At 38.0% G+C, this 144,179-nt stretch overlaps 3 protein-coding genes across 3 annotated transcripts; 1 reads left to right on the top strand and 2 right to left on the bottom strand.

Annotated features, from left to right (window-relative positions):
- Positions 1-1,274: 1,274 nt before the first annotated feature.
- On the top strand, positions 1,275-96,200 carry HIBCH (3-hydroxyisobutyryl-CoA hydrolase). The gene is made up of 14 exons (XM_044669698.1): positions 1,275-1,454; positions 13,392-13,434; positions 19,424-19,564; positions 23,651-23,735; positions 30,391-30,471; positions 31,218-31,270; positions 62,012-62,090; positions 66,706-66,851; positions 69,934-70,020; positions 71,400-71,458; positions 73,257-73,338; positions 86,476-86,595; positions 87,742-87,775; positions 95,871-96,200. The coding sequence occupies exons 1-14, from the start codon at positions 1,420-1,422 to the stop codon at positions 95,984-95,986; spliced, it is 1,161 nt and encodes a 386-aa protein (XP_044525633.1). The 5' UTR covers positions 1,275-1,419; the 3' UTR covers positions 95,987-96,200.
- Positions 38,630-39,934, bottom strand: LOC123242157 (platelet-activating factor acetylhydrolase-like). Its single transcript, XM_044669697.1, is given in 3 exon segments — positions 38,630-39,323; positions 39,325-39,460; positions 39,463-39,934. Coding segments are annotated over 3 exon segments (1,272 nt in total). The 3' UTR covers positions 38,630-38,659.
- A 12,430-nt stretch (positions 96,201-108,630) lies between the features above and the next one.
- Positions 108,631-111,574, bottom strand: C3H2orf88 (chromosome 3 C2orf88 homolog). The gene is made up of 2 exons (XM_044666448.1): positions 110,535-111,574; positions 108,631-109,055 (listed from the first exon to the last, which is right to left on the bottom strand). Exons 1-2 carry the CDS (start codon positions 110,783-110,785, stop codon positions 109,037-109,039), a joined length of 270 nt encoding a protein of 89 aa, XP_044522383.1. The 5' UTR covers positions 110,786-111,574; the 3' UTR covers positions 108,631-109,036.
- Between the last annotated feature and the right edge of the window lie 32,605 nt (positions 111,575-144,179).

Consider the following 144,179-nt stretch of genomic DNA (forward strand, 5'->3'; position numbering starts at 1 on the left):
AGTTACTAGGATAGTGATATATATACACTCAACCAAAACAGTGAATGAAACAGTCCAAACAAAATAGTTTTTGGTAAAGCTACTTTATCATTATTACTGTTATTACCCACTTTCCATATATATATATTCTCACATGAATTTACTTAATATTTTCATGTCAAATAAGCTAGCTCAGCTCAAGTGCCACCTTCCTAAAAGCTATCCTTTCTTGAGCCCCACTTGCTACCACCCTGCCCTCTCTCAGACTGCTTTGCATGTTTTTTGAATTTCATTTCACTAATATATATTATTTCCCCTCAAATTGAATGCAAGCTCCTAGAAGCCAGTAACTGTTACATTTGTTATTGTATTCCCCAAGATTAACATACTGCTTGCTACAAGAAGTTGGGATTTATCACTTGTTTAATGAATATCATCATAATTTTTGGTATTGATATAATAGGCAAAGAGTTACAAAAAAAGCAACAATAAAACCACTCTGATATTTTGAAAAAAGAGAGAGGATAATTATCTGGTGATGTGGGACTACTGCAAGAAACTTAAATATGGAGGCGGTGTCTATGCCACATTGGGGGAAGAGAGGGAGTCTACCTCTGATGCAAACTCTGTAGCAAACCACATAGAAAAGATTGACTTTTATTTCTCTATTTTTTTTTTTAGACCCTTAACTTTGGTGTATTGTCTCATAGGTGGAAGAATGGTAAGGGTGGGCAATGGGGGTCAAGTGACTTGCCCAGGGTCACACAGCTGGGAAGTGGCTGAGGCCGGCTTTGAACCCAGGACCTCCTGTCTCTAGGCCTGACTCTCACTCCACTGAGCTACCCAGCTGCTCCTATTTCTCTATTTTTTGAAATTAAATAATTTTATTTTCCCCCAATTGTATGTAAAACCAATATTAACATTCGTTCTAAAAATTTTAAATTCCAAATTCTCTCCTTCCCTTCCTCCCTTCCCCCTTTCCTGAGATAGGAAGCAATTTGATATAGATTCTACAACACAATAAGATTTGCAAAGCGCTTTCAGGGTACTCCGGGCCCAACCCCCCCAAAAAACGTAGACAGACCTCACCCAAACAAGCTAAATCCCGCCCTGCTCCTCCGCGTGTAACGTGTAACGTCACTAGTCAATTTCCTTGCCCCGTCCCCTTCCTTCATCCGCCGCCGCCGCCACCCACCCCGCCTCCTTTACAAGATTCCTGCTCCGCCCTCTCCCGCATGCATTTCCTCTGACTTAGGATCCTCTTCCTACTTCACTTCGAGTATTCGTTAGAAAAGTTCGACAAACGTCCGCTCTAGGCTTCTCGGAGGACAGAACTTCTCTAATGCCCCAGTGACAGCCCTTCGCTTCTCTGGTCTCTAGAGGTGACGTGATCATTTAGCGCTTTCCGGGCTCTGAGTGTTGCTGATAGGTGTCCTCAGCATGGGGTTTTCCGAGGTTCTCAGGCCGGTGTCCAGGTGAGTGGCCGAGGCACGTTCCCCGATAGCTCAAAGGTACCTGGGGAAGGGCGGGCTGACGCCGGCCTGGACACTTGACTGCCTCGGGCCTACCTCGTTTTAGGGCCCAGCACCGCTTCATTCTCCAGACCCCAGCCCTCTACTCCTTCCTTCGCTTCCCTCTTGCCCTGTTTATTCCCTTCGTCTTCTCCTTGCCGCCTCCTCCTCCCGCCCACCTCATTCTCCTTCACCTCCTTTTCCCTTCTTCTCCTTTCTTCCCCCCTCCTTTTCTCCCTCACTCCTCTTCCTCCCTCTTCTTGTCTTCATCCCCTTTTCTCTTCCTCCTCCACTGCATCCCCTCCCCCTTCTCCCTCTCTCCTTCCCTTTCTCCTCTTCCTTCCCCCTTGCTACCCCTCCTCCTCATATTTTTTCTCTCTTTCCCCTCTCCACCTGCTCTCTCTCTTCTTTTTCAGTCTCTCCATCCCCAGCCCTCTCCAAGCTCCTTAAATTTCTGCCTTTTAATCTCTCTTCTGTCTAGGTACCCAAATCTTCTCTCCACCCACTTCCTGCCAGAGAGTTACACATAATTTCAGAGTCAAGTGAAGACACAAAGTAGAGGATAAATCAAGGAAAAACCAAAATGAACACATGTAAATTATTGAATTCAACAAACATAAAATACCTATTGTGTAATACCTATTGTGTATTGTGTCAGGTATTGTGTAATACCTGACAGGTAGGGGGTGGAATACAGTTTAGATTAGACATTATCCCTGCAGTTCTTAAATTCTTGCCCTTCAGAAGGAACTTTAGTAGTTAGCTCCAGTTATATGTGTTTCATCTGTTATTGGAGACCCACTTATATTTATAGCTATTCACCAGACATTCATTAACTACTTGTTAAATGTTCATCCCTGGGGATGCAAAAATGAATCTAGTTGGGGGGTTGTGGGGGTAGAGGAGATAAGATGTTTATACAAATAAGCATACTATTTGGTAGGATGTGACGAAGGGGTCAGAGTGTAGGGGTCTAGACAAAATGGAATACCTGGATAAGGAGTTTTATCTTGTATACAGTGGGGAAACTACAGAAGGTCTTTGGGTTGAGAGGTGACCTTGTTAGACTTTTTTATTAGGAAAATTGGAAGCCATGTGAAGGAAGCCATTAAAAGGAGAGTGGAAGTCAGGAGACCAATTAAGAATCTTTTATAGTATTCCAAAGAATGAGAAGTAGTAAGATTTTTCACTACAGTGGTAGCAGTAGGAACGGAGAGGAAAGAGACATGAAAGATATGTGCAAGACTGGAGAAGTAATTCGAGTGTTGGGAATTTAGGTCAAGGTTACCCATGCAGTTACAGGCTAATCTTTAGAAAAAGAAATTGGGTAAACAGGGTTTTGTAAAAAAAAATGTGCTCAAATATATTTTTCATCATGGTTATTCAAATGAACAGCTTATTGGAAATATTGCTAGTAATTTTTTTAAGGCAATGAACTAAATCAGGTCTTAAGAAAAAGTTTCTTCCCTGAGGACAGGACAGGGCAATTTTATTTCCCCAACTGTAACTTTGAGGGCAGGAACCATATTTTATATTTTATTATCTCTAGAGTGTTGAACACATAGTTAGCTCTGTGTGTGTATGTGTTTTGGAAAAAAAAAAGTGTGGTGACATTTGTAACTTACAAGGGCTTTCAGGACTAGTACTAGTATGACTTAAACGCTGCCTAAATAGTTTGCCATCACCTATAATGGCTGTTTCCAGGTGAGCAACTCTCACTTGATCCACTTCCAGCAGCTCCACTTCCTAGATGCCCCATATCTCTTTTCCCTTTTGTTATTAAACTCCTTTACAAGGCCCTTTACTGGTTCCGACACTTCCTTTTTTCTCACTTTTTTTCTTAACTTGCTACAGTTTGGCTTTTGACCTCATGATTGTGTGAAGTGAAATACCTCCATTCCACAGCAAGCCAGTGTGGGACATAGGAGTCACAGAGTCATATGTAGTGTCTGAGGATCAGATGTTTTGGCGTCACCACAGGAGGCCAGGGCAGACAAGCATGCTGTTTGAAAGCCATTGGCTAAGGAGAGGGAGGGGGCACATAGATTTGAAAAGCCAGCTCGAAGGGAATGACTCTCTTGGCTTTAGTACCTGTCTCTGGGCTGGTATTTTTCTCTGGGCTCATACCTTATCTCTTGATCTCTGGCAAGGGGCTTAGCTGGTTGTAATTGGGGATTGGATCTTTACCTAAAGTTAGAAAGACCATAAATCCCTTTTATCTATCTTTTTTCTCTTTTCAAATAAATGTTTATAAATCTAGCTATAAGCCTCTAGATTAATTTTTATTTATAGCATTCAACTGAAACCTCTTCAAAGTTACCAGTCATCTCTTAATTGCCATATCTAATAGCTTTTACCCAGTCCTCAACTTTCTTGACCTCTTTGCCTTCTTTGATGCTGTCAGTTATATCTTTTCAATACTCTCTTCTCTCTGGGTTTCTGTGACACTCTTTTATCTTTGTTTTCCTACCTGACTGACTACTCAGCCTCCTTTTCATCCTGATCACTTCTGTTCATGGTGGTGTCTCCCAAGGCTCAGTCATGGATCTCTTTTCCATCTTATACTATTTTGCCTGTAATTATCTCCCACAGATTCAATTATGATCTCTAGGCTGATGATTCTCAGATCTACTTATCCAGCCCTAATCTTTTTCCTGATCTCTAGACTCACATCTCTAGCTGCATATTGGATATATGGAACTGGATGTAGACATTTAAACTCAACATGGCCAAAACTGAACTCATCATTTCCTCCAAACTGTCTCCTTTTTCTGCCTACCCTCTCCTCTTAACCAGGCTCAAGACCCAGCTGTCATCCTTAACTCTTCATTCTTTCTCACTTCCCATATCCAATCAGTGGCCAAGGCCTGTTTATAATTTTGTAACATCTCATATATATCTTTCTTTTGGCATCCTGGTGTAGGCCTTCATGTCCACACATGCCTTGACTATTGCAGTCGCCTTTGGTTAAGTTACCCTTCCTCAAGTCTCTACCCACTCCAGCTCACTCTCTACTTAAGTCAGATTGAGCTTCTTAAAGCACAGGTTTGAACATGTTACCCTTCTATTTCCTAAATTCTAATGGCTCTGTGTCACATCTAGGATTAGATATGAAATACTTTCTTTGGCCCTCAGAGCCTTCATAAGCTCTTTTACCTTTCCAGTCTTGTTAAACATTTACCCCTTCCCCACCCCCCACCCCCACTACTGCAATTCAGTGACACTAGCTTTTGCTGTTCCTCACACAAGATACTCCAATTCCTCACTCAGTACATTTTTTCCTTGGTTGTTTTTAATGTCTGAAATTTTCTCTTTATTCATCCTTATAGAATTCTCACACTTATTCTCTTTGCCTCCTGACTACTTTCATATCTTAGCTAAAATCTATCTTCTACACGAAGAATTATTACATATGATAATATATATTATATAATAACTACTTCAGGAGACAATATATAAACAAGTGAGGAACTACTTTTATTTCACTTATAGTAATTTGTCTTTTTACTAAAATCAAAACATAATTGTTGAACAATAAAATTTAGGGCAGTTCAATTAATTTCCTATTTTTTACCAATAAATATAAACATAATAAACAAGCATTAGGAAACAACTTCCAAGTTCAAATGTTACTTATTACTTATAAACATGAGAAGTAGAGGAAGAAGGGATTTATTTCATCTTAAGAGAGATTCAAGAAGGGTTTTGGCACATTTCTGTGATTTCAAGACTAGTTATTGTCTTTTACTTAAATGGGTCTAAACCCTCTTATTTATTGATATAAATTCTTCCACATTTTCCTTTTTTCAAATCTTTTTGTCCTACATACACTGTTGCTCTTAAGCTCTAAGATTGAGGATACTTTTAGCTCTCTGCTGCCATCTGGCATCCAGCCGTGGTAGGTTCTGTAGAGGCTCTAAAGTTCCTGAACTGCTCTTTAAATAGGAGTTACATATTTTCTGAAAATTTTAGAATTTCAGTTTCATTTTCTAGACTATTGGCCTCATAAACCATCAAAATGCCCCAAATTTTATTTTAACAAATAATAGTGCAATAAATTATGAAGAAATGAAGTAATGATATACATGATAAAATATTTAGGGATGATAGAATGGTGAAGTGGTTGAAGAAACATGAAGATTATTCTCACAAACTCTTGCAAGTATGCTTGGAATATGTGGGTTTTGCAGTATTTACCTACAAATACTGTTGTATATGCAGTGATATAAAGGACTGGACAATTGTGGCAGTGGGCTCAAATAATAAAATTCTTTGTCAAAGCATTGTGTCTTGATATTTGTTTTTGGAAAATAGAGTCACCATTTTCCATAGCATTGTCTAGTATTCCTACTTACCTTACTTAGATCTATTTTCTCCCTAGATGATGATAGAAACCAAATTTTTAAAGGGATCAGACCCTTATTTCCATTTAGTTTGAAACAAAATGTGGGTTTACGTAGTTAAAGTTGTTTTTTTTTTTAAAGTCTTATATTGGGGGCAGCTGGGTAGCTCAGTGGATTGAGAGCCAGGCCTAGAGATGGGAGTTCCTGGGTTCAAATCTGGCCTCAGACACTTCCCAGCTGTGTGACCCTGGGCAAGTCACTTGACCCCCATTACCTACCCTTATCACTCTTCTGCCTTGGAACCAATACACAGTATTGACTCCAAGAGGGAAGGTAAGGGTTTAAAAAAAAAAAAAAGGTCTTATATCATGTTTTGGGGCAGCAAGGTGGCATAGTGGAGTGTGCCTGGCCTGGAGTTAGGAAGACTCATTATTTTGAGTTTGAATCTGGCCTCAGACTCTTACTAGCTGTGTGACCCTAAAGTGAGCTGGAGAAGGAAATCACAAACTGGAAAACCCAAGATGGGATCACGAAGAGTCAGACATGAACAAAGTGACTGAACAACAATATACAGGCATCTCATTGTAATAACAATATGTCATATGGGATATGATGTAGCTCAGAATTCAGTATTATTAGGATCTTGCTTGACCCTTATTCAATAAGACTTAGTTACTAGAACTACCATATTTGGGAGCCATTTACTTAGTTAATAATTAGTCTTGAGGATGAACCAGGTTAGCAAAGAAGAGTGAATAGATGGGCAAATCACTCAGTCTCTTGGAACTTCAGTTTCATCATCTGTAAAATGGAGTTAATAATTTTTCTGCTTCCTACCCCACAGTATTGTGGGCAGCATACTTTGCAGTCCTTAAAGGGATATACAAATGTGGGCTGAAGTAATTGAAACATGTGACCCAAAGAGCTTAAGACTCACAAAGAAAAGAGGGAGCAAGCATTGATTTAGTACCTATGCTGTGCCAAGCACTGTGCTAAGTGCTTTACAAATATCTCATTTTATCATCACAACAATTATAGGTGCTATAGTTGCCTCCGTTTTATACTTAGGGAAACTGAGGTAGACAGGTTATGTGGCTTGCTCAGGGTTACCTGCCTAGTAAGTATCCGAGACCACATTTGAACTCAGATCATCCTAACTCCAAGTTTACCACTTGATCCACAGCACCACCTAGCTGCCTCAGTTCCTGTCATGGGACTTTTCAATATACATACTCTTCCGGGTTTCCCCTAGAAACATCTAAATTTAACTTATTTTAATCTTGTTTTTGAGGGATGGGGTGTTTCCTTTTCTTCTGCAAGACATTTATTCTTCTGCAAGTCTGTTAAGGCATTGGACTTGAAGCAATTTTTTTTTTTTTTTTTAACAAGAAAAGGTTTATAGGCAGCATTCTTCCCATGATGAACTTACAAGTCCATTCCTTGTATCTCTTGGTCCTTGAAAAAGGCTTACAACACCAATAGGTGGTATCCTAGTAGCTTCAGTTTTGGATTTGACCTTTGCTGCTGTCACTGCTTCTGGTACTTCTTGATGCCAGTTTTTAAGTTGTTTCTTTCGGGCTGGCCTGTGCCTTTGCTTATGTCTGCCATTTTTCAGAACTGACTTCCTTCTTCTTCTCATTCTTTCAGCAATTTCTGCTGGTTCACTTGACCTGAATCTATAGAATCATTGAAAGAACATTTGTTCTTCCTCCTTTCTCTGCTCTTTTGGGATGGGGGGTTGGTAGGGGGAGAAGAAAAAGAAGAAAAGGCTCAGCTTCTTGTTATGTGATTGTAATGGGGTAGCAGCATGGCTTGATAGATAGCCGACCTTGGAGTCAGGAAGATCCAGGTCTATATCTCACCTCTGACATTTCTAGTTACATAGCCCTGGACAAGCCACTTACTGTCGCTGAAACTTAGTTGATTGTCAGTAAAATGGAGATAATAATACTGGCCTTATTGTGTTGCATTGTATATAAATATATAAGTATATATGTATACATAAATATATAAAATATAGCTTACAAACTTATACCTTTTATAAATGTTGACTATTTTATCATTTTAGGATGGATTTTTACTTAAAATTTTGGGACTTCAAAAATAACATAGAAATATAGTTTATAAGATTTCCTAGTCAAGTATTGGCCTCTTTGAACTCAGTGAGTCTGTCCTTTAGGTCATGTTGAAAAAACTCAATGTCTTTCTGGGAGACAGAGATGAGGATAGGGTTTAGGCTTGTGATTTCATTGGTTTAAGGAACTCCCAAGTGAAGAAACTCCCTCTACTAATGAAGGTCACTAATCTCTCTGCAACTTAGTCTTAGCCACCTAAAGCACTGAAATGTTAAATGACTTGCACAGGGGCATACAACCAATATGTGTGTGAGAAGCAAACCTTAGACCCTGGTCCTCCTGGAAGCTAGGATTACTTTCTATTCACAATGCATAAACATAATCAATAAGAAGAAATTCTGAAGTTTAGGTTTTGCATTTTCCTTTTAAAATCCTTTTTAAGGATTTAAAGAATATTTAAAAAAAAACTTAATTATAAAGTTCTGGTATATTTGTGTAGCACTTAACATTTTCCAAAGTACTTTAACTTGCATGTCAGGTTAATTTTTGTATCCTGTGATAAAAGGCAGGTGCTATCATTTTACAGCTAAAGAAACAGACTTGCAAGTTAAATGAACCAAAATTATACAACTAGAAGACATAAAATTTAGTTTTGTTCTCTCCCTTGAACAAAAATATAAACAAACCCTGTAAATGGTGTAAAATTAGATTATAAAAGTTCCTATAAATTTAGTCACTTAAAGTAGTTTGAAGTGGCAACGTCAATAGAAATACACAACTTTTAGAATATACAGCATCTGTGCCTCAAATAGCAAATTAAAATTTTGAAATCATTAGTACATAATGAGCAACTTTGAAACTTCAGCTAATTGAGTCTCTGATTTTAGAGCCTTTTCTTTACCTGCCCCTTCTGGCAAAATGTGCAGTATAACTTTCCTTATCAAAAAACAAAGAGGAGAGACAATTTCCCAGGTAAATTGGACATTTCTCCTCTCATTCTTGTTACTGTCCTCTACTGACCACTCTTACAACATTGTTAATGAGTCTGGGTCCTGGACTCATGGTCTTCCTCTTCTTCCCTATCTCTTACTATTGTTCTTAGGATTTTAGAATACATATTGATTTCTCTGGATGAAATAATTTCACCCATGTGTTAGAGATCTTTCTACATCTTTCTTCTCCCTCATTCAGTGCACTGCTTCACCCTTACACTGTGGCAAATGACCTAACATCATATTTCACTGAGAAGATTAATACTAGCCTACATGACATTGATCAACTCTCCTTGAATTCTTCAAAACTTATAAACGTTGTCACCTGCTGTCATACTGGTCACAGGAACATGATGGTCCTTCAGGTGTGTTATAGGTTAAATAGGCTTTGGAAAGGTATCTGTGTTTCTCAGATGTGCCTTTGACCCAATTTCCCTTCTCTCTCCACCACAACTTTGCTCCAGTTCTTTCTTTCTTTCCTGGAGATTTATTTAGGCCTTCTCAATTCTGATAAATGTTCCTTTGACTCCCTTAATCTCCTTGGGCATCTGTTTCTTCACCCATAAAATAAGGAATTTGGATTAAATGACTTTTGAAGCTCCATCCAACTCTAGATCTATGATCTTATGTCCTATTTTCTTTAGTTATCAGCCTATCTCTCTTTGTCACTTCTAAATTTGGACAATGCCTTTGTTCAACCTAGGCAGCTAGATGGGACAGTGGATAGAGTGCCAGGCATGGAGTCAGGAAGATTTCTCTTCTTGAAATCAAATTTGGACTCAGAAAGTAGCTGTGCGACCCTGGGCAAGTTACTTAACCCTGTTTGCTTCAGTTTCCTCATCTGTACAATGAGCTAGGGAAGGAAATGCAAACCACTCTAGTATCTTTGCCAAGAAGACCCCAAATGTGGTCACGAAGAGTTGGACTTGGCTAAAAATGACAGAATGATAGAAACAACCCTATGCAGTTTGATTTCTGCCTTTCCTATTGCCTTTAGTGAATCCTAGTCCTTCTGGAAAATACTATGTGTTTTTAGTGACCCATCAACTATGTTCAGTCATATTTTCAGTTCTCTTTAGTCTCCTGGTAGTATTTCAACTTCTACCTTCCTTTAAGGATGATCTCAGGAGTCATTTCCCCTCAAGATTTTCCCTTTTGTGAGTGCCTGCCCCCTCCCGAAATTATATTTACTTCTCTTTGTGTGTGACATCCATTTCAGAAGAAGGTAATAGCTCCTTGAGCTACTTTTGTATCGCTAGTGCCCACCTAACACATAATAAAAGTTTGTTTGAATTTGATTGTAATGGCTGCTCTGTTATTCTAGAGCAGTGATTCCTAAAGTGGGTGCCACCGCCCCCTGGTGGGTGCTGCAGTGATCCAGGGAGGCGGTGATGGCCACAGGTGCATTATCTTTCCTATTAATTAATTGCTATTAAATTTTAAAAAAATTAATTTCCACGGGGCTAAGTAATATTTTTTCTGGAAAGGGGGCGGTTGGCCAAAAAAGTTTGGGAACCACTGTTCTAGAGACTGGATTGTTGTGGCAGTGACACAAAAAATTTTTATAGAATCAGTTTTAGAGCTGGAAGGGGCCTACGAGGTCATCTAATGCAGTACTCTAATTTTGTACATAAGAAAGCTGAGGCCCAGAGAGGTTAAGTGGTTTGTCAGTAAATTAATATTTATTTAATTCTTATTATGTTTCAGTCAAGTGCTTAGTACTGGGGATCCTAAGAAAGACAGAAACAGCTCTTGTTAAGGACTAAGTTATTAAAAAGAATGTCAAGAAGCTGACATTCTAATGGGGATGGACAACACAACATAGAAACAACTATTAACATCCAATTTATAGATGGTGTAAATGGAAAGTAATCTCAGAGAGAAGTTACTAGTGGTGTGGGAGAGAGGAGGACAGACTGGACAAAGCCATTTGTGCAAGTTGTGATTTGAGCTGAGTTTTGAAGGAAGCTCACAAGAGGGGGTGAGGAGGGAGTGAATTTCAAGGCATGAGGGAAATCCAGTAAAAGGCAGGGAGTTGGGATACAAAGAGCCTGGTGGCCAGTTTACATAGGGCCCTTTTCACATATATTAATGATGAAATTTTGTAGCTTACAAGCTACTGTAATTTATGAAAATAACACTAGTTTAATGAGTTCTAGAAATATTTAATGATATACAAATATTTAAGGATATGAATTTCTACATGTAAAGGATTCTTCTAAGCCAACATTTTGTCTGCTGTTTTTCAAAACAAAAAGTTTTTTCCTTTTTCAAAATGAGGCCAAAAAAATATCTCCATAACTTATTTTTTTATTTTTTTTATTTTATACCCTTAACTTCTGTGTATTAGCTCATAGGTGGAAGAGTGGTAAGGGTGGGCAATGGGGGTCAAGTGACTTGCCCAGGGTCACACAGCTGGGAAGTGTCTGAGGCCATATTTGAACCTAGGACCTCCCGACTCTAGGCCTGGCTCTCAATCCACTGAGCTACCCAGCTGCCCCTCTCCATAACTTTTTAACAACTGTATTCTGGGGCAGGTAGGTACACAGTGCAGTAGGGATGTCCTTGTTCCAAATCTGACCTCAGATATATTTCTTAGCTGTGTGGCTCTGGGCTAGTAATTTAACACTCTTTGCTTAGCCCTTGCTCCCCTTCCCTCCCCCCCCCCCCCCCAATTTTTAGTAAGACAAAGTAAGAGTTTAAAAAAAACTCTTATGGCAAAATTCTTTTCAATGCAGTAAACATCATCCAATCAGAGAGAAAAGTGAAAAGCAATTGCTGCCCTCAAGGAACTTGTATTTTATATTTACCCATCCATGTGTATAATCTAGAATATGCTAACTTTAACCAAATTACACTTTTGTTTTTGTCTTTTTTAAATCCTTATCTTCTTTTTTGGAATTAATACTGTATATTGGTTCCCAGGTAGAAGAGCAGTTAGGGCTAAGCAGTAGGGGTTAAGTGACAGGGTCACACAGATAGGAAGTGTCTGAGGGCAGATTTGAACCCAAGACTTCCTGTCTTTAAGTCTGGCTTCCAATCCACTGAGCCACCCATCTGCGCCCTTATGTGTTTAAAGAATAAAATGGTATTAATTTGTTAGTTTTTTGTCTCTCAAAGTTTTGGCAAACAAGAAATACTACAATTTCAAAATTTTTCTAAGTTCAAACTCTAAGCCTGATTAATGGCTTAGTTTAACAGAAATAAATTATATAATTTTTGGGAAAATAGTTGTATTATTAAAAAATTCACATGGTAGGTTCTTAGATACTGTGAACCAAATTTCTTGAGATCCTGAAAGGGTAGGCCTTTTTTTTTTTCTTTTAACCTTCAAGTTTGTCCCAATCTGATTTCAGACTTTTTTTTTTCAAGGCAGCATTGGAAATACCTTATTATCAATGCAAGAATTGAAAAGGTACGAACTTCAAGCTGATAGATAATATTTTTATAGTTGACATTTATTTGGCATTCATGTTAATAAAGCTTATATATATGTATATGCATATATACATATATATTTATATATATCTTTGATTTTTCATGGCAGCTCAGAAGGTCAGGTACCATAACTATCACTCTCCCCATTTTTCAGCTGCAGAAATTGAAGCTCAGCAAAGTTGAGGGATACTTCTGATCTCTGTGCTAGAAAGTGGCAGAGGCAGGATTCAGAGCAGGGCTCTACCAACCACAAACTCTGCTCTTTCCAGCTTGTGTACCATATATATTGTGTAGCCTCAGAGCTGCAATGGATCGCAAAAGACATCAGAGAATCTGGAGAGGGAATTGATTTTCTCCTCTTCCAAATCTGGAAATTATTTGCTGAGTTAAAGGTAGAAATAAAAATCATAAATTTATATGATATTTTATATCTTTAACTTTAAAAATATTTTTTATGGGTGATAAATACATTTTCTAGCCAATAAGATACACAGGAATCAGTAGCCCTTGAAATGAATTACTCATATCTACTCATACTACTCATACTCTGTTCATACTACTGTTGTAATAATTCTTCATGCACTTGCATATTAGGCATGTAGTTTTGTTGTCTTAGCATTATATATCTAGGGCTTTAAATGACCTTCAAGACCATCTATTCCAGTCCCCTCATTTTATATATGAGGAAACTGAGCCTCTGGGAGGTTTCAATTTTCCCAAGGTCACAATGATAGTAAGCATCAGAGGTGATATTTGAACCCAGGTCTTCTGACTTCAGAGCCAGTATTCTTTCTGCTATTCTACACTGGTACAAATAGTAAAACTGTTAATGGTCTAGGATTGTCTTATGAACATAAATAATTTTTCAACAAATATTTCCATAAGGAGAATTTTTATCATGAGGTTTTGTTTGAAAGCTGGATATGTTTTTAGAACACAAAAGTTTTTTTCTGTGCTGGAGACAAGAGAAAAGGATTTATAGGATAAAGTAAGTATCAAGTAAATGAAACTATAATGAACAATGTTTATTATTAATAATATTTTGTGTTTCAGGTTCAATTCATTCAAAAGGACACAAATTATACTGCAGCATTTAGTGAGTATTTACTTTAAAACCCTAATTATAAAATGTATGCATATTGTTGTCAGGAGTGGGCTGTCTTAGAGAAAGAAGAATGGTGACTGGATAGACCTACCTGTTAAAGTTTGTGATCTCAATTTTTTCTTTATTTTCTGTTATGTGGGTTTTGTTTTGTTTTAGCTCCTAAATAGCATTTAACTATTTAATGTGCAAAAGGTAATTTTGTCCTGTCATAGACAAAATTTTCAAGCCCAATACTATTTTTTTTTTTTTTTAAACCCTTACCTTCTGTCTTGGAGCCAATACTGTGTATTGGCTCCAAGGCAGAAGAGTGGTAAGGGTAGGCAATGGGGGTCAAGTGACTTGCCCAGGGTCACACAGCTGGGAAGTGTCTGAGACCAGATTTGAACCTAGGACCTCCCGTCTCTAGGTCTGGCTCTCAATCCACTGAGCTACCCAGCTGCCCCCCCCAATACTATTTTTAGGAAGAGGATACCAGTAGGACTTGTATGATTAAATCTATCTTGCATGAAGCATTCCTGATAAAGTACTCTAGAAGCAAAACTGTCCAATTTGTAGGCAGTTCTATATAGTAACAAGTATCTTGATTGGTGGTTTTTGGCTGCTTATATTTGATAGTTAATTCACAGTAATATTTATTGAGTGTCTTTTGGTTGCTGAATGCTATAGTCATGCTGTCAGAATTTCTGGCTAAGAGTTCACCTTTGGTGCCATTTATACTTTATAAAAAAATTTAATTTGGTGTCAAATTCAATCTCAAACCCTAAAGGTGTGAAATAAGGTATCTGACGCATCTTGCATACCTTATTGTATTAAAGATAACTTGTTTTGATTATTATTTAGAATTATATACTATATCTCATATACTACTTTAAAATCTAAAATTGGTTAATATATCTGCATTTACCTCATTCTCTTTAGATAGCTCCTTACTTCTTTCTTATAAAAAATGTGTTCATGTTATCTAACATATTGTTCTTGGAAGCATGTTTATTCTATCTGCCCTTTCTCCGAACTCTTTGAAATCTGGTATTCTGCCTATTGTATCTACTTTGGTGAGCATTTCTCCTTATTAGAATAAATCCAGAAAAGAAGTTCCCTTCATTCTTCTCATATTTTGGAAAATAAAATTATCATTGAGGCAAATAAGGAATTTATCAGTTGAACAGTTTTTTAATAGGAGAACTCAAACAGATATTCAAATAGTTTAATCCCAATCACTGCTATATCATATGGTTTATGATGTGTTTCTTGAAATCATCATTCTTTCTGCTTGATTGTCTTTAGTATTCTCTTACCAATGTATCATTTTTTCCCTTTGATTAATCTCTTATTCAGGTACTCTGATTAGTGGATTTCCTAAAAAGAGTATATCTTACCCATATAAAATTTTCTTTCACTATTACTTTTTGTTTAATCTATTTCATATGAATAAATATATACATTTCTATCACCATATTCTAGTTATGAATCAAATCCCACCAAGTTTTGCTGCTTACAAGATTCATTTGTGGAAAACAGAACCTTCTTCTTGAATGAATCATTCCACTGAAACTGCTGCCTCCAAAGTGACTAATAAACCTAAGATTCAAATGGTTCTTGACAGGTTAATGATAGAATAAAATAAAACTTAATAGGCCAGCCACGATGTCAGAGTAGAAGGAAATAGTATAGTCTAGCTTTCCTTGACAACTATACAATGATTTAGAAAATACACTATAGTAAATCCTCATTGGGAAACCCAAGAAAAAAGTCATAGAGTTATTTTTTCCTATCCAGGTTGGCTTTAGGGAAGAGAATGTCTGTAGACACTAGGGATGGGGTTTAGCCAGGAATTGCCACATTGAACATTCTAGTTGAGAGACTGAATGAGGACCTGCCTGATGTTAGGCACCAGAAGAAGAAGAGATCCCAGATCCAGCACAGAGAGACCTGAGACTACAGGGAGATGGAACAAATGTCAGTTTATACTCTGTGACCTACTGTTCAATGCTGTGTTACAGATCTAATATGAATTAAGGAAAGGACTTGTATCTAGGAGTGGTAGTCCACGGTGAGGAGTATTCAGGCACCAGGCTGTGCACCTAGCAAGGAGCAAGTATGGAAAGAAACAGCAGTTGTGTGTCTTTAATCCTAGGAGGGCAGCTGGGTCTCAGGTCCAACCCAGTCTAACACCTGCAGCAGAATGGCCAGGGCAGGAAGCCCAGACAACAGAGGAATCTGCAGTTCTGTCACTTTACTTTGAATCTGTAGAATTTTCTATCTAGCTAATGGTGGCTGAGTCTGGCAGTTGTCTACTGGAGTTCAGACAGGGACAAGCCCACAGTTGTTTTGCTTAGACCCACCTAAATCCACTTCAAAAGCTTACATAATTCATATCAGAAAGGGAATACTCAGATTTCACCATGTGTCAGACTATTTTGTGTACACTGAAAGCTTTCAGGTATCCAACCTGAGCTATCTCTGAGATTCTGGAATAACAGTACTCAAAAACCCCAAGAAGACAGTAGAAAGATACAGGATGCCACAAGATAGGACCAAATATGGCCTAATCATGCTTTCCAGAAATGTGCATTGGACCCTAATACAAAATCCAAAATCAGGAAGTAAAACTGAAAGAATGAGGTGGAAAAAAAGAATCCCATCATAAAAAGTTATGGTTATAGGGACATACAAAATCTATCTTAATTTTCTATATCTCCTTGATCTATAAAAGAAATAAATCACTCATCTTGTTCTTGTTTCAATATTACTAGTTGTACTTCCCTGAGTTTTTTTGAGGAGAGAGTGGGTTGTGTTGAGGTTTTTTTGGACCTTATAATTTCATCATTGTAGGGAAATACTAGTGTGAAAACTCTATACTTATATAGTTGGATAACTCCTCTGTAACTAATAGACTGAGAATTGTTTAGGATAGTGATAGAAACAGGACCACTAAACTGTTCATAAGGTTCCCTTCAAGTCATATATTGTCTTAGAAAACTATATATTAACATTATCTGTGTTCTTTTATATTTTCATTCATTTTCTTAAATATTTCCCAATTACATTTTAATCTAGTTACAGCTATTCTTTTTTTTTTTTTTTTTTGACCCTTCTGTCTTAGACTCAATATTGTGTATTGGTTCCAAGGCAGAAAAGTGGTAAGAGCTAAGCAATGGAGATTAAGTGACTTGCTCAAGGTCACACAGCTAGTTAGTATCTGAGGCGAGAGTTGAACTCAGGATCTCTAGGCCTGGCTCTCAATCCACTGAGCCATTTAGCTGCCCCCTGTTAAACCCATTCTTGACAGTGTTGCTAGAATGTGAGCCAGTCATATACTTGTCACTTCATTAGTATAGAGAGCCAGCTCTATATATTTTGGGGGGTCCTGAGTGGCGTTTAGTGGCGTTGGATTGAAAAGACCAGAAATAGAAAACTGAGAACAGCCAGACTAGTGGTTAGCCCATAGCTGCTCCAACTGCTATGGAGTTTAGAGTTTATTATATACTGGTTTCAAACAAAGAACACAGAGAAAGAATCACAGCTGTGAAGGGGTTACAAATCATACAAAACCCATTAAAGTCTAAAAGTAGAGAGATAGGTACAGGGTCAAGGGCCAAATTCCAACCACCAATTAGTAGCAGGTTAATTCTGGGAGCAGAAATATATTTCATAGAGATTTTTACTAATTGCCTTCTGTCGTCTTCTTGAATTATAGGACTGCACCTGGTCAGATAAAGTCTTGTCTGGCCTTGTCTGTGTCCGGCCTTGACTATCTAAGTAATATATTTTTTAGAGTTCAGGCTTTTTAATTATCAAGGAGAAAAATGGTTAACTCAGTAGCTGCTGGTCTGCTAAGGACTCAAAGCTTCCCAATAAGAATATTGAGAAAAGGTGGGGATCTGAAAAGGAATCAACCAGAGCAGTCTCAGATTTTTACCTTAGATGGCCCATTCTGTCTGCTACCTGACATGCAGTGCAGAAAAAATCATACACACAGTTTTACTTGCCAATGATTTTGTAACGGGATCCAGATAAAATATCTATTACAGACTCTATTTCTCTAAATGACTCCCAATAGCCTCCTGGAGGCTATTGGGAGTCCAAGTTGTTTTTGGATTAACCAACCTGCTGGTACTAGAGCTTTTCAGGGCTCAGGTGACCAGGACCAAACACAAAGACTGCCTCAGCCTGGATTGGTCATGTAGGGAATCCAGATAACAGGCCCTATCCTGACCCTATTTCTCCAATCGGCCTTCTACACATTAGGCCCTGAAATTTACCCCTGGTCAAACAGCTAGTATTTATCATAGATAGGACTTGATTCTAGATCTTCATTCTAAGACTGGCCCTTTATCCAGTATGCCATGTTAACTTTCTTCTAGGTTTCCCACATTAAAAAAAAAAACAACCCTTTCCTTCTGTATATACACTTTAGTGACCTCAGTTTCTTTTTTGAATTTAATATCACTGGTGTAAGTAACTCCTTCTGAGGAAGTTCCCTCTACCAATAGGCATCTACAGTTTATAGTCATAGAGAATTCAGTAGCCAGGAGAGGTACAAAGTTAAGCAAAATGATCAGGATGTGTAATAGGTGGGATTTGACTCCTGCTTTTTCTGAAACCAAGTTTGGCTCTCTATTCACTGTGAGAATACCATCCTTCTTAATACATTCCTGTAATACATCATTCAAGTTAGCTTTTCCTTTGGTACTTTCTATCTTGGCTTTTGATGCTTCAACTTGAACTTTTGGAGGTTTTTAGCCCATAGTCCTTTATGTTATAAAAATTCTGTGGATTGCCTTTAACAATAGTAATAACTTTACTGCTAATTTTTCTTTTCAGAGAAGGGACTTATAGACAGGGTGGTTTTGGCAGCTGTGGCCAGGGTGTGAGTTTTGCACAAGTTAGTGTGGGATGCTTTGGCTAGATTCCATTATTTTTCAAGGCCGCTTATCAATACTGTCCAATTAAGCATAGTCTATTACTCTTTTATTGACTTTTAGAATATATGACAACAATTTAAATTAGCTAGGGCCTGGTTTTGGTTTTTTAATATATGAAATCATGAATCTATGTTATGTGCAGCATATCCTTTTTAAAGTACATATTGAATTTAATATGGTAGTACCATGCCTGCCCTGCTTATCTCTAGCCCTTTGGGAATATCCTTCTGCATTCTTTTGTGCATTTTAAAATGTTTCATTGATACTCTTTTCTTTTTTGTTTAATCACTATGACTGTTCTATTGCCCCTTATAATACTTACCTCAGAATGGATTTAAAACTCCTGATTCTTTCATATTTAAAGTATCCAACAACGTATTAAAGAAATCATTAGTCATGTCTTAAGTTTATATAAAATTTGACTTTTTGTCCACGTTTCTTAGTGTGTGGTTTTACTGTTCTCTCTTTAGTTTTCATTAGCATTCCAGTATTGAATTTTAAAGAGCCTATTTGAATCACATGTGGTAATTTATTTCCATGCAATTTTACTAACCCCTGCAGTTAGAAAAAGGAATGTGTTGAGTATGTTAAAATGTGCCTGCCTTGAGTCCTGCAGTTGAGCTAGCAAAGTTTGGGATTTGTAGTTCACACTACAACCCTAACAGGTGCTAGTATATTTAGTGTCATACTCTTGCTGAGTAGTGAAAAATGACAATAAAATTGTAAGACTTTAAGGCAGTAGGCAGTTGCACAAATACTTAAGTGTTTATCTGAACCCAGGGAGCAAAAACTATCTTAATTGCATACAATACCATATGTATCAATAGGCTCATTCTAATGAAATTTTACAGACATTTTACATATAACATGCTTTAGAAAAATAATTTTAAGATGTAAGTATTTGAAAGATATTAGGAAAAGTTTGTGAAATTTAGTGTACTTAATTCATTTTATTTATAACAACTACCAAAGTTGTAGGAAAGAAAATAATTATGTTGCAATATGTACACAAACTAAAAAAAACTAACATTATTTTTTGTCTTTTGCCCACATAGAGAATGTCTAGTCACACAGACTCAGAACCAGAAGTGTTGTTGGAAAAAAAAGGCTGTGCAGGAGTGATAACATTAAATAGACCAAAGGCTCTGAATTCATTGACTATTTCCATGATTCGACAGATTTATCCACAGTTAAAGGTTTGTAGCTCTTTTATTTTTTTAAAATTTTACTGATTTTTTAAAAAAGTGTAAATTACTTTTCAATATATCCCTCTTTTCCTAATATCTTTTCTTATAACAAAGAAAATCAATCAACCAATCTATGTAGCTGGCTTTCAGTAATTATAAGGATTCTTTTGTTTCTTACAGATTTATAAATAAATAGAAAATTGTTTATTTTATTCTTTACTTTCTTCCTGGTTGTTAGAGCTTTTTTTTTTTTATCCAACTGACAACGAGTTTAGCAGATTTGACTTTTCTGATGACTTTTTTCCTTATAAGTTTATTTCCTGAATGCCCAGTATATGCATATAGGAGAATAAGTGGCAAATTCTTGAAACTTAGTTTTGACTTTGAACTCACTTGTGTGATCATTTGTATAAGCCTATGCACAAATGTTGAGGTAATGGACTCAACTCCATCAATCTGGACATATGCTAAGAATATGGACTTGATTGGTCAGGTACTGCAAGGTAGCTATGGATATTAAGAGAAGAGGACCATATAGGTACCTTAGAGGTCATTGAATCCAACCCTTTATTTCAAGAATTCTAGGAAATACAATTTCAGATAACATGGGATGCTTGGAGACTGCTGGGAAATGTTATTATTAAAATGGATATAGATGGATATTAAAAGAAGTATTAATATTTTAATTAAGGCCATACTGGTAAAATATAAGATGACCATGAGCCTACTAAGATCTAATTCAAATTCCCCACCATACCTTCTCCCTCCTGGCTCCCTCTTACCAAAGAGGCTGCCCCCAATCAAGTCCTCTCATTTAAGCTACACTTTATGTTGGCTCACATCATCATGTAAGACAGGAAACTTGTTGAATCATGGCATATGTAGTTTCCAAGTCCCCTAAATGTCCACAGGAAGTTTCTCATATATCTAAATATTTTAAGGCTCAAATGAACCCCAAATTTCCATTAACAAAGAAACAACAGGAGCAGATAGGCCAAAGTGCTATTTAGTAGTTATGGCAGAGGCAGCTTTTTGAGTAAGCTTTGGGCAAATCATTACTATTATATACAGCAGAGTTGTAAACAGTGATTCTGTGAATCTTTATGCAGAGATCTAAACCAATTTTCATGTGAATGTAATATGAAAAGAATTCACTGGTTTTTTCTTTTTTTATGCTTCTTTTATTTTTTTTAAAATTAATTAATTTAGAATATTTTTCCATGTTTACATGATTCATGTTCTTTCCCTTCCCTTCTCCCACCCCCTCCCATAGCCAATAAGTGGTTTCACTGGGTTTTACATGTATCATTTATCAAGACATTTCCATATTACTAATATTTGCAATAGAGTGATCGATTAGAGTCTATATCCCCAATCATGTCCCCATCGAACCATGTGATCAATCATATGTTTTTCTTCTGTGTTTCTACTCCCACAGTTCTTTCTCTGGATGTGGATAGCATTCTTTCTCCTAAGTTCCTCTGGATTGTCCTGGGTCATTGCATTGCTACTAGTAGAGAAGGCGATTATTTTTGATTGTGGCACAATGTTTCAATCTCTGTACAATGTTCTCCTGGTTCTGCTCCTTTCACTCTGCATCAGTTCATGGAGGTTTTTCCAGTTCACATGGAATCCCTCCAGTTCATTATTCCTTTGAGCACAATAGTATTCCATCACCAACAGATACCACAATTTGTTTAGCCATTCCCCAGTTGAGGGACACCCCATAATTTTCCAGTTTTTTGCCACCACAGAGTGCTTACTTGTATTTTCAACCATGATAATGTATAGATTTCTCTACCACTGATATCTTTGAAATGGAACAGCTGAAGTTGTAGTAGTTGTAGCATAAGTAATTGTTGTAGTAGTAGTTGTAATAGTTGTAATAGTAGTAGTAGTAGTAGTAGTAGTAGTAGTAGTAGTAGTAGTAGTAGTAGTAGTAGTAGTAGTAGTAGTAGTAGTAGTAGTAGTAGTAGTAGTAGTAGTAGTAGTAGTAGTAGTAGTAGTAGTAGTAATAAACAATGCCTGACTGGTAACTTCTGCTGGATCTAAGGAACAAGTATGAAGTTTTTCCCATAAAGCATAGACGTATGGGATGATTAGGAAGTTCTACTGGCAGCAGCAGGTATAAGGAAATATATTGATTTTAACAATTGAATGTAAATTTGTGATTAACAAAAGTACAAATGATGTGCAGTGAGTACATTCTAACTGATTATCAGAAAAAAAAATGAGAAGGCATTCAAAATGGACCATGGGCAGGAGAGGCAGAGATGAGTGTAAGAGAAAGGACATTTTCAGTGATTGGAAAGGAATAGGAAAACTGATGGGAAAATACTGTACAAGTTTGAGTAACAATGAATAAATAGCCCCATGTGACTGAAATGTAAAGATCCTGAATGGGAGGATTTTAAGATAAGACTGGAAAGACAGGATAATGGGATTGAGATTTTAGAGTTAGAAGGAACTTGGAGGTGATCTGATCCAACTAGAGGTGGCTAGGTGACTTAGTGGATACTTAGAGTCTGGACTTTTAGAAGATGGAGTTGATAGCACAAATTGATTTTGTGACCTTGGGTAAATCACTTAACCTCAGTTTTTTCAACTGTTAATGGAGATAATATGGTAACTGGACAGTTAGGTGGCACAGTGGACCTGAAGATTCATCTTTGTGAATTCAAATCTGGCCTCAGTAACTTACTGTGTGATCCTGGGCAAGTCATTTAACTCTGCCTCAGTTTCCTCATCTGTAAAATGAGGTGGAGAAGGAAATGGCAAACCACTCCAGTATCTTTGCCAAGAAAGCCTCAAAGGGGGTCATCCAGAATCAGATATGATTGAAATGACTGAACAATATCCAAACAAAAATATAGTAGCACTTCTTAGGTTTGTTCTGAGGATCAAATGAAATAATATTTGTTAAATACTTAGCACAGTTCCTGGCATACAGGCAGTACTTAATAATTGCTTTATCAACACCCTCTTTGCCCCTTATTCTCCTTCCCTTAACATTTTACATATGATGAAATTGAGGCCCAGGGAGGTTTTGATTTACTTGAAGTCACATGGATAGTGAGGAGCAGAGCTTGTCTCCGCCTCTAACTCCAACATTCTTTCTTACTTCAGCACACCTGGTTTGAGTGAAATTTGGAGGACCAATACTCAGGAGTTTATATCTAATTTGGAAATCAGAAGAGCACTATTGAAGATTTTGGGGCAGCAGATTATGTGAAGGAATTGTAGGCATTAGCTTGAAGAAAATATTTAGGGGGACAGGACAGTGATCTTCAGGTATTTGAGTATTTGCCCTTTGGAAAAGGGAACAGAACTCTACACTGATAAACCAATGGGCAGAAATTATAGGGAGTCAGATTTTGGCTCAACATTGGTTAAACTGAGGAAGAGTTTTCCTTTGACACTGAAGATTTTCCATGAGATCCTTTTTAAGTGAACATTTTTTAGTTCAGTCCTGATTGGCTACTTGTTAGGGTTACTGTTGAGGTGCATCATGCCTTAGATATGGGAATTAAGAGAGTTTCTCAAGTCATTCCCAGTTCTGGAATTCTGTGCTTCTATATTTCATAGACGTTTATATTTTTCCTATTCAGATGTCTCTTAAATTCAATCAGCGTGCTAGATTTGTCTTCAACTCCTACATATGAAGTTAACTGTGTTTCAGTGGTCAAGTCACTCAGCCTTTCTAAACTATGAGCTATTTCTCTAAAATATAAGAAATAATATATAGTACCTACCTAACAGGGTTGTTTTGAAAATAAAATGAGATAATACATATAAAGTGCTTTGAAACTTTAAAGCATTACTTTAATTTAGTAAGACCTTGGGCAAATGGTTTAATATTTATGTTTCAGTTTCTTCAGTTGTAATATGATCTCTGAGTTCCAAGTCCGTGAACCTGTGTGCAAAGCACTGTGCTAGGTACTAGGGATGAACAGATTAAAAATCAAGTTGTCTTTGCCAACAAAGAGTTTACAGTTTGCTGGGAAAATAAAAAAAAAAAGAAACTTTAAAGCAGCAGATGAATGTTAATTGTTATTCACACTTCTTCTTCTTTTTTTTTTTTTTGTATTTGAATAGAAATGGGAACAAGAACCAGAAATTTCTTTGATAATTATAAAGGGCGCTGGAGGAAAGGCTTTTTGTGCTGGAGGTGATGTCAAAGGTAAAACATTTGTTATTCACTTCAAAACCATTTTTGATATAATTGACATGAGTCATTGGCAGATTTTAAAATAGTAATGGATCTAATTGTGCAATAATAAATTTTAATCTCGTGACTAATTTCTAAGTTGAAACATTTTTTAAAATGTACCTTTTTGATGTAAAATCTCAATTGTTCACATTAATGTCTGCACTTGGCTGTATGTGGAGATAGGGAAGAGAACTGTAGAAGAAATAGCCATCAGAGAAGAGATTTTAGCTATTTATTAACTTTGTAGACTGACATGCAGGTGGTGGTGTTAATATGTTTGTTGTCTTGTCATTTTTTTCAGATAATGGGAAATAACTTCTATTCTGATTGAGCTGCTTTTTCTTAATAAACTAGGGAGATATGAGTTTTTACTTGAAAACCTCTTTGTTTCTTGTCTTCATTTATAGAAAGTTTGAGAATACCGAAGTAGGTCACCTACATGAGTCCAAACACACAGAAGTTCACTTTTTATTTTGAATATTTTCTCCTAGTTACATATTTCATGTTTACCCAGAAGTTCAGATTAGTGGAACCAATATTTATTTATTGATCTTTTGATTAATAAATGTACCTACTGGCCAAGACAACTTTCCTAGTGAAAAGCTGCCCTGAACTGAAATTAAAATGTAGTTTTTATAGGGTTCAAGATACAAAGAAAATGTTCATAAATGATACATAACCTTGGGGAAGCAGTAGCAACCCTTATTGTCTGTCTGGAAGCTATTTTGGGTCAGTAGCGTGGGCTTTGGGACTTTACACCATATATCTTATCCTGGACGTGAGGCAGCTATAGTGAGTTTCTCATGAATCTTGAGCTGAGTGACCTTCATAGAAAGCTCATTTCTGATTTTTACTTTTCCCCAGGGAAAAACAGATTTTGTGGACAATGACTTAGTTTACCTCACTTCAATACATGTCCCAGCCCCATTAGCTCAAAACCATGATACCATGCATCTGTTTTTTTTTCCTTTTCCTTTTTCTTTTTTTTGTAAGAATTAAGCATAAAATGATTTGGAAGCCCATTCAGAGTTATATTGGTTATAACTCTGAAAATATTATATATTTGTATACTTCTGTATATTGAATATATAAATTCCTCTTATTAAGGCTACAAAATTAGGCTAATAACCCACTAAAATTTTATTAAAATGAAAATAGTTGGTCATTTAAAAGTATTTGAGATATAGTACTCTGTAACTATAAATATGATTTTAGGGTTTGAAAATTTTATAATGGGATCAGTCAGAAATTCTTAAATTTTCATGGTGCATCACAGTAATTTTTTGACAGTGACCCTCAGACAAAAGAAATATCTAACAATTCTGTTTATTAACTAGTTATGTCCTAACAACTTAACAAGTACATCCTAATAGCTTAGTAGCCATTAAAAAATAGGCACAAATAGCCACATATTGAAAGTAAAAATATTTTTGTTTCATTCTTTTTTTTTTTTACACCCTTAACTTCTTTGTATTGGCTCCTAGGTGGAAGAGTGGTAAGGGTGGGCAATGGGGGTCAAGTGACTTGCCCAGAGTCACACAGCTGGGAAGTGTCTGAAGCCAGATTTGAACCTAGGACCTCCCATCTCTAGGCCTGGCTCTCAATCCACTGAGCTACCCAGCTGCCCCTGTTTCATTCTTGAATAACCACAAATATACAACTGGGTGTATTTGCCTTCTCTGTTTTTCAAACCTTGGAATCAGATGTGACATACAACCCTAAACTCCTGTTCTATGGTGATTTCCAGGAGGTACTTTTTTTTTTATAACAACTGATGAAGACCCAGCTTTCTAGGGCTTAAGAAGCTACTGGCATAGCTGAAATTCCAAGTAAACCACAACATATTGAGAATGTCACTGAGAACATTTAGCTGGATCTAATGTTGTATCTGCGAACTACCACAAGGTAGTTTTTAAGGTGTCTGACAGATATTGAGTATCACTGTGTTTCCCTTGAAAATTTAAAATACTCTACGCCATCCTTGTGAACACAGTTTGGGAACCATGGTGGTAAGGATTTAATATTTGCTAATTAACATTCAGTTATGGTGTCTTTTTTTTTTGTTTAAATAAGATCATATTTGGTATGGATAGATGTAGTTAAACCTAAAATTAATCATATAAAACAGAATCATATCTGAAATCTTAACTCATACTGAAAAATGAGATCAGCCATACATTTTTGATTCAACAAAATACTTATATAATACCATAAATTATTTTGAACTTATATATGTAATGAATTTCTTTATTTATACTTCTCCACTTTCATGAAGTTCAGATTTGGCTTAGAATTGATTACTTTTAAGCAATATTACAAAAATATTTAAAAAATTCTCTGTGATAATTATTCTGTGGTCTTCATAAAGACCCACCTTACCAAACTTCCCCAATGTGTTAACTAAAGTTTTTTCCTGAGATCAGAGAAGCTGATATAATGCAATATTGCCAACTAGTGGCGATAGATACTGACAGATGTGGCAAGCAAGCTCTCAGATTTGGATGTTGTAGAGTACTGCAGTAGGAAAAAAATAGTTGATTATAATTTATATGTTGAAATATTCCATATATATTTCTTTGTTACTCTATTAAATCTATTTTTACTAAACTGGAGCATCCATATTCAGTCACTACCCCTCTTTCCTGAGAGTAGTCTGCTCCTTTATAGACCTAGTGCTTGCCCTAATCAGTGAGGCTATGAGACTGATTTCTTTTCTAGGATCCTTCAAATCTGATATCCAGTTCAAATAGGATAAAATACCAAATTTCAGAATAGGGTTCCATACAGACATTTTTATTATCATATGTAGATGTCAACAAGCATTTATTAAGCATCTGTTATATTTCTGGTTCTTTGCTAAACCTTAGGGATACAAAGAGTGGCAAAAACAAAACAAAACAAAACAAAAAAACCAGTCCTTGATTTCAAGGAGCTTACAGACTAATAGAGGAGACAACATGAAAACATCTAGGTACAAATTTTACACACACACACACACACACACACAAATGTGTGTATATATAATATTAATAGCAAATTGGAAATATTATTCGACCTAAGGAAGGCAATACCATTTAGGAGAATCAGGAAAGGCTTCCAATAGAAGGTGGGATTTTTAGCTAGGACTTGGAGGAAGCCAAGGAAGCAAGGAGATAAAAATGAAGGGGAGAGAATTCCAGGTATGGGGGACAACAATTGAAAATGCAAGTTGAGAGGTGGAGTATCTTGTAAGAAGAACATCAAGGAGGGCATTGTTAACAGATCATATGGGAGTAAGGTATAAGAAGACAGGAGAGGGGCAGATTATAAACACTAAACAGAAGATTTTATATTTTAATCACCTGGAGGTGATAGGAAATCCTTGGGGTTTACTGAATAGGGGAGTGACATGTTTTAGCAAGATTAATTTGATAAGTGAATGGAGGATGAACTGGAGTAGGAACAGATTTGTGGCAGGGACCAACCAGCAAACTATTATAATTGTCCAGGTATGAGGTGATGAGAACCTGTGCCATGGTGATGGCAATGTCAGAAGACACTTCTCTTTTGAGAAGTAGGTATGTTTCAACAATCTTTTGAAGTCACAATTGGTCACTACATTTATAGACTCTGATATTTTTCAGGGTTCTTTTCTTTGACAGAATTGTACTTATCATATAAATAGTTCTGTTTATTTTGTTCTGTATTTGTCTTACCAAATTTCTCTGAATTCTTATTAATTGTTTCTTATGGCATAACTATATTTTTAAATTCACACAGAGCAATTTTTTCAGCCATTCCCTAGTCGACGGGAGCTTGTTTTGCTTCCAGTTATTTGCTACTACAAAATGTAAAAATATAAGTAAATTTGTTTATTTTGGACTTTCCCTATGTCTTTGACCTCCTTGGATTATATGCCTCCTAGTGGTATATTGACATATTTTGAGCACTTCTCCAGAGGAGAACAGACATTTTTCTTAAAAGTTCTAAAAGTTTCTTATAGATTCTGAATATCAACTTCTTATTACATATGTGTACCTTAAATATATTTACTCTTTCCTTTCATTTTTATTCTGGGTCCATTGTTGTTTTCTTGTACTATTAAAAAATAGAACTATATTTTGTTTCTAGTGATATCTTATTTGCTTGATAAAAAATTATTATTTTCCTCATTTGGCATAAAGAAGGAATAATAGAGCCTATGTCAGATTTTGAATGTTCAAAAATTATTGGATCATTGATCAGTTAGGTTTTTTTTTTTTTTTTTTTAAACCCTTACCTTCCGTCTTGGAGTCAATACTGTGTATTGGCTCCAAGGCAGAAGAGTGGTAAGGGTAGGCAATGGGGGTCAAGTGACTTGCCCAGGGTCACACAGCTGGGAAGTGTCTGAGGCCAGATTTGAACCTAGGACCTCCCGTCTCTAGGCCTGGCTCTCAATCCACTGAGCTACCCAGCTGCCCCCGATCAGTTAGGTTTTTAAAAAATAATATGTGGTTAGAGGAAAGGGCTTAAACTCATCTTTTGTCATGCTGCTATCAAGTTTTCCTTAAAATTTTTATTAAAACATAATGTGAAACATAAAGGTGAGCCATTTAACTTCCCTCAGGTACAAAGTGGGAATGGGAATTTTTTGTAAGTCCTTTTTTATAGGATTGTTATGGAGAAAGACCTTTGTAAACTTGAAATAGTCTATAAATATGAGGCATCATCATAATCTTGGGTTTTCAAGCACAAACTACAGATTTTTGGGTTCTATTTCTGAATTTTTATATTTAAAATCTGGCAAGTTGCCTTTTATTTTTCCCCTTAAAATTCTCTTTGATATTTTGACCACTTATTTTTTTCTTGTACATTGAAAAAGAAATCCCTATATTTAAGAAGTATGCCATTTGTGTTTTGATGTCACATTGTATCTATATACTAATTTGGGAATTACTATAATAAAGACAAACCTTTAGAGGACACAAATTGCTTGTTTCAACAGGACTTTTATTCAGAATCAGAACCATTTTTTTAATAGAAAGGAAGCAGTAACAGGGATTGACTCAAAAGGGAACTGATGGATAAAATGTTTGCAGATTGATCACAAAGAGGTGAGATGAAAGAAGCAGATATCAAATTTAATTTTAAATCAAGAATTGGAATATTTGAAACAAGACAGAAATAAATTCTAGAGGATTAACTAGAAACATATGAACAACCAATAATTTTACTTTTCCAAGTGATGAATTTTATCTTAACAAAACAAATATAATAAAAGAAGTAAGACAACACATAAAACTGATTGCAAATTGTGTTTGTGATGATTCATTTTTGTTTTTGGTTGATAGAAGAATAAAACCTGTATACTAATCTTAATAAGGAAGCACCATTTGTGTCCATTGTAATCAACAAGTCTTATTGTTGTTTTAACACTTTTACCTTTGTAGCAAGTATGTAATTCTTTTAGCTTTGCTTTCTTCATTTTGATTATTTTGCATTTCTTCCCATAATTCTTTGAATTTTTCATTCCTTACATGTAAAAATACTCTTTATTTTTTAATTATTTTAACAATTATGTTAATTATTTTAACAATTGCTTCCTACAATTTAATTAGATATTCTCCAGTAGTTGTTTCTGTCTTTTTGCTATCACAAATAATGTTACTATCTGAATATTTTTATACAGACCAGTCCTTATTTCCTACCTATAACCTCCTTAGGTTATAAACATAATACCAACTATTTCCTAGATAATTTTTTCCTCATAGTCAGAATTTTAAAATATATTGAATTTCAGGTGTCATACCTCAGTATAATATTGTTATAGGATTTAGAGAGAGGGGTGGGATAGTTGAAAACGTAGGTGTCTTTGATTTCAGCACTAAAGGTTGCATGGAGATGAGACCCTATAGGAAACAAAAGATTCCTAGTGGGAGAAGTTACAGAATTTGAAAAAAAAATGAATACAGTTTAAAAAAGAAAATAGATTCAGAGATGAGAGCTGCAAGATGTAGTGGAAAGATCACTGGACTGGAAGTTCACAGACCTAATTCTAGTCCTGTCTCTGCTACTGATTATCTGTGTAATTTTGGGCAAATGATTTATCCTAACTAGCACTATTTATTTGGAAGTGATATGGCATAGTGATTAAAAGTAGTGGATTTGGATTCAGAGGACCTGGATTTGAAATAGACCTTTGTAACTTACTGTCCATGGGCGGTTCAGTTACTTTCTTGGCTCCTCATTTTCCTTACCTCTGAAATGATAAATGATTAAGGATCATTTCATCTCCAAATCCTGTGATCCTTTACAGTTTCTTTATAAAGTGATGAGGTACAGATAGATATTTTAAGACATCTTCTAGTTTTTAAAAGTGTATTGATGGGGGCAGCTGGGTAGCTCAGTGGAGTGAGAGTCAGGCCTAGAGACAGGAGGTCCTAGGTTCAAACCCGGCCTCAGCCACTTCCAGCTGTGTGACCCTGGGCAAGTCACTTGACCCCCATTGCCCACGCTTACCACTCTTCCACCTATGAGAAAATACACCGAAGAACAAGGGTTTAAAAAAAAAAGTGTATTGATGGTCCTTTTAGAGTTTTTTTTTCACCTTATTCTATTTGAGATTTTCTTTTTCTTTTTCTTTTTCTTTTTCTTTTTCTTTTTCCAGCCATAGCAGAGGCAGGTAAGGCAAAAGAGAAATGGACTCAGGACTTCTTCAAAGAAGAGTATGCTCTGAACCGTGCTATTGGTATGTGTGCTATGTATTGTCATAAAGCAGAATTGATAAATAAGGTGCATGTCTAATTTTAAAAATTAAGTCATTATATAATATTGAATAAATCCTTATTGTGCATTGGCTAGTATTTTATTAAAAGATTAATTTGTTCTCTTGGAAGTATCTGTCTTACTATACTGCATTGAGAATTGTTAATAACTGTATATTTAGCTGGATTGTGCAAACAGCCTGTAAAAACTGAGGACTATTCATGAGAAATAGGAATAATTTATATTTCTATAGTTCTTGGAGCTTTACTAAGTATAAGATCATTATTCCTATTTTGACATATGAAGAAGCTGCATACATGTACACATCTTGATCTGATGAAACATACATATGCAGGTAAAATGTTTTATAGAATTCAATTCAATAAGCATAGATAGAAAAAGAATACCGTTCACCTATAGAGAAAGTAAATAGTAGTCATAGTTCTTCAATCCATCACAAAAAAGTTTCCATTGTATGTTGACCTTTCAGAAACTAAGTAGATATTTAGCAGAAAGAACAGTGAATTATGTACTAATTATTTTTTTCATGAAGTAATATGGATTAACTGATTTCCATATTTTTCAAACCACTCTTGTTGATTGCTATTCTAATTTTCTTCATTTATATTACTATTGAAAATATTTGTGCTTTAAGTATGTTAATATACATTTTTGCAAAAAACTGAAGCTTTTAAATATTAAAATTAATTATAGTCATATTTGTTGTAGGTACTTATCAGAAGCCTTATGTTGCATTTATTCATGGAATTACAATGGGTGGAGTAAGTAAAATTACTTTTTACAGTTATTGAGGCATGGATTTTTATTACGCATGAAAGCCAATGCAAAAGCTCTTTTAAAAGGAAAATGTGATGATAATTCAAATGTGATAGAATATTAGATATCTGTACAGCATGAAGCCAGCCCAGAAAAAAAAGGAGAGGGAAAGATTTTGAATTTTTATAGAATTTAGATGTAGTGAATGGATCTTACCTTAGTAGATTGTTTTGTATACTAAAAGTAGGCTCCTAGTTTCATTTGCCTTCTATTCTCTAAACTAGTGATGGAGAATCTGTGGCATGAGTGTTAAAGATGGCATGCAGAGTGCTCTCTGTGAGCACTTGGCTGTCATCCCCTATTCCCCCCCAGAACTCCCCCCCCAGCCAAGATCATTATTAGAAAGGCAGAAAGACTGTCAGAGTGGCTCCCCTCCCCCTCTCCACTGTGCCTGAGGACATTTTTTCACACACCCCTGCCCCTCTGCCCAGCAGTCATTGGGAGCACATGGGGGAAGGTGGGCAGCCCACAGGCGGCAGAGCTGGAGGGGAGCAGAGTGCTTGGACCACTCCCCTCCTTCTCTCTACACTCAAAGAGGACATTCTTTACTTGATCTACCCCACCATCCAGCATCCCAGTAGGAGCGCTTCCTCCCTCCTCTGTGTGGGGTAAAGGGGGCACAGGGCATGTCTGGCACTCAGTGGTGGGGAGAGACACAGCATGTGGACTCTGGGTGGGAGGGTGGGCACGGCACTTGGTCTGGGAGGTGGTATGGGGGTAGGGATGGCACTCCATTTCTAAAAGGTTCACCATTACTGCTTTAAACCCTAGTGGTGTTCTTATTATTCAGAAGTAATCATTGAGTATTATATGCAGAACACTTTTCTTATTTTCTTAACCATGACTTCTCTTCCTCTATTTCCAGTTCATGATTGATGCTTTTACTTACTTTTTTGCCTTTGTATTATTGGTCCTTTGGTTGATCACTTTATCTATACACTATTTTCCCCTATTGTATCCCTTGCTGTTTTATTTTGTTGCTAATCATGTCTTGGCAAACTCCAAACCTGGGTTGTCTTCACAACATACTCCTATTCCCAGTATGCCAGAGGAAACCACAACTATTTATGCGATCTACTACGACATTATTTTTTTAAAATCTCAACCACACTATTGTATAGTTGGAAAATCTTGAATCCCTAAAACTACATTACCCATACTTCCTTTCTGTATTACCCAAAATTCCTCTTCCTTTCTGTTTACTTGCATCTTTTTCATGATTGTATATAAATTTTGGGTAACACCCCTCTAGCTTTCTCTTCCACGTGAATTGAGTGCTGACTGGTCTTTGTTGCCCTAGCTCTCTCTTCCATGTGAAGTGAGTGGGGAGCATTCCCTGTGTTCTCTAGCTCTCTAGTTAAATATTAATTAATCTCTATAAATATTATACTTTGGAGATATTGAATATTAATTTTAAAATCCACACTATTGCACAACAATTCTTTTAATGTTCTGTGATTGGCTATCTCAGGTGCCACAATGATTATTTTAAACCTTTTTCTCTTTTCCCCAAATTTCTACATCTTTATTTCCCCCCATACTCTTAGTAGAGAAATTCTCCTATTTATTGATAACATTGAGGCTATCTGTTCTCCCATTGCTGAGTCTTCTTTGCACACTATTGTTAAATAACATAACATTTAACAAAAGAAAAGAAGTTTGCTTAATAATGGCATGGAAAGGATATTCCTTTTTGTAAAGGTTATAATTCCTCCATGACTTCTTATCCTAGGAAGTTCTTGTCCATCTCTTTCCATAAATTTCCTATAGAAGATGAACCAAACAAATAGGAGCCCCTCTTTTTGGTCTTACTATTTAATGTATGTGACTGCCTACAGCCACAAATTAATATATTTGTGGGTGGACACCTGAGAAGGAGAGTTAGAAACAGAGGAAAAATGGGTTAAGGGGATAGAGAGAGAGAGAGGTAACACAACAAAGGAAGAAAGACTCAAGAGACAAAGGCTTTAAGAACATGGGATCCAGCATGCCACCTCCTCTGATGGTGGAAGAGAGAGAGAGAGTTACACGTGTCCCCAATCTTTTATTGGAGAATCAAGGAATGGGGAATGGGATGTAGCTAATGAACATATGACATGGCATATTATTTAACATTGGCTCAATTACAACCATAAGATCAAAGACAGGGGTTGGCAACCTTTTTGGCCATGAGAGCCATAAACGCCACATTTTTAAAAATGTAATTTCGTGAGAGCCATACAGTGCTCACAGTGTGAGCTCCTGTAACAATGCCTGAAAAAAAATTGACTTTATGGCTCCTGTAGAAAGAGCCATACGTTGCTGACCCCTGATCAAAGAGGAGGAGGTTAATCAAACATGAGACCTGGAAGGGAATCTGGTTGTCAAGGTAGCAGCTAGGACCCTGTGGCAACTACCGTCCTGCCCAGGAATTCTCCTGACCTTTGGACTGTAGGTTTGGAGAGTGGTGTTATAAAGAAGTGGGTAATTTTGGTTAAAGGAGGGATAAAGGTGATGAGGTGATTTGGAAGGGGAATGAAGGAGATAGCTGAGTGTAGGGAAGGATGAGGTGGTATATAGGAAGGCAGGGGAATGACAGGGAGTATACAGGAGGGAAGCTTAAACAGGCTTATTCACTGAGGCTAGAGACAGAGGATACTGGGGGAGATAGGCTTGATCCTTCAGGCAGGGAAGGTACCTCTTAGATACAAGAGGAATTTGAGCCAGACAGAAATGTTTAGATCAAGGCTGGGGTTTCTCGTTAGTGTCTAAAGTCCCTTGAGGGAGGAGACAAAAGGGCTCCTCCCTGCCAGTGAAACTGATGGCTGCAGGAATTCTCTGGTAGATACTTCCTGCCAAGATGGATGCCTTTGGTTCCCTCAAGAAATAAAAAGAAAATAATTCCTTCCCTCTTCAGCCCTTGCCTTAATCTTTGATACAATGATTCACCAGAGACTTGTATAGGTAACAAAGGGGATTTATTTAAGTCAGAGGGAAAAAAGTTTAGGTTTTCTAACTGCTGCTAGGGAGAAGGCTGGTGTTGGGGGATGGGTCGCAGGAGAGGGTTAGACTGAGAGAGTCCGGCTCTCCCAGTCAGGAAGGTTTGACTGCCTTTGAAGTAAAGTATTTATCAAATCACTAAATTAGGGGTAACTTGTTTTAGGATGCCCTACTTGCCTACAGAAACTAAACCCACAATGTTCAATCATCAAGCCCACCCTTCCTCCCAGAGCCCAAAGGGAAATTCAGGGGAAATAGCAGGGATGTAATGGAGAGATCAGGGAGAGGTCCAGAGAAATCAGATAGGTCCAAATTTCCCCAAGACAAAATAAGCACAGGCCAATGCCGAAGTTTGACAGTTTGAAATTGCAGAAGCAAAAGGCTTCTGTTAGCAACCTTGCATTACAATCATCAGAATTAATAAGAGTATCATCAATTAAATACAATGATCAAGAACTACTATAACGATGAATCTGGTAAAAGAGCACATAGGTTACAATATTAATACATCAATAATACTTTCAAGATTAGAATATACCTTGGGTGCCACAATCTATGATAGTGTATTCCTGAAGAATTACTTTATTATCCTTGATGTCTTTTATGCCATTTCTTGAAAGCAGATCTTTTTTTGTAATAAGTTACAGACTACCTCTCATTTTCCATCATACATTTCTGTCCTTTGGGTCACCTACATTTTAAATTCTTCTGAGTTTGGGGTAATAATGCTTTAATTCTTCAAGGATCTGTGGTTTAGCCAATGTAAGTATTTCCTTCATTGCTATAAATTGCAATCTCTATAACTTAGCAGTCACTGTTTGATACCATTTACTCATTGTATAAATAATAATAGTAGTAAATAACTTGAATAAATGAAAAAGGGGAAGACATTTATTAAGTACTTAATATGTTCAAAGCACTGTGTTAAACTTGGAGGATTCAGATAATAATGTAAGATAGTCAGGGCAAAGAGGATTTTGCTGCAAATTTGATGGTAGGGTCTCATGGTTCTTAGGGTACAATAGCAAAGCAGATGGTATAGCAGCTTCTTTAATGTCATTTCTGCTGTTAAAAACATATTATTTAGGGGCAGCTGGGTAGCTCAGTGAATTGAGAGCCAGGCCTAGAGGCAGGAGGTCCTAGGTTCAAATCTGGCCTCAGACACTTCCCAGCTGTATAATTCTGGGCAAGTCACTTGACTGACCCCCATTGCCTACCCTTACCACTCTTCTGCCTTGGAGCCTTTGTATTGGCTCCAAGACAGAAGGTAAGGGTTTAAAAAAACCTATTAATTTCTGAATAGTGAGTCATTTGACTGCCAAAAACTCTGGAGGTAAGAACTTTATTTTCTTGGTCTTCAGAAGCTGTGGTTGCAGTTACCGGGCTGCATCTACATGAAGATTGCTTCCTGGAATGATTCTGTTGAGGCAATACTGGTTGTCTAGGGGTGGTACCACTATGAAGGCTCAAGGAAGCAGTTAGCTGTTGGTGGCAGTGGCAGTGGTGGTGACGAAGGTTTTAGACTCTATCTCCAAAGTCATTGCATCCTTCCGTGATGGCCCTGAGGCCTAGGCTGGAAGCTAGGTCAGTGGTCAAGGAGGTATTGTTATTCCTGAGCTGAGAGGAGAATGGTAGATAAGGTGGAAGTGGTGGTTCAGCTTGACTGATACATGCTGCTTCTTGACTCTTCCTTTGGTTGCCTTTCTGCTTATAATATATTTAAGAGTTGGTGACCTCATTCAAAAATTGGGAATTAACTCTTTTTTTTTACATGTTATATATATATATATACATATACATATATATATATATATATACACACCTTTATATGGGAGACTTTATCATATTTTATATGAAAATCAAATTCAAGACATTTTAATGCTTTTAATTAATCAACAGGCATTTCTTAAACACTTATTATTAGCTAGACTTTGCATAAGACATTAGAGCTACAAAAAAAAAAAAAAAAGTAAGCAGCCTTTGCTCTTGAAGAGCTAACAGTTGAGCTTAATAGCCAATGGAGCTAGATTGTAAAAATGGAACTTGGGGTTACGTGCTAGCTTTATGTTGTTCAAAATGTCTGTTGTTATTGGTTTTTTTTAAGCAGGATTTTTGAAGTATAATCATTTATTTATTTAATAGAAATCTCTTATTAATTCCCTCTGAGGAAGGAAGATTGATGATATGAGGCAGGATTAATCTTTCCAAAGAAAATGAATATTGAACCCATTTCAGAATTTATTGTAGATATAGTTCTGTTTTATTTTAACCTGGATTTGAATCAATAAGATAAATCAAAATCCCTTTAAAGCCTAATGAAGATTGGGAAAAGGTCTAATAAGAAAATGTGAGTGATCCAGTAGATGGGGCCCTAGAGTATAATTTTGACCACGCATAATTTTATTTTTTCTTCCAGAATTAAGATTGACTTAGAAAATTGATTTTGGTGTGTAGTGTCTCTCAGTCTGTTACCCTTTAAGTAAAAATTTGGAGGCTTTTATAGAAGGAATGACTAAATTTAATTACAATCTGGATTTTGGTGGCTGAAGCTATTGCTAATTTTGGGGGAAGGGGTATAGAATAAGATCTGAATATTTTACTGAATCATTTTCCCACTTCAGTACATCAGAAATTTTTAATTTCAGCACCAAGGCTGTTTCTTCCACCAGTGCAAATTGTAATTCCTCTTTAAGATAGTAAATGGTCTTTGAAAATTTCTATAGTTAAAATAGCCAACTCAATGATACGCTTCTCCACACTTAGCTAGTGTGATTCTTAGTCATCAGAATTAAAGTCTGTTGTGAAGCCTATATGCAAAGCATTTTTTCAGTTTGGTAGGACCTGCTGGAGTTTGTATTTTACTAGGATAATCTTTGAGAACCTATGGACTCTGTTGTATCACCACAAGGCATTGGAAGATTTTAGTGGAAGTATTCCCCATGTATTTTTCCAAAACTAAATCAGATTTTTTTTCATTTTGAAAAAATGGATTTTTATTGATATTTTTTGTTTTTACATCACCTACATTTCTCCATGTATCCCCCCTTTAAAAAAAAAAGAAAGTAAAGAAAGTTGAGCAATACACTGCAAGTTGGCTTCTTCTATGTGCCAAACCTGTACTCTCCAAGGTGTCAGAGGGGAAGGTGGCTTCTCATATTATTGTAGGGGGCCAATCTTTGAGATTTAAATTTCATATCACTTTTGCTGTTGTTTTTTTCATTTTTATAGTTGTCATATGTGTTTTTCTGATTCCTCATGTTTGCATCAGTTCATTTATGTCTTTTCTCATGCTTCTCTGTAGTCACCATTCATTCTTTCATAATTCATATTCCAATTCATTCCTGTTTAAGCCATTCCCAACCAATGGCTATCTTTATTTCCTGGACCTTTTAAAGGTTGGATTACCTTTTAAAAAGAGCAGGTTGGACTATAAGATGTCCAAGATTCCTTCTGTTTTGATGATCCTATGTATTTATTTTTCTTTTCCTACATTCCTCATCTCCTTCAGTCTTATTAGGTTTTTTCTATCTAATTGGGATGAGAATATCCTTAAGAAATACTGGTGTGAAAGTGAAGCTATTTGGTTAATATCCCAAAAGAGCAATCTTCTGGTAAGGATCTGGTATCTAGTGTAATTTTTAGTTTGAAAAGAAAACTAGGAAAACTTTATTTTCTTAGAATTCTTGAATATATACAATCATCCTGAAAGACATTTCCTTGTTAAGTCTTTTTCCATTATGGAACCCTTTGCTCAGAAAATGGAATGTGCTTTATTTATTTTATTTTTTTTGGCTGCATACTCTATCTAGCTGCCTTTCTCCCTATTTTTTCATATTCCTCCTCTGGGCTGTTAAGTGTCAGATGGTCATTAGTTTGGCGGTAATGATAGTACTACCTGGGGTACCCACGATAGCACTTTTTCCGTGATCCTTGGATCAAAAGTATTTAGTGCTCATAATTGAAATGTAAAAGGAAGTGTGAATACCACCCTCCATTCCCATCCCTCCCCCTCTTTTTTCTTCATAAACAAGAATGGTATATACTCATTATTTTTGTAGAGGGGCTCCCCCCCCCAAGCCCTTCATCAGAAAAAAATGCTGATGTAGAAACCTTTGTTTTGTAAACATTAATATTTCTAAAAGGTGAGAATAATAAAAATACAGGCTACTATGATTTTATACATTTAAATCCTTTGAATTTAAGCATAATAAACCTCAGCCACTTTAACCGATGATATATAGCATAGTCTATATTTTCAAAAGTACATGGGCAATAGTTAAAAATAAACAACTATGGTCTCAATGAAACATAATTTAGTTTTTTAAAAAATGGGTTGGTCGACACTGCACATTTCTTTATTCCAGGTACTCAGAAAGATATGTAATTGAGGCAGCATTGCTATCTCGAATGAGGTTTATATCTTCACCTTCAGTTAAAGGGTCCCATTGATTAAAATTTCTCTGAAGACCTAAATGCTTTTGCAAGAAAGCCAATGAAGCTTTGTTGCTCAGATCAATGACTAAATTCGAATCAATATGTCCTCTTAAAGAGAACATGTACGCAAGTATCCTACCAGTCACAAAAGTAAAATCAGGAAAGTTCTGATGGACTGATCCCTTGATTGTGATCATTTTCCTTTCTTTATCAGGTAAGTAGAATTTTTTCATTCTCAGGATATTTTCAGAGTTGATAAAGAAGAGAGGCTGGGGAACTCTACAGTACAACTCTTCACTTAAGGGAATCATCCATGCATCCAGGGCAATGCCACATTGGAATCTGTCGTCTTCACTAAGAGACTGAATAACTGTGGCTCCACCAAAGGAATGTCCCATTACTGCTATTTTATTTTTATCAATTGTATCCTTTAGTTGGTTCAAGTCAAATGTGGAATCCAAGACATTCTCCACTGTTTTTCCACCATTAATATCAAGAATCAAATTAAGAGCTTTAGAGCATTCTTCTGCTCTTTGAAGTACCTGTTCATTGGGTAGAAGGTATTCCACATTCTGTGAACCAAGGAAGCCAGGACTTATTATCTGCTTTGACAGCAAATTCATCTTTAAAGTAAAAAGTTGCTGATGCCGATTGATCTCTGTGTTCAACAGCAGCAACTATAAACCCATGAGATGCCAGTTCAACCGCAATAGCAGAGAAATTGTCCTGAATGCTCCAAGTCCATGAGAAAAAATAACCAATGGGTATTTTTCACCAATCTTCAAAGGGGCATTCCAACTTGCAGGAGTTGTCACCGAACCATAGTATAAGGCGAGGAATTTGCCCATGATCCTGTGCATTCCAAGAAAATTAGTAAGACCCATAAAATATTCTTTATCGGGGATCCATAGAGTGCTTTCAGGTTCATCATCTTTGGAAGGATAATAGAGACGCAGTAAGCTGCCCTTAACAGTGAAATCAAACATCAAGTCTGTGCATCCCACGGAGTAAGACCCTTTTCCTTTAGGGATCTGATATTTGTTGCCGAACACAGCACTCATTAGGTTTTGTATTTTATGATACCACCCTGTTGACTCTATATGCTTCATTGGATCTAGGTCTTGCCATTCAAAGGGATGAATCTGTACCAAACAACCGTAGAGGCAGAAAATGATAGGCAGTTTGTAGGGCATCATCTTTGGGCTTCAGCAGCTATTTTCAGCTTAACCCCCTTTGCTGTGCTGCGAGGTTCCCTGGGTCCCCTTGCCAGCGAGGGCACCTCCGGGGACTCAGTACACAGATGGGCAATTGGATCCGCTTTCTCCGCTGCCTCCACTTCGGGATGCTATCAAGCTCCCTTTTGGCTGGGGCCCACTGTGTTGCAACTGTCAGTTCTCTAACTCCTTGGTCTTGCTGAGATAGAAGGGCTTCTCTCTTTCCCTTTGCCTCACTAAATCAGATTTTGAGAAAACAGTAAATTCAGTGTTTTTTAAGTGGTTGCCCAGAGATATAACTGATTTTTTAAGTCATCAAAAATTGTTTTAAAATTGATTGAGATCTTGAAAAAATCAAGAAATTTTAATGCTTTTAATTAATCAATAGGCATTTCTTAAACACTTATTATTAGCTAGACTGTGTATAAGACATTAGAGCTACAAAAAAAAAAGTAAGCAGCCTATGCTCTTAAGAGCTAACAGTTGAGCTTAATAGCCAATGGAGCTAGATTGTAAAAATGGAACTTTGGCTTACATGCTAGCATTATGTTGTTCAAAATGTCTGTTGTTATTGGGGTTTTTTAAACAGGACTACATCAAAAATCACCCCTATACTCTGGTACCTCCTCCCTAATTCCAGTGCTATGAACACTGTAGATCCAGGCTGAGGAAGTTTGCTCAGGCCTCCAGAGCCAGTTTAGCCAAATCCTTCAGGAACAAAACCCTGTTAGGGGCTGCAGCCTAGAAGCACAGTGCTGTAAAACTCGGAAATGCCAGTGCTAGGCTAGATAACTGAGGAACAAAGGGAATGGGGCAAGTCATCAGGACAGGTTAACGTGCCCATGGAGGACTGTGTAGAACTTCACCAGTCCTGGGGGAAAAAGAACCATATCCAACTAAGGCCAGTTTTGACCACCCAAAAGTTAGTTGCCTAGAATCCTAGACTGATTAACTATGAATTGCCTAGTGTGGGAAGAGGCTGAGATGCTCTGTGATCCATCCCCAAGGAAACAACACTTATAAGGGAAGGAGTCAGGAAATGAATGATAAGGAAAATAAGGGATGTAGGGGAAATGTTTGAAAATACCAGAGACTTCAGGAAGAAGAAAACTTAAAGACCTTGAAAAAAACCAGATAAATCAGTATGAAAAATAATAACAACAAAAGGAAATAAGGCCTGCAGATCTAGTAATAAGTTCAGGCATCTATGAATAAGTACTGCACTGTAATGGAAAGTGGTCTTCTACTTGATGAGACAGGAGCTTATGGAATTTGAGGAGAACATGGAACCACAATCTGCTATACTTGAATAGTTTAAAAGCAAAATGAAAACTATGAGAGCAAAATCTATGTCCTGCAGAGCAAAAAATGAGCAGAATAGAAAAACTTGAATCTGCAAAGGCAAGCCCCACCAAAGAAACAAAAGAGAGAACCGTAAACCAGGAATGTAAAGAGGCAAAACTGAAGGGCATCCTAGAAGAAGAAAGAAAAAATAACATTAGAGATGGGAGGTCCTAGGTTCAAATCTGGCCTTAGACACTTCTTAGCTGTGTGACCTTGGGCAAGTCACTTAACCCCCATTGCCTAGTTCTTACCACTCTTCTGCCTTGGAACCAATACACGGTATTGATTCTAAAATGGAAGGTAAAGGCTTTTTAAAAAAATGTTTATTTATGAAAGCAAAACATACTTATCTCAAAAGCAGGATGCATAGAGACATCTTAAGCATCATAGATATCCCAGAAGAGCTTGACAAGACAAGGTTTAATACCATAAAAAGGAAATAATAAAAGAGAATTTCCCAGAACTTCAGAAGGTAGAAAATGAGATTCTAGTTGAAAAAAAAATAACAGATTGCAAAAACAAAACAAATGCAAAGGCTGCAAATCCCCAAAAAAGCAAAACAAAAACAAGGCTGCAAATTCCAAGATTTATGGGAGCTAAAGTGAATAGTTTGGAACAAGAAGTTCTACAAGCTATCTGGAGAAAAAAAGCCCTAAACTATAAAGGCAAGGACATTCAAATAACACAAGACTATTCTGAACTCACTAGAAAAAGGAGGAGAGAATGAAAAATTATTTCCCAGGGTGACATATCCTGCAAATTTGAGCTTAACCAATACAGGACAAAAGAAGAATGTTCAATAATAAAAAAGAATTTGAAATATTTTTAGAAAACTGAAACCGAAGAGATTATCTGCTTCTTGAACATTCTAAACAACTGAAATGTAGGACAATTGAATAATAATGTAGCAGGCTGGGACAACAAAAGCAACAGAGAGACTAGTAAGAGAATTCTTTCTAAATGTACACAAGGAGGCAGAGGTTAAGGTAGAAATCTGATAGTAATGATAGTAAAGAAGGAGATGGGGGTATTATGGACAGAACCTGGTGATACCCTCCCTATAGGCATAACAGTGCTTTTTTTTTTTTTGTGAGATTGCACTACAGACATGGGTGGGTACATAAAAGAGGGAGAAGGGACCAGGGGACAGAGAGAAATCTGTGATGCACTGGGGTCAAATCAAGGACTAGCAATAAAGGGAGGGTGACTTCTGTAGTCTCAGAAAAAGAAGAACCTACAAAAGAGTAGGTTAAAGAGGAGAAGGGGGAAGATTGGAAAAGGGTGGGGGAAGAAGGAGGCCTTACTTTGAAGGTGGGAGGGGGTTCCACTGATGAATACTCTTATGAGGGAAGAGTTGGTCAGTGAAGGACCTCATTCTGAATGAGACCTAAGTGATTTCGTGTTTGAAAAATCTACCTGTCCTAGGAGAGGCAGAGTAAGAATGCCTGGAGGTGTGAAGAGAATGGACATAGGAAAGAGATTTCAAAGCAAACTTAGAAAAAAAGGCCAACAAGATAGGGTGTAGCTCAGAAATGGGTTGCATAACCAGGGATGTGATGGAGAGGGATCCTTCCATGGAACTGTATCTTCTCTTCACTTGCAGTAATCAGCATTATTCTGGGAGTGAGGCACAGTGGAAAAGGGGAATCCATGAAGTAAGCCCTACATGGCAATGGCAGTGAATGCCTAAAAGGGAGAGCCTACAACTATGATGCCTCCAACATTGACTTGCTCCCTTTGGTCATTTCTGCCAATTTTCATGATATGAGGTGAAATGGATGTCTTAGAAGCTTTGATTCTATGAAGACTACAGAGAAAAGAAAGAGACCAGATAATTATAGGGGTCATTAATCAGAGAATGAGGGCATAGAATAAATAGAAAGAGAAGGCAAATAATAGAAAATCAGAGAAATCTGGTAGTAAAGCATAAGAAAACTGGAAAAAAGAGGAGAGGGGCTAGGTTGTGAAGAGCTTTGAATGCCAAACAGAGCATTTGTATTTACTCTGAGGAGCAATAGGAAGCCACTAAGTTTATTGAATAGACACGTGTGTGTGTGTGTGTGTGACATGATGAGACCTATACTTTAGGAACTATTTCACTGTCTCAATGGAGAATGAATTGGAGTGTGGAAAGACTTGAGACAGGCAGACCTATCTTTTTGAGATTTTGAGAGACGTTACAAAGGTGAAAGTGGTAGGCCTTGGCAAAAACTTGGATATGGGAGGTGAGAGATGAGAGTTGAAGATGACACCTTGGTTGTAAGCCTGAGGGAGTAGGAGGATAGAAATAAGGAAGAAAGGAGCAGGGAGGATTTAGGAAGAAAGATAATTATATTTTGAACATATATGAGTTTAAGATGTTTACTGGACAACCAGAAGAATATTGTATACGGTAACAGAAAAATTGTACAATGATCACCTGTGAAGAACTAAATTATTATCAGCAATGCAAGGATCCAAAACTACCCTGAAGGACTCATGATGAAAAGTGCTATCCACTGCCATAGAAGAAACTGCCAGAGGCTGAATGCAGATCAAAGCATACTATATTTCATTTTATTTCCTTCATGAGTTTTTTCTGTGTGATATGTCTTCTTTTGCAACATGGGAAACATGGAAATATATATATTGCTTGGCAGCATGGCTATAACCTATATGAGATTATATACTGTGTCACGGATTGAGAGAAGGAAGGAAGGGAGAGAATTTGAATCACAAAATATCAGAAAACAATTGCTGAAAATTGTTTCTATATGTAATTGAAAATAAAAAGGAATAGCCCTATTTTTAAAAAAAAGATGTCTATTGGACAGTTTGTTTAAAATGTTTGAAAGGCATTTGAGGATGTAAGATTGGAGGTCAGCAGAGAGGTTGGGGCAAGATAGAATCAACATAATGATGGTAATGAGGTCCATGGGAGGTGATGAGATTATCAAATGAAATGAAAGAGAGGAAGAGAAGAGGGCCTGGGGCAGAACTTTAAGTGATCCCCATAGTTAGACACTGCGTGCCATTTAGCTGCCTCTGATAACATGCAATAATAAGTAACAGTGCTTATCACTAATGTAAATAGTTTTTGCAGGAAGCCATCTTTGACTGCAACTCTCTTCTGGGAGATTCTTCTTGTACCCTTTTCTAAGATGAACCCGAGGTATGACCCATTGTAGTTTAGATCTGGAAACTTTATGACCCCTCTTGCATAGCTCTTTTAGCAAGTAGGCACTATCCCTCTGGCAGATACGAGCAGTTGGTGACATAAGCAGAAGATTGTCCACGCATTGACTGTTGCTACCTTTTGTCATTTTTGCCAGTTTGCAGGATGTGAAGTGAAACCTTAGTATTGTTTTCATTTATATTTCTCTTATTAGTGATCTGGAGCATTTTTTCATGTGATTGTTAACAGTTTGCAATTATTCTTATAAGAACTGTTTTCTCATATCTTTTAACCACTTGGTTATTGGTCACACACACATAAATGTGTGTACATACAGATACTTATCTGTCTCTCCATCTATCTTTGTAGTTTCTGTATCTTGGATAACAAATCCTTATTTAAGAAATTTGAAACATTTTTTCCCCATTGACTATTTGCCTTCCTATCCCAGATGCATTAATTTTATCTTTTCAGTTTCATGTAATCATAGGTATCAATTTTATCTTGTAATTGTCTCTGTCCTTTCTATAAGAAGTATGTGACCTGCTTTTCTTCTGATTTTCATATTATTTTAAATTTTATGATCTTTAATATTAAGATCACATACCAATTCGGAATATATTGTGGAATATAGTGTAAGATATTTGTTTTAACCTAATTTCTATTACATCATTTTCTAGCATTCTCAACAATTTAAAAAAATCAGAGTGGAGAGAAAGAAAATGAATCATGTAACCATGGGAAAATATTCTAAATTAATTAATTAATTAAGAAAGGAAAAGAAAATATATCAGAGAGTTCTTTTCTAAGTAATTTGTTTTCTAGTTTGTCAACACTAAGTTACTGAGTTACATTGTTTCTGATTTTTCTTTGTCCAGTCTTTCCATTGTTCTACTTCTCTATTTTTTAAATCAAGACCAGATGGTTTTGGTACTTTTAATATAGTTTGAAGTCTGGTGATGTGCTTTGTATTTCATCCCTCTCTCTCTTTTAATCATTTTCCTTGATATTCTTGCTCTTTTGTTTTTCCAAGTGAATTTTGTTATTATTTTATCAAGTTCTATAAAGTATCCCTTAGATAATTTGATTGGCTGATAGCATTAAAACTAAAATTAGCTGTCATAGAATTGGCATTTTTATTATATTGGTAAGCTCCTAATATTTTAATCAAGGTCAGTTAGAAATGGTCCTTAGACCATTGTTATTGTTTTATATTTAGTTTTCTGCTGCCTATTGTGCCAGGTAGATAAAATAACTGCATTTTGTAGTTGAATTAAAAGTAGACTTGCTGAAAGCATCCTTAATATAAGTCAAGTAACAAGACAGTAGAGGTGATAGGCACCTCATCTTCCTTCTACATGATTTTGATCTCTTCTGTAAGATTTTTGTATCTTGAAAACTTATCATTCTATGTAGCTTGGAAATTATATGAATATTTACTTGGTTTGGTGACATCTATTAAAATGTTGCTCTTAAGTTTTTATGAATCAGTGTTATATTTGGATGGTGATGATGCTGATTTCTTATTATATTATTATTATTATTATATTATTATTTACTTGTCTGAAAAATGGGACTGACCATCTTCTTGGGATAAATGACTTCACTGATTGTAAAGTCTAACATAGATATAATAATAACTAGCATTTAGTTTTAAAAGGTTTTCAAAGTGCTTTACATATGTTACATTATTTAATTCTCACAGCCATGCTATGAGGTGGCTGCTCTTACTATCTCCATTTATAGATGAGGAAATAGAGGTAGAGAGAGGGGGTGATTTGAGAATCACAAAGATAGCAAGTGTCTGAGACAGAACTTGAACTCAGATCTTTCTGACTCCCAATACTTAATGCACTCACTATCACCTGGGGGCTTGTGTATCACCTAGGTAAATTATTATAAAGACTATATACGTGACAGTCTTGGCTAAATTTAATTGGTCCTCTAAAGCTTAGTTCTGATTTAATTAATAGAATTTCTTCTTTCTTTTTTAAATAAGCTGTCAAGTTTCATTATCACCTGAGACAATTAAATAGCAAACTAGTACTTTATTATAGAAGAAAAAGAATTTTTAAGATGCCATCTATTCATTTAACACTAAAAGCATTAAAAGGATACTTTAGAAAACTATGTTTTAAAAAAAGGAGTGTTTCTCAAAAAAAGAAAAAGGTCAAATAATTGTACATAGTGGGTGCACAGCTTGGAGTTAATAATTATCTTGGGAAAATATAATTGTGTCAGTTTGCTATTTTACTTACTCGTTTAAAACAAGTTGGGAGCTTAATCATTACACTGAGAATCTTGAACAGCTTTTATTAGATGTAGCAAGCATTTTAATGTTGTTTCTCAAGGCTATAAGAGTTTAGAGTAAGGGGATGAGGCATGCTATTAACTGTTTCTATGATTTTACAGTTGAAGAAACTGAGGCACATAGCAGTTAAGTGACTTGCTCAGGGTCACACAGCTAGTAAAGTCAAAGGCTGGATTTTGAACTCTAGTGTTCGACTCCAGGCTCTATCTGTAAACCACTTAGCTGCTGGTTCAGTTGGTTTTTTTCCTTTAAGTTTCAGGCAAATAAATGATTGACTCTGGGGACAACTTTAGAAGTGAAGCTTTTCCCACTATGAATCTGTTATACTGTGTCTGCCTTAATTTCAGTCTTTCTCTACTTTAATTTCATTGGTATGGGACACTCTCTTCCACTCATGCAGAGTAGCAACTCCTTCATAACTTTAAAAGCTTTTAGTCTCTCCCAGTTCCATTGACTCTGGGTTTTTCCACTTTACTGCTGGCAGCTTTCTCACTCTTTCCCCTCTTTCCTCCCCGCACAGTGTATTTTTCTCTATTAGACTATAAGCTCCCTGAGCAGGGACTGTCTTTTTTGCTTACACATTATGTGTATTCTCACTGCTCAGCACAGTGCCTGGCACATAGTAAGCACTTAAATGAGTGCATTATCCATCTGGAGAATGGCTGGGTGGCTACTGAGAGGTTAAGTGACTTGTCATAGGGTTAATATGAGTCAGAGGCAGTATTTGAACTAAGGTGCCCCCAATTCCAAGGCAGGCCCTCTACAATGACAAACTACCTTTCTTATCTTCCTTTGTACTCATTCTTTCCACTGAAAATGTGGAGTCTTTCTTGGGCTTTGAGGTGTAAACTGAGGTACCTTGATATACCCTACATATAGCTGTTGGGTAGTATAGTAGTAAAAAAGAACTCACATTTACATAATGATTTCAAAATTAAAGAGTTTTTCCCTTTAAACCTTGTGTTACAGAGAGTGCATTATCTAATGACTTAGGTTGACATAAAAATTTCTGCTCTCTAACCACTTTTTTTTTTAAACCCTTATTTTCTGTCTTAGAATCAATACTGCGTAAAAGACAGAAGAGCAGTAAAGGGTAGGCAATAGGAGTTAAGTGACTTGCCCATAGTCATATAGCTAGGAAATATCCAAGGCCAGATTGGAACCCCAGAACCCCCCATCTCCAGGCCTGTCTCTCTATTCATTGAGCCACCTAGCTGCTCCTAGTTCTGACCACTAACCAATTTTCTGACATTCTAGTCTTAAAAGATATTCATTTCTTCTCTACATTTCACTGGTAAAAAACGGTGATCAGGAGCCCCATTTCTAATGTCCTCAGCCAATCACCTGTGTCAGCTTATAGAAACCTATATATAGAAGTCTGGCCCTTACTGCTAGTTGACTTCTCTCTCTGATTGCCAGCTGAGAGTAAATTGTGAAAATACAAACTTTAAAATATTTTTATAATTCTGTTCATCTTAACTACAGGAGGCAAAGACAACCAACAGACACTTCATTTTATAAAACTTGGCAGAAGTCATGTGAAATTAAGCTTAAGTACTGTATCTGGTTTGTGGGCGAGAAGTTTCCCATGCCTGTTTTAATAGACTGGGAAACCTAAATTATTTTTATTTAGTCATTTGAGTAGCTCATTCTAACACAATGTAGGGAAATATGAACCTTTTTAGAAAATCTAGGAAAATGAATTATGATTTCATAAAAATTTGAGAGAAGCTTGGTATAGACCAGAGTTCTTATCTATCACTAACTAGATGTGTGAACTCAGATAAGTGCTCTCATGAAGTTCAATTTTCTTTTCTCACAAAAAAATGAGTTAACACATGCAAAATAGAGTGCAAATATCAAAGTACTACATACTCACACTTTTTATTATTATTCTCTGTAAAACAAGCAAATAAAATTAGATGGTCTTTGAAGTCCTTTCCAACTCTTTCTGTACTTGTTTTTTCCAAACTGTTTGTTTTCTTAAGCTTTTTTAAAAAAGGAAAGCCTTATCACTTAAAATTTTTCAACCAATGTGACTAACCTCTAGCTGCAGTGGATACCTTGGGTCCTATAATGAAGACAATACAAAACTCTTGTTCTTAGAAAAAGCACAAACCTACAACATTTTGTTGTCCTTTTGCATTCATGACACTATTGTGCAGTTAACTCAAGATCCTGTAAATTGAGTGACAAATAAGTCTTGTAAATGATGAAAATATGTTTTACCTTTGCTGTATTTTATTTCAATTATGTTATAGGACACAGTTATTTGGATTTCTCATGCTTTCAATAACAAGCCTCATAGAAGGAGTTATCCTTGAGCTGAGTTATTCTAAAACAGTGATGGCAAACCTTTTAGAGATGGAGTGCCGAGCCCTATCTCCCCCCTCCCCCAACCAAGTGCCATGCCCACCCCCCTAGAGACTGAGTGCTACACCCTGCCTCCCAAGACTGAGTGCTGACCCCTATCCCCCACCTTACTTTACCCAGTCCCTCCCACCTTACCCCAGACAGGGGAAGGAGGAAGCGCACCCATTGGGCTACTGGGCAGAGGGGCAAGTGATGAGAAGAATGTCCTCAGGTGCATGGGAACAGCTCTACCCTGAGTCTCCCTGGCTTTCTAGGAACAGACTCTAGTGGGCGACTGTAGGCATGCCCATAGAGAGAGCCCTGAGTGCCCTTTGGCACATGTGCCATAGGTTTGCCATCATGGTTCTAAGAGGTTGAGGTCAGAAGGAAGAGACTGGAGATGCAGGGCCCTGTTTAGGGAATAGCAGATAGATTTGCTTCTTTCGTTTTCTGCTTTCTTTTTCTTCTAATCCACTTGGCTGGAATGTTGAAGGAACATGTATCACAAGGTTGGAGAAATAGGAGAGAGCCATACTGTGCAGGGTTTTAAATGCCCAACTGCCCAACAAGTATTTTATCATAGTGGCCACAAATAGGGAGTCCCCAGAGGTTCTTGGAGAGGGGAATGACTTATTCAAACATGCTTTTTCTCTTTATGTGTAGTTACCTAGATAGACATGCTTCCAAACCTTAGGTTTCTGCTCTATTTTTGTAATTAGCCAATTTTTATACTAGCTGATGATGCCTAATTCAAATAGCTATTTATTAATACGGAAGCATTAAGCAGCTAGGTCTTACAGTGGGGTAGAGCTTGGGACTAAAAGATCAGGAAGACAGTTCAAATCTTGTCTTAGCTGTTTATGGGTATGACTCAGGGTAAATCGGTTACCTTGCAGAGTAGTGAGGTTAAAAGGAGATAATATTTTTAAAGGCTTTGTAAACCTTAAGGTATATAAGGTATATATGATCAGTGTTATTATTATCATCATTTAGATTATCCAGCAGAGAAAGTAATGATAAATGGAATCTTTAAATTATTTCAAAACCTCATTTTGTTTCTTTTCTTCAAAACTTTTCCTAATGCTTCTTGAAACAGAAAAAAAATTGGGGGAGATTCTCTCCTCTTTTTCTTTTCTTGTCTTGGTAGAAGTACTTATGAATAGAGAAGACTTGTGGGTGGTTGGGGGTGTGGGAAGGGAAGAAGAGAGAAAGAATGATGACTGTCCTTAAGCATGTGTGGGGCTATAATGACAAAGAGGGATTAGAATTGTTCTGGTTGGCCCCTCAACCCCCTCTCTCTGCTCCTTTAATTATCACAATAGTTCAAACTCTTATCATTTCTCATCTCAGTTATTGTAATGGCTTCCTAATTGGTCTCTCTGTCTCAAGATCTTCCTTTCTTTAGTTTATCCTCTACACTGCTGCAAAAATGATTTTGGTTAAGTGCAAACCTGATCATGTTACTTCCTTACCCAATAAATTCTTATGGCTCCCCAGTGCCTCTAGGATCACATATCATCTCCTCTCTTTAGCTTTTAAAGCCCTTCCCAACTGAGCTCCTGCTTCTCCTCTTCCTGCCAGTGATTCATTGTAATTGATCTTCACTCTGTTCCTCACACAGAGCACTCCATCTCTCTTCTCTGGGTCTTTGTATTAGCTGCTCCTCTATAGAATGAGTGTACTTCCTCCTTGCCCATTATCTCTTAGAATCCCCACCTTCTACAGAAAGCCTTTTCTGATCTTTAGCTGCTAGTGCCCTGCCTCTCGATCTATCTTGCAGTTAACTGGTATTTATTTTCTTTATATTTATTCTGTTTTTACTTATTCAAATACTTGTGAACTTCCCCTTTCCCCTTGTGAGTAGAAATTGTTTCCTTTCCAAAAATAGAGAGGGCTTCAGTTTCCCTTTATTAGAGATTTTCGAGCAAAAACTGGATGACTGTAGGACAAGAATATTACAGAAGGGATTCTTGGTCAGATATAGGTTGAAATCATCGTTGACATCCCATCCAGTTCTGATTCTATAAGGTGAAATGGCCCCAACTGAAATAAGGAGAAGAAAGGAGGAAGATAGGAAACAGACTATAAAATCCATAAATTTTATAAAGGAAATCTTGACTATTCCATACACATTCTCCTGTATGTGTCATGAATAGCAGTATACATAAAGCTTTTATTTATGAACCAAGCAGTTTTATCCCTCCTTGTGAATGGGAATTATTTAATTCTTTGTGTTCATATCCCCAGCACCTAGCACAATACCTGGTACATAATAGGTACTTAATAAATCAACCAACAAGTATTTATTTGCCTTTTGTCATCTCTTCCCAGGTTGCCAGTTGAGAGGAAACTGTATAAATAACATCTTTAAGATATTTTTAGACCCCTATTAATCTTAACTTATTTATATTTTTCCAATCAATTTGCAGATTTTCAGCTTTCAATTATGTGCCACCACAGAAAGAGCTTCTATAAATATTTTTTGTATGTGTAGTTCCTTTTCCTCCTTCTTTGATTTCTCTGGGGGTACAGACCTGGTAGTGGTATCACTGAGTTAAAGGGTATTCACAGTTGAGTCACTTTTGGGGCATAATTCCAAATTGTTTTCCAGAATGGCTGGACCAGCTTAGAGGTTCACTAGTGGAAGCAAGGAATAGTCTGACTCTCTTCATTACCATTATATTTAGAGTTGTGATAGAGAGAAGGACCAGTGATATAGTGTCATTAAAGAGAAGCCAGATTGCATTGAGCGTTAGTAGACGCAAGGAGTGTGAGAGAAAGAGGCCCTGGGAAGTTTGTTTAGTGTTGAAAGAAAATAACAGAGGGCACTGTGGAAAGACTGTGATGTGTGAGAAACACACCCAAACTTGTAGCGGAGTCTCTTCCCAAGAATGGGAGACTCAAATGCTCTTTAGTCCAAAAGTAAGAAAAGAATTTTATTTGGAGAAGTAGTTTATAGTGGTATAATAGCCTAATAGCTGGTGGAATAGTCTGGGGGCTAATCAGGTAGTCTCAGGGCTGATGGACAAGCCCCACGGTCTAGTAGAGTAGCCTCTTCAGGGCTGATAGTATGGAGTAGCAGCTCCTGCTGTAGAGTGGTAGCTTCCACTGAAGATGACAGCTTTCATACCTTGTGGATCAGGATTAGCATTTTATTGGGGTCTGGGAGCTTGTCATCTCCCATTCCAAATTCAGGTGGAGGTATGTTTTGGGGTTTGTTGCCATAGAGAATAAGAGCATGTGCAAGTTTGGGGCATTCTTCTGGAATTTCCAGAGTCTCCAGTGTGCAGGTTCCATGTTTCCCCATTGTCCTTGTCATTATTTGTCAATGTGAAACTCTCACTGCCCTTCTAGAAGAAGAACATGGAAGTGGGGGATGTGGTACATTGGAAGACCACTATAGGTAATTAATTATGTCTTTCAGTTCTGAGAACAATATGAGAAATTAATAAAACAGATTAGGCACAAAACTGATGCCCAGTATAGAATATTACAGATCCAGTACACAAAGTGGGTAATTGATCATTCTGTAATTCATACTTGACTAATGCTTAACTGATTTTGATTTTTAACCAATGCTAACTAGTGAGAAATGTAAGATTTCAGAGTATGAAGATTCCATTCCTATTACTACCCCTCAGTGCCCACTGTCAGCCCACATCAAGTGGACAGGGTTGAAGTGGGATGTGGGTGAAGTAAGCCCAAGAAGGAAAGAGATGAAAGAACAGGAGGTAGGGCATTGGGAATAGTTTATATTATTGGTAACTGATTAGAAATATACAGAGAAGAAGCAGGGAGTGGGAAATTGTTAACTATAGGAGTCGTAGTGGGCGGTAGATGAAAAATAAAGTTCCTGGTCTCTTAATGCCTGGGCTATCGGGCCTTGAGATGCTCCCCTATATCTTCTTTGAAGTTATGTCTGGGTGGGGAAAACGCATGGATCACTGATGTGTTGTAACACATAATATATGCCTGGGAAGTCATATGAAAATAGTCTCATATAATCAGTGACAGCTTCTTCCCTTGACTTTTTCCCAGAGAGAAAAATAGTAGAAGGCATAAGAGTTTTGACAAAATAAGAGAGCAGCTTTTAATAACTTAATTTTTTAATGAGAATATAGTAGAGTTGTAAATTAATATTATCCCTTTAAACCAGAGAAAAGAAAACTTCTAGCAGCTTTTAATAATTAACAATTTTGTTTAATTAAAAGAGATAGTAAAATAATATAGTAAAATGAATATATTAAAGGAGAGAAATATAGGGCATAGGTAGAGAAATTTCCTAATTCCTAATTAGCTATCCTATAACTATCTATAATTGCATATAATTACTATCTAAAACTGCCAATATTTACCTATAACTGTCTATAACTACCATTAATAACAACCACCTCACAAAGTTCTAACCCAATCCATGTTTGATCCAACCCCAATTAGGTATGTCAGCAAAAGACTAGCCACCTTCCAAAAAGTTCAAGGAAGGGGAAAAAACATAACAACGTAAACCTAAAACCCAAAACCCAAAAGGCAAAATGCCCTCTAAAGACTAAAGCTAAAAGCCCTCTCAATAAGCTCAGGTCCACCTTTATATTCCAGCAACTAAACACTAATCACCAACTAATCACCAACCCACACCACCAGTAACTAACCCCCAAGACCAATTCATGCCCAGCAGCCAACTTCCCCTGCAACTGCCAGCCTTAACTGTCAGCAACTGATCCCCCACCCTAACTGTCAGCAACTGATAGCCTGACCAACTGATGGCTCTTTTTTATATCTTCTCTCTACCTCCTTTCCTCTCTCTAAGGCTTCTCCTTCCTGTCTCTATGGTTTCTACTCCTGTCATTGTGGGCTGGTTAATCCCTATATATCTCTATGGTAAGAGGCCCTCCAGATCCCCTGTTAATTTAAAGAAATTAAAGAATTCCTTTTTACAAAGGAAAAACAAAGATCTATTGATTTAATAATCATTATCTACCTTTTTCAAAGATCAGTGAAACTTTGTTGAAGTAGACAACCATTTCATTTATTTTAAGCCCATATTAGAAAATATTTGCTTCTCTTCAATATCTATTAAGAGACAGTTATTTTTGCATTTCTTAAATCCAAGTAAGTTAACATTTGATGTTCTCATTCACCATTATCATTAGTGGCTTTAACATTGAAACATTATGGAAATTGAGAAAAGCATTTTCTTGGCATCAGTGTCCTTCCCCCTCCCCATTTTTTCTGCTTTGAAATAGCAAGTAGTACCATCCTGTGGCTTATCTTTGTTAAAGAATCTACTAGTTCTTACCATGGGGAATGAAGTGTAGGGAATTGTAGAAGAAATTGAGCAACTTAAATTATCTGTTTCAATTAACTTTGCCACAGATTTCTAGTTAACACAATAAATTTCTGTTCTTTAATTAATGACTGAGAGAATCTCAAAGATTAATTATGATGATTTTGGATTGGTACCCAGTGCTTCCACATTCCCTCCCATGATCAATTTTTAGATCAAAGCTGGAAAGAAAGATCAAATGAATTAACTAGTGAACATTAAGTGCCTGCTATGTGCAAGGCACTTTGCTAAGTCCTGGGGATAAAAAAAGGCAAAAAAACAGTTCTTACTCTCAAGGAGCTTACAAACTAATGGGGGGAAAACACACAGAGTAAGTAAGGTAGTAAGGGAGGAGCAGTTTGACCTGAAAATCATAGGGATGGTGAATGGCATCATAAGGGAGTAGATTGACAGACTTTATCCATAGTTGATTTGATCATGGTTCACAGTTCTAAGAACTGTAGAGTAGATGGAGAGGGAAGGGAGATTTTGTCTGGGGAGATAGTTGTTGTGGAGATGGTGGGAATGTGACTCAATAGGGAGAAGGGAAGTGATACATGGCTAGGGTATTCCCTAAAAGAAGTATTCCAAGAGAAGCAGTCACTAGCCAGAAGAGTAGGCCCCAGGGAGAAAGTTCTTTAGTGTTGGCAGTAAGATGTGATGGTTGAAGTACTTCAGTATCCAAAAGATCTGTAATTCCATTATTGTGGATTTTAAACATTGTTACCTCTTAAAACACAGAGAAGCAATGGAAGTTAAAACCAGTTTAAAGAAAGTTTGGCAAGATAACAAATAAAGCAAAGTTATTCTGAGGTCATTTAAGATGGAAATGGGACAACAAGCAGAAGAAAATTGGAAAAGATCCACAAAGTGTTTTTGTTGTTGTTGTTGTTTTGTTTTTTAGAATAACAAGCTGTTTTCATCATCAAGGATGGTGGACCTGCCACACATAAGTCCCAGATATGCTCATAGAGGAGGTAGCAGTGGCAATAAAGAGAGCAAAGAAGGGGAAAGCAGCCATATTAAACCCACCATCTTTGGTCTTAATTGTGTATGTGTAGGGATCAGTTTGCAATATATCTGAAGAAGTTGATACCAAATGGATGAGAAAATATATTTCAAACTAATGCTGAAAAATCACTGAAAATATTTATGTGCTTGCTTCCCCATTTCTATCAATTTTTTTTTACTGAGAATCACCTTCATATGCATCAAGAGTATCTTCCTTGAGTGTATTAGTAGGGAGCAGACAAGGTTCAGAAATGGCACTACACCACTGAGCATAGCTTTACTATCACACAACTGATTTAAAGATGTAGAGGGTACAAGATTGTTTATTATTTAAAAAACAAAACATTCAGGAGAGTATAACTTTGCTATGAAAACTTTCTTCCAATAAAGATGTCTGCCATCCAAATATAAAAATCACTCAAGATTCCTTAAAAGACATAAGAACAAAGAAGAACTTGTTCATTGGCCCTGTGAACCCAAATACGTAAGGAACTGAGGGGATTAGGACACCAAGTGATTAATTGTGAGAATTGAGTGAACCATACTGATTCTATCTTGTGACTCATTTCTGGAGACAGCTTAGTTCCTTTTCTGTTCAGTTATAGACCTAGTCCAAATTCTATCTTGTGAAAATACTTTATTCAATTGTGGGAACTGGGAGAAAACTTTATTGCAATGTTTGAACCTAGGCCTGCATGACTAGGAAATTGGACCACTTGTACCCACTGTTAGAGACCCTTAACTAAGGACATGGGTTATGCTGACCAGAAACACTGATGGAGATTGATACAAGAAGTTTTTCTTGTAATAGCCCATCTCAAGCAGCCCATATGTCTTATATGAAAACTGGCCTCCTACTGATCAATTAGTTATTGTTTCTATGTTCTGTTATTTGAAGAGGAATGGGTGCTTCTTTTCCTTAATTAAGGAAATTGTACCTGTTCACTGTCACCTTCCCAACTTGGAAAAGTCCCTAATCGTTTTTCCAATTAGAAACCAGATCACCTAATGCTGTGTTGTTTAATTTTAATTAGTTGGTCTTATCTGATTAATTAATAAAAGTCTGTTTTGTCTTATATTTGAGGTCCAGCCCTAAGCTGAGGAAGAGTCTTGGTTCTGATTTGTTTGGCACTTTGCTTAATAAATCAAAATGCTCAGAAGATCAAACTTTTGTTTCCTTAGTCATTTCATTTTGCTCTTTACAAGTATCAGATGAACCATATAACAAAGTCTGTACAACTAAATTATCATTGTTGTTATGGGGAAGAGAATTTAAGTGGAAGAACAAGTGAGATCCCCCAGATTTTCTTGATTTGGGATGACATTGTGCTGATTGCATCAAGTACTAGAACTCAGAAATTCTTTTCCAGGAAAAGCCCTATAATCATTCAAAAGAGCTTTTGGCCTGAGCCTCCACTCAGGAAAACCAGTTTGGCAGTATATATCTCATGCAATCAGTAAATATTTATTAAACACCTACTGTGTGCCAGCCACTGTGCTAAGTGCTGGGTATACAAAGAGAGGTTAAAGACAGTCTCTGCTCTCAAGATGCTCACAGTCAAGTGAGGAAGACAGTATGCAAACAACCATGTACAATCGATCTGTATAAATGATGGATGTGAAAAATCAGTGGAGAAGGGAGGACACTAGAATTAAGGAGGATTGGGAAATAGGGAAGAATTAAAGGGGAATTCTTTAGTATGTGGGATTTTAGCTGGGACTTGAAGGAGCCTGGAAAGGTTGAGGGATGGTCAACTTTGAATACTAAACAAAGGATTTTCTATTTGATCTTGGAGAAAATAGGGAGCTAATGGAGTTTATTGAGTAGGGAGGGTAACATGGTCAGACATGTAAATTAAGAAAATCATTTTGGGGGCAGCTGAGTAGCTCAGTGGATTGAGAGCCAGGCCTAGAGACAGGAGGTCCTAGGTTCAAATCTGGCCTCAGACACTTCCCAGCTGTGTGACCCTGGGCAAGTCACTTGACCCCCATTGCCTACCCTTACCAGTCTTCCACCTATAAATCAATACACAGAAGTTAAGGGTTTAAAAATTTAAAAAAAATCATTTTGACAACTGAGGAGAGGAGAAACTAGAGAGGGACTTTGAGCAGAAGTTCACAAAGGAAGAAGGACAAATGTTTATTAAACATTTATTATGTGCAAGATAATGTGCTAAGCACTTAACAAATATTCTCTGAGCTGATTCTCAAAGCAATCTTGGGAAGTAGATGTTAATTATCATCTCTATTTTATAGTTAAAGAAACTGAAGTAGGAAGAGGTTTAGTGACTTTCTCAAGGTCACAAAGCTAGTAGATATATGAGATGCTGAATTTTAACTTGAATCTTTCTGACTGGTGCTCTGAACCACCCATTTAGCAGGGTTGTTTTTGTGTGTGTGTGTGTGTGTTTTAATCTACCACCCACTACTACTATTATAACTAACTACTCTTATAACTAACTCTTTTCCACTCCCAGCAGTCTTCTTCAATAGTCCACATGTAAAGTGATGAAGACTGGCAGCAGGGTGGTGGCAATCAAAGGAGAGATGCTTTGTTCAGCGGTGGATCTGTAGGAGTAAAGGAAGGCAATACAATAGGTGGGACAAGCAGTGATCCCAAAGTTAGGCTTGTTTTTTAGTTGGCCTTAAGTGTCAACACCAAATAATAAATATTGATGCGTTTATTAACATGAAATAATGAATATTTACATTTTTGAATGAACACACAGCTTAATTTATAGTCCCTGTACTCCTAATTGACACTGAGTGATAGATACTATTGAACGCTTTCTGAGTACTGGAATAGAGTTGTATAGGAGCTCAGTCATTGCATGTGATCTTGTTTCCAGTGAACTTACGTTTTAGGCATATGACCTTTGGGAGAGTGAATATTAATTTTGTACAATTCGTACCTGGCTTTTAAATTGACTGCTGTCTTTTCATTTTTTAAAAAAGAATGAACATCTTTTTAAAATTGATGACCAAATCTGTTAGGAGTTAAGTAGCTCTAAAGAGGGGGTGAGGGAGTCATATTTGAGTTTCTGGGTTTAGCTGTGGTATGGAAGTGTATAGCTTGGTAATTATATGCCCAGAAACTGTTACAATAGCTTCTCTTACATTGCTACCCATCCTAATCATATATAGAAAGAAGAAACTTCTGGTTCCACTTAGTAGACATGATTAACAGAATAGCATCTACTATCAGTCCTAGCAGTATTAAGGCCACAGCCCTGATCCCTATGACATCCAGCTGCTGAGTGGGTTACTCACATGTTGTGATTAGTTATTCTCCATGTGGCCTTTAAAGCTCTTCATAACCCGCCCCTTGCTAGCTTTTCAGCCTTCTTACCCAGTCCTCTCCTCTCAGCATTTTGTGTTCTAGGCATATTGACCTTCTTGCTGTCCCTTCCACAAAACACTTGATTTCCCATCTCCCTGCCTTTCCCTGAGAATAGAATGTTCCCTCTTCTCACTTCTAGCTCTTGAAATCCCTAGTTTCATTCAGAGCTCTGCCCATCTTCTACACCAGTGATGGGCAAACTATAGCCTGCAGGCCAGATTCAGTCCCCTGAAATGTTCTGTCCACCTGCACACATTATTCCTAATCTAACGAATACAAGGAGTAGGATACAATACAATGAAACTTCGAAAGAATTGCCTTAGAAACAGACTGACAGATGAGCATTTCCTTTCCTTTGGCCTCTCCTTAAGAAGTTTGCCCATCACTGATCTACATAAAGCCTTTCCTGAGCCACCCCCCCAGCTGCTAGTGCCCTTCCTCAAGCTGCTCTGCATTCATTTTATATATATTCTATATGTACATATATATGCCATGCTGCATCCTCTGTCAGGATATAAACTTGAGAGAAAGAACTATTTATATCCATAAATGCTTAGCACAGTGCCTGGCACAAAGTAGTTGCTTAGTAAATACCTGGCTTGATTAAATCATATGCCAGTCTGTTCCTTGCCATAGCTGATTATTAATACCTTAAGTTGGCAAGGGTTATTAGAGTCTGAACTTTTAAAAAAGATAACTATTGTACTATATCTATCTATCTATCTATCTATCTGTAACAAAACATATCTGAATGCCTTCATCTGTATTCCTTTTTTGTATATTTTATTTTGTGGGTTTAAAAGCATTATTCTTCAGTTGGATACAGAAGTATTAAAAAAGAATTTGTGCCAGAGCTGTGGCCCTCATTTTCTTTGGCTGCATGTTCTTGGTTTGATTCCTTTGCTGATGAATATCTGATGAGAGACTTTTCCCTAATGGGTGAAATCGTGGGCCTTCTCCAAGATGAGGCCACAAGTGCCCCTCTGAAAACAGGCCTTGTTCCTGGTGCTTTGCCATTTGTTCTTTCCCATTTTAGGGAATGGTTAGGAACTCTAACCCTGAGAGTTTCAAAAAGGCAAGAAAATAAGCTTCTATACTTCCTGGCATCCCAGTATTGTGGCTTTGCAACCAATTCAGCATCAGTGCCTTGAGGAGCAAAAAGTAACCTTCAGAAGTGATTTTTGAGATCTATCCCAAGGGTCAATGAGAGAGGACTCATCTAACAGCAATGCCAAATTTGAACTTGAGACAATTGTCATGTAGGAACTGAGCTTTCCTATGTATTCCAGTGAGTCTAAAATCTAAACCTCATTCCCTAACCTCCACTACTCAGTTCCTTGTTTCCATCCACCCAACCTGCTGCTACCCATCACTTCCACCATACCCTTGGAATTCCTGTTCCATAAGCAGCAAACTTTCCTTTATGATAAATCTTTTCCTTTCCCACTCCTCCCTTGCTCTGGTTTTGTTCATGCAAAAGCTTATTCAGGTTCATATAATCAAAACAATTTATTTTATTTTTATGAACTCCTCAATCCATTGTTGGATTAAGAATTTTTCTTAGCTATAGTTTAAAAAAGCACCTCCTTTCATTTTCTTCTCATTCTTTTAATAATATAAACTTTTATTTTTGTAGTGAGTACACATTTGAAATTTAATATGGTGTATCATATAAAATGCTTTTCTAAACCCATTTTTTGGTAAACTTTTCAGTTTTTTCTACTGGTTCTTCTCAAATAGGGAATCCTTCCCTAAGTAGTTCTAAGTTCATTTATTTCTGATAATTGAGTTCCTTTGTTCTGCATATAGACTTTAATGCTATTTAATTTGTGCCAAGTAGTTTTTGTTCTTCAGTTGTATCTGACTCTTCATGACCCTTTTTGAGGTTTTTGTGGCAAAGGTACTGGAGTGGTTTGCTATTATCTTTCTTCAGCTCATTTTACATATGAGGAAACTGAGGCAAACAGAGTTAAGTGACTTGCCCAAAGTTACATAGCTAGAAAGTGTCCGAGGCTGGATTTGAACTCAGGTCTTCTTGATACTGGTTCCAGTGCTCTCTCCACTGCACTACATAGCCACCCAGTTTATATAATTAATATTTTATAGTAGGATATGAAAGCTAGTTCTATTCCCCCTTAATTCTTATTTTTTTTTAAACCCTTGTTCTTTGGTGTATTTTCTCATAGGTGGAAGAGTGGTAAGGGTGGGCAATGGGGGTCAAGTGACTTGCCCAGGGTCACACAGCTGGGAAGTGTCTGAGGCCGGATTTGAACCTAGGACCTCCTGTCTCTAGGCCTGACTCTCAATCCACTGAGTTACCCAGCTGCCCCCAATTCTTATTTTTAAAAACTATTTATCTAGAGGGTCTAAAGATTTTTTTCCTCTAAATGAATTTTATTCCTCTAACTCTAGAAAGTAATCCTTTTGTAGTTTTGATTGCTATTGCACAAAATCTAAAGTTATTTTGGGTTTTTATCATTTTGTATTGGAGTAAGCCTAGCCATTAGCAATGAATATCTCTTCAATTATATGCTTTCCTTTAGCTCCATAAAAGGATTTTTTATAATTTTTGAATGTTATTAGATTGATTTCCTGATATTTTATACCTGTTTTGGATCTGATTTCTCAATATAATTTCCTCCTGGGTTTTATTATTTTTGCTCTCTGGAAACATAGGTGATTTTTATGGATATATTTCATATCTCACTAATTTACTGAAAGTGTTATTTGTCTTAGTTTCCTTGCTGAGTCCCTGGAGTTTTCTAAGTAAACCAGCTTGCCTGCAAATAGCAACGATTTTGTTTCCTTTTTGCCAATATTTACATCTTTAATTTCTCTTCTTTGGCCTATTACTATAACTAACATTTCTAGAAATAAGTCAAATGTTTTATTTTTAAGTAAAGGCATTGTTACTTATTCCTGTATTAATGGGGAAAGTTAAATTTTTTTCCCATTGCAAGTAATGCTAGTGGGACCGTTTAGATAAACATTTTAAAATCATAAGGCCCTTCTATGCTTATGCTTGTGGGGGAGGTTTTAGCATGGTGATGACCATGATAACAGTTTTAGCATATAGTAATACTATATTTTTTCAAAGATTTTCCTGAACCTATTACTATAATCTTATATTATAGAATTATCTTATATTAATATCTGGCTTTGGTTGTTTTTGTTTTCAATACAATTAATTTTAAAGCATAATAACATTACGTTCCTTTTTTCAGGGTGTTGGTGTCTCAGTTCATGGGGATTTCCGAGTGGCTACAGAGAAAACACTTTTTGCTATGCCAGAAACAGCATTAGGTAAAAATTATTCTTAATTTTGACTTCTCGTATTGTCTTCTCATAATGTGTTTCAAATTATATGAAAATTGTTGAAGTAATCAGCAGGAATCTTATGTGAGGTAAAAGAAATGAGAGAATTCCTTCTAAGATTGAAAATGAAACCAAATAGAAACTATTTAAATTATTTTCTATTAATTATAAATACATAATTTCTTCAGACAATAAAGGAAATTTTAACAGTATCTAGGCTCAAATATACTGCTAAAGGTCTAAGATGAAAGATTGTTAGTAGGAAACATTGTTATGAATTAGAAGGAGGAAATCTTTTCATTGTCAGGAATAGAATTCAGAATAGATAGATGGAGTGCTTGGTCCTTGATTATACAGGATATTTGAAGAACTGGGTCTTCTGGTTTTTCAAATGTGCTGGGTAGTAGAGAGTTGCCACATAAACTGATGTAGGTTGTTAGTATTCAGAGACTTAGAACACAATGCAGTTAACATAAAATTAAATTGAAGCTAATTTGTTTTCAGTGTAGATCAGATTTAGTACTCTCTCTGCATAAGGTAGTAAAAAATGGTATAGATTTGAAATTAGGAGATTTGCGTCTCATTCTTATTAACCTCAGTTTCCTAATCTATAAAATAGAATAATAATACTTGTGTTACCTACTTTATGGGAATAAGGATTATAAGGGAAAAACCCTATAAACTTTAAGGCCATGTTAATCTGATAATCATTGTTATTTCAGGGATTCATAGTGTTTGATAGCCATTATTATGAACATATAATCATATTTTAACTATATGGGAGAACTAATTAATAAAAGGATTCTTGTTATTTAAATGTTGCCTAACCTAGGGTTACTATAGTTAGATGTATGATCTTCTAGATGATATAAGAATTATTCATCTAAATTGACTAAAGATTTATAGCTGTTGGTTTAGAATCTGGAACCATCCTAGATTGCCATAAGCCAGCAAGGAGAAGCAGTTACAGGTAGGACTATAAAAAGGAAAAATTTGAACAAGAAACTCTCCCAATCCTGAGAAGGGACTTGGTTGAGGTTGGTTGGGATTTGGGTAGGCCAAACCAAATCAGTTTAGGATACCTTCATCCTGTTCTAATTGCTACCACACCTTCAACTTCTGTGTAAAGCTGTGCTATACATTCAATGAACTGAACATCAAGGCAGAAGTAACATCAATACTCAAAACAATCTGGTTCAGGCCAAGGTGCCTGGCCTAGCCAGGTTGCAATAGAGAGGACAAACCTCTCCAGCTGACGGTATCAAATCTGATTACCTTTAATTGACAACATCTGATCATTGGTAGTTTTAGTCAAGCTTTCCTGACACCTCTTTCCTTCAACTCTGTTCCCTTCCCTAAGTTTGTTATTATTAAATGCTAAATTTACTTAGGTGGATGTCATCATTGCCCAAGGATCACTGATTATATCCTTGGGTATCTGAGGGAAAGGATTGCTCAAATTAAAGTTAAGTTGCAGTCAATAGCATTATCCATCAGCTTTGAATCCAGGATAAGCAATCAAAGAAGCTGTGTGATCTAACCCAGCAGCTTCTTATTTGATCACTTATTCCTGAGACACTGTTGTGTTAGAGCTGGGTGTTTAGTTTGTTTCAAATATTTCTGTGGGGTCTTGGTGTTCACTACCACAATTTGGTATTCACCTAGGTATTCTCACTCTCACTCAGCTCATGTCCTTATACCATCAGAGGACCTTGGGCCATCTCTTTGTCAGCTAACAACACCAACATAACACAGCTCACAGGTGGCAGAGCTGGAGGGGAGCAGAGAACCAAGCCACTCTCCTCCCTTTCTCTACACTCGATGAGGACATTTCTTACTTTACCTACCCGACAGCCCAATGGGAGCATTTCTTCTCCCCCCCAGTATGGGGTAAATGGGGGCCACACCCAGCACTCAGTGGTGGGGAGAGGCATGGCACTCCATCTCTGGTGAGGGCAGGCATGCCACTCAGTTTGGGGAGGTGGGGTGGGTCCGGGGTCCGGTACTCTGTCTCTAAAAGGTTCTCCATCACTGATATAAGGTGCTCATTCACTTTGGTCTAGATGTCCTAACAAACCCTTTTCACCATTTGAGATTCTCAAATTTGACCTCTACTAGCTAACCAATGTAATAATTTCATTTTTAAATAAGTGCTATGTGAAGTAAGATAAAAAAATTATCTTAGTATGCTGTATATAAGAATAAACAGAGCCAGTAATTAAATGTTAGGGATGGAAGGGAGATTGAGAGAGAGTCTATGAAGGGTGAGACTCTCTTCTAGCTCTCCCCTCTGGCCAAATATACACTGCCAAGACTTTGAGGGGGTGTCACCCCGAAATTGGGTGACCTGGATGGTTGTGCCGCCCCACAGGAGTTGGGGACAAGGCTTCTCTATAAGATGAGGTATTGGGTTCCCCAATCCGATTCTGAATGAGGGTGGGGTTCATGCAAGCCTCCCCCGAGGTCAGTCAACTTCACAGCAGGTGGTCTGGCTCTAAGATGGAGGCAGCCAGACCAAGCTGTGATTCCCCTCCCCCTCATTGTCACTTAGGCTCTCTGGAATGCTATCTGACTAATGAATGGCTTTTATTAATCACAATTCAGGGATTGGGGAAAGGGGTGAAGGACAGAGGGATTTGGGGTACCCTCTTCTCTATTTCTATGGGGTCTACCACTTGGGTGGGAACCTTTGGGGTTCCCACTCCTAAGCATCTCCCCCCTTGTCCCTTCTCCTTCTGTTTCTGTTTCTATTGCAAGTCAAACCAGAAAGGGTCTCTCAGCAAGGTTGGGTAATGGGAGAAGGAGAATGAGAGATCGCTCCCAAAATGGAGTCCAGTCATTTATCTGACTCCAGAACTGAAGTCTTGTTGGGTGAGAAGCGATGGGATGCCTTAGACCAGGGAATCAGGGTTTCAACGTCCAAAGAAAGATCCTCAGGAAGCCCTCAGGACTGGATCTGAGCTGAGATGGTCTCCTCCTCCCTTTCTCCAGTCCTCCTCCTTTCCTTCCTCCTCTGGAGAATTACTCAGAATTCTCTCTGGTCCCAACTGTCAGTAACTGTCGCCAATGGCTTCCTTCTGGCTCTTTTTGTCCCATTCCCCAACCTTACATGTATTAAAAAAAAATGCCAGATTTTGTGATGGTTTGGAGCAATTAATATATGACAACCTGACAGACTTTTAGGTCAGTTTATATTTATTCTTATAATTTAAAACTATTATCCAAAAGAAGCTAAAAATTATTTGATTTTTTGGCCGGCAAGCATGCTTATCATGAATCTCCTGAATGAACCCATGGTTATAGGTGATTATTTTATAAAGCTTATGAGTTTTAATTTATTCATTGTATAACTAAGCACCACAAAACAAAGTGTTTACAATGATCACCAGCATAATTTGCAAATTGACTATCTTCATTTATTACCAGGCAATGGCCAGGAGACTATTTTAGATTGGAACTGAGTTTTGGAAAATGTGAAGTATAAATTCTTGGTTAAATGTAAATAAGAAAATGGCAACTAACTATTTTAACACCATTTATAAATAAAAATAAAAATGAATTATGGGATTTTAGAACTAAAAAAATTATATAACAATTTCAAGTTTGCTAAGAGTTTTACATGTATTATCTCATTTGATCCTTGTAACATCTTTTGGGGTTGGGGTAGGTGCTATTATTATTCCCAATTTATACAAGTCAGAGTTAAGTGACTTGTCCAGGCTTTGAAATCGGGTCTTCTTGACTTCCTATACTCCATTCATTTTGATCCACAGATTCAAATTTTGAATTTTCATATTCATTCATTCACTGAACACACATTCATTAAGTACCTTCTGGGTGCCAAGCACTATGCTAGATGCTGGGATACAGATACAAAAGAGGACTCCCTGCCCTCAAAATAATTTATATTGGGAGTAAATAACATTAACATTGGTAAGTCAATACAAAATAGATACTGATATAATATATACAAAGGATATACAAATTCATTTCAGGGGAAGTTCTTAAGAGGTAGAATTGAGAAAGGAACACATTGTGGACAACTTGGGCAAGGGCACAGGAATGGAGAACTGAATGTCTTGAATAGTAAGTGGATTAGTTTGACTAGATGTGAAAGTTTACTTGGATCCAGATTAAGGCCATTAAGTGCTAAACATTTAATTTATTCTAGAGCTGATTGGGAACTACTGAAGTTTCTTGAACAGGATAGTGACATGGTCAGTCAGACCTGTGGTTTGTAAATAGGTCACAGTTAACAAACATGTGCCTTCTTATTTTCCTAATGAAAATCCTGTATATATGTGTGTTTTCATGCATGAACTGGCATTTAAATATAATTCCATATATTGCATTTATTCAATCTAATATGATTTAATTTTATAGCTATCATACATTGATATTTTGATAATTTCCAGTTTAATTCTACTATGATTTATAGTAATGCATCTATAGTACTGATTAAAATATATGATATTTAATCATGTAAATGTATGCTCCAAAGAAAACACCAGTTAAACATAAAGGAAGGAGATTTCCTCTTCATCTGTTTCATTTAAGTCAGACCTTCCTCTTTTCATTTAGAAATTTTTTTCTCAAATTGCAGGTCTTTTCCCTGATGTGGGTGGAGGTTTTTTCCTACCACGGCTTCCAGGAAAACTTGGTTACTTCCTCGGACTCACAGGATTCAGATTGAAAGGCAGAGATGTACAAAAAGGAGGAATTGCTACACACTTTGTAGACTCTGACAAGGTTAGAATTTTGTATGATTCCTTTTTTAAAAAATATTTTATTTTCCCAATTACATGTAACAACAATTTTAACATGTTTGTTGAAATTATAAGGTCCAAATTGTCTCCCTCCCTCTCTCCCCTTCCCTCCCTGAGATGATTAGCAATTTTTTTAAAATCATCTATTAATATTCATTTTTAACATGGTTACATGATTCAAGCTCCTACTTTCCCCTTCACTCCCCGCTATCCCCCCACCCATAGCCGATGCACATTTCCACTGATTTTAACATGTGTCCTTGTTCAAGACCTATTTCCAAATTGTTGATATTTGCATTGGTGTGGTAGTTTCGAGTCCACATCCCCAATCATGTCCTCCTCAGCCCATGTGTTCAAGCATTTGTTTTTCTTATATGTTTCCTCTCCTGTAGTTCTTCCTCTGAATGTGGGTAGCATTCTTTACCATAAATCCCTCAGAGCTGTCCTGTGTCATTGCTTTCTGCTGGTGTAGAAGTCCATTGTATTTGAATTTTACCACAGTATATCAGTCTCTGTGTACAGTGTTTTTCTGGCTCTGCTCCTTTCGCTCTGCATCAGTTCCTGGAGATCTTTCCAGTTCACATGGAACTCCTCCAGTTTATTATTCCTTTGAGCACAATAGTATTCCATCACCAGCATATACCACAGTTTGTTCAGCCATTCCCCAATTGAAGGACATACCCTCCTTTTCCAGTTCTTTGCCACCACAAAAAGCACAGCTATAAATATTTTCATACAAGTCTGTTTTATCTATGATCTCTTTGGGGTACAAACCCAACAATGGTATGGCTGGATCAAAGGGCAGGCATTCTTTTGTAGCCCTTTGAGCATAGTTCCAAATTGCCAGCAAGAATGGTTGTATCATTTCACAACTCCACCAACAATGCATTAATGTCCCAATTTTGCCACATCCCCTCCAGCATTCATTACTCTCCCCTTCTTTCATTTTAGCCGATCTGCTAGGTGTGAGGTGATACCTCAGAGTTGTTTTGATTTGCATTTCTCTAATTATTAGAGATTTAGAACACTTTCTCATGTGCTTATTGGTAGTTTTGAGTTCTTTACCTGAAAATTGCCTATTCATGTCTCTTGCCCATTTATCAATTGGGGATTGGCTTGATTGTTGATGATTAGCAATTTGATCTGGGTTATATATGTATGATGTGATTCTATTTTTCATTCATGAGATAACTTGGTATTACAAGGTGTAGCTAACTTTAAAGAAGTCCAATTTTTAAAATTCTGTCATACAAACTAAAAAAACCAAACCACAAATTGTTTTAACTGTAGGAAAAATTAATACAGGGTTCTTTAAGAGGCAAGTGCTCTTAATGCTTTTAATATTAGTCATTTGGTACATATTTATTAAGCATCTACTATATTCCAGGCACTACTAAGTGCTGAGGATACAAATAAGAAAAAGAAAGTCTTTGCTCTTGAGGAGCTCAAAATCTAATTGGGGAAAGATAGTATATAAAAGGAAGCTGAAAAGTGGGGAAAAGGTGAAGGTACCTAGTAAGAGTGCATGGTAGAGTTCAGTCCAAGGAGTACAACTGGTAGGAAATGAAGAGATGAATGGCTTTTCTGTGCATCTTATTTAAATAGAGGATTTGGGAGGAGTTCTTTTTGTGCCACCCCTCCACTTCTTGAATCAGAGGGGCAGAAGTACTCAGAGTTCTCATGAGGTGTGAGTACCAAAATTGACGCAGTTTCACAGCTTGATAAGTTTCCTGATAACGAGGTTTCCTAGAGGCTTGATCATGATGGGTTTTAGTCCAAGGAGTTCAGCTAGTGGGGTAGGAGGAGTAATTTTTTGAAAGATTTGACTTCTACACAATTTTTCTGGAATATATCTTTTGTATAAATCCTGGTCCATCTATTATGCTCTCACTTTTCTTTAAGTAATCAGAGTATTTTTCTCAAACAGAAGACATTTTCCTGTGACCTCAGCTCTTCTTGTAACATAGCAGATTACATTTATTACTATTGATGGCAATACGTTTTGTTTCCCATTTGAACTAACCCCACATATGCAAGATAGGACAATCCTTTATCCTCGTGTCCTTCTGACAGAATTAATACAGCTTCTGCTTCTGATGCTAGTGTCAGATGTTACAGCACTAGTAGAACTGTTAGTTACAATCAGTGACTTTCAGTGACTCATCCTCATCTCCTTACCTTGTCAGATGAATAACAATAACACTAGCTAGCTTTGATTTCTTCTGAAAACCGCCTGTTCATATCCCTTGACCATTTGTCAATTGGAGAATGGCTATTGCTGTAAAATTTTTTGATATTACTTCATTGTCTCTCATATCTTTTAGCAAAATATGGTTTCTCTGATTATTTCTTTTAATTGGTTTATTTTTGCTTTTGCTTTTGCTTTGGCTAAGATCATGATTGCCACCCCTGCCTTTTTTTTTTCAGTTGAAGCATAATAGATTCTGCTTTATCCCTTTATTTGGACGTGTATGTCTTTCTGTTTCAAATAGTCTTATAAACAATATATGCTGCATATATAGAAATATATAGAAATAAATCTTGTGAATATGTCCTCAAAATAAGGAAAAAAGTTCTCTTTTCAAGTTAGCATCAGTTTTCCCATTTGGTTTATGAACACAGAAGAAATGTTTCCATTACTATATTTGTTTCAATTGCTGAAAAGAAGATCTCTGTAAAGTGCTGCTTAGGAAGCTAGATAGAATTCTGAATAATAGCTATGAAGGCTGATTGCTGCTCTGCTTTTTTATCTTGAGAAAGAATAAAAAGGAAATGGCTTAGTAAGATGGAAGCTAGGGGAGTAAGAGGCTATGAGGAATAGACAAGATAGATGATAACATTTCTTCTTGCTTAGTTTCTCTTTTACCCTCCTGGATTCCCCCCAAGTCATATTTGTTGTATGGGAATGTGCCTTCAGAGGAATAATGAAGTGATTGATTCAGTAAGAGTATAGGAAGAATGATGTCTAACTCATGTTATATTGTTTGTTATTAAATGTTTTGATTTTGTATTTTTTTTTTTCTGTAAGATTTCAATTTTTCTCTAATTTTTAAAAAACTCTTTAGTTAACTATGCTGGAGAAAGATTTGTTGGCCCTGAAATCTCCTTCAAAAGAAAATGTGGCAGAAGTCTTGGATACTTACCACAAAAAGGTATTCCAATTAATAGTTTTAATCTCAAATTTTAATTTAAAAGGACTCTACTAAGATTAACATATACCTATAATAATAGTCATTTTTATATATGAGCTTTAAGCTTTGGGAGAGAGAGACAGAGAGACTGAGACAGAAAGAGAGAAATTACACATTGGAGACCAGCTGTGACTCTTTGCTTGAGAGCTGAGAGTTCTGGATTATTTTAAAGATGAGATTACATCCAATTTCCCCTTCTTAGAGAAGAGTTATCTAGTGTCAGGCCCTGGGAACCTGACAGAATAGTAAGAAGAATTAAATTTGTTCTGCTTGGCTCTACAGGACAGAACTGAGAACCATGGATGGATTCTGTGAGGAAATAGATTTGAGTTTAGGTTCAAAGTAAAGAAGGGCTTAATAAAAGTACAGTCCAAACATGTATGTTCTGCCTGTAGAAGTAGTAAGTTCCTCATCATGGAAGTCTTTACAAGGAGGCTGTGTTGCCACTAGTTGTTGATGTTGCATAAAGAATTCATACTTGGGTATGGGCTGGATTAAATATCCTTGAAGGTCCTTCTACCTTTGATAACCTATGGAATGTAAACATTATTCTAATAAAGTTTATCACAATTTAGCTTCTTCAGCTCTTCTTTTACAAGTAAACAGTTTATAGTGTACAACTCCTGGTATGGTTTGATATGAGTAGTACAGTGTTTTAGAGGCTCCAGTTCAGAAACTTGGATCTCATTTTTTTACATTTTAATGAACAAGATGACATTGTCAAAAGAAAAAACATAGAGCCTAAAATGGATTCATAATATATGAAATGTGGACATTTATCTTATGATAAAGTATATTCCAATATTACAATGCTTTCCTTAGAGATTATTTGAATCTACATTCTTTCATATAAGCCCCAAAGTTAGCACCAAGCATGATACATGAGTTAGTCTTTTGTGAATATTGACAAAAATCTGAAAATGTCTAAAATAATTGAGTCCATAGCAAAGCACATTTGACATTCTGAAATGAGACAATCAGTGTAAAGGGCTTTGTAAACATTAAAGTGCAACATACATTATTTTTTTTTTTTTACCCTTGTACTTCGGTGTATTGTCTCATAGGTGGAAGATTGGTAAGGGTGGGCAATGGGGGTCAAGTGACTTGCCCAGGGTAAATTTTGCATATTTATCTGCCATTGTTGATGTAATTTGACCAAACATTTTAATGTATTATTATCTATTATTAGATGTATATTTCATTATTATATATCATTATTAGAGCTATAATCCACTAATTATTAATATTAAGTTTATCATTGTTATAGAGGTTTTAAAGTTTTTACATTATAAATTCCTTCAATTAGCCAAAATAAAATTTTTGTCATCTTTTTTATTCAGTGTGAAGTTAATCAAGATAAACCTTTTGTACTTGAGGAACACATGAATAATATTAACAGGTATGTTTTTTCAGGTCTTCAATGCTTTTTTTCTTATTTATATGATCATTTATCTATTCATTTTCTCATTTATTTGTTGCATTTGTTTGTTTAGAGCAGAGACTTTTTTAATTTGATTTTTTTTTTGGTTCTAAATTCTCATCCTCCTCATCTCCTATTGAGAAGGCAAGAAAAAAGAACCTATTATGTATACATATGTATACTAATTTATAGATTTGTAGTCACACAAAACAAATTTCCACATTAGACATGGCTCACCCTTCCCCCCTCAAAAAAAGCAAGTAAAAGAAAGAGAAAAAATTGTGCCTCCATCTGTACACTTGAGTTCATCAGTTCTTTTTCTAGAGGTAAATAGCATATTTCATCATTTTGACATTGTAGTAGATCATTGTTTTTGTTTTTTTAAACTCTTACCTTCTGTCTTAGAATCAATACTCTGAATTGGTTCCAAGGCAGAAGAAGAGCTAGGCAGTGGGGATTAAGTGACTTGCCCAGGGTCACACAGCTATAGGTTATTATTTTAATCAGGATATTAAATCTTTTACAACTGATTATCTTTACAATATTGCTGTTACTGTGTAGATTGTCTTCTTGGTTTTGCTATCTTCACTTTGTATCAGTTCATACATGTATTCCCAGGTTTTTCTGAAACCCTTCTCTTCATTAATATATATTTTTTAAACCCTTACCTTCCGTCTTGGAGTCAATACTGTGTATTGGCTCCAACGGAGAAGAGTGGTAAGGGTAGGCAATGGGGGTCAAGTGCCATGCCCAAGGTCACACAGCTGGGAAGTGTCTGAGGCCAGATTTGAACCTAGGACCTTCCGTCTCTAGGCCTGGCTCTCAATCCACTGAGCTACCCAGCTGCCCCCTTCTCTTCATTAATATTAACAGGTATTTGGCAACAATCTCTGGGTATGTTATATTCCTGTGGGAATATCTTGAATTTTTTAACAATGTAGTGATGTAAAGTTTAGAAGCCACACAGTAACTATATAATGCATGTGATTCTAGTTTAAATAACAACTTGTTACAGAGGGATCAAAAAGGAAAATTTCTGTGAACTAATAAATTTTTTAGAGTCATTTGTTCAAGTGTCAAGCAAAATATTTTATGTAGTTAAATGACGAAAAAAAGAATAGGACAGAGAAAAAGCCAAATAATAGCAGAATATGTTAACATCTATAGACTTTTGAAAAGTGTTTATTTTCACATCTAAGAATACTGACACATCTGTTAATTTAGAACAGTGTATTGAGATAGACAATGTGGTTTATTGGACATAGACTTGGTTTTGGAGTCTGGTAGACCGAGTGAGGTTCATGCCCTGCCTCTAAAATAGGCTGGCTTTGTAATTCTGAGCAAGTCATTTAACCACAATGTGACCCAGATAACCCTTTAAGATTATTGTTCTGCTCTGATAGAGGGAATTTCTCAGAAGGTGGGAGGAGAACACCTTTATCAGTAAAATCAGAGTCCAGCCCCCTAGCCCTGAAAAAAAGCAACAAAAAAAAAACCAATTTGGAAATAATCATAGCAAGTAAAATAAGAATAAAATAAAGCAAAGGAAAATTTAGGTTTAATTTCCCATTAGTTAAGTAAGGTTGGTTACATATTGTTTCCCAGAAGATATAGTCTATTTTTTTTATTATCTTAAATGCAGTTGGCAAAATTATATTTTTACTGTAGAGAGAAAAATAAATCATGCTTTTCTCAGCTCCAAATTCAAATTCACTGGTACTTCAGAAATAGAATATTAGTCACTAATTGGTGATATAATAAATTTTCCTCTCTATAGCTGGTTTTCAGCAAGTACTATGGAACAAATCATTCAGCATTTACAAGAAGATGGTTCACCTTTTGCACTTGAGCAATTGAAGGTAATGTGTGCATATCATCAATGAAATGTGGTAAACACTATAGTTATGACATCAAAAAGCCTCTGAATTATATACTCTCTTATCATTTCACTCTCCTTTGTGGAACCTGGGTGAGAGAGCCTCTGACATCATCTCTGGAAAACTCCTGGGAACCCAGGTTCCTCACTTAATTACTGGATGATAAGGACAAATTCATGTAGATGAGAAGAGGTAGAGAGTAGAAGAGGAGGTCTCACCTTTGCTGTTTTCCATGTTCCATACAGACAGATAAGAAATGAGAAAATAATTAGGGAGAAAACAAATAATGTGTAGCAATTGTGGCATTTAACTGGAGAACATGATGGAATGTTGGATTATGGTACATGGAACAGACTAATTGAAACCTTTTACCTGAGGAAGATTTGATAGAGAAGTGTAACTAAAGAAAAATAAGGAAAAGGGACGAAATTTCAATTTGGAAACTGTCATCAACAATTTTGTATCAAATGGTTATTTGGTAAATGACCATAGTACTTGCTTTTAATGACAGTAATGGACTTTGGATATAATCACTTCTTATGAATAATAATGACTTTAAAATGTACTTGTGCTATAGTGAGCTCCAATATATTCAATATCGTGGCATATTTTAGTTTCATGCTTTGAGTTATGTTGACAAATTGTTAATACTAATTTATTTTATGGCTTGCGGAAATCATTCTGATTACTTTGTAGCTCCAATTAGTCCTTCATTTTTCTCTGACTGATTTTAGTATTCCATCTGTAGCCTAGCAATCTTGATTGTACATGTGTTAGTGTTAGATACATTCTTATCCTTTCTTTAGTATGATCCTCAGTTAATAATGGTTTTACAGTCTATTTAAATGGAAGAAAATCTGCTTTTGTATAATTGACCACACACTGTGTATTTATCCTACACAAATCTGCCTAAATTAAGTTGGAATGTCACAATATTTCTGGCATTTCAACAGAAGAGAGTGGGAATATATTTCCTTGTACTATAACAAAAATACTCGGTTTCAAGGTTTTTTTTTTCCATTTTTTTTTTTATAAAAACCCTTATCTCCCATCTTGGAGTCAATACTGTGTATTGGCTCCAAGGCAGAAGAGTGTTAGGGGCTAGGCAATGGGGGTCAAGTGACTTGCCCAGGGTCACATGAGTAGGAAGTGTCTGAAACCAGATTTGAACCTAGGACCTCCTGTCTGTAGGCCTGGCTCTCAATCCACTGAGCCACCCAGATGCCTCCCCACCCCCTTTCTTCCCCATTTTTGAAGTCATTAAATATGCCAATATTTCAGCTGCCCCAGAATTTTGTATACAAGTTCAAAAAACACTTGTGAAAATACAAAAAATGTCATTGTTGCTTCTATGCTTTTGAGTGGGAAGCCTCAAGTTAAAGCTGCTGCTCTAAATGTGGATGCTTATTTTTAGTTAAATCTGTCTCTTAGTCATTGTATCAGACTAAGATTTATTGAGTGCCTCTTCTCTTTCCAGAGTTCTATACTAGCTATTGTAATTATTGCTTATGCAGAAACAGTGAACATGTAAGCAATTCAACTAGCAATTTCATTTAAAAACAGTTAAGCCTGATAGAACATATGATTTCACTTTAAAAAATGGAACAGATGACCTATTTTTTAAAATCGGACTTTCAAGCTTTATAAAGTGCTTTCCTCAAACTAATCACTTCAGAAAAATAGCCCAGATTTATTATCCCCATTTTGAGGCTGAAGACACTAAGGTTTAGAGAAATTAAATTGCTTATTAAAGTTTACTCAGCTGATAAATGGCAGGCCTGAGGCTTGAACCCAAATATTCTATTGCTAATCTTTAAGCCAACTACATTTGATTAAACAGATCAGGTCAGCCTTAAAGTGTGGAGAATGTAGAGTAGCACTTTTTAGTACTTTGGTGTCCATCATTAAGAGAAACAAAGTGGTTAGAAAGCTACCAGATAGTCAAGACAGAAAGAAATGGGGCAGTAGAAAGAATGTTGGATTTGAAGTCAGAGGACTTTGGGTCAATGCCAATTCTGCTTCCTATGTGATCTAGTTCTCATTTTCTTCATCGGTAATATAAGGGGATTGGAGTAGATGAACTGTAAAATCCCTTCCACCTCTGACTCTCTGAACCTATTCCAGATGGGCTTTTATTCACCTATTTTATTTATTTTTTCTTTTTATTTAAATATTTTCCCATGGCCAGGTGATTCATGTTTCTTCCCTCCCCTTTTTCCTCCCCCCTCCCAGAGCCAACAAGTAATTCCACTGGGTTATACATGTATGATATCACTCAATGCCAATTTCCATATTGTTCATTTTTGTAATAATCTTTTAAAAACCTAAATCCCATATCCAAAACCCATGTAAACAAGTGAAAAATTAAATGTTTTTCTTCTGCATTTCTGCTCCCACAGTTCTTTCTCTCAATATGCATAGCTTTCTTTCTCATAAGTCCCTTGGCATTGTCCTGGATCATTGCATCGCTATCAGTAGTAAAGTCAAAGTCATATGATTATCCCATCTCTGTGTGTGCTGTTCTTCTGGTTCTGTTCATTTCACTCTGCATCAGTTCATGGACGTCTTTCCAGCTCATATGGAAATCAAGCAGTTTATCGTTCTTTATAGCACAAAAGTATTCCATCACCATCATATACCACAATTTGTTCAGCTATTCCCCAAACAAAGGACATCCCCTCATTTTCCAATTTTTTTGTTACCACAAAGAGCGCAGCTATGAATATTTTTGTACAAACATTTTTCATTATTATCTCTTTGGGGTACAAGCTTAGTAGGGGCATTACTGGATCAAAGGGTATGCATTCTTTTAAAGACCTTTGGGCATAATTCCAAATTGCCTTCCAGAATTATTTACCTATTTAAAAATATGAGTTAAAGCCAACTCCTGATATAAGAAGGGCGCTAACTATATCATCTACTGCTCTTAAATAATGGTAGGAACTACCTAGTGCCAAGATGAAATAAATTCCCACTAAGCCCTCCTGGCTTGTGCTATACCCAAGCCACATGTTGGCAAAGGCGTGGCACACATGCCCTGGCAGCACAGAGTGGGCTGCTCCCCTCCCCCTCTCCACCACACCTGGGGGCAGTGTTTACATGCCCCTCCCCTCTGTCCAGCAGCCCAATGCAAACATTTCCTCCCTCTGCTGTCTGGGGTAATGTGGGGGACTCACAGGCAGCTTGAAGTTGCAGTTTGGGCACGCGATCTCTAAAAGGTTCACCAATGCCACCCTAGCCTTTAGAGCAGTGATTCCCAAAGTGGGCGCTACCCTCTCCTGGTAGGTGCTGCAGCGATCCAGGGGAGTAGTGATGGCCACAGGTGCATTTATCTTTCCTATTAATTGCTCTTAAAATTAAAAAAAAAATTTCCAGGGGGCTAAGAAATATTTTTTCTGGAAAGGGGGCAGTAGGCCAAAAAAGTTTGGGAACCACTGCTTTAGAGTAAGAGTTCCTTCCTTCATGCAGGCTAAACAGAGGCACAGAAAAACCTCTTTGAAAAAAATAAGCCCTTGAATAAAAAGTTGTCAATTTCTGTCTCTGAAGAAGCATTATACAAAGGTCTAGGAGATTACAATACTTATATATGCAGTATATATTCATATTCCCTCCCCCCAGCAATTGTACAATCTTATTTGACTAATAGAATGGAATTGAACTCACTGAAGGAAAGTAAGTTTAGAGGTGTAACCAGGGCCCACTCAGGGTTTGTGTTAGTGTGCTCACTTCCATGGAGTACATTTACTCCTCAGATTTCTATCTCTGTACTTCACAGCCTTTCACTGGCCTGTACTGAACAGTGTGAGACTGCTCCCATGTTTGGCCTCTCCTTCATGATCTCATCACTGTGATACCCTTCAGCTTCTCCTCCTCAAGCGTTTGAGGTGGTGCAGGTGGGTCTCTCTGGAGGTGGTGGGGCACCTGTTCTTCCAGAGCAAATGTGCCTCTGGTTAGACTGTCATCTGTGCCATTATTGCTTCTCTTTTCCTTCATAGGACTGGGTTCCCTTCCTGCCTTACTTCTTTGTGGTGCTTTTGTGCCCTCCAACTACTTTCTGTATTATTTCTGGTCCTGCCCCAGGTGAAATAAAAAATTTGTTTTTAAACCCTTTTCTAATGTCTTAGCATCAAAACTACAATCAATACTAAGGCAGAAGATAAGTAAGGGCTAGGCAATAAAGGTTAAGCGACTTGCCTCAGGTCATACAACTAGGAAATGTCTGAGGTGTTATAAGTGTGTGCAGAGGATGCAGAGACATGAAGAGGCAAGAAAGGTTCTGGAATTCTATATAAGTGACAGGGCTGTCTTTTCTAACAGACAGTTGAGCTGGAGTTTGAGTCTGATCTAGTCTCCTAGGATGGACCTGGTGAGCTAGCTATTCTCTCTCTTGCAACTGCCCTTCTGCTGTATCATCCCATCCTGCCTGTACCTGGTTATTCTGTTTCCTGCTGGCTGAGAAATACATCTATAGAGCTGCTAAGATATCTGTCCATGAGAAACTCTCCTTAAGCCCCATTTCTGCTTAGCTCCTTACCTTGATATCTCTGACACCATCTAAGGGGAAAATTTAGATTAGAGGAGTTATTTACAGTAGGGACTAGGACTTTAGGTAGAGAGGTAAGGACAGTGTAGCTAAATCTCTCAGAAGGCTTCCTGAGAATTATTAGAGCTGTTGGGAGGGTTAGTTATTGAATAATAATAGATCATCCCAATTCCCTTTCCTTCCTTCCCTTACTTTGAATAAACCCTGTTTGACATCATTTGGTTATCCTGCTAGATTTCTCTTGTTGGCCTTCCTACACCTGTGTTACTTCTGATAACTAGCCCTAACAAACTATCTGAAACCCCTATACCACCAAGTATCTAATTTAGATACTTTATGTCAGAGGTCAGAATCAAACCCAGGTCCTCTTGACTCTAGGCCTGCTCTTTACCCACTGAGTCACCTGGCTGCTTCAAGGTAAAATAATTTCTAGTTATGCTTTTTTGTAAATTATCTATTACTAATTCCTTACTTGTCTTGGATTTTATTTCCTTATTTACTCTTCATGTTCTTTCCTAGACTAAAAGTTCATTATCCTTGGAAAAGAAAATATAAGCAAAATAATTACTGAATAGTCTTGCTTTCTCTCTGTTGTCTATTATCAGTGTTCCATCCATCCCATATAGTGATACCATCCCATTTTTATTCCTCTAACATAACTAAGACTACTTTCATTGTCCCTAGCATTACTATCCTCAGTTCTTCCTTAGCATTAAGGCTCCTGACATCCCTACAAGACTATTACTCTGAGTATCTCTTTTATTAACTGATTCTGCTGCTACCTTCTAAACATGACTTCTAAAAATGAGTTCCTTTTATGTCTGCATTGATATCATTAGACATTTTACCATTTCTTCTTCTTTTTTCAGAATAGTTTATTCTTTTAAGAATTTTAGTCCTGAGAGATTTCTGTCCTTCATTATTTGACTTCTATAGAACATTAGACCTTTGGCTCCTACTTTTTCTGAAGTTTTAAAATCTATTCTCTTAGAATATAGGTTGTCATATTATGTTTTGCTCTCCTCTGTCTCTTTTATGAATTCTAACATGGAAAGGCCATGTGTCCCTCGTCTTCCTGTCATTTATGCTTCAGCAGTCAGTTTCTTCTTATTGGTGAGATTTATGCCCAGAATGGCAGTTGCCTTCTTTGCCCTCTCCATTTCTTTGAAGCATAAATTGCAAATCAGTACAATTTGAAGATGTATCTACTTATTCTGCTTTTGTTAGAAAGCCCCAGCAAGATGTAGTTGAAATCACGCCCATCAATATTATTATATATCATCTTTCTGTTCAAAGTTTCTGAACCATTTCCCAAATTGCTTATCTGTCCAGTTGCCCTGTAATAATTTCCTCCCATTGTATTACTTTTTTTCACCCTCAGCTGATCTGTACTTAAATGATCTCTACTATGTTTCTCCCTGAAGAATCTCTAGCTTTTTTCTTTTTCTAAAAAAAATTGATATATTTTTGTTTTTACATTACCTGCTTTTCCTGAAATCCTGCTTTCCCTCCTCCAGAATCATCTTTTATAACAAATAATTTGAAAAAAAGTTCAGCAAAATTAACCAACATAGGGGGCAGCTGGGTAGCTCAGTGGATTGAGAGCCAGGCCTAGAGACAGGAGGTCCTAGGTTCAAATCTGGCCTCAGACACTTCCCAGCTGTGTGACCCTGGGCAAGTCACTTGACCCCCATTGCCTACCCTTACCAATCTTCCACCTATAAGTCAATACACAGAAGTTAAGGGTTTAAAATTAAAAAAAAAAAAAATTAACCAACATATTGAAAAAGGCTGATATCTTTATGTTCTATACCCATATTCCCCGTTTCTGAAAAGAATCTGACTTTCTTGATATACAATACATCTATATATGAATATACATATATTACATATACATAAATATTACTAATATAATATTGCCACCTTTAGAACTTTTCCTTTGGAATAAGGCATACTTTTTCATAGCCACATTCTATTCAAGCATCCCACCCTACCAAGTCTCAGTGGTCTTACCAAGTCTTCAAGTTAAGAGAGAAAATTTTCGGCATTGAAACTTGGGCTGTAGGAAGGCTGTTACAGGTGAGGACCTATAACAAGAACCTGGATGAATTTTGCAAAGGGCCTACATACACTAATGTCAAGAAAATAGGAGTGCTAAGTATAAGATCATGATGCATGTCTATCAGAGAGAAAATGTACAAGAAAGTGGAAAGAGATCTTAGACTAAATTGAAAGTGGCCTAATGTCATTACAGAATGAGAGTTGCAATAGCTCTACTGCCCGTCTGAGCTGATCAGGGTATATCTGGAATACTGTGTTCAGTTATGGGGGACACGTTTTAGGAAGGCTATTTATTGTTAGTAAATGTTGGCAGAAGATGATAACCAGGATAGCTAGAAAGACTAGAAACCATGAAAGAAACTGGGGATGTTTGGTTTGGAGAACAGAATATCTGTTGAGACACGATAGCTATCTCCAAAGTTTTTAAGGGCTTTCATACAGAATTAAGATTAGTTTTTCTAAAAGTGTCCATTAATCTTTGTTGGTGATTGCTATAAATAAGAATAATTTCATTTAATAGCAATTCCAGAAGAAATAATGAGTCTCTGGGAAAATGGGAGAAAGAATAATAATTGTTTAAATGAAGAGTATTTTTGTCATCTTTAGGGAAAAAATAGCCTTTTTGTATGATCCCTGTAATCTCCTCCAAAAAGGGCAAAAACAAAATTTCATAGTTTCATAAAGTAGTATTTTTAATAGATTGGTTTTTATTTTCTTCTATTAGTCTTTTACTTATATTAGCTACCAGTCTGAATTATGCATTTATGTATTTATATGTGTGTATACATATATAATTATTTTATAGATTTTTATTATATTCATATACAAGTGTATATATGCAGTGTCTGAGAATGATTATTTTATTTGATACTTTGTAACTATTCTGAATTCATATGAAAAATTTATTATAGTTAATTATAGTTTGTTGAATATAATAAAAATTTTCAAAACTTTGGGAACTAATAGGCAATTTACATTGACTTATATTGCCCGGGCTAAATTTAAACCTGCAACTATATGTAGTAACAATCAGAATCCTAAGTTTACAATTTTCCCTGGAGAACCTTTTAGTATCCATCTAAAACTAAACTGCCTATATTTGTTTGCATGTGCAGAGGTATACCACAAACCAGGAAACCACAAGAAGAGTATTCTCAGAGAGCAGATAAGCAGGTTATTACTTCATTAAGCTTTTCTGACTTGGGAAAAGACTCAAGTCATGACTTATTTTAGTTTTTTCAAGTTGGTCTGTGAATTTAAGATTTAATTGTTTTCAAAAGGTTTTCATGAACTGACCAGATCCTTTTCAAGATCTGGTTTGGTAATCTTAACAATCTTCTGTAATAAACTACCTTAAATAGATTCCTCTAAAGCTGTGTTGGTGAGCTTATGGCACACATGCCAGAGTGGGCTGCTCCTGTCCCCCTATCCACTGTGCCTAAGGACATTTCTCACATCACCTGCCCCTCTGCCTAGGATCCCAATGGAAGCACTTCCACCCTCCGCTGTCTGGGGTAAGGGTGTGGCTCACATGCACAATTAGGGTTGTAGTTTGGGCACTTGTTCCCTAAAAGGTTTACCATCACTGCTCTGTTCTAAAGCAAGAATAGTGAGCCTCCAACCTTCTGAATTCAGTTGTAAGTCTCTGGTGAGGATATGCTGGACTTATGGCAATACTGTAGAATGAGAGGTCAGGGAAGAACTCAACCCAATTATGTTTCCTTCTTCATGAATAGATTAAAATGACCTGAAATATAAAGAAAATATAAAAAACCTAGATAACCAGAGAACCATAAAATAATTTTTTCAAAATTAGTCAAGTACCATATTTTTTTAGTTAAATTTCTTTCAATTAATGAAAATATTTCTCTCCAACCTCCCTTCCCTTCCCACATTGAGCAATAAAGACAAAAAAAAATCCTTGTAACAAAAATGTAGTCAAGGAAAATTAATTCTTGATTTTGCCATGTCTAAAATAACTATTTGTCTCAGTACATGCTTGGAGTCTATCACCTCTATGTAGAGGAAATCATATTAGAAATTTCTACTGTAAGAATAATGTATAAAGGCCAAAACCAACCAACCAAACAACCAAACAAAAACAAGCAGAAGGAAAACTCTTAAAATCATAGACAAATGTTATATTATTCAGAGATCACTAATAGAATTTACCTCCAGCAAGGTAATTTTGATCAGCAACTAAAAGTCCACAAATGGACTTTGTGTAGAGAGGAGAAAGAGTTCAATAAATAAACAGTGTTCAATACTTAATAAAATGATGGAAACAAAAGTAAAAGGAGAGAGAATCTGGAGGAATTAATTATGGGAATCACAAATGCTGAACTAATGGTACATAAGGTATTAAAAGTGATACTGTGGTCTAAGTAAGCAAAAAAGGACAAAATATTCAGGAGAACCCAAAGACCCCCAAATATTATTGAACTGGACTGGAAATATAAAAAGATTGTAATTAACTCTAGAAGGTGTTCCTATGTTTCTATTTCTGTCTCTGTATCACTCACTATATATACATCTATATCTATCTCTCTCTATTCATTTCTCTATCCACCATTCATCTGCACATCTATCTGTCCATTTATCTCTCTGTCTGTCTGTCTGTCTGTCTGTCTCTCTCTCCCTCTCCCTCTCTCTCTCTCTCTCTCTCTCTCTCTCTATCTATCTACCTACCTACCTACCTATCTATCTGTCTATGTCTTTATTTCTTCCTAATTTAACCTAAAGGTTTTTTCTTTTTTTTCTAAGCTTTATAGGGGTTAAGACCCTAGTCTACTTCCCACTCATAGTTTTAGTTTCTTCATTCCTCATTATGTTTCAGTATCTCCCCTCTCACTGTCTATAGATTCATCTCTGAGAATTCCATAACAGAACTGTTTAACTCTTGACATTTTAAAATAATAACTGAAAATGCCTGAATTAGGTTCTAAGTTGCCAGAGGACATAGCTTTGGATATTAAATCTAGAATAATACTGTCCATATTTGGATATTTAATAAGTATGATTTGATGGTGAAATCTCATTTTATAGTTGAAAAAGCAAAAATCTTAAGAGAAGTAATTTTCTAAGATCACATTGTAATAGGTAGAGAGAAGACTACATTTTTGTCTCTAGACTTTCAGTGTTCTTTCTATAAAATCACTTAAATTGATTTATAAAATGGTATTTATTATTTGATATCATTATTGAAAGAATCAAATGAAATAATATAGATGAAAACACTGAAAATTATAAAGCATTATACAACTATTGTTAAAAATATTGTTAGAAGTTCTTATGGTTATCTAGTTGAGAGAATTTGATTCAAAGTTTTGTTAAGTCTGCTACCTATCACTATACCCCATTTTCCATTTGAGATAGTTATATGCACTAAACCTATGTATAATATTTAATATTCTTTCATGTTGAGAGGTCTTTCTCAAAGAAAGTATTTTAATTCTTATGATTAAGGTTTTCTTTCTTTTTGTCAGGTTCCATAATATACATTTGAAGTTTCTGATTAGAGGAAGAGGTCTTGGGATTTGGCTATTGCAAAGGATCTTGGCATGGCAGAGCCACATCAGATTAGATCATGAGAACTGACTGGGCTCTTTGGTGTAGGGAGAAAAGAAAGAATTATAAAGTTAGTAAAAATAGTGGAAATCATGGGAAAGAAGAAGTCATTGACTTTGAAGAGTGGGAAGAGTCAGTATTATCCCAGAACAAGAGAGAGCAAGAACAGCCCAAAATGGGGCACATGAGCACAGAATTATTAAGTAAAGACTTGTGGATTGGGAAAAAAAGTTTAAGTCATTACCAGTTCTTAGTTTTTCTAAATCAGTGTAGTTAGCCAAGACATTCAGGTGCTTCTAGAACTTATCAAATATAAAGAACTAAATGTTATTTCAGAATACATTTATGAAAAAAGAGCTGAGCCGAGAGTAGGGTAGTGTCGGGATCACAGCACTTGACAAACTGTTTTATGTAGGTCTGCAGCAATGCTAAGTGATCAGAAGCTGTGTATTGTTGATGATAATGTTTTGTGGCATCTCTGCTTAGCATATAATGCCATCTTTTGAATAAGAATAGATTAAATCTAGCATCTAATTCTTCCAGTTATAATGCCTAAAATTTCCTCCTTTTGATTCAAACTTAGGTTTTCAGAAAATTTTGTTGTAGTTTCTTAGTTTAAAAGAGATTGTTCAAAATTAAAGGATGGGAAGAGGATGCTCTTAACATCATCAGAAACAATAAATTTCCTATAGTGACATTTAGCTAACTTAGTTTAAAAACATTAAAACTATTTCTTTGTTTTTGAGCAGTATGGTATAGTAGAAAGAATGCTGAATCTGGGTTCAAATCCCAACTCACTACCTGTGGAACATTGGACAAAGCATTTACGCTCTCTCATCCATAGTTTTTTTTGCTCTTTGGAGGACTTCAAATTGTATTTCATTTCTAAGCTTGTAATAATGCAGAACCATGAAGTAGACATGAGGATATTAACCAGACGTTTGATACGAAAATACTGAGGAATGTAGGAGGATCATATAAATAAATGTCATATTGTGGCACCACTGAAGGGTGAGCTACTTCACTGGGCTAACTGGTAGAGAAAATCCTGACCAGATGCCAGTGATTGATTTTTACCAAGCCCTTTTGTATAATGAAATTAAAAGTGCTGCCTAGGGATGACAATACATACATTCCTGCAACTTGAAGTCAGGAGTTCATTTATGAAAAATAGTCAGTTGTCATTCTTGCTGAATTCAGTTACTGGAACAAACAAGCCTCAGGACCCGCTGACATATTTGTCAGTGTTTATATGTTGGAGAGAGAGAAGAGTTGGCACTCGTTAAGCTCTTGGATGGCAGAGGTTGTTTCACTTCTGTATTTTATCAACATGCCTAGAACCTACTAAGTGTTTGATACATGCCTATGTATCAATGGCTGGGTTAAGACTTTAATTTTTCTCTGCTTTAGTTTGCTCATTTGTAAAATGGGAGATATTAAGAACATCTACATCGCAGGATTTCTGGGAGAGTCAAATGCATGAGTAAATGCTTTACAAACCTTAAAATACTCTGTTAGTTGCTGTTATTTTATTATCTCTTAGCTAGGACAAGTCACTTAACCTCTCTCAATGGTTCAGTTTTTCTCATCTCTAAAATGAAGAGGTCAGACTAGATATCCTCTTAAGGTCTCTTTCAGTTCTAAATTTCTGAACCTTTGGTCCATAAAGGGTTCTTCTGGACAGTTTCCCTTAACTGATGGTTACGCACTCTTTCCATAATATTCCCTTTTTCTTTAGACTTGTGGTAGCTTTGGGGCCCACAATTGTAATGGACAGTATAGATGCAGGAAAAGTTCAGTAAATGTTATCAAGACTGTTAGAAAAATTGAGACCTGAGCACTGGTGGTTTATAAATAACATCCTGTCCTCCACTCATTTAGGCTTTTTATGGAGTACAGTATATAGTATTTCTTTCTGTAGTTGAACGTGTCAATGCAATAGAGAACCTGCAATCTATAATTAGAATTTTCTTTTTTTCTTCCTTTGATTCATTTTTAATATTTTTTTCCAGATTACATGTTGATATAATTTTCAATTATTGTTTTCTGACCTTTTGCAATCCATGATTTCTCCCTTCTTCCTACCCCTTCCCCATCTTCAAGACAGCAGGTAATACGATATAGGTTATACATATGTTATCTTATAATACATATTTTCATGTTTATCATGTTGTAAAAAAGGACACATATTACTCTAGAAAAATTCATGGAGGAAATAAAGTGAAAAATGGCAGGCTTCAGTCTGCATTCAGGCTCTATCAGTTCTTTCTGTAACGGTAGAGAGCCTTTTTCATCATTTCTGGACTTAGTGACAAATTCCCTCAACTCAATTAGCTAAAAAATCACCCCCTAGAGTTCATATGTTTGTGCATGTATGTGCACACATAATATGCACACTACGGCTACAGATCAAAAGATAATCTACACATATACGAAATTTGTTAGAACTCCAGTTATAGTTTTTTAATAGTAATGATAGTAATACCTGAGCCTCACTTGACCCTATGAAGGGAAATGAGAAAACTGAGGCTATGAGGCATAACTTCACACATGTAAGGAAATGGAAGTATTAGAATTATGTCTTCGTTTATGTAGTTTTCATTGTATTGAATATTTAATGACCTAGTTAGCATTTACATAATGCTTTAAGATTTGTAAAACACTTTTCATATTATTTCAGTTTACTCTCGCAACTGGGTGATAATGGCTGCTATTCTTAACATCTCTATTGTACAGATGAGGAAATTAAAGCCTACAGGAATGGAGCAACTTACCTAGGGTCATGCAAAATAAAAAATCTCTTAGGTAGAATTTGAATTTAGATCTTCCTGATTCCATCCAGTAAGCAATGTTGCTGTAGGTAGAGGCTATGTGCAGATAAAGATTATGTTGGCTTAAATAGGTGGTAAAGAGATGATAAATATGTGAGTAACCCTTTGTCTCAACAGGTAATTAAAAAAATGTCTCCGGCCTCCTTAAAGATCTCATTAAGACAGTTGACAGAGGGGTCTTCAAAGAACTTAACAGAAGTGTTAATTATGGAATATAGGCTGAGTCAAGCATGCTTGGTAAGAATTTTTTTATGCCTGGGAACTTGGAAGCACAACATGGTCAGTAGTCAATAAACATTTATTAAGTGCCTAGTCTGTGCCAGCACATAAACTGGCTGGCTTTGGTTACAAGGGGTGCTGCTCAGAGTTGCCACAATTCATGATTTTATATTAAGTGATTGTGTGCTCATGCCATAGCAAATCTAATATTGGGAACAAAAGGGTTAATAGCATATTTTTTTTTATCATTGAAAAATGCTATTCTGGGAGCAGATAGGTGGCTCATTGAATTGAGAGCCAGGCTTAGAGACAGGAGGTCCTGGGTTCAAATTTGGCCTCAGATACTTCCTAGCTGTGTGACCTTGGGCAAGTCACTTAACTCCCATTGCCTAGCCTTACCACTCTTCTGTCTTAGAACCAATATATAGTAAGACAGAAGGGAAGGGTTTTAAAATGCTATTCTGAGTATATTTTAAAAGTAGATTCCATAATCATACATGCTATGCACTTATTGGTCTCTTTATTTTTTAAAAGAAGACTCACATTTGCATATTTAAGGATCTCGTCACATGCCTTCCCCTAGTGTAAGATCCTGATAGGCAGGATCCTAGCTCTGTGTCTGGATTTTGCCCAGTGCCCGTTAAATGAGCATTTTGCTGTAAGAAGAATGAATTAGTCACTTTTGAAGATCTATGACTATTACCAAAGGACAAATTAAAGTACTGAGCAAAACAACTGGCATAAGAATGCAAATAAGATATGTGGTCTTGGGAAAGGGGAATGGAACAAAGAAAGATATTAGAGGCTCTGGAGCAGGGATAGTATCTGTGCCCAACCTGCAGTCATCTACCGGACTTCGGTTCTCTGCTTAGCAGACAACAGCTAAAGAGTGAAGAAATACCTGCCTGATATATAAAAAAGCCCCCTACCCCGGAAACAAACTAACAATTAGAACTAAAAAAAGGGTCAAGAATTTAAATGACAATAAGAAATAACCAGTATGTTTTCCTCTTCTCTGCTTACAATACAATACAGTTAGTGCTAAAAGAGATACTTTTGTCTCTCATTTAATCAGAAACAAGATTATATGAACTGTCGTGAAAATTTTGTGTTTCAAATGTCCATGATATTACCCAAGTTAATTTCTATTTCCTTAACTTTCAGAGAGGCCATGACTTTTATGAAGGCGTTCGAGCAAGTAAGGAAATGATTCTTTTTCCCTTCTTGGGTGGTTTTATTTGCCCATTAGGGCTAGGCTGGAAATGTGTGCTGTGGTCAGAGATGATAGTTTGTCAGTGATAATTTTTTCTCAGGCTAGCAAAATACTTCATCACTACTAGCCATTTTAGAAAATGGGACATGTAATAATTTCTGTCTTATGAGGTCAATTATTTAATAAACTCATTAATTAATAATTTTTAAATATGTAAGTTGGATAATAGTCCAGGTCTGGAAATACTTGTATTGACCTGAGAGGAATTTAAAGAATCTAAATTCCTAAACACTAGGCTTTGCCATGTAAATGGTAAACAGAGATTCACTACTGTTTTAGTTTTCTCATTTTTCTGACATAGAGCAGGAAGGCAACAGCATTAAGTTAATATGTAGGACTAGATAAACAGATGCACTACATGTGCTGTCCTCAAAAGTTTAGTTCTGTTTATGATTCACTTCAAAGCGTAAGCAAAAATGCTCATTTCTTTTCAAAGAAAAAAGGAGAAAATAAAGCATCTGTTCAAAAAACAAATGGATTGCACAGAAAAGTAGTCTTACAGCTTTTATTATCTCAAACATCTACTCCATACCTTGAAACCAAGTAAAATCATCATTCTTGATGCTTTGAGACTTTGAAAGAGCCATGATTTCACCAGTGTAGACATTGCCTCTATTCCCTCAAACCCCATCCTCTTGATACATTAGTAAAGAGTCTTCATAAATTTCTCTGGCCAAATATTCTGCTAAGTAACGGTCACTATTAGACTCTCTTCAGTAGGCTAGGACAGGTCTCAGGTGACAAGCACACCTTCTTAGTGTGTAAGACCCACCAGCATTCATGCTTCCAGGGCATAATCTTTGAAAACCTAGACTATCTGCAGGCCATGTTTAAGGACTTTAAAGGCAGAGCTGGAACAAGCCCTGGGCTACTGGAGTTTTGTCACAGGGTGGGAAATTTAGAGGGTCCAAAAATTCAGCAGAATAGATTTGAATGAGTGGACCTCTCAAGCTCTGATGCTAATTCAGCAGGAACCATTTTTAGAAAGCATTCCCCCCCCCCCAAACACACACACACACACACACACACACACACACACACACACACACACACTCTTATCCCTCTGCTTCATAAGGAAATCCCCATCCACCATGTCCCTTTGCCAGGGTTTCTCTTTCCCTCTCTCCTGTGTACTGTTCTTTCCCCTCCCATAAGGGAAGAAGCCTTACTGAATCTCTTTCTGCCTCTGTTAGAGTAGAAAGGCCACATGATCCCCCATCTTAGAGATAGAGTACACTTTCCGAGGTCTCTCACAGCTCTGCGATTGTACTCCCTGAGCCACTATAGTAATTACCCTGTCTCAGTCACTTCTGTTGGTAGTGTTTTGTTAGGTAAGTTAGTGATAGATTGTCTCTTTTGTTGCTGTTAAATCATTTGGTAACAGGTTTGGCCTAGTAAAAATGGCCAACAGTAACACACTATGGAGACTGAAGTAAAAACAAAACCTCTATTTAATAAGATTTAAAAGGTTTAAGGACAGGTAATGCTACCAAGTCAGTTTGAGGACACCTATCATTCTGCTGGATCAGTTTGGTGCCGGTTGCTCCAAGTGCTGATGGTGCTGGTTATGGCTGTATTTACTTACTTCTTTAATAGAACTTTGTCATGATTATAAGAGAATCTTCAGCTGTACTAAGTGGAACATTCTGACCCATTTCTATTCCACAGAAGCTCCTTCTTAAATACAACTTCATAAAATAAAGGCACAGTTCTGGCAATGCTGTATAGAGTAGCCCTCCTGTGCCTGGCTGCAGAAGAAAATAAAAGCAGGTGATGTCAGCAGAACTGGTGAGCCAGGACTGCTTTCATAATGGAATCTGAGCTGATAGCCATCTTATAGGATGCGCTCCAAAAGCGAAATTGTCACTAATCTTAATCTTAGGGAATATAGATGCTGCTCTTGAAGCTAAAGAAAGGTGATGGCAAAAATCAGGGGAATTCTGCCCTTGTGCTTTTATGCTTTGGAAAAAAACAAAAATCAATTCATTATGTTACTTATTTTATGAGTTATAATGTTTTAAATTCAGCATTAATTTGGGGAAATAATGGGATTATTCAGCACTCTCACAGGGGAAGACATTTTCAAAAAGAAAAGGGGATATTTCAAGATTGTCCTATTTTACCTTTATTCTTTCTGTCTTATCTACCTTTTATTATAGGTATTATATTTATATTTATATGTATTATAGGTAACTGCCTTTGTGTGCTCACTTAGGGCTAGAGCGGGGAGGTTACATACATATGACATATACATACACATGCATGAATATATGCATAAATACATGTCATATATTTAGTTTTCTCATAAAGAAGAATCTCAAACTATCAGGCTGCAACATGAGACCCATAAGGGAACAGTTTTGAATTGCAACTTAAAAAAAAGAAATTTTTTTTTACCAATTACATGTAATAACAAATTTCCACATAAGTTTTTGGTAGTTATATGATCCAAATTTGTCTCCCTCCCTTCTTCCCTTTCCCCTTCCAGAGCTGGCATGCAATTCAATCTGGGTTATACATATATTATCATACAAAACATGTTTCCATATTCATTTTTGTAATGAATAATCTTATAAAACCCAAACCCCAAAACATAAACCCAGATAAACAAGTGAAAAATCGTATACTTTCATCTGCATTCTGACTCCAACAGTTCTTTCACTGGAGATGGATAGCATTCTTTGTCTTAAGTCCCTCAGAATTGTCCTAGATCATTGTATTGCTGACAGTGGCTAAGTCTTTTGCAGTTAATCATTCCACAATATTACTGTTACTGTGTACAATGTTTTCCTGATTCTGCTTATTTCACTCTGTATCATGAATTGCGACATTTGCCTTTTTCAGTATTGTTAAAATTCCTCACAACATTAACTCCTGCCTCCTTTTCTCCTGCTTCTCCTAGCAGAGATAAATGAGCTGCTTCAATCTTAACAGTCCCTTGAGGGGATATTGTGTAGCTATACTGAGTGGTGACTGCAGTGAAATAGGAGAACTGGTAAAGACACAGACCAGTTGTCAAGAGACACCTAGAAATCAGAGTGAGGTAGAGGGCCCACTTTTTAAGGAGGGAATTCACCCCATTTGATTATGCAAAAGGCAGGCAGGATATAATTTACTAATGACACTTGAGAGTGGCAGTTGCATTTCTGAAAGTACAGAGTACTTTTTTACAATATATTGTACTTTTAACATTCTTCTCCCTGCACATTTTCATGAATTGATGAAAGCTCTGGTTTCAGTTTAGCCCAGTTTTCAAGCTTCTAAAATTTACAGTGAAAAGGTGCTAATCTAAAGGAAGCTTCTCATTCTAAATTCTAAGTGATCTTTTCAAAAGGAAATTATTGCCCTCACTTATTTTAAAGGTAATGAGCACTCACCTGAAACTTGTGCTTATCCTTTTTATTCCACATTTAGAATGGACTTGGGTAACACATTTTACATTTTTTTTTAATAAGGATTCTTTTTAAATTAACATTTTTGCCTTATTTCATTTTTGAGATGTGCCAGATGCTGAGTTACAAAAAAGATCAAAAAACAATTCTTGGGGCAGCTGGGTAGCTCAGTGGATTGAGAGCCAGGCCTAGAGATGGGAGGTCCTAGGTTCAAATCCGGCCTCAGACACTTCCCAGCTGTGTGACCCTGGGCAAGTCTCTTGACCCCCATTGCCCACCCTTACCACTCTTCCACCTAGGAGCCAATGCACAGAAGTTAAGGGTTTAAAAAAAATTAAAAAAAAAAAAGACAATTCCTGCACTCAAAAGAATGCATAGTCTTATGCATTAAAGGTGAGATAACATAAGTTACATGTAGACAAGATACATGTAAGGTAAGTTAAAGAAAATTAGTGAGGAAAGGAAAATCAAGAAAGGCTTCTTTTAAAAGCCCTAATTACTTATGAAATTCATTCTTTCTTCTTCAGGTTCTACCACAATAAATAATTTTTTTAAGGTCCTTTCCTCTAATAGAACCTTACCTTGCAACAAAGAAAAATGATTGAGCAAAACAGATTGTGACAATGATAGCAGAAGCCACAATCTTCTCTGGTAGTAAGGTCTCTGCTACCTAGAGAAAGAAGATACATTTTATCTGTCTTCTGGAATTTTTATTGGTTATTATATTTGACCTGGAGACACCAATCTCTTAGCCTCTCTCAGTATCATTTTAATTTACTTCATTGTCATTATGTACATTATTCTTCTGCTTCTTCTTTTCTTTTTTCTTAATATGCTTCCATTTCCAAATTTCTCTTCTCCCCTGTCCCCAAGAAAGCCAGTTTTTGTAACAGAATATAAAAGGGATGTGGTGGTGGAATTTCAACAAAATTAAGTGAACCTGGGAGATTGAAAGGGATGGTGATGCCTTGGATAGAAATAGGAAATTCTGGAAGAGGAAAAGATTTTGGGAGAAAGAGATTGAAATCGGTTTTGAGATATCTCTAGGATATCCAATTTGAAATGTCCAATAGGCAACTGGTGATGTGGGACTGAAGCTCAGGGGAGAGCCTGAGAGTGGATATAAGGAGAGATATGAGTCATCTGCATAAAGTTGATCATTAAACCCATGGGAACTGACAAGGTGATGTGAGAGAGACAGAGACAGAGAGAGTCTAGGAAAGAGCCTTGGAGAACACTCACAGTTAAAGAGTTTTGTGATAAGAATGATGAGCCAAGAAAGGAGATGGAGTGAATAATTAAATAGGAGATGGGTGTCATGGAAACACAGAGAGAAGAGAATATTCAGAGGAAGAGTTTGGGCAAGTGTCAAATACAGCATATAAATCAAGAGTACTGAGAACTGAGAAAGGACCAGATTGGGCAATTATGATATTACTGGTAACATTGGAGAGAACACATTAAATTGAATTATAAGATTGGAAGCCAGATATAGGAGAGGGTGAAAGGAGAGAAAGTAGAGGCAGGGAGTCTAGAAAGGTTTGGTTTTGTTGTTTGTTTGTTTTTTAAAGGAGTATAACAGAAAAAGGAAGGAAAGAAAAAGCAGCTTGAGAGGATGGTAGGGCCAAGTGAAGTTTTTATAAAGATGGGGGAGACTTGGGCATAGTCGAAGACAGATAGGGAAAGATTGAAAATTGGAGAGAGATGGGATGTTTGAAGATGTAGTTTAAAAAAGAAAGTAGGGGGAGATGAGATCATGGCAACATGAGTTGCCTTGGATGAGTTCATGAGGCAATGGCCTTGGCAACTGAGGGAAAGGCAGAGAGAATAAGGGAATATGTCAAATGTTTTTGAGATGAAGAGAATGGGATAAGAGACCTCAGTTTTCTCAGAGTCAAAATCCTTAGCTGAGAGAAGTATGTATTCACACAATATACACACATATTATACACACACACACACACACACACACACACACACATTCTCTTTTCTTAGGATTGCTCCCCAAGTACCTAGTACTGTAAGCTCTTGCTGTTCTCTAACTTCCCAAAGCTGTCGTATCCACCTGTCAATGTCCCTTGCTCTAAAATTGTTCCTCACTGTTGTAGGGAAAATGTAGGATTTAACTTAATTAGTAAAGAGCAGACTTAGCCAGGCAAAGCTGGAAGGAGCTGAATGTTGGTAGAGGGGACTTTTTCACAGGGACTCTGAGCTGACAGTTTGCTTTTGGGGTGTTGGATTTTAGCAACTGTCTGGAGAGCCTGTGGGTATGGTATCTCTGTGCTTTGAGAGTATCTACAAGATCTTCTAGCAAGTCCAAGAAGTTTCAGGTTGAGATAGGATTTTTATCTGTATTGGTGGACATACAGATACATCCTTCTCCCTGACATCTCCAGTGGATTTGCTGTTTTTACCTGTGTTCCCGAGACAAGCTGATACATCTGGACAAGAGCCAAAGGACAGCTTAGTGAGATAACCTTTATACCCTGACCAGCTAGTCATTGCCCCAGGCTGTCTACTGTAGGTTTAGTGATAGAATTAGCCATCTCCATCTCTTCAGCCCTGAATTGCCAATAGTCTTTAGTGACAGTTATTCCCTCTTACCTCCACTCCCTGTCCCTGTTCAGTCATTAAACTCTCTTTACAAAAGCTTCCTTGGTCTTTCTCCTTTCCCAGATACTTGGTTGATACATTGTACCCACTGTGTTACCTTCCCTGGTTATTATTGGTTTTATTCTGTTATATGTTATTCCCAGCTAAGTAGTTTTACTTGTGGTTATTCTGTTAGTTTCCTATAGTCAGTTGAAACATCTAACTGGCTACCCTCTTTCCTACTGTAGTGAGGAACTCATTTTTAAACCCTTTACCATCCTTGTTTAACCCCCCTTACTTCATCACCCTTTTTCAAAAATCCTATTCCTTTAGTATGAGGGATCTTAGCTAAGCTTTACAAGATGAAACTCCTAGATTCTTAAACTTTAGGGCCCTAGGAACATTTTATAGGTGTGGAAACTGGGAAAAATTATTTACCAAAGGACAGTTATCTTGTGGTAGAGTGATGTTTTCACCTAAAATATTCTCCAAATCTGTAAGTTCTTGGGTCAGAAGAAAAGTCTTCTTGGGTCCAAGAAGAAAACAATTCCAAGGAAGTATAGGAAAATTGAAATAGAGGGCAAGAGGATAGAAAGAATAAACACACGACAGTGCGGAGAGGGACAGAGAAAAGTAGTAGCATAGCCCTGACAATCTATGACAGGAGGATTTTTCACCCAGAGGGTGCATATGGCCCGACTTAGAATGAAACCCCTGCCACATAGAATTAAGAAGGATCTACAAGCATCAGTGGGCATGAGGAAAGCTAATGCTGAACTTGGGAGAAAGATTGGGATGGTGGTTGGTAGTTTCTTGTTACAGAGTCCATAGAACTGCTGTTGTCTCTTACTATCTAGTGATTGTGAAATCCTGGGGAGGAAATGGATCCAATGAAGGGCTCCTGTATTTTTGTCATTTCTTCCAGGTGGAGAACTTTGGAAAGTAGAGGATGTTATAGAAATTATAGCTGATTACAGAGAGGACATAAAAAATTGGGTTTTCTAGAATGTCTTAAGATACTACATTGATGACTTGCTGATATCTTTTAAATTAAAGGAAGTAATGCGCCTAACTGCTGCTATTCTAGACCTAATTCTGCTGTACGAGGAGAGGAACTAGTTGGTAAAGTGAGAGGACTAGAACTTTGGAAACAAGTTCATGCTATCCAAGGAGGGAAATACCAAACATAATCAAGTGTTCACACTAGACTTTAAATGAGCAGATTTCAGAGAGTTAGGAGAAATGAACCCATTGCTTGGGAATTCTGATCCAGACAAGTAAGACAGCTTCTGTCCTCAAGTTTATAATCTAATGGAGAAAGAGATAGCTGGAAATTCAGTTTGAAGAGTGGCCTGGTTTGAAAATGTCGACCAGGCCATGTGTGAAAACCTGCTTCTGAGTGAGACATTCAGGGCCCAGCATCTTGGGGTCACAGAACAAGGTGCTGGTTGAGAGGGATAAAGGAATAATGGCCAAAGTGTAGGCAGCATGGTATGAAGATATCCAACGATGCTTAGAACATATATAAATCTCTACATTTAGTAGATAATAAATTATACTTGTCATACTCAACTAATGTTTCTATCTCTTAAGTGACGCCAATAGTGTTCTGTGTTCTAAACAAATTGTGTTAACTGATTCCCACCTTTTTAAAACTAACGTGTTGTAACTATAAAACAAAATCTTCATTAATCCCAAAGTTCAAAGGGTAATTTTGATATCAGTACAATTGACTTGAGCAGTTATTGGGAGGTGTACAATTTCCATTTTGCTTTAGATGGGTTTAAAACTTTGGCTTAAAAGGATTGAAAACATGCTCCAAATGTCCTGTCACCAGTGCTCAGAAATCTAGAATGACAAGACCTTTCAGAGTTCAAACTAGAAAACAAATTACAAATAAACACAGACAATGTAAACTTTTTAAGAAAAGGGGCACTATTAAAGAAGAAAGAAAGGATAGTGCCTACATCTTTGGTAATTAAAACCTGGCATGGATAGGGCAAGGTTTACTTGTATCTTCCTTTTTTTCTCAACAGTTTTGGTTGACAAGGACCAGAACCCCAAGTGGAAACCTGCTAAATTAGAAGAAGTAACTGATGAATTTGTGAATGATTGCTTTAAGCCATTGGGAAGCAATGATCTCAAATTTTAACTGCAGTGACTGACCTCAGAGCTTCTTATGAACAGACAAGTAAGAAAAATGGAAGGTAGACTCTTTGGGACTAGAAAATCAGCTTAATTTGACATGGCAGTCCTTTTTTCCCCCTCTGATTATATGATAATCTATTCATTTATTATCTTGTATAGCATTATATATAGACCATACTGAATAAAGATTCTTGGAAAAAAATGTGGTGATATTTTAACTGTGGTTTGATGGATTGCTATTTTTGCTTCAAGAAAGGGTAAAATTATTATTCCATGTCATGCTTTCAATTAAAATTATTTAAGGGATAAAACTTTTAACATGATCGTATATATGATACCCTTGGTGATCCCAGGCCTCTCAGCAGCAGTGACACTTTGCAACTTTTTTCCTGAACTCTTTCTCTCCTTTGAGTTCTTGTGACTCATCTCCCTCTTAGTTGTCCTTGTGTTCATCTGTCCAGTCCCGTTTTTCGCTAGATCATCATTAACATCCTCCCTTCTTTGTACAATTCTGCCTCCAATCTCTGGCCTGGGCCTCCTTTTCTTTCCTTCTGTACCTCAGTCAGCTCCCATGGGTCAATAATCATTTCTACAGAGAGTACTTCAAGGTCTCTGTTCACAACCCTTTACTTCTCCTGAGTTCAAGACCCACGTCCCCGACTATCTGTTGGATACTTCTAAAGGTATTGTGTAGGCATTTCAAACCCAGCCGTCTCCCTAATTTATTCTTTTGAGAGTACCATCACCTTTCTCTCAGGGCCTCAACCCCAGCATCATCCTTGATTTTTTTCTGCCCAACACTCATATCTAATCATTTGCCAAGTCTTATGGATCCTACCTCCCCAGCATATCTCTCATTCTTCTTTCCCCACTACTGTCTTTTAGGCCCCCTTTCCCTTTCACTATTAAAGTCACCTCCTAATTGGTCTTTCTCAAGCCTCTTCTCCTTGCTAATCCATCTTCCACAAAGCTGTCAAATGAGCTTCTGAAGTCAAGATTGGACAATGTAGTTTTGTGCTCAGAGACCTCCAGTAGTGACTCCTTGCTGCTCCCTGCGGGAGGAAATGCAAATGTCTGCCATTTAAAGACCATCATACACTGGCTCCAGCTAACTTTCCAGGGTCATTCTACATTACTCCCTTTTCTTGCACTCTGTATTCTAATAAAAATGAATATCCTCTGTACCCACTATTCCATCTCTGGGCCTTGCATTCCTGGAAAGCCCTTCCTTCTTACCCCCACCTCAGAATTCTGATATTCTGTCAAAGCCCAGATTATGTGCTACCTTCTGTGTCAAGGGTTGGCAAATTATTGCCCAGGCACCAAATCTGGGCTGCCACAGTTCTCTGCTGCTTGTCTTACGTGAGGCCTTTCCTTCTCCGTGCTCCAAACTTTTAGTGCCAACCCTAGCCCCAATTACTTTGTGTGCGTTTTGTGTGTGTGTGTGTGTGTGTGTGTGTGTGTGTGTGTCTTAACTTCTACTGGCATTAAAAATCCCCACATTTACATAAAATACTATAGAGAGAGATCCTTAGGAGCAGGGACTATTTCATTTTTATCTACAGAACCTCAATACCTACTATCCTGTTTGGCACAGAATGGCCATTTAATGAATACTTTTCACTTGATCAATAGAAGGATGTTTAGAGTAGCAATTTTTGAAGTAAAAGCTATCTTACAGGAACATTCACATGCTTCTGACAGAAATTAAAATAAAAAAAACAACATAATGTTCTTTGGTCATTTTATTTTATTTTTTTTAAACCCTTAACTTCTGTGCATTGGCTCCTAGGTGGAAGAGTGGTAAGGGTGGGCAATGGAGGTCAAGTGACTTGCCCAGGGTCACACAGCTGGGAAGTGTCTGAGGCCGGATTTGAACTTAAGACCTCCTGTCTCTAGCTCTGACTCTCAATCCACTGTCTTTGGTCATTTTAAATCTTCATAAGTCTTGTTGAACCATACATATTTTAAAGGATCTCTAATGGGATTTTCTTTTCACAGAATCACTAAATTGGAGAAGGGACCTCACAGGCCATCTAGTTAAACTCAGAGAGAGGATTATTATTATTATGTTTAATCCTTACCTTCTGTCTTAGAATCAATATTATGTATTGGCTGCAAGGCAGAAGAGTGGTAAGGGCTATGCAATGGGGGTTAAGTGACTTGCCCAGGGTCACACAGCTAGGAAGTATCTGAGGCCAGATTTGAACCTGAGATCTTTTGTCTCTTGGCCTGGCTTTCAATCCACTGAATCACCCAGCTGCCCCCGAGAAGATTCTTTTTCAGGTGTATCATCATTCACTTGAGAGAAAGAGTGCATATATAGAGATAAAGAACTTGAGTTCAAATTCCAAAGTTTTACTTTTTAGCTATGTGACATTGAGCAAGTGTCCTCATCTCTCTGGATCTCAGATTCTCCTGCAAAATAAAATTGAATTATATGACCTCTAAGGCCCTTCACACCCTAAATCTACAGTTCTAAGATTTCCGAAGGCAATTCATTCTTTTGGATAGCTCTAATGGTGAGGAAGCATTTTCTTGCATCAAGTCTAAATCTCTCTCTGCACCCTCTACCCATCCTATTGCTCTGTGTTCTGCACTTTGATCCATTTTTTACATAATGGCCATTCTCACCTTCACAGAAAATTATATCACATATCATAAAATTATCCAGTAGAAGCAGCTTTCCTAGATTAAAGTTTTCTTTAATCAATTTTCACATGAGATCTCAAGGCCCTTTGCATTCCTCTCCTCTACAATTATCTATCTTATCAAAATGATCCCTAAAATATGGTTTTTCTCCTGATGGAACTGATGTTTCTTTGGGTCTTTTTGCTAAGAATTTTGATCTTGAGAACTTCCCATTTCTCCTCAGTTGATTGTCCTCTTAGGCCATGGGATTCCATCCTTTCTCTTAACTCTATGAAATGTACTTTTGCCCTAAATCTATAATTCATATTGGGCTCTGGTGACTTTCTTCTTTATTGCAAATGCTAAGTGTTGTGAGGAAAATTATTACTTAGTTATTAGCTTAGTATTAGTATTAGACCTAGCAGGAAAGGCTGGAGAATTCCAAGATGGAATGGGGAAGCAGGAAGTGGTTCTTGCTCTCTGAGAGGGACTCCATGGTGGTTGGGACAAGTAGTAACTGATTCCCTGGGAGACCTCAGAGCTAGTGGAGTTGCACCCTGACTCCCTGGGATCCTGGAGTGTGGTGAAGGTTGGAAGCAGAGGACATCTATCCTGCATGACAGCACTGAGTAGGGAGTAATCTGCGATCTGGTGGACAGCTTGCAGACTTCCTCTCCCTACTGGGCTACTTTGGACCATCTATTCTGGAGGAATTGGTTCCTGGCTTCCTGAAAACATCTCTGGACTCTACTGTGAAGATTCCCACTCCAGTCCTGTTATTCTCTGGGCCTTGCCTGGCTTAGGTCTTAGATTAGTGTAGATAAGTCCCTCCCTTGACCCTGTGGTTTGCCCTTAGCTTGTAAGAATAAAATCCCTTATTCCCACCCTTTATTATTGTTTCCCACAATTAAACTGTTATAAACCTTTGCCTTTTACTTGCTGGTTTCCATAGGCCTAGACTAGATATTGCAGGGTGGCAGTTGGGCCCAACTGCCACTTCAGTAGCAGTCACCTCCTTTAGCAGTAAACCCTGGTCTCCCAACCTTGTTTGGTCCTGTCCATCTGTCATTCCTGTCTCCCTCACCCCATTGTGAACCCACAGATAATTTAGTTAACTTCCCTGGTAATCCTCCATTACAGAAGATGGAGGAGCTATTTTTCCCCAAAGTGTCCAGCATTTCCACCCCATCAATCAGTTCCTTGTTGCTGGTGAGAATCAAATTCAGAAAGAATTTCCCTTTGTTACTACCTCTACTTTTTTTTATGTGTGTATGTATGTATAGTATGTATGTATGTATTTATGATGCATTTAGACATCTCTGCAAGTTTCCTGCCTGCTATCCAGTCTCCAATAAGAGCAGGAGGAGGGCTCATTACCATGGTGCCCAGTGCATTTTGTGCCTGACCTACAGTCACTGTAAGGAAGAGAAGAAGGTATATCACCATTGTGCCCCATGCGTCTTCTGCCTGATCTCCAGGAGTCTCCTACCTGATGGAGGGCAAATTGCCATCTTGCCACTCAAAACTCCTATCTGATCTCCAGCCTCTGGAGGGAAGAAAGTGCTCTTCCATCATACTGGTTTCTCATCACTAAGATGAAGGGAGACGGTACCATTCCATCAAGTATCCAACTTGATCTCTTGCCTTGGGGGAAAGAGTATTAATTACCATCCTTTCTGCTTCAAGTTCTCACCCTTTACTTGAACTGTTCAGGACTCTGAAGGACCCCTCCTGGAGAACATTATACTGTTGACTTTAAACATTTCTATAAAATATTCACTTAATGACTAACTAATTTCTCCCCCTAGTCATACTCTCCCCATCTTGGCCTCAGTTTCTTTAAGTCCCAGGATTGGGTGGGATAAGATGTTCTGGTCATTTATATTATATTAGCTCGTCCTACCCATGAACAATTAATGCTTTTCCATACTCTTCCTCATCTCAGTGACTCTAAAACCCCATAGGTCATCATTGCTGAAACCACATTCTTCATCCTTCACTAACCAACTTTTCCCCATTCCCCTCAACCTCCCACCGCTTCTCCCAAAGTCCCAACCAAAAGCTACCCTGATGATTTTGCCTCCCTGGCCAGCCTTTCTGGCAGGTATCTGCATTTAACTCATTTCCCTCAATCACTAGTTGAGGTAGGGAAAGTGGAATACTCCTTGCTTCCCATCACTAGCTCCAGGTTCCTTCCCTATCATCATCATCATTTAGTAACCTCTCTTCTTAAAGCTTCTAGGATCCACAACTATAGACATGTAGGTTTGTCTTTTCTCAGTGAATTCAGTTCTTGGCTCACAATCTTTCTCTCCTCCCCAATTCCTGCCTTCATTTTAGGGGACTTCAACATATACCTTGATATGCCCTCAAACACTAACCCTGCATCAGCTCACTTATTTCCCATGACAGCCCTCCACTCTACAACCACACACAAAGATGGCCCTATCTTTGATCTTGCCATCAACTCTGAAATTGCCTTCTCTGATCACAATCTCTAATCATTCTTGCTCTTCCCTCAGTCTTTCATCACTATGCCAGGCTCTTCCAGTCCCTTGATCTCTCACTTTTCTTCCAAGCCATTGCTCCTGCATTCACCACAATCTCCTCCTTTCTCTAGCTTGACACCTTAGTGCACCTGTTCAACTCTGTACTAGCCTTGAGTTCTTTGTCCCTTCATTGCATTGCTGCTTGTGCCCTGCCAAGCCTTGGCCTTGGATCATTCTCTTCAGTGGCTGTCTTTGCCCTTACGCAGGAGTTGCCCGATATTGGTGAAATAAGGCAACTGTCCTGATGGGGTTCATGACAGTATGACATGACACAACCTCAACTGCACCCTCGTGGCTTAGTCCCTTTATGCCTCCCTAATTAACTCCCGATCCCCATTACCACAATGGCTCTTCCAAGCCTTTTCATCCCTCTCAAGCCTCTTGTGGGCTCCTCTTCTTCCTACCTCCTCAGCTAAGAAACTTGCCTTATATTTTCTAGAAGAAAATTGAGGCTGTTCACTTTGAGCTCCCCCTACCCTATTTCTTATTTCATACCACCCAGATGCCTTTTACTACTGTCTCTTCCACCCATCTCTCATGATGAGGTAATGTTTCTCCTTGCCTCTCCCTGTGCCTATAATGCCATTCCCTCCCATCTTCTCCAGCCTATTGTCCCTCTCCTCCTCATCCTCCCCACCCCCCATCAGTCTTTCCCTTATCTTCAGTTTCTCCCCATCCGCTATTTCCCTACTGCCTACATACATGACCAAGGCTGCCCAACCTCCTTCATCTCTGGGTCCTTGTTCACTAGGGCAGCAGGGTGGTGCAGGGGATAGAGTACCATGTCTAGAGTCAGTAAGAGCTTAGTTCAAATCCAGCCTTAGACATTTACTAGCTGTGTAAGTTACTTAACCTTTGTTTGCCTCTGTTTCTTCATCTGTAAAATGAGGATAATAATAGCCCCTACCTCCCAGGGTTATTGTGAGGATCAAATGAGATAACTGTAAAGCACAGTGCCTGGCACTTAGCAGTATATAAATGTTGGCTATTACTACTATTATTATTATTACTAGGGATGTAAGGTGGCACAGTAGAGTGCTGGTTCTGGAGTCAAGAAGACTCATTTTCCTGAGTTCAAATTTGGCTTCAGACACGAGGTAATATGACTGACTCTAGGCAAATCTAGGAAAACCCTGTTTTCCTCAGTTTATTCATCTGTAAGATGAGCCAAAGAAGGAAATGGAAAACATTCCATTATCTTTGACAATGAAACTCCAAAAGAAAGCATGAAGAGTCAGACATGACCAAATAACAAAAATTATTATTAGCTATCACTGTACCTCTCTCCTACCTTTTCAGGCTAAAATTGGAAGGGCGGTCTATACCAGGTTCCTCCATTTTCTCTCCTCTCACTCCCTTTTCAACTCTCTACAGTTTGGCTTCCAATCTCATCATTCAACCAAAGCTGCTTTTACCAAAATCACCAATGACCTCTCAGTCGCCAGATCCAACGACCCTTTTTCTCTCTCTTTATCTTTGAACTCTCTGTAGCCTCTCACTCTGTTGATTACCCTCTTTTGGATATTCTCTGGTATTTCAGGACACGAATCTCTCTTCATTCTCCTCTTACCCATCTGACTACCCCCAGCCTTCTGTGGGTATCCCACGTCCTCTGTCCTGGGTCATCTTCTCTCTCCCTCTATATTATTTCACTCGGTGAACTCAACAGCTCTCATGCATTCAGCGTTGATAATTTTCAAATTTACCTACCTTGAGCCAGCCTCTCTGCAGACTTCTAGTCTTACCTCTCCATTGACCCATTAGACATCTCAAACTGGATGTCCTATAGACATCTTAAACCCAATGTGTTATCTCCCCTTGCTCCTGCCCCCAAACCCTTCCCTCTTCCAAAATTCCTCATTGCTGGGAGCACCACCATTTTCCTAGTCATTCAGGCTTGCAGCATGAAAACAATCTTCGACTCCCATATCTTGCCTCTCCCTGCCTCCTTTCTATCCAACCTTTTGTCAAGGTCACTCTGTTTCACCAGTGTGACATCTCTTGAATACAAGTCCTTTTGAATTCAGATACTGCCCCAACCTGGTCACCCCTTCCCCTCCACAAACTTTTCAATCCGTTGACACTGGGCTCCTGGCAATGACACATACAAGACACTCCATCTCTCATTTCTGGGCATTTTCCCTGTCCATTTCTCATGCCTGGGACATTCTCCCTCATCTCTCACTTGGGGCTTCCCTGTCTTTCCTCAAGTCCCAGCTTAATGAATTCCATCTTCAACAGGAAGTCTTTCTCCATCTCTCTATATTCTAGCTGTCCTTCTCTGTTGACTGTTTCCTATTTATCCTGTAGAATTTTTTATACATAATTATTTACTGGCACAAATGGATTGTCACAGCCATAGATTGTGAACCCTTTCAGGGCAAGGACTGTCTTTTGTCTTTGTTTGTACCTCTGCACTTAGCCCACTGCTAGCACATAGTAGAGACTTAATATTTGCTGACTGGTTCTCCAGGCTGGAAATACAGTGACCACTCAGGGGCCCAGGCCCACTTACTGAACACCATGGGAGCCTTGACTTCTTGACTTGGATTCCTTGGCCTCTCCTTGGGCAACCTATTAACCTCCACTTCAGAGGTCTCAGCTGTATTTTTGAATCTCCTTTATTTTCCCACTACATCCCTCTTGCTTTTCCCTTTAACATAAATCAAGAAAATGTAATGGAGTACTATCGACCTAGTGATTCTATTTACATAATCATTTTAGAAAGTTAAGCCTGTCTTCAGGTATGATGAAATGTTCAAAAAATCTTTCTCCCTGACCACCCACCAGCTTTTTTATTTTTAATCTTGGCCACTTATTTTTCAAGAAGCACAGCATTCTGAATTACAGAGCATTTGGGGGACAGCCAGAGACAGGTTCTCAGGATGGATTTCATCCCAAATCAGGGATCCAGGAAAAATGCCTGAGCTCAGCTCAAAGTCGAAAGCAAGGCTCTTTGCCCTAGACATCACTCTCCAAGGGGTGGCCTAGCTTTGGGTAGCGAGCCAGAAGAGGGAAGCATAAAGGTTGAGAGAACTTGTCCCTCCTCAAACGGGGGACACACTAGAGCTCTGACCAATTTTGTGCTGCGCTTTTCATCTAAAATTAGGACTTTCCAAGGGTATGAGAGTGCCCAGACAGTGGAAAAACTGAGACAATCTCTGGGTTCTGATCTTGGGCCCTGAGGTTGGGGGACCCTTTTGGTTGTTCACAGTTGGGCATCCAGACAGTTTCCGGGAGCGTAGGCTGATGTCACACATAGCCTTTGTCCCAACAGAAGGATCCAATCCAGAAGATGAAATCAGATGAAAACAAGAGAGATTTTGTTCAAAATAGGCCTTTGCATGACTGGCATGGACAGATGAGGAACTAAAACTGTAAAAACCATTTTTGAAGGTGAGAAATGATGTCGAGGCCTGAATGCTAAGTTTCTCTGCCAGCCTGGAGGAGCCTGAATTCAGAGTAGTGCATCGTTGTAACCAGAGGTCAGTTCTGCTAAGGAGCACAATGGAGAGTGTTGGTTCTGGGGCCGGGGCGACAGGAGTTCAAATCCAGCTGCAGACACTTACTAGCTGTGTGAACCTAGGCAAAATGATTAACCTGTTTGCCTGTTTTCTCATCTGTAAAATGGGAATCATTAACAGCACACTGACTTCTCAGGATTGTAGTGAGGATCAAATGAGATATTTGTAAAGCTCTTAGCATAGTGTCTGGCACATATGTTAAATATACATATATATATCCATATAAATGTTAGCTGTTCATTCATCTTGTCAGCAGGTACATTATTCTCCCTCCATAATAAATTTCAAATTTTATTTTATTTTTTTATAAACACAACCTTTATTACATACATTCCTGTGAAACTTCCATGGGGGTGAGGAGAGAGACTAGGCTTTTAAGCCACCCCTGGAAGTTGGACAAAGATGTTTTGGTGTTTTTATCATCTATCACATTTCAAATTTAAAAAAGCATCAGGGAGCAGCTGGGTGGCTCTGGGGATTGAGAGCCAGGCCTAGAGATGGGAGATCCTGGGTTCAAATGTGGACTCAGACGCTTTTCAGCTATGCAATCCTGGACAAGTCACTTAATCCCCTTTGTCTGGCCCTTACCACTCTTCTCTGCCTTGGAACCAGTATACAATATTGATTCTAAGATGGAAGATAAGACTTAAAAAAAAGAAAAGGAAGAAAGCTTCAGGGCTGAGACTTGGAAGTTGATGGGGGAGGAGGGGACTTTAGAGATCATCCATTCCAGCTCCCTTCATTTAAGTTAATAGTCAATAGCATTTTTCCTCCAAAGAAAACTCATAGAAACAATGTGGAAAATAGGCTTAAATATCATTGTAATGGACACATTTATTGACACACCATAAAATTTTTATTTAACAGTCTCTATATTAGGCCTTTAAATGATCTTAGAAATTATTTCAGAAAAACTAAGCTGATTTATACTCACTGTTTTGGGGGGGGGGGGAAGGAGAGTCACTTCGGTATTCCTGAAAGAAATGTTAAGTCCTCTTATGTTAAGAACAAATGCCAAGCACACAACTAAGTTGGTTTCTTATTTTAATTGAATAAAATCTTGCAGCTAGTTAATGGCAACTGAATTTTATTGTACAGTTTCAAAGAAAATGTTTTCACAAAAATACTTGTAAAAATATACTATCATATGTATGCTTCCATCATGGGGAAGCTAAGGAACCCATGAAAACTCTAGTTTTACAAGGTAAAATGCTGTCAATGCTTGTGAGACCTCAGCAAATACAGATCCTATTCAGGCACACAACTACAGTCTAGGATGAATGGCGTTGCTTTTATTTAAGAGAGAGAAGAAAATTATGTAAGAACTGAGTTTTGGTCAGTAAATCTCACTTATAAAGTATCTCTGGTGTGTCAAATTTCTAAAAACAGGGAAACAATAAAAACTTATTATCTCAAATTTGATCCCAGTAAAATGTTAGCCAGGATCATGTGATATGAATATCATGCTACTTCATTTATTCATCATGCTTCTTTAAAAATAACAATGCCATTTTAGGATTAATTATCCTCATAGTATTCTTTTGGGGGAGATATAATAGTCTTGTTTCCCCTTTCCTCCCCTCCAAAATTGTGCTTTTAGTGTTAATAAATCAGAGACGGTTTGTAAAGAGATCCTAAGGCAGTTGGGAATCAAGGACCTTGGGATCTTAGGGAAATGACCTAAAAGGTAGGAAAATGAGCATATTGAATCTGTGGACGTATAGTGGGTTCAGTGAGGAATTGCCCAATTTCTTTGGGCTCTATGCCGTTCCTAGAACTGTCACTCAGTTGTTTTTATTCACCTGATATGCCTCTGCTTTCCCTTGAAAATGCTACCATGTCTGGATTTTTCTGAGTGAATGGTTTCATTCCAAATCCAAGTTACATAAAGTCACATTTTATCCCATAAGTGACAAGGTTTGGGAGATGGAAGAAAAGAAATGCTATTCCATGCCTTAAACTTATTACCTCCATTTAGAGCATAGAAAGTAGCCTCTTCTTCAGCCAGACCATGACATCTGCTGTCCTATCAAACCCCCCCCCCCCCCCCCGCCATTGCCATCCCTTTCCAGTTTCATCACTGTTTTCCTCGTAACACATCAGTGCCCAAGCCTGGATGAAGTACCTCCTTTTTAAGTAACCAGAAGCTCACATGGCTTCCTCCTAAGTGTTTCCTTCTCAAAGGGCACATGAAACCTGATTTCTAGGACGAGTTGCTGTTGGTCTACTCTCATGTCTGGCTGCCCTCACATAAGGGCAAGAGTTGGAAGGAAATGTAGGAAGGAGACCATCTAGTCTAAGCTCTTTGTTTTACAGATAAGGGAATCAAAGCTGAGAAAGGTGGGGAGAACTGCCTGGGGTCACTTGGCTAAGGAGTCAGTATTGACATCTGGGTCCTCAAGTCCCAAATTCAGTGTTGCTTCCACCACACTGCTTGGAAGAGCCAATGAAGGACAGTGATCCAAGGCAAGAAAGAAATCAAATAGGGTGAAAAATCTACTGCAGACATGATTTGATCCATCTTATAACTAAACCATATTATCCATAAATAAGGGTGTGTTTTCTTTTTTTAAGTCAATATGTATGTGTATATATACATATTTTTAAAAATATGTGGATAATGACTGAGCAACCAACAATATAATCTTATTTATGCACCCCAGACTCCTCTGGCTCTCAGTGTTCTCAAGGCCATGCTGTCAAAGAAGCTTCTCGAGTCCCTCTCTTGTAAAATACAACATATGAGTGATATTAGAGAACCAACATGGTAGACTCAAAAGAGCCCTGGATTTAGTCAGAGCACCCAGTTTTGAATCCTATTCTTTCTCCCCCATATTCTTGGGCAAGTTACCTTGTCTCCCTGGATTTTAATTTCATCATCTGTAAAAATAAAGGTTGGCTTAGAATGAGCTCTCAAGTCCTATGGCCTGTGGAGTTCCTTGTGAGGAGCCCCAGTGGGTCAGTATTGGACTAAAAAACACACCTAGGAGCAAGATCTCTCACACTGTACTGAAGTAGAGTTCAGGGTTAAGGAAAGAGTTTGGATTTTTGAATAACTTTGTCTTGGATGGGCAGCAACCCAGATTGTCATTTATTTGTCATCCTTCACTGACCTACCAAGAATTCAGGAGCTAAAACAAATGCAATGGTCTTAGAACTAAGAGATCACATGGATGGATCCAAGTTCCAGATGGATAGATATATTCCAGGAAGAGGTTATACTGTGAAAATGGAAAAAGTAAAGGGGCAGGAAATAGCTGTCTTTGGTCGCCAGAATCCTCATCTATTTGTATATACACATACACACATATGTATGCATATATATGTATATTTACCCACTTCTTAGATTAGAACTGGAAACCAAATTGTATCATTTGACATTCTTAAGCCTTCAAGGGCATTATGTGATATATGAAAACTAAATGTGTCTTGAATTTCAGACATATTAATTAAAAGCAGCAACTTTAGTTTGGCTTTGGTCCAACTTTAAGTGTGTGTGAACTTTACAAATGTTTTCAGCAGGTATTTACCACTACTGGAAATACTGTTATCAGTGATAGCTGAGGGACATTCCATTTAGCATCAGACCCACGAACTTCAGCTCCTTCCATGAACAGGGATCATCTACATTTCCCTTGCCTGTAGCTGAAATAGTAGGGAAAATAGAATGTTAAGAATCATACACTCCTTAAAAAGGGCCTAGTGGTGTAATTTTTATTGATCAAGGGTCCAAATGCAACTGGACTTAATACACAAGAGAACATCAATACTAATGGTGACTTAGCACTTTTTTTTAAAATGGTAATTCTAGGTAGGATTCTCTTGTGTTTCAAAGTAATATTTTTTGAGTGAGTAGAGGTGTCCTTTTTTTTTTCCCTCTGGCTGCTTTGCTGTGCAAGATACACATATCCCTATTTACAGGCTTTATCTTCCCTCTCCTTCTCTTTAGACTTAGGTGTTAAGGGAAATAGAAGCAGTGAGGACACTAACAGCAAGTCTTCAGTGGCTCGTTCCAGTGCTAGATTGTAGTAAAGCACAGCCTTTAGCTACTCCTCTATGGTTAGTCCTAGAATTCATACCCAGTTTTTATTACAACGCTTTAAACAAATGCCCTGGAAACCGTGTGCTTAAAAGAGACCATTCATGCCCTCCCCCATCCCCATGAAACTGAACAGGGAATAAACTTGTTGAAAAGCTAGAACTCGGAAAACTGGAGTTGGCTCCAGCTTAGACTCCATGGGTATGACCATAAATGATTCATTTTGAAGTTTTCTTGTTAGGTTTTTGGTAGCTGCTCCCTTGGAAAAGTCTTCGAGGATTTTGCCATAAAGGTGTTCACTCAGCAGCGTTTTACTCTTGTGGATCAGGTCTGTGAAAGCGACAGAAGGAAAGAGTTGCAAGGCACCCAAATACACTGCAATGACTTAGGCGAATGATGCTACAGCCTATACCTCTAAGTCTCCCAGAATCTACTCTTCTATCTAAACAGAAAAGTATCTTCTCATCTCAGCATCATTCATGTAATGCTGACAGGTGTAGACCAGCAGCCCCCCATACAATAGACTCAGACTTTCTCTAAAACTTGCCACACAGCCAGCTAGCTTTGCAGGAAAGGTAGTGAGGAAGAAACAGAGTTTAGTGAGTTTTTCTTTTCTTTTTTTTCATTTTTTTTAAGATCTTGAGTTGAGGCTAAATGTCTCATTTATTACACTAGTCAACCATAATCCTTTTGGTAGCTTCCTTGACTTCGGGACTCAACAGAGGTGCTTAGAACAGCAATTAGGCAGGACTCTAGAGGAAGATGAAGAATATCTGCCTGCTCTGGTACTTTCTGGACATGGAAGTCAAGTCATTAAAGCTTAATGCAAATTCAGCATTGAGAATGGCGCCTTCCAGCTGGGGTAAGGGTAGGGGTACAGTATGGTCTCCTGCTCATTCAGTTTTAGCATTAACCATCACCTTAAAGAATTAAGTGTTCCCCGGCATTTTAGGATTTGAAATATGAAGTGATTTCTACATAGAGGATCTGAGCAATTTAATCACTTGGGATGTGTATACGTGTGCACTTTGGACCCTAAGAACCATGGTAGTTTATCTCTGCCACTCAAAAGTTAATTGATAAGTGCTTCTCTTGAACATACTGGAGAGGTTTTCTTAAGGGGAGTACTTAATGGGCCTCTTCAAAAATTCAAGCATCACTATTTTCTCATGATAAAAAGCACATTTGTTCTCTTTAGCTCTCTCTCTGGAGCAAGCAAAGGCTTCCCATGGAAGGGCAAAGAGACATCCTTGCTCTGGTCAGCCCCGGGTGTGGTGTCGTCATGGGAAAATTCCCTTTTGGACTGATGATCTTTTCCAGGGGAATGGTCAGGCATCGTTAGATAGTGGAGTTAAGAACATACTTAAAAACAATGGCCATGAACAGTGATGTTTTTTCCCTCTTTGGTGATGCTGCAATGAATGTCTCGTGATTATAGGAGAGCAGCCAGTTAAATGCATCAGTGCTACAGGACCCCATTTGGCCCTTTAAGCTGGATCAGACTATAATCCAAGGCAAACAAAGGAAGGAACAAACATTCTTGACCTGGCGCTGATCACACCAGATGTTTCTTTTTTTAAGTACTCTACTCTCCAAGCAAAGCAATTGTGGTACCAACTTAAATGACATTTTACATACAGCTGGAGTTCTAGGTACTTAATCCCACCAGTTTTTGCTTTCTTTTACATTTGAACTAGCACCAGGGTACACTGTTTAAATCTCCAGTTTCATGGAGTCATCCATTCTAGAGTAAGAGCCAGGGGGCATCAGGGCACAGCCTCGCTCTCAATGTATGGGATATCCCCATACCTGCTGTCGTTGGCTGCCCACTGCTTCACCGCTTCATCCATGATGTCCTGGGACAGGCGATGGGCATACTCTAGAACCACTACCTTGGAAGAAGAAGGATCCTTTTCCTTTACAACTTCTGTTACTTCTGTGATTTGGACAGGAATCACTGGGGGACTTTCAGGTAGAAATCTCTCTTCACTGTCTTGTCTCTTCTCAGTTGAGATTGTGTTTGGAAAAGGGAAAGTTTGCTTTGACTTTATGCAGCCCATAGCAGTTATTAATCAGGCCAAGGAGGAGGAAGATGATCCACGGCTACTTTAGCAGCATCTTTGGAATTATCTGATAGGTAACGGGTTTGATTGATAAACCAGCGCCTCTCCTCCTAGGAGCAGGAATTGACAGCTCCCTTCACCACACTTCTCATTTATGGTTTATCTGTTAAAAAAGCAAGGGTTCAATTTGAGGTTACAGAATGCTTTGTGACTGAACATCATCTCGTTCTCTAACAACCTATATTACTTAGACAAAGAGTAGTTAATACGAGATGCAGAAATGACTTCTTACTTTGTAAATACAAGGAAAACAGACTTATTCACTCAATAAAGATTGGGATTAAAATAATTTTTAAAATTAGCTTTCAAGATAGTAAAGACATTAAGCTTTGATTATGGAGTAACTATCTTTCTTTCTTTTTTTTTTTTTTTTTTGCTTTTTTCCATCAAGCACAACTAGATGATTTTTAGCTGGTGGGAAGCTATTCATGCTATTAAGAGAAAAGGGAAGAAAGTTCTTGATTAATATAGATACATTAACTCATTCATCCTTGTCTGTAAGTAGGAGGAATATGACTTTTTTTTCCTATGAAATGTTTGGTGTTTTTGTGCTTTTCTTTGTTGATCATATCCCATAAAACACAGCATTCATGCAAACCATGTATTAAAAGACAATAGTGGGACAGCTAGGTGGCACAGTGGATAGAGCACCAAGCCTGGAATCAGGAAGATTCCTCTCTCCAAGTTCAAACTTGACTTCACACACTTATAAGCTGTGTGACCCTGGACAAGTCACTTAATCCTGTTTGCCCCAGTTTCTTCATCTATGAAATGAGCTGGAGAAGGAAATGGGAAACCACTCCAGCATCTTGACCAAGAAAATGCCAAATGGTGTCGTGAAGAGTCAGACACAATTGAAATGACTGAATGCTACTACCTCCTTAGTCCTTGAAATCATCCCTCTTCTCTTCTGTAGCCTAAAAACATTCTCTCTTATATGTAAGGTGGATTTAATGCCTTTGTTCTCCTGAGTTTTCAATTGAAATGACAGCCTAAAAGAAAGAAGATGATGGAACAGAGTGGGAGCATGATTATTACCCTCACATATAGAGGGGGATTATAGGATTTAGATCTTGGAAGGTCTTTTGAGGTCATACCATCTGGCCCCAAAATTCTACAAATGAGAAAACTATGAGAAGCGACTTGGCTGAAGTGAAAAGGTAGTAAGAAGAAGAGATGGAATATGAATCTGGCTTTTTTGGAGTTTAAATTTAATATTCTTTCCACTAAAAACTTACTATCTTGCTTTACATGGCCCCAGAGAGCAAGAATAGGAGCCATGGATAAAGCCAATTGGAGTTTAATGGGAGGAAAAATTGGAAACATTCAAAATGTCACAAATTTATTGGGCTGCCCCAAGAGGCAAAATTGCCTGTTATGAATCTCTTGTTCATGTCACTAAAGACCTTTAAGTAGAGTCTGGGCTGACCTGACCACAGGATTTTATACTGGGAATAGCAGTTGGGCTAGATGACCTCCAAGGTCCCTTCCAACTCAGATTCTGACATATATTAATTTCTCTTACTTGGCAATATTCTTAAATTCTCAATATTCTCTTGAATATCTAAATCTTGGACAAAGATTCAAGGAAGAGGAACTTAATAGCAAACTATTACCCTAAAGTATAAAATCATCTGATAGGCCTAAAAATATATGTTAAGGGGAAATCTCAGTTGGCTTCCCTCTGAAACCAGGTCATGTCCACCACCCCTCTTAAACCACAGAGATAAAAGCTGCCAGGGGACATAAGACAATATACAACTAGCCAAGCACAGGTTCCTGTATGATTGACCTTAGGAAGTCACACTTCCTGTAAGACCCCAGATTTTTAAAGTTAGTCACAGGAGTTACTAAATTCTCTTTATTATTTACTAAACATGTTAGCTGCACTCAATTAACAGTAAATTATTCCCTTTTGGGCTTATTTCCTACTCAAGGGTTCTTGCGTTTGCTAGTTATTCTGAAAGTAGCACAGATAATTTTTTTTTTACAAATTTAAAATGTCATTGTTAAAACTCAAGGCATTATTTCTCTTCAAATGTTATCAAAAGGAATGTATCAAAAGCTGCCATTCTGGGCTAGTGAAGGAATGAGGAATTTTTAGCTTGGGAAAGAAAAAGAAATCTGACATATATATGAAAGGCTAGCGTGTAGAGTGGTACAATCAAAATGGAGGTCACTTGCATGACCCAAAGGGTATGTGATCATCCACAGGGAAGACGAGTGATATTCCACAATAGCCAATCATAGGCTTATTTCAAATATCACCTCCTCTACCCGTCATCCCTCAGTTCTACCCTGTTCTTCCCTCCCACCCATGGCCTCTTGTGGTAGTGCCTATGCAAATGCCCACTCTCACTAATGACCCACAGAAGTTGCCAAGACTGCATTTTTCTTCTCTACCCCACAGACCTTTTCCTCCTGGCCCCAGATCACCTCGTGGCTGTGTCCAGGTAAAGGCCCACTATCACTGATAATCCACAGAAGTTGCCAAGACTGCATTTTTCTTCTCTGCCCCACAGACTTTTCCCCCACCCCCAGATCACCTCGTGGTTGTAGCAGGCTCCGGGGGCAGCGGCCAGTAAATCATGGCACCGCTATTCATTTTGGGTGAGTCTGAGTAAGCAGACATGGATGGGTTATGAACATTATTTTTCCCCACAAAGGCCACACCTCTTCATAAGGCTATTCTGCCACCCCCCATCCTTCTAGTCACCCAGTTTTACAAACTCAAAGTCATCCTTAACTCTTCCTTCCCCATCAACCCGGGGATGTCAAATCTTGGCATTTCGACCTCGTCAACATGTCTGGCGTATGTCCCCTTCTCTCTGCTCAACCCAGTTACCATCCTAGTTCAGATAATTCCAGATAATTACAACAACCTCTTTTAATTGGCTTTCTTGGCTTGAGTCTCTTCCTACTCCAGATCATCCCCTCCGTTGGGCTTCCAAAGTGATTTCCCTAAAGCTTAGGTCTGCCCATGTCCCTCCTCCTATGCAAACTCCTCTTGGCTCCAGGATCTAGGATCAAGTATTTTTATCTCATCCTTCTAAAAGTTCTTTTTGTGTCAATGATGAAATACATAATTATTAGTAGAGTGAAACTCGTCTGTAAATTTCTAAATAAGTAAATAAACATATTGGGTAATGGATGCTTAGCCATTTTTTTACTGATAGATGTTCATGACCCAAAAAGTTTGGAGACCACTGCTGTAGAAGACAGAGAAGATGTCTGTATCAGCTAATATCAGAAAGCTGAACTAAGCCCAATAGGTGGAACTTATAGGGAGGCAATGTGGTATAACTGACAAGGAATAGGACTTAAGAGTTAAAGGGACTTGTCTGAGTAGTCCAGATCTTTGATTTACTATTCCTTGGGCAAGTTACTTACCCTGTCTGGACCTCAGTTTCCTTATCTGTAAAATGAAGGAATTGAACAGAGTCCCTTCCAGCTCTATGATCAACAATTTTATCTCTTAAAAATGTCAATAAGAAGCTTCTTTTTATTTTCTGTTTATTCATTTATTTTTATTACTTAGGCACGAATTTATTAGGATTATAAAGCTATTAAAACTAAAGATTGAGGATCTTGATTTTTCCCTAGCAAGGTGCTGAGGAAGAAGTTTCTAATTCATTAAAAAAAATGAATGGGTTGCCTCATCATTGGAAATGTTTAGCAGTTAGATACTTAATTATCTGTCAAACTCTTGCTTTTCTATCTCTAAGGTCCCTTCCATCCAGAAGTATGCTACATCCAGCTCATACATGCTCAAGAGACCTGATTGTTAAATTTTCAATGTGAGCAATTATACCTCAGAGATTGGAAAATATTTTGAATTAAGGTTTGATTTGTTATTTTGTCAATTGTTTAGATATGAGAAAGTGATGTTAATAATAAACTAATAGTGCAAGTTTATCTTAGAAGTGTTCTATGTATATTATGTGTTTGAGAGTCACTTGTTAAGCATCTACCAGCATACTCCTACTTCCAATGCTATGAAATTATCTACTGAGATTTGTACAGAACTTAGAGGAAGAAATTCATGTTAGAAAGCAAAGTATCATTCTGATTGACTTAACATTATCCCTTAAAAGTACAGTAAATATGGGGGGCAGCTGGGTAGCTCAGTGGATTGAGAGCTAGACCTAGAGACGGGAGGTCCTGGGTTCAAATCTGGCCTCAGACACTTCCCAGCTGTGTGACTCTGGGCAAGTCACTTGACCCCCATTGCCTACCCTTACCACTCTTCCACCTATAAGTCAATACACAGAAGTTAAGGGTTTAAAATTAAAAAAAAAAAATTAAAAAAAAAGTACAGTAAATAATGTTCATTCCCAATGCTGTTAACTAAACAGATGGCTCCGTTCCATAAGGAACTCCAGGTCTTTTCCTGAAAGGGAATGATTGGCAGATACAGCTCAGCCTAAATTAAGAACCTTCCAGCAACCAGTTACCCAGACAAAGAAGTGGGCTGCCTGATCAGGGGATGTGGTACAGAGGGCAGAGAACTCTCTGTAGCACAGGAAGATTGGTTAAAGGCGATTTATAGCTTGGAGAAGACAAGACTTGAGTGGGGGGAAGCAGGGAAGGGGGGAATCAAATTAGAACTGAAGGGATCTTAGAAGATTATCTAAGCCTTCACCAACCATTTTATATTTTACAGCAGCCTTCAAATACCTGAAGTGCTGTCACGTAGAAAGAAGGACAAGAGTTTATTCTGTGGAGCTTCTAGGGGTAAGTGATTAACTAAAATGTGTGAAGTTCAACAAGGGTGAAAACCATAACTGTCATACCTGGGGGATTGGAGGAAGGGCCAGCAGGAGAAGTTTTACTAAATCGTAGGGTAACATTTTATTACCCCCAAAAGAAAAAACAGACATAAAAAAGTTTCTAATTCTATGAAGAGATTTTTATGGCATTTACATGTTGCTTGACTGTATATTCCTACCAGCAAGAACTACATAAAGCATTATGATTTTTCTCTTTATCTTTAAATGTCCAAGCTTCTATCTTAGAGCTACATTAAAAACAGTTAACAGGGGCAACTAGGTGGCTCAGTGGATTGAGAGACAGGTCTAGAGATGGGAGGTCCTAAATTCAGATCTGGCCGCAGACACTTCCTAAGTGTGATCCTGGGCAAGTCACTTGACTTCCATTGCCTAGCCCTTGCCACTCTTCTGCCCTCAAACCAATACTTAGTCATGATTCTAAGACAGAAGGTAAGGGTAAAAAAAAGAAAACAATTATAGCTACTTGCATAATAGCTTTTGAGCTACTTGTAATTTGAAATTAGAAGAATTATGTAATGGGATCATTTTATTAACCAGGTAAATCTTAAAGGAGTGCAAGGGATTGTGATCCTGGAGACCACCGCTTGTAGATGCTGGAGCATTCTTGTTCTGTCAGGTTCTAGAAGGCAGGACAGGGGCCAAATGTGGCTCTGGCCTTGGGAGTAAGAGGAAAGGGCCTGGCCACAATTTCATGAAGCACTTTGAGTTAAAATCTAATTCCTGTTTTGAGGTACGAAAGTCCAGAATGACCAGAGTACACTGATGTCATCATTTACAAGGCACAAATGAAACTGACTGATACCCACCCAGGAAAAGCAAAGTATAATTACTTCCTGTAGTGACTCATTAGCGTCACCTCCCTTCCTTGTATCAGCTTGGAACCTGAAGGAGCCATTAAAAAAATCTTAATTTTCCTTGCAGCACCTAAGATATAAGACACCCTACAATGGGTCACAAGTTTTTCGTTTTGTTTTTTAATTCACTGGTGATGCAGAACTCTTTGACCACCAAAGCATGGACATCTCTGTTCTTAATGACCTCAGTGATCACATCCTGAAGGCCTTTCTATGATTATGTCTTGTTTGCTTTGCACACTTCAGCTCTTTAATGAGCTCCTTTTGCTAGTTCCTGTTTAAGAATCCATATTTTCTATTCTGCCCTGATGAATTCTTGTTAACTTTTAGGGAAATTATATTATGGTTCCCTTCTTTAGATCCCTACCATAATTCTCCCAAACTGCTTGTGGTCTTGGGTCTCTAAAAAGGTGGTCACTCTCCAACTGCAAAGCTACTTCTTGCCTCAATGGGCCAAAGACTCCTTGCCCCAGTACATGACTGTGTCGGTCAGTGAATCCACTGGGTATGGATCCTTTAGACACTGAATCCACTGTTCTATATGATCCTGGTTCTATATGCTGCACTGAGTATACTTTTGGCATTAAGTAAATGTTAACTCTCAATGAGAATATTTTATGAAAATTCTTTTTTTTAGTTTATATGTATATATATTTTTATTTTAAAGTATTTTTCCATGGTTACATGATTTATGTTTTTTCCCTCCCCTTTTCCCTCCCCACTCCTAGAGCCAACAAGCAATTCCACTGGGTTATATATAAAAATTCTATACATAGACTATGCCATGAACTCTCCCAATGAGCACACAAATGTCTGTAGGTCACATTTCCCTAAGCCAAGTGACTCCATCTAAACCTTAATTCTATCACAGTCAGTCTGCAAAGGATGAACCACGGGGATGCTGATGGCCTTGAGGATGTGTGTTCAGGTGGCACCAACACAGGCAGATTAAAACTCAGGGATTCCATCCTCCTTCGGAGGGTCATCTCCGTGATCCAGGATCTGAGCCACAGTCCCACGTATGGGGCCACAACAAAGCAGGAAGGTGCTACGTACCCATGGGATGAGGCTCCTTCTGCACCTTCTGTATCACTCTGATATTCCTGCTATTTAGCAGACTACCTACAATAAACAGAAGGAAATTCAAAGAAGCCTCAAGAGGGGATAGGAGGAGCCTCCACATACCCGGCCGACCTCATGCAACACAGAAAACAAATCCTAGCACAAGCGATAAATGTATTACTTTCAGTTCATGGGCCTTTTCCCTTGACCACTTATGAACCCAATATCTGTCAATAGAAGGAAAGACTGACTTCACCCGTCTCTAGAAAGTAGGGGCCTGCAAGCTTCTCCAAACTACTGCCTAAAAAAGAAAAAAAAATAGTCCTAGACATCATCACGATCTTGTCCCATCTCTGCTTTGTAGTAGTTGAGTAAGAAGTCACCCTTGGATAATAAGAATAGCAAAGGACTTGGACCAGTAATTGCATCCAACTGAAAATGGCCATCACCCTGCTACAAGTTTTCCAGGCAGTTCTGGGATAAAGGGATGGTACTATAGAACCAAAAACAATTTTGTGGGCAAAATTGCTCAAAATTTCCGGTGAGGGTGGCTAAATGATGCAATGGGTAGACCGCTAGACTTGGAAGTTTGGAAGACTTAAGTTCCAATCTTGCCTTAATCAGTGTGAGCCTGGCAAGTCACAACCTCTTTCTGCTTCCATCTGTCACTTGGAAAGTGGAGATAATAAAGCACCTACACCATCATCCGGATCAAATGAGATAAGTTCTGAGGCACTCTGAAACCTTAAAACAGTATACAAATGCTAACTATTATCGCCTTTCCTGTTAGAGAGCTCAGCAGCCTCTATGTGCTGAATCCTTTGGAATTTCATCATTAAAGAGACGTTTAAATGCCTTAAAACATAATTAAGAGTCTAGAGATTCTCCGCAATATGGTGTACCGCCATACCTAACTCAAGGCTGAATACTTGGCCAGTGACTAGTAAATACTGACTGATATATTATTTTTTCTTTTATTTTTTTTTAACCCTTAACTTCTGTGTATTGGCTCCTAGGTGGAAGAGTGGTAAGGGTGGGCAATGGGGGTGTCAAGTGACCTGCCCAGGGTCACACAGCTGGGAAGTGTCTGAGGCCGGATTTGAACCTAGGACCTCCCATCTCTAGGCCTGACTCTCAATCCACTGAGCTACCCAGCTGCCCCCTGATTTATTATTTTATTATCATCTATACTTCTGTCTCACTGAAAGACTAGATGTGCCCCCAACAAGAGGATGGTTAGCTATTCACAAAGGTTATTCACAACAGTTGTTGCTGTTATCTATTTTTTTTATAGCTATTTCATACAGCAGGAGAAAGACTCCAAGAAATGTGTTAACCATTAATCTATCCAAGCCAACAGTCCATCAGGTTTTATGGTTGCTTCCTTAGGACAGTATGTGCTAAATACACATGAGATGTTTCCGTTTCCAGGGGGGCATTTTGTATTCATCTTATTAAAATGGGCCAAACTGGCTGACTGCATCATGTTTTAAATTCTGGTACATATGTACACTAAATGCTGGGTTCACAGCCTTTTAGTTTATTTAAAACAATAAAACTGGCCTATATAAGCTATAAAATTAAAAATTAAAACCAATTTTTCATAAAGATTTCAAAAGTGTTTCTTCACATAACTTCAAGGCTACTCCTTGGACCCTTTGCTATTCCCTTCAAAGAACTAAAAGTCAAAAGATCCCTTTGCCACTAAAACTCACATTTACTAAGCATAGTGTCATGAAATCATCATGGCAAATTGCAGAATGATGGCTCTCCTGCTAAAAAAGTAGTTCATGCCTACAAAGGGATCATACTTTTGTTTTATACAAATCAAGTGCTTTTTTGCATTTGCCAAATACTAAAAGTGGCTCCCTCTCAGTATCTGAAGCATTATGATTAAAGAGTTCTTCTTTTCTTGCTGTGTGACCATGGATAAGTCACTTAACCCCCACTGCCTAGCTCTTACTGCTTTCCTGCCTTGGAATTTAATCCTTGGTATCGATTCTAAGATGGAAGGTAAGAGTCTTAAAAAAAAATTGTTCTTTTCAAAGTTTTTTTTTCAAGGTACTCTGAAGACACTGAACTCCCTTTAACAGAAAGAAAATGTCAAGTATTAAGGCACAAAGAGTATCTCCACTTATGGGAGAGTGAGGACAGGGGACTCCTTGGGCCATAGAACTAGCAAACTAATCTGCCTTCATCAGGTCCTTAAAAGAAGCAAATAAATGGGATGATAAGGGAAATCCTTTTCAGAGCTGTGGCTTTTCTCTTGGCATTCTTTGGCTCAGTCAGATGAAAGAGGAAAAGTTGGCCTCAGGAAAAAGTACTGGACTAATTATAGGCCTAAGCCATATAAGACTCCAACAGGAAGCCCTAGAAATGTTGTAGGAACAACTAGTTCTCTGCAAGGCACATGGACTAATTATGTCTCTTATTCAAATATATATTTTGGAGACTGGTAGCTATCTTACCTTTTGTCCTTCTGCTCCCCTTTACTAATGGCTAGGTTTGCAAAATACATTCTATATTAAACCAGTTAGATTGAACAGTAAGTTCCTAAAAGGGCTGTGGATGGAGGAGTTGGTCAATGGAATCCCACAGAGTTACTGAAAGACCTATAAACACACACTGAGTATTCCCCTCAGCTAACACTTTAAAAGAAAAATGTAATGGGGGCTTGGCCCTTGTGTAGACTAGTCCCTTCGTGGGAGGTTGTCACAGGTCTAGATTCCCTAAGATGAGTGTCTTCCTCATGGGGAATGCTCTCCAAGATTCCATTACAAAAATAAGAATAAACTCATGTTTTCTGCTACTAAAAAGATGTTTTTTTCTCCCCACCATCTTGGGAAAAATACATTCAGCTAAGAATAGAGGGTGCATTCTGGTTATCTGAGAGTCAAAAAAGGTAGACCACAGCAGAGTTTTATCAGCTTTCCCCTCCAAAACAAAGAGAACATGTGCAATTGATCATAGTTGAGGTCTAAAGATGATTTTTCCCCCCAAGTGCCCATGGATGGCAAGAGATTTCCCATCCTGTTATCTCTTCCAGATTTTTCCATAAATCAACTGATATTCATGGAAACATCTAGTATTCTAATACTTAGTAGGCAAGAGTTTTAGAGAGGGTAGCTACTTCAGGGACATCTGGTCCAATTACATTTAAAAAAAATAATTTTATGCTATCTTTTGTTTCCACGTTGCCTAAATTGTTCCCATTTCCCTCCTTCTCCCAGTGAGTCATACCATATAACAAAGAATTCTACTCCATTCTACTACAGATGAGGAAATTAAAGTCTCAGAGGGGAATGTCTTGCCTAAATTAATGCAGATAGTACACAGCAGGGCCAGGATTAAAACCAAGGTTCACTCAATCTTAAGTAATCTTAGTTCTAATATCACAAAAATTTGATTTTTTTGCCCTAACTCACAATCCCCAAATAGCTGGCATTTGAGTTCTAGATCATCTAGCTCACATTATGACTTCTGTCCTGTAAGCTTCACCTGGTAGACTAAGTCAGGCATCATTGCCACATCCTACTTTCTCCTAAATTCACTGGGATTTCTATTAGAGGAGGGTAATGCTTTCCCCTCTCAACTTCATTTTCAGTCAAGAAGCTATTTTTTTTTTTGTTTTTATTTTTTAGTCCACTTTATAATGGAGAAATTGACCCAAGCTATCTATTTTCCTTCATAAACTTCTCCACTCAGGGACTTAACTACTCATTTTTCCCACATGTTCTTTTTCTCTCTCACAAATTTTTCATTTATTGGGAGCATATAATGCCATTAAAGGATTCTAGGTTTGGAGTCAGAAGAACCTAGGTTCAAATCCTGGCCGCGACACTATCTGGGTGACCTTGAATATGTAACTTAGCCATAATAAGAACCAAAAACTCAACAATAATAATAGCTAGCATTTATATTTCACCTTGCAAGGCATTTTACAATTCTCTCATACAAAAGGCCTGGGGGTGGGTAGGTGCTAATATTATCCCCATTTTACAGATGAGAAAATGGAAGCAGATAGAAGCTTAATGACTTGGCAAGGGTCACACAGCTGGTAGGTATCTGAGACTAAGTTTGAACTCAGGTCTTCTGGACTGGAGGTCCAGCATTACTTACTGCCCCTAAAATCTTTTCCAGGTTTCGGTTTTCTTATGTTAAAAAAGGGAATTGGACTATAGGACCTCTAAGATCCCCCCAGCTGTACATCAGTGATTTAGTTCACTCCTTCCTCTTTCTACTGACATTAAAGAAATAAAAAGTAACTGCTCTTTCCCAAAAGGACTTGGGCCCCTGACTTAGATCACTCCCTGAACCTCTACATCCCACAGAGTGACTTTATGTCTTACTGATGGATGTTCTGACCAGATGATAATACTGGGACTGGTGCATGAATGAGGTGATCTTTGCTTTACGTTCTGAAAAGGGCTTTATGCAAAGGCTGTGTGTTCAAGGAGCAAAAACATAGGAGGAGCAGGATGGCAGTGTCAGAACATGGTCATCATTGTTTAATGGCACACAACCAAGCCATTCTTTTCATGCATAGCCAAGGCTAAGTCTGGGTTATCAATCAGAGCTTGGATCAGGATTGGCACAAATCCCATCTGCAATGTTTCCTTAAGACTTAGAGTCCCCCAGTCACTAACAATCCAAGGAATCATGCTCAAATTTCCTCCTAGTAACAAAGAGAAGGTTTATTCAGTACTCTAATACCACCACCGTACATTTTTATAGGTGTGGAAGTTTACCAGCACTTTCACTTATATATTAAACCAGTTGATCCTCTTAACACTTCTGGGGTAGCTAGGTAAGGTACTACTTGCTCCAGTTGGCAGCAGTTAAGGGAATTGAGGCACAGAAATGTTCTAGAAGGGTGCTGAGGTTATCTCTATAATACTAGAAACTTTTTTGTCCAATCCCTTTCTCCTGTCATCTCAGATGGGTGGATGTGTTCTGGAGGTTTAAAAAAACCAAACAGGATGAAAGAGACTGTAACAGCAACCTCAGAAATAAATCCTCCTTTCCTCTGTAACTGGCAGGTTCACAGCATGAAATCAGTATCCTTCACCTTTCCCCAGCCCTGAGATCTCCCCATGCCCCACAGTCCATAAATGAAGGCAACTATTCTCTCAGAAGCCGACCTAGACAAACATACCTTGTCCACGTTAGAAGTTGTCTGTCTTTGTTCACAACTGGTATTTCAGCTCTAAAAATTTCAGCCTATGGGCAAAACAACCTAATTCAACAAAACCCAGGTCAAATACGGGAGGCAATGTTGGGTCCCAATTACTAAAGCTAAAGCACACATCTTTTTATTTATAATAAATGATAAAAAAGTACAAAAACTGAAAGTGACACACACTACTGGCAGCAATTACTTTAGGAGGTGGTTTTGATTAACTTTATAAAAAAGGCGAAGTGTTGGTTGAAACGACTGTCAAAATAAAATATGCCATTTATTAATAAAGAAAAAATAAACCAAGCTTAATTTGTATGGGGAATTTGTCAGCATTAGTGCTGTGTTTAGCAAAGGGCAGCAGTTGGTGAAGATAAAGAGTATATTTGGAAAACACCCAAGACAGGGGCTCTTATTCTATTTTTGTGTCCTAGATTTCTGTGGCCATGGTCTAGTGAAACCTCTTCTTAGAATATTTTTCAATGCAGAAAATAAAATATATATGATTGCAAAGGAAACCAATTATACTAAAATATAGATATTAAAATGTTAAAAAAAGATAAATAAGTTTGCAGATCCCTGACTAAGAACTCCTAGATGAGATCTTAATTTGTTCTTTACCAGTTTAGACCAAGAACCCAAGCAGCCCGGTGTTTCTGTATCTGAAGAGCCAACATTGTCCAGTGAGCTGGGAAGTAGTTGGGTACAGGGTAAGACCTGAGTTCAAATCTGGACTCAGAAACTTATTATCTCTGTAACTAAACTCTGGGCAAGCCACTTCATTCAGCATGCCTCGGTTTCCTCACCTATAAAATGAGCTGGAGAAGGAAATGGCAAACTAGTCCAGTATCTTTACCAAGAAAACCCTAAAAGGGATCCCAAAGAGTCAGCCATGATTGAAATGACAACAACAAAAGTTGTTTTATATGCTGATCTCATTTCTTTAAGCTAGAAACACCACAAGACCAGGAACAATATTATTACTTTAAAGAATTTCATATAGTAGATATGAATAAATATTAAGGAATACTCATTGGGTTGCTAGAATTGATTAATCAAAACTGAATGCTATCCCTACAAAAATTAAGACCTATAGTTATTTGTTTCAAAACCCACAAAACCCCCAAATGTTAAACAGTAATAGTAGACTTAGTTTTTAATTTAATACTCATTTAATCTTAGATTCCTTGACCTATTACTTTTCACACTTTATCAAATCTCATCATTGGGTTAAGCCCATAATTCCTATTCACTGCTCTTACTGTGCTGCTGTTCCACAGGAGGAAGTTATATTGCCATAGTGCTTGGGTCCACAACAGAGCAAAATTACTTAATCTCAACTGGTTCCTCCCTATTATAGGGCAATCCTTCCATTCTTCCCTGATTATTATACTTCCTCCAGTGGTTCTTCTAAACTTGCTCTTCACTCCTCACAAGCCCCTTAGACACTCTCATTCCTCCTGGCCCATTTTTCAGTAGAGGGCTTTGCCCTCTACTGGTCCTTAGAAAATCAAGGCTGGTAGGAGCATCTTCTTCTGTCCTATTTCATACCCCAAAGCCTCTCTCCATTGCACCATAATTCTTTTCTACTATTCCAGATTCTGAGGAAAGAGGCCAACCCAACCCCCATTCATGCTTATGATTTCATTCCATCCAGGAAAATGAGCACTTGATCTCATGCATTCATTTCCCTCATCTTCAGGAAATCGGTACATGACCTCTGGTATCCCCTCAAGTTGCCACCTCCATCTTCTTCCCCCTTTCACAGCCAAGCTCCTAGAAAAAGTCTGCTGTTTCTGTTTCCTTACCTCTCATGTTCACTTCTCAACCCCCTTTGCAGTCTGGCATGGAATCCCAATCCTCAAATGAAGTTGCTCTGTTGGAGGTCACTGATTAAAATCTGAATGGATAAATCTCTCATATCTCCCTTTTTTCATTTTCAGGATACTTGACCTGCTTCTTTGTTGAAAATACCATCAGCCATCCCTGTAGGCCCCCAGATGCACAATCTCGTAATCATTCTTGACTCTTTGCTTTCCTTGTCATACCCTCTATAACCAAGTTATGGTTAAGGCTTGGCAATTCTGTCTCTACAATATCTTTCACATCCTATCCCTTTCTCTCTACTTAAGTAGCCACCATCCTAGTTAAGACCTTCAATATCTCTCACAGGGACTGATTACTTCCTTATAATAAGCATACAAGTGTCATATAAGTATATAAGCATATAAGTATATAAGCAACTTCCTTATTGGTCTCCCTGATTTCCAGCCAATTCTCTTTTCCAATCCATGCTCCAGGCATCTATAAAAATATATTTCCTTTTCAAAGGTCTGAACACATCATTATCCTGCTCAAAAATCTTCGTGGACTTTCTGGTGCTTCTGGGATAAAAAGCAAATGCTTCAGCTTGGCATCAATCTACCTTTCCAACCTTTTTTTTTTCACATTATCCCTCCCCTTCATGTAATCTCTATTCCCACCATATTATATTGCTGGTTAATCTTCTAGCTCAGTATTCCATCTCTAGTCTCCATATTATTGAACAACTTCTCAGTGTTTGGAATTCACTTCCTCAACTCACTCCTATATTTTTTAGTCTCTTTCCAAGTTTTACCTCCTGTAAGAAACCTTTTCTGATTCACCAGTCATAAATATTCTCCCTACCCTCAAATTATCTTGCATTTACTTAGCTGTGTATGAGTTGTAGCTCCCCAGGAGCATATAAACTCTTTAAAGAGGAGAGATTGAGGGAAGGGGAGGGAAGATAACAAGCTTACATTTGTGTTTTTATTCCCAGCTCTTAGGACAATCTCTTGCACACAGTAAGTGGTTAATAAATATTTTAATGTAAATTAACCTAGTGCATTCTATTTAAGATATCATACCAGCAATATTTTTTTTTGCTGAAATATCTTAAAATTAAACTTTACTTAATGATCCCCAAGTGTCTCAAGTTTAACATTCTCTTCATCATTGGTAGATTGGCAGTGTTGACAAAGTAGGAATATCAACTCATCTGTAAAATGGGGATGATGGATTAGATAGTCTCTAAGGTCCCCTCCAACTCAAAATCTATTTTCTTAGGAACGTGCTTCCATCTTCAACATCATTATCAAATAGTTATCACTTATGGAGTACTTTTAAGTTTACAAAATGCTTTGTGTACCTTTTTTCATTTGCTTCTCCCAGCAAGCCTTGGGGGATGGGGGTGGGGGTTGGCAGGCTGGAGGCAGGGCAAAGTGTTACATGTATTTTCATTCACATTTAGAGCTGAGAAAACCATGGTTTGGAGAGGGTTTAGGTGACTAGGGTCAATTTCCAGAGAGCAGGTGCCCTCGATTCTGGGGCTGACTGCCAAAACCTAGAGCCCAGTTGTAGGGTGGGGTGCTGTGGAATGAATACAAACCATTATAAGAAGTTTGTGACACAGTTCCTAAGTGCCAGTGTTGAAATTTGAACCCCCAAACTCCCTTGACCTCAAGGAGAATGATTCTCAAACTGCAAACAGTATAACTACCTCCATTAAGAATGAATGTAGGTGGGGGCAGGCTTGGTAGCTCAGTGGATTGAGAGCCAGGCCTAGACATAGGAGGCCCTAGGTTCAAATCTGGACTCAGACACTTCCCAGCTGTGTGACCCTGGGCAAGTCACTTGACCCCCAATACACAGTATTGACTCCACGACGGAAGGTAAGGGTTTAAAAAAAAAAAGAATGAATGGAGGGGCATCAAGGTGGCTTTGTGGATAGAAAGCAGGGTCTATAGATTGGAGGTCCTAGGTTCAAATCTGACCTCAGATACTGCCTAGTCGTGTGACCCTGTGCAAGTCACTTAACCCTAATTGCCTCCTGGCCCTTACCTTACTATACCATTACCAATCAACACTAAGTATTGATTCTAAGATGGAAGGTAAAGGTTTTAAAAAAAAAAGAAGAGTGAATGGGTATCTAAGATAGGTGAGATGATAAACACAGAAGCCAGCACCTAGCTATTTGAAATCACTTCACATCTTGCAGCTCAAACAAAGCATATCCTTAGATATAGAAAGAACTTGAAACTGTGATAAAAGAACTGTGATCAGTAATTTTTTCTTTTTTAAATCATGTAGAATGGAAAAGTTGTCAAAACCCTAGAGAAAAGCAAATCTTTCCCCCTCTCCCTCTCCCATTTTCAAGAACAGTAAAAAAGAACAGATCCCAAGGAAATTACAAAGTGGTACACATGCCAATTTCCTTCCTTCTAAATGGATTATGAAACAAATGATTTGTGAGCTCTTTGAAAAGAAAGGTGTGATCTATACCCACCACTAGGAGTAGACCAAGAACTATATCCCTTTTCTTTTTTAAGTGAACAATTGAGTTGCTAGATCAGGAGGATTCTTTAGATATTAATTTACCTTGATTTCTTTTAGGAATTTTACAGTGTTTTCTGATCTTTGGGAATAAAAGGTAGATTCTATCTTGGCAGCTGGATGGCACAGTGGATAGAGTGCCTGGCTTCCAGTTAGGAAGATTCTTCTCTCCCCAAGTTCAAATTTGGCCTCAGACACTTACTGGGCTATATGTGACCCTGGGCAAGTCACTTAACCCTATTTGTCTCGCTTTCCTCATATGTAAAATGAGCTAGAGAAGGACATGGCAAAGCACTCCAGTATCTTTGCCAAGAAAACCCCCAAAGAGATCACAAAAAGTTGGACATGACTGAAAATGACTGAACAATAAAAGATTTAGACTTGAACACTCTATTCAAAGAGCTGCTTAATGGATTTATGTTAGTCTAGACATTTTCACTGATGTCGATGAACAGAAAGAAATGATCAGATCTGCAGGTGGCAGAGCTAATAGGGCAAGTGGGTTGGACGAAAGAATAAGACTTTAGAAGAAGTTGACAGGTTGGAGACAGCCCAACTAACAAGATGGAATGAAGTGGATAAATACATTTAAGTTAAAAAAACAAGTTTGGCAAATAAAGAGGAGATAGCTTAAAAATAGTTAAGCTTTGAGGGCTGTAGTTGAATAAAAGAGAGACAACAGTGAGATGTCGCTACTAAAAAAGCTAATACCATATGTTGAATAGTAAATTTAGTTCTGGGCAGCCACTTTTAAAGAGAAGCACTGACAAGTTCATCCAAGGATAGCATGATGGATTGCTGATGAGATGGTACAATAACTGTTTAAAATATTTGAAAGACTATAAAATTGAAAAGAGATTAAATTTATTTTGTGTTCTTCCAATTGGATCAATAAGCAGAAGGACAAGAAGGAAGATTTCATTTTAATGTTCAAAAAAAATACTACTGAATGACTGTCCAAAAGAAAAGGGATAGGTTACCAAAAATGAAGCAGGTTGCCCATCATGGGAAGTATTCAAACAAAAGCTGAAAATAGTCACCTGTCAAGAATATAATGTTAGAGAAAGGGAAGATTGTTCTGGGAAGATTGGGAAAGTGAGACAGTGTTTTTCCTAAATTGAATTTCATAGATTCTTCCAAGACTTGGTCTTACTTATCTTCTATTTTCTCCTGAAGAAAGCTTATTGTAGAGTACCTTTAATGTTAACCCAAAAGAAAGAAAAAAGAAACAATAATGTTCTGGTTTACATTTCATTATCCTAAAAGTTGATTTTTAATTCCTTGGCACTACTAAATCGAAACCTGCACAAGGGCAAGCTTCCTATGCATTACAGCAAGCATCCTATGCATCAGCTTTCAACAAATGTGACATATTGAAAGGCTGAATGCAATGGAAACAGCTCCCAAACTTCCACTGTACGTTTGATGCACAGGATGCTGGTATTTCAGTCCTTTTCCTGGTCCACCCCCCAAAGGCTGATAATCTGCTTAGCCTGCCTCAGTTTTCGTTCACATCTGCATCATAATTGACAGCTAGATCTGTCAAGACTCCAGTCCCCTGAGGAAACATAGCCTCAGACAGTATCCCACCCAGCAAACAAGCCTCAACATCTCTGCCACGCAAATAAAATGTTTTAGTATCTAAAGCTTTGCAGATCCTAAGATGCCTCTTTACAGGACGACTCACCAGAAGAAGAGAAGGAAGGGTATCTGTAAAGTAGGGTATGACCACCCCCAAGATTCAGGGTCTGGGGGGCGCAGAACCACCCAGGGCCCGCGTGCCCGGCCCTCGCATGACCCGCCTGGCTCCCAGCCCGGGCCAAATCAGCATCGCCAAGTTGACCAAGACGGACGGACAATGGGACACAGACACAGACATACAGACACACGCGCGCCCGCGCCAGATGTTCACTTACTCGCCCGTGGCCAGGGCAGCTGCTGCAGGGGCCAGCGGGGTGGCGGGGGGAGCCCTGTCTGCAGCGGGCGGTGTTCATTGCGCTGGGTCGGGCCGGGCCAGGCCGGGCCCCAGAGCCGAACTCCTGATCGAGCCGGGGCCAGGGCTCTATCGGTGTCACTGGCAGCGAAGAGGGAGGGGTGCACCCGGCTGGGCAGGCGGGCTGGGAGCCAGCACAGCAGCAGCGGCTGCTGAGGGAGCCGCCGCCACCTTTGCCTTCGCCGCCCCGGGTTCAGTCCAGCAGCAACGTCTGGAGGACAGAGTGTCCTTCTGCCCACGCGGGCGCCGCCTCCAGCCTGGCCCGCTCTCCCCTCCGGCTCCCTCGGCGGGGTGCAGGCGGTGGTGGTGGCAGCGACCGGGCCCCTCAGGTGGCTCCTGATCCATAGGCTCCCAGGAGCGCCCCAGCCAGCAGAAGCTCTGCAGCGCCCCCTGTGGGGCCGCGACTGAAGTGGGGGGGCAGGGTCTCAGCCCGGGGCACTGGGGAGCACTACTGCCTCTGCTCCGGCTTGCTGCCTCGGATTCGGACCACGTTTGCCTGGCTGCAGAAGAAGCTGACCACATTTCCATCCTTTCCCCTGGGCATCCCACACCCTCCCCCCTTCCTACCCACGCCTACACATTTCCAATCACACCCTGCAACAGGTGTGACCCCTCCCCCCATTACTTTGGAAGACACAGTTCTAGCGGAATAATGGAGAAATTGAGAGGCTCAGGAAAACGAGTTCGAATTCTGACTCAGACACTTACTGACTGTGATCCTGACAAGTCACTTCACTCTCAGCCCGTTTGCTCCTTCGTAAAAGAGGGCTAATAATAGCACCTACCGCACTGGGTCGTTGTGAGGATCAGATGAGACAACACGTGAGACGCTTTATAAACCTTAAAATACTATATAAACGCTAGTTATTCTTATATGCTTATATTCTTATATGCCAAGCCAGTCCCGGATAGGAAAACAGGACTAGCCTTGGGGGATTATGGAGGAGGTTTCATTACTTTTCAAGTAGATTCAATTCAAGAGACATTTATTAGAACATCTACAACACACAGGGTGTTAAGAGAGAGCACAGTGCAGGGGCACAGGGTTAGATTTAATGTTGAGAGCCTGGGACACTCAATTTCTCTGGGATCAAATTTCCATATATTCTCCCTTTGAGATCTCAAATTTATAAACTTTTGATACAAAATGAGAAAAAAAAACACCACAACTTCTACTCTTGAGGAATTTATCATCTAATGAGGTGGGGGGTCTTCATGATTACAATACAAAGGAGAGTGGGACAGAGCTCCAGGCAAAGGGCTCTGACAAATCTGAGGAGGGAGAGATCACTTCCCTTTTAAGAAGAAGGGGAGAGCAAGGCCAGAAGGTGTCTGGGAAGGCTCCATGGAGAGTCTGACTTGGCCTTGGAAGAAAGACTTCAAGCAACAAGCAAATGGAGAGGGGCATTACTGACATAGAAGACACCTGAGGCGAAGGTGCCTGGAGAAAGCCTGACAAAAAGTAGAGACAAGGAATGGTTCAGTTTGGAATAAATAAAGACAGAAAGGTAGAATCATTATATATTTAGAACTAAGAAATTCATCTAATGTAATGCCTGCCCCTCCCCCTTTCATGTTACATAGGATGAAACAGACTTTCCAAAGTCACACACTCCAAACATTGGTACCCCAGTGATGCAGACCTGTTTTCTCTGCTTCAAATCTAGCATTCCTTACATGGTCCCCAAGCCACGGCAGATTGGAGCTAGGCTGTGAGGTGCTTCAAATATTAAGACTGGCATGGAATAAAAAACATTCATTAAGTCTTTACTATGTGCCAAGCACTGTGTTGAGGACATTTAAACTTTATTGGAAGACCTGTTAAATCACTAATGGCTTTTGAGAAGGTGCTCTGATCAGAGCAATCTATTCGGGAAATTACTTGGAAATCAATTCGAAGAATGGATTGGAAAGAGATACTGGAGGCAGGGTGCTGGAGTGGCTGCAAGGGAAGTAGAGATGGCTTTGAAACCTATCGCAAATCAATAGAACTTGGTAACCCATTGTCTAGCATGTGAGGAAAGGAAAAGGTATTAAGGATGAAAAAAAGGGTCAAAGATGATTCTAAGCCTGGATGACTGGGTGTATGGTGGTAGTGTAATATATGAAAATATGTATAGGAATACAGGAAGAGAAGGCAGGAAAGATAATGAAGGATTCTATGTTTTGGGAAAGAAATGGCAGACACTGGGTGGGGGGGGTGAGGGACTGGTTCCCAGAATTCTGGGTGGTTTTTATATATCGATGATAAATATTACTGTATTTTCATCATGGCGAATAAAGGCAAGTACTCATCCCTTCCCCCTCTGCCACCCTCATCCCTACCCAACAAAAGATCAGAAATCCTTTAACTGGTAACCAGGGCCAGCTTCAGGATCCTCTCTACATCACCAGGTTGTTTGCTATATAATTGGAAGAGTAGTTTGGAATGAGACAAAAAAGAATAGGATAGAGATGGATTTTTTAAAAGTGTATTGACTTTCATGAGTGCTTTGGTTTTGTTTTGAAGGTTGGGGTCCAGGCAAGACCAGCCCTGGTTTGACTTCAGGGCATCCATGATGCCATCCAGAACCATGATCAGGAAAAAAACATGGCTAAGGTCAATCCTAGCAGAAATCTGTAGTTCCAGAATTGGTCTGGATGACATGTAGCCAGGCCAGGGAGGGAGGGCATTAGGGCTACTGTGAATGCTCCCTTTCTCCAAGACACAGCATGGTTTAGGATGAGGAAGATCCAAGTTTGGCATTTAATGGCTACATTAGAGGTTAGGTAAGAATTAACTACTCTGTAAAACTAAGATATGGGAGGGTTGGTAATGAAATGGATGAAGTGCCAAGTCAGGAAGATCTGAGTTCAAATTTAACCTTAAACACTAGCTTTGTTGACCCTGGATAAACCACGTAATCCCCTTTGCCTCAATTTCCTCATCTGTAAAATGAACTGGAGAAGGAAATGGCAAAGCACTCCAGTATCTTTGTCAAGAAAACCCCAAATGGGGTTGTGAAGGCATGACTGAACAACAATAAAAACTGAGACAAAAGCACCTTGATAGACAAATGGAATCACTTAAACCATATATGTAAAGCACTTTGCAAACCTTTAAGTGCTATACATGCCATTCTTTTCTCAGTTTTCCTCACCTAAATCCAATGTTGTCTGTTCTTTCTCTCTCTCTCTCTCTCTCTCTCTCTCTCTCTCTCTCCTCTTCTTTTCCTTCTCTCATAAGCCAGATGTCCAGAGCACCTGAAGACTACCTTTTCCAAGTCAAACTATCCAGTATAAGTCATTCGACAAGCAGTTATTAGTCACCCACTTTGTGTCTGGCACTGTGCCAGGATTAGACAAAAAAGGAACTAGCCCCTACTCCCAAGGAGTCAGCCCAGGAGGAACACTAAATAATTTAGAGTCACATTAGAAGAGGACCTTTCTTTGTCCCTCCTTTTCTGCATGGCACCAATCCTTTATGTCTAATAGCTCTAAGAATGCATCTGTTTTTAGGGCACTCCCTTCCCAATCCTAGAAGAGAGATTGATCGACAAGTCAGTTTTGGCTTAATACCCCAAATTTTTGCACTATTACAGTGATGCAACAAGGAGGGGTTCTCTGTGGCTAGGGATTTGATCCCATGATTTACCTCAGCTCTCACTTACAAGTAAACAAAACTTATATGCTTTCATTTGCAAGGTTTAAACACTAAAGAAATTAATCTACCTTGCCCCCTTGGAATACATTTTCCATTTGAGATATTTGACATCTTCATTTATATTTTTAAAAAAATCAAATGTAGACAGAATTAATGCCTATTCCCTTTTCCCCAAGAATCACTCGAAATGACCAGAAAACATTATGGAAATCTGACCTCCCACTCATTCTTCAGTAAATTATAAAAGAAGGCAGTGTCTTCGCATCTTGAATAAGAAACTCTTCTGTTCTGCTTACACTATAGAAGTAACAAGCTCACTATGACGGATCATGCATTTCCCTTCAAAGTGCCTATTTTAATATGGTAGGAGGAGCAAAGGATGGCTGATTGGGAAGACCTGGGTTTGAAGACAGGAGAGGATCAGGTTCCAACCAATCTGTTCTCTAATGCTTTCCAGCTGTGTGACACAACCTCTGGTCAGTCTCCTCATCTGTAAAATGAATATACTGTTATGTGCACTACTTATTTCACAAGGACAATTCTTGGAAAATCAATGGGATCTTAATGAGGGCTAATGGCTAACGTCCAAGAATGTTATCTAAAATGTTTGGTCTTATTACTCTATAATAGATTGATTAGTCGCCAAAGAGTCACACAACTATAGAACTTTAGGGTTGGAAGGAAACTTAGCAATTATCAAGTCCAACCACTCTATTTCACAGATGAGAAAAATGAGGTTAGTTAGAGGAATAAACCATAGAAAAGGATAAAACTGGGCTTCACAATGTTCAGTCTGGTTTTGGAGTTACCTTGTTGGTGGCAAAAGGGCTCTTTTCAGGTCTTGTCTGGTCATATTTGCAAGTGAAAGTGCCAGGAATGGGGAGAAGAAACCATGAGCTTGTCCCCTCCTAGGCTTAGCTTAGTGTCCATGCTTTTCCCTGCCCGCTGATTCATAAGGATGAACACAATAGGCTTAAGGTTAGAAAACCAGTGAAACCAGAATTCTGGCACAGGTGAGGAATTGCTGGGTAAATAGTTCTTCAGTAGTTTAGAACTGAGCCTTCAGGGACCAAAATTGGATAGTATATGGAGTGAAATTACCAACAGAGAGAAATTACCAACATCCCCAACAATGAGAAAGTCTAGTCAAAAGCCAAATGAGTTTTAGAGCACTGGTGACTTGGTGCAGCTTTTGGAGCATTTCTTCTCTTTCTTCTAAATAACTTAGTATCTGGGGTGGATGAGAATCACTTCCTATGAAAATAGGAAATCTTCAGCCCTGCCTGCCATCCAAGAGATTCAGAGGGGAACAAGGTAATTCACCTTGTAAAGAAAAACATCACCACCACAAAAAACTCTCTTGGTCTTTTTCCACAGTGAAGTCTTTTTGCTATTCTGTCGGAAGGTTTTCTACCTTCTCTAATGAAGCTATAGCATGAAATTGAAGGGCTGTCCATCAGTTGTGGAATGGCTGAACAAATAGTGGTTTATGATTGGGATGGAACACTACTTCACCATAAGAAATGATGAACAGGTTAACTTAGAAAAATTGGAAAGATAAAACCTACATAAAATAAATGAGCAGAACTAAGAACATCATATACAGCTACAGATTAATACTTAATTATTAATGTTATTGATATTAGTATTATATTTTCTGGAAGTGGCTCCAGAGAAAGAACTGATAAATAGAAACATATCTTTTTGACAGGTGATGCCTGGGGTAGAGGGATGACAGATGTGGGGAGAGAAAGGGGCTGAGGTGCTTGGGAATAAATTCTATTTTGAAATTTAAAAAAGAATTAATAGTGGAAAAGTAAAATAAATAAACAAATGAAGCTGTCTATAGAGAAATAAAATCTAAGGGCTTTCAGATAAAATAACATGGCAATTGGTGCCTGGTCTTCGTTAATGAAGACACAGCCAAGGATCTCAGTGGAGACAAAAGCTAGAAGCACAGGGTATAGCAGAGGACACATACTTCTTGAACAATGGCATCATGAGATGACATGAGGGCCCCTGCAGCCAAGGTGTGAAATTGCCCCCTTTTCCCCCATCAGTCCTTGAAACATGTTTGCCCCTTCATGCATGTGCCCATTCATCTCCTCTGTATGTATCTACTCTTCCTGGTCACGTATATGTTTGTGGGAGAATATGTCCCAGATTTATGGGGAAAATATAATGTCATTACTTTCCTAACTAAGTCAGTAAATGGTTTTGCTTTGTTGAAGGAATGAAAAAATAAGCATGTATCAAGCACATTTTATGTACAATACTTAGAGCCAATTGTGATATCTGCCTGACTATTAAAAGTTAACATATGGGACAGCTAGGTAACATGGTGGATAGAGTGCCAGGCTCAGACATGGGAGATCCTGGGTTCAAATATGAATTCAGACACTTCTTAGCTGTATGACCCTGGGCAAGTCAATTAACTCCATTTACCTAACCCTTGCCACTCTTCTGTCTTAGAACTGATACTAAGACAAAAGGTAAGGATTTTTTTTTAAGTTAACCAACCAGCAGGGTTTTGTGTTAGGGAATGAAAGTAGCCTCACTAGTTCTTTGAACCTAGGATAGCCCTTCCCTGGGGGCCTTTCTTATGAGTTGGAGGGGTGCTTTAGGAGATATAGGTTTGATATCTCTATTTTTTATGCTTTTCCTCCAATATTAGTTTTAAACCCTTCTCTTCAGTATTAGAATTTATAAGTTCTAAGGCAGAAGAGTGGTAAGGGCTAGGCAACTGGGGTTAAGTGACTTGTCTAGGGTCACACAGCTGGATTTGAACCTAGGAACTCCTCGCCAGGCCTGGCTCTCTATCCACTGAACCCTCTTAGCTGCTCTTCAGTATTAGTTTTTAAAGAATATACTCCCATGGCAAAGCTGGTTATGTACATTTGAACACTTATATTTACTTAGCAATGATTTTAAACCTCTACGCCATGCTGGAGGTAAAATATATGCAGGAGACAAAAATAGAAGTAAGATATGACACAGACTCTATCCTCAGTGAGCTTATTAGACAGAAGGAAAGAATAAGATACATACAGAAGGAGCTACAATACAAAGTTAACTTGCAAGTGTAAGGTATAAATAAAGTATGGGTAACAAAAGGAGAGAGTCACTTTCAACTGAATCAGGAAAACAAGAGATGCTCTTATGAATAAAAAATTTCCAACTGATTAAAGTATTAAAAGAAATAAATGCTAATCTTTCTCTTCTTCTTCTTATTTTTAGAAAGAACATTGCTATTATTTTATTATATGAGTCGTAATCAGAATACTCCTGTTACTGTTTTCTTAAGTTTAGATGAATAAAGTTTAAAAAATAGATAACCTATGTATAACCAGAAATGTAGTATTTCTTTAAGATTCAAATCCCCCCAAAAGATCTATGATCTCATTATTGAAAGCATTCCCTACATTGATGCAGATTGGAGCCAACCATGCCAGCCCATCCTAAGTGTCTTTTGTCCAAGTCCTCCCACAGATTTGCCATCTGGGGTCTTCCTTGCTTTGTCTTGACATGAAAGGGTTTTCAGTGGAGCCCACAGCTTGTTGGCTATTCCTCACTTCCAACACATGCACAATCTCATATATCTGTCTTCTTTGGAGAGAGGACCATTCCTTATTTATTATGTATTTTAGGCCACTTACACCCATCATTCATCTCTCCATTGCCTTCTGAGTGATGTTCATTCTTTGGAGACTGTAGTGTGCTATCATTTGCAACTAAACACTACTACTGGTATGATATTAAAAATATGGGCCTTTGAGAAGTTTGGGGTCATTAAAGAACCTTTGTAATTTCTGAAAGGTAATCCAGCTAGCTCATCCCCTCTCTTTAGTTTAACAATGCAAATATTTTCTTGTCTATTTACATGGTTGATCCAAATACACACATACCAATGGATGAACTCTATGAGAGTTGGCTCTCCAAGCTGTTTCAAACTGGGTCCAGCTCATCCCTGGAGTTATTCTCAGTATCTATAAGAATTTGGGGAGGATATGGATAAGATTACCAATGATGAAAAGATGGGTTTTAATCTGCCCTAGTGTAAGGATAATAAATCTACTGAAGTATTAAGACACTTTTCCTTCAGCATTCATCTAACTGCATTTCCATTTTAGCATAATTGCTTCCCCAAGTAGAGTTGGAGGGTCAGATGTCCAAGAGGAAGATAAACGAGAAGCAACATGGTAATAGCTTTAGTTCCTCTAAAAGGTCAAACACTATTGTACTTATCAGGGGCATGTTGATAAATGTTTAACAATTCTCTCTCTGAAAACAAAAAAAACAAAACAAGACAAACAAAATATACCTGTACTCATATTTCTCAAGTTTAGTCTGAATTCTTAGCCCTTTCTCCATTACTTTCTTAGGTCATCGCCAGTGATGGGCAAACTACAGCCTGCAGGCCAAATGTGCCCCCCTGAAATGTTCTATCCAGCAGTGTGACATTATTCCTAATCTGACAAATACAAGAAAACTTCGAAAGAGTTGCCTTAGAAACAGACTGACAGATGAGCATTTCCTTTTCTTTGGCCCCCTCTTTAAAAAGTTTGCCCATCACTGGACTCTTGGCAATCAATAATACAATAAAAAAGAATATAGTTAACAATAAATCAAACCTTAATTTGTAGAACTTTCCAACTTCTTAGATGTAACTACTCATCCTGAAAAATCTAACAATTGACTCTCTACACTATTTCAAGCCAGCTCCAATCCATCCCTGAACTTTTTCTTAATATCTCTGGAAGAAAAATCCCATCATTTAAACACCACAATTATTCTATGAAAACTCTATGGTTTTACTTTAGTTGAAGCTTTATAATTTTAAACTTAAAGAAACAATAATTTTCAAAAATTCAAAACTTGAAGGGCAATGAAAGGATATAAATAGGCTGCAACATTACTAATGACTGACTTCCAGGCAAGAAGTGACATAAAATATATCATTGGGAAGATGTACAATCAGAAGAGGAAGTGGGCTGGTAATGTAGAGGGAACTAGGAATAACAGATGAACATTTTGAGCAACACATTACTACCTGAACAATGGTAAAAGATCTGGAGGAAGGACTCCAGTATGGATTAGCCAATCTATAAGAACTATGGGAGCATATGGCTTAGATGACTAAGGAGAAAAAGATGCAAGAAAGTTTCTGATATGCTTCACTGAGATAAGATTATAAATCTACTGAAGTATTAAAATACCTTTCCCCAGCATCCAGCACATAGGATGTGTTTAATAATTTAATTATTATAATTAGTTACATGAATGTTTGTTGACTAAATTAACAATTGAATAAATAAAGAGAGCTGATGATTTTGGGAGTTTGGGGACAAGATACATAGTGAGAGCCATAGTATGGCTCCCTAAGGGTAGATATCTATTGCAAATTATAACATCCTTAGTTAGCCAAGGAGCAAGTAATAAGACCACTTGAGATGTTTACTTGTGCCTGCTCCTATGACATCTAATACCTCCTATTAAAAACATGGAATTCAGAGAGATAAAACATCTTAGAGATAATCTAGTATAATCATCTCAATTATAGATGAGGACACTGACTTGCCCTGGATGATGCAGCTACTGAGGAGCCAAGGCAGGATTTGAACTTGGGCCCTTTGACATCAGAAGTGGACCTGCTGCCTCTCAAGGATGTTTAGACCTAATGAATCATTCTGAAGGGTAGGTGACAGGTGTGATAATTAGATTAAGTCTACACTGCCCATCTTTAGATTTAATCACCAAAGGTGAGAGCACCTCCAAATTCTGGGAGGTCCATAACCCACAGTGCTAGAGTGGGTGATGAATCAGAATCAAGTGACTGCCCCCTAGGCAGTATTATGAGAATTGTCTATTGTGATTGGACATGCAAATTAGGAGGGAGGCACAGGAAGTGACGCATAAGTAACCCCTTTAAAAGGAGAAGGTCCTCAGTCAGCTGGAGTCTTTGGTGGAAGAGGACAGACCTCTTCTGGTTCATGGAGGAGTGTTGGAATGCTGAGACCCTGGTGAGACTGCTTTAAATATCTTCTTTGAATTCCACGTGGTGAGTTTAAAGACTGACTAAATCTTCCTGAACTTCTCTTAAGAAATTTCTTTTAGTAGACTCTGTGAATGAAGTTTGCTCCATTCACCTCCGGGCCTCTGGCCCTCTGACTCTCTGCTGAGGGTTAAGATCTACCTGGATTAATTAGAGGATTGTAATAAATTACCTACTGGGTTAGATTCTTATTTCTTTATTTCCTCTCTCTCTTCTTAATTGTAAATAAACTTCCATAAAAGTGAATTTTGACTTGAGATTATTCTTAATTGAGGACTGATAATCATTCAATCCTCTGGTTACCATCTTTTCTCCCTTTTCCCCCCTTACACAGGCAAAGGAGAGACAAAAGGGATGGCTTGGGTCCACTGCAATACCTAGCTGCCTTTAAGTTACTTTCTTCTCAAAAAACCTGAGCAAAGGAGAACACAAGTGAAGATACTGAAACATTTTGGAGTAGAGACAAGAGGACATTCATGAGAGAGGGTTTTAATTTTCTCAGTAAAGTAGGAGACAAAGTCATCTTAGAACAGAAGAGTCAGGGCAGCAATGGGAGCTTTGGAATGGTTAGAGTCAAATCTATGAAGAATAAAACCTTTGTCTTGGAATAGAAGAGGCATAAATGACCTCAGCAATCTAGTGTTTGATAATCCCAAATATTCTAGCTTTTGGAATAAGAACTCACTATTTGACAGAAACTACTGAGAAAACTGGAAAACAATATGGCAGAAATTAGGTATAGACCAATATCTCACATCCTGTATCAGAGAAGGTCCAGATATGTACATGATTCAGAAATAAAGGGTGATATCATAAGTAAATTAGAGGAATAGTTTACCTGTCCAATCTATGGGAAGGGAAGAATTTATGACCAAACTAGATAACATCACAAGATATAAATGAATAATTTTGATTGTATTAAATTAAAAAGGTTTTGTACAAATAAAACCAATGTAATCAAGATTAGAAGGGAAACAACAAACTAGGAAACATTTTTATAACAAATTCCTCTGATAAGGGTATAATCTCAGTTTTATAGAGAACTAATTCAAATTTATAAGAATATAAGACATTCCCCATTTGACATATGGTCAAAGGATATGAATACATGTAGTTTTCAGATGAAGAAATCAAAGCTATCAATGATTATATGAAAAATGTTCCAACTCACTCTTGATTAGAGAAATGCAATCTAGAACAGCTCTGAGGTACCACCTCACATCTATCAGATTGGCTAACATGACAATAAGGGAAAATGATAAATGTTGGAGGAGATGTGGCAAAATTGGGACACTAATGCATTATTGGTGGAGTTTAAGAACTGATCCAAACCATTCTGGAGGACAATTTTGAACTATATCCAAGGGGCTATAAAACTGTACATACCCTTTGATCCAGTAATACCACTACTAGGTCTGTATCCCAAAGAGATCATAAAAAAGAGGAAGGACTTGTACAAAAAATTTATAGCTGCTCTTTTTCCTATGGCAAAGAATTGGAAACTGAGGGGATGTACATAAATTGGGGAATGGCTGAAAAAATTGTGGCATATGATGGTGATGGAATATTATTGTGCTATAAGAAATGATGAACAGGGTGATTTAAGAAAAAAACTGGAAAGACCTACATGAACTAATACAGAGCCAAGAATAAGCAAAGCCAGGAAAATATTGTACACAGTAACAGCAATATTGTATAATGATCAACTATGAAAGACTTAGCTATTCTCAGCAATATAATGATCCAGGACAATTCTGAGGGACTTATGATAAAGAATGCTATCCACCTCCAGAGAAAGAACTATTGGAGTTGGAATGCAGATCAAAGCATATTATTTTTCACTTTAGTTTATTTGTGTTTCTATTTTGGGGTTTTAGTTTTATATGAGAACCTCTTACCACAATAACCAATATGGAAGTTTGTTTTGCAAGATAATACATGTATAATCAAGACCAAATTGCTAACCAGCCCTAAAAGGGGTATGGGGGAGAAGGGAGGGAAAGAGATAGTTTGGATCTTATAATTTGGGAAAACGTTGAAAATTGTTGTTACGCATTGTGAATCTTTTATTTTTAATTTTATTTAGATATATTTATTTAGATATTTTAATTTTATTTAGATATTTTTCCATGGTTACATGATTCATGATTTTTCCCACCCGTCTTCCCCCCTCCCCACCCTGGAACTTATAAGCAATTCCACTGGATCATACATGTATCATTGTTCAAAACCTATTTCCATGTTATTCATATTTGCAACAGAATAATCTTTTAACATAAAAAATAAATATCTTAAAAAAAATTGTTGGCTCAGTCAGTAACTAGGGTTGATGGGAGAATACTCATTCTTCTAGATCAGTGATTCCCAAAGTGGGAGCTACTGCCCCCTGGTGGGTGCTGCAGTGATCCAGGCAAGCGGTGATGGCCACACTTTTTTTGTATTACATTCTCTTCTGAGTTCAATAAATAGTTTCATAATTTCCAGGGGGCGCTAAGTAATATTTTTTCTGGAAAGGGGGCAGTAGGCCAATAAAGCTTGGGAACCACTGTTCTAGATCATAATGTGGGACTTGTCATGTAATATATGTGCTCTGTAAATTTTTAAAACATTTTTGCCCCCACCCCTTCTCTATGAGTACCAGTGATGAAAGTTATCAACCAATTTGCCTGAACAAATCTGGAAGTGGTACACAAAAAACAGTGATAAATTGGGAGAACTATACTTCTCTAGCTGGCCCTTTGGCCCCCTCCTCCCCACTTTAGCAACAGCTGTTAGAGAGTTATAGTTCTCTAATCATCTTATTTTCTTCTTGGTATTTTTCACTTTCTTTTGGAAATGAGAAAGGTGGTTAGAGAACAAAGTTTGCAAAATGAAGACCCACGATGTCAGCCTGTTTGCATAACTTTAAATTAATATATATACTCACTGTGGAAGTAAAAAAAAAATTCCCAAACCAAGCTGCACTCAATCAAATTTGTTGTTGTGAGATAATCACAATTCATCATCAATTCAATAAATAGTTGGGGAGAGCCTATTGCAGGTTGGGGGGGGGTACCAGGTCTGGCTTATTCCTGAAGTCTAGCTCTGAATATCACTCTGATTTATGTCCAGTCGCTCACCAATCTAACATTTCAGTCCATCCAGAATTATCAGTCCTAATAGCCTGCCTCACAGTTTATCTATTCCTGACTCTTGAAACTGACCTTTCCAAGCAGCAGGTATTACAAGTCACACCTTTGATGGAGTCTGAGATCTCTGAGAGTTTTAGGAATTCAATCTTTTCTTCACAAGTCTCTGAAATCCCATACTTCCAAATGACAGTAGAAACTATAGATCGGTACCCACTTCAGTCCAGACCTATGATCCAGGACACTAAACTCCTGTTTGATCAAGTAAACATTGTGATGTGTTAAGTCTGAATATTACCTATTCCCCCTCTTCTAAGTGGTATTAGGGATCTGTTAGCTGGTGTTGGATAATCCAGCCATAGTAGAGGACTCAGGGAAGGTCATGTTCCGTGCTGGGCACTGCCAGAAGGATTGTCAAGAGGAAAAAAAATGCTACAGCCAGCTTTGGTCTTGTGCCAGACCCCACTTCCGAGCTCCCCCACCAGAACAGAGACTGTCAGGATGTTTTTAGCGTCATTAAGGCAGAAAAGCTGCCATAGAAAGAGATCTCATTATGATTATGTGATTAGCCTATTCCCAGGAGCACCAATACCAGCCAGGAATCCACTTACTGATTAGGCTTGGGATTGCAGTTCTGCATTGAGGTTTGCTTCTCTCCTTTTTCACTTTTTCTTAAAAAGCAGCAGAATAGGGGGCAGCTGGGTGGCTCAGTGGATTGAGAGCCAGGCCTAGAGACTGGAGGTCCTAGGTTCAAATCTGGACTCAGACACTTTCCAGCTATGTGACCCTGGGCAAGTCACTTGACCCCCATTGCCTACCCTTACCACTCTTCTGCCTTGGAGCCAATACACAGTAGTGATTCCAAGACAGAAGGTAAGGGTTTAGCAGAATGGGTTTATCCAGTCCTGCATCTCTAAGAATCCAAGGGAGGTCTTAATACTTGACCAAATTGAGTTAATCCGTGGGAGCAGTGATATTCACCAAAAGAGAGACCTTGGGGTATACGATGTGATCCAAGTATGGAAGCTATTCATGAAAGACTACTTTTTAGACCTGACCCATTGGTATGTAACTGAGTTATGCTTTTGGTTTGGGCATCACCTTCATATTTCAATATTTCAAAATCTTTTAGACTGGAATACAGTAGTCAATTCCAGGTATATCCTCATCTGTTCCTGGGATCCCACCCAGCATGCTAGATGGGTCCAGTCATCTCCTAGTGCTTGGCATCACTGGCATCTAGATGATAAATTATGAGGAAGAGTGTGAATTTCAAGGCCATATCAATCTGCTGATAGGTAATAACAGTTTGCAAAATGCCTTAAGATCTGCAAAATGGGGGACAGCTGGGTGGCTCAGTGGATTGAGAGCCAGGTCTAGAGATGAGAGGTCCTGGGTTCAAATCTGGCCTCAGAAACTTCCTAGAGAAGTGACACTGGGCAAGTCCCTTAATCCTTATTACCTAGCCCTAACCCCTCTCCTGCCTTGGAACCAATACATAAAATTGATTCTAAGACAGAAGGTAAGGGCTTTAAAAAAAAGATCTGCAAAATGCTTGAACTATATCACCTCATTTGAGCTTTACAACAATTCTGTGAAAGTACTCATCAAAAGTATCATGATTGCTATTATTTTTATTTAACAGATTAGTAAACTGAGGTTGAGAGCAGTTAAGTAATCTTATTGCTGCTCATATGTTTCTTTTTTTAAAAAAATGCTTACTTTCTGTCTTAGTATAGATTCTGAGACAGAAGAGCATCAAGGGCTAGGCCAGATTTGAACTCAGGTTCTCCAGACTCCAGGCTCTATCCACTTTGCCATCCATTTGCCCCCTGCTCATATGTTTCTAAACTCCAACCCTACGTTGTTCCCGCTATCTACCTCCTCTTTTCCTAATCCTAAGATTTGGAACCCTGCTGGAAGCCATACAGTCATTGCAAGGCAGTTAAATGGCTTAATGGGAGTCGGGAAGACCTAAGTTTGAATCTTGCCTCAAAGACCTACTAATGGTGTGACCCTAGGAAAGTCACTTAACTCCCTCAGCCTCGGCAAAATGGCAATACCAATAGTGCTGAGGTTCATATGGATGTTGTGAGCTCAAATGAGATGTAATACACACAAAGCAAGCCTTCAAGTGAGGTGCCAACAGTCACTTTCGCAGCATGTAAGTGGTCTCTGCCTTCAAGGAGTTTACGTTCTGAGGGGAGAGGACGACACTTAAAAGAGATGCTGGAAATGGGGAAGGATGGGCAAATGGGGCAAATGGGGTGACAGGGTGTG

The sequence above is a fragment of the Gracilinanus agilis genome, chromosome 3 (genome assembly GCF_016433145.1).
Source record: "Gracilinanus agilis isolate LMUSP501 chromosome 3, AgileGrace, whole genome shotgun sequence".
Classification (NCBI taxonomy): Eukaryota; Metazoa; Chordata; class Mammalia; order Didelphimorphia; family Didelphidae; genus Gracilinanus; species Gracilinanus agilis.

What these genes read in the sequence shown, in the direction of transcription:
- C3H2orf88 (XM_044666448.1), bottom strand. Translation starts at nt 110,785, where the DNA reads ATGGGCTGCATAAAGTCAAAGCAAACTTTCCCTTTTCCAAACACAATC.
- HIBCH (XM_044669698.1), top strand. Translation starts at nt 1,420, where the DNA reads ATGGGGTTTTCCGAGGTTCTCAGGCCGGTGTCCAG. An exon ending in CACATGAATAATATTAACAG is followed by an intron (nt 71,459 to 73,256) that starts GTATGTTTTTTC and finishes TCCTCTCTATAG; the next exon opens with CTGGTTTTCAGCAAGTACTA. An exon ending in TTATGAAGGCGTTCGAGCAA is followed by an intron (nt 87,776 to 95,870) that starts GTAAGGAAATGA and finishes TTTTCTCAACAG; the next exon opens with TTTTGGTTGACAAGGACCAG.